Source organism: Neophocaena asiaeorientalis, unplaced genomic scaffold (genome assembly GCF_003031525.2).
Source record: "Neophocaena asiaeorientalis asiaeorientalis breed wild unplaced genomic scaffold, Neophocaena_asiaeorientalis_V1.1 scaffold584, whole genome shotgun sequence".
In the NCBI taxonomy this organism is placed as follows: Eukaryota; Metazoa; Chordata; class Mammalia; order Artiodactyla; family Phocoenidae; genus Neophocaena; species Neophocaena asiaeorientalis.
In genome coordinates, this window is record NW_020173778.1 from 503,144 (window position 1) to 647,322 (window position 144,179).

At 38.0% G+C, this 144,179-nt stretch overlaps 1 protein-coding gene and 1 non-coding gene across 2 annotated transcripts; one reads left to right on the top strand and one right to left on the bottom strand.

Annotated features, from left to right (window-relative positions):
- Positions 1-16,790: 16,790 nt before the first annotated feature.
- Positions 16,791-115,032, bottom strand: DKK2 (dickkopf Wnt signaling pathway inhibitor 2). The gene is made up of 4 exons (XM_024751863.1): positions 114,099-115,032; positions 21,713-21,863; positions 20,190-20,345; positions 16,791-17,686 (listed from the first exon to the last, which is right to left on the bottom strand). Exons 1-4 carry the CDS (start codon positions 114,318-114,320, stop codon positions 17,436-17,438), a joined length of 780 nt encoding a protein of 259 aa, XP_024607631.1. The 5' UTR covers positions 114,321-115,032; the 3' UTR covers positions 16,791-17,435.
- LOC112404059 (U5 spliceosomal RNA) lies at positions 69,469-69,582 on the top strand. Its single transcript, XR_003004036.1, has one exon. It is a non-coding gene; the product is annotated as a U5 spliceosomal RNA (small nuclear RNA).
- Positions 115,033-144,179: the final 29,147 nt, after the last annotated feature.

The following is a 144,179-nucleotide window of genomic DNA, read 5'->3' on the forward strand; positions in this document are numbered from 1 at the left end:
CACATGCACACCCACACCACAAAAATGAAGTGCCAAAACTCTATGTGCCTTTTAGACATTTATACTTTTTGTCTCTTCATTCAGCAAATTTTTAAAAATATGGAAGGAATTTTGGAAAAGGCTCACAAGTACCTGTTAATGGGAACAGATATTTCTATAGAAAATTTTCAAGGCTATTCTAAAGTAATGGCTTTGCCGATTTTTTTAATGGTCATGATGTATCCTAGCTTTGTTAGTACACTTTTCCTTATTAAGAGCCCCCATTACTCTAATTAAAATAACACCATCTGGTTTTAATACTGCACAGTAACTCTTCTACTCCTTAATCCCAGGGCTGAAACAACATTCAGTCTGGACCAAGCAGAGGTCATGCGGTATTAGTTTACTTGCTGTTATAATTTATGGATTTGTTGGTGGAGGATCCTGAGAGATAGTGGTGCTGGAGATTTTTAAAAGTAGGTAGAGGATCCAGAAGAAAGAACAACATACTGGAGTTGTGTGCATACATGCTAGTTCTCCTTTCAAAATGGATACTTCAGGTTCTAGAGAGAAGACCTTTTTGAAGAGATAGCATTGAATGGACCTCTATGAAGTAAGGCAGCAAGCCATGTGAACTTCAGGTGGGAGTGTGGCTATGGAAACTACACTAGGCAAAAGGACTGAAGGAATGGTGGGTTTGATGAGAACAACCTTGGTGAGTTCAAGGAATAGGAAGAAAAAATAAGCTTGGCTGGAGTGGAGTGCGAGAAGGGGAGAGAGATGGGAGACAAGGTCAAGAAGATAGGCAGAGGCCAGACCATGTTGGATTTAGAGGCTATTCTGAGGGTAATGAGAGACTGGAGTATTTGTAGCAGAGAAATGTGTGATATTTCATTTTTTTTCTAAATATACAACAAGAAAAGATCCCAAGCTCAATTTAAAAAATAGCAACTGATACGCAGATGTGGGAGTGGTGGGAATTGAAAAGAGTAAGACTCCAGCTGCCCTAGGCTCTAATCAATTGCTGCTAGGCAGAAATGCAGGCCCAGCATTTTCCTGTAGTTCAGGGTGTTTATGCTTTGTTTTGTTTTTCAGGAGAATCTGGAAGTCCAGATTATTTTGGCGGGGAGGGCGGTAGGTGGAGATAATGTAGTTTTTATTTTATACTACTATTGCTTTAATATTTTTACACAAAAAATTACTTGTAAAGGCATAGCTCTACCCTTTTATCAGTGTATGAATAATGAATACTCCTTTTACATAGCATTAGCAATTAGGTTTTCAGATAAGTTAGCTGTCATATTGAAAAGAACACAGATATCAGATTATGGGATGCTAAGCAGATAAGAATAAATGCTGGACACATCTTCACAAAACATTAGTGATTCAGTGGGTTGTCCTGGAAACATAAGGAGTAACAGAGTGAAAGAGGAAGGAAACAACCCTAACCAACAAGGACCTACTGTATAGCACAGGGAACTCTGCTCAGTATTTTGTAATAACCTAAATGGGAAAATAACCTTAAAAAAATAGATTCATGTATATGTATAACTGAATCACTTTGCTGTACGCCTGAAACTAACACAACATTGTTAATCAACTATACCACAATATAAAATTTTACAAAGGTATGTTTAATTAAAAAGTCAAGCTGTATCACATGTAGATGGAGTGAGAATTCTGAAAAAAGTTTTTTAAAAATTAAATTTATGGAGGCTTCCGTGGTGGCGCAGTGGTTGAGAGTCCGCCTGCCGATGCAGGGCACACGGGTTCGTGCCCTGGTCCGGGAAGATCCCACATGCCGCGGAGCGGCTGGGCCCGTGAGCCATGGCCGCTGAGCCTGCGCGTCCAGAGCCTGTGCTCAGCAATGGGAGAGGCCCACGGACCACAAAAAAAAAAAAAAATTAAATTTATGTATAATGTGCTAGAAGTCCAGGTCTTTATGTAAAAACTTTCTATTTTCTAAATGCTAGCAAATAATACACATTTTCCTAAAATCAGTATACAAGCCAGTGTGCTAGATGCAAGTGGTTAGTAGACAACAGTAAACAAACTTGGAAGCCAAATGAAGCCCTGGCCTTGATGATTCACCATCTTTATGATGTTACATCTTGGCTTTAATAGACTATGAGGGAGAACAGTGAAAAGGAAAAGCAGATTAACATTTAGACCTAGGTCAGGTGTCAGTCAGGGTCCTGGCAGGAAGCAGGTGGCAGAGACAGGTCATCGAGTAGAGATTGATGAAGTACTATTTATAATAGTGTGGGCAGTGTTAGGAAAAAGCAACAAGGAATGTTAATGTGCTCAGGGCTAGGATCAGCATGAGTTAACATCGCTATGCCTGAAGGAGTCGTTCTTGAAACCTGGAGAGGAGTTAGGAAAAGGATGCTCATCCCTGCCTGTGGCTTTTGGTTGAGGAATACAGCCACTACCAGACTCTGCCACGTCAGGGCAAGAGCCAAGAGGAGATACATGAGCCTTCTATTCTCATTCCCAGACCTTCCTCAGTTGTCTCCCAATGGCCAAACCCTGAAAGGAGCTAGAGATTTAGGGAACCCACTGACTGCAGTTGATGTTGGTCAATCTTGTGGGACACAGGAGGACCAAGACCATCTAGCACAGTCAGGCACTTCTTTTAAAAAGTGATTTCAAGTACTTTACAACCTTTGATAATTATATCAATCCAATAAGCAATAAAGAGCTTGCCAGCTTAAGGTATTTTTGAAGTTATGGCTTCTTTTAAGACTAGCAAATTGTGGTCATTATACACAGTCTTTTATTACCTGACCCTGATTCTTCAAGTTTTTGCTTTTATTCAAGGAAAGAAATGCTTCTCAAGAGTAAGCATTTCATATTCTGGTGAAAATTACTCATCTAACCCAGGGTTTTTAAGAAAACAAAATCTGAATTCACAGTCAGCCTTACTTTCCTATTTAAGGAGCCAAACGTAATGAATGAATGAATGAACGGAGAGGGAGGGAGGGAGGGAGTGAAGGCAGGCATCTGTGAAGCACTGTTTATAATACAAGAAATCACCATTCTCCCAGAAGCTGTTAAATTCTCTAGGCCACACTAGGCAAAGAAACAAAAAACTGTAGTAATATTTTAAAAGAATACATAAAAGAACTTGCCCCACAGGTAAAGCACAGGTGTCAAGTCAAAGCGTATTGGACATAGTTTGGGCAGATCACCTTCACTTCCTCTGGCCCCCAACCCAGTGACGTTGGCAAGTCATTTGGTTCAGTTTGTATTTCCATTTCCCTGACAGATGATTGGACCTTCTTTGAATATATGCAGTCAAAGACTGATTAACACATTTGTATCATGTTTAGTAATTCTGTATGTTATCTAAATAGAGATAATGTTTTGCTATAAGGGAAATAGAACAGAGTATAAGCTCAGTGGAATCTTAAACTGAGTTTTTTACAAAATAGCAATATGTTCAAAGAAGTGATGATTAATTTTCTGATATGAATTATGTTTCACAGCAGAATGTGAGGTGAGGTGGGATGGAGATTCAATCACTATTTTAATGTGTTAGTCATACCAAAGCTAATTTCAGCCATATATTCTCCAAATCCTGCTTTGAAAAATCCTATTCCTGCTTTCCATTCTTATGGTGAAATTTTGAACATTTAAATTACCTTTCAGTGTCCACCTATCAAATGATAGATCATTTATTTGTAAACTTTATAAACTGTTACATAGCCATAAGCTGTTCTTGGTGACATTGTCCAAAATACTAGACAGATTTGTCCCCTGAAGTCAGTGGGAAGGAATATCTGCTGGGGAGAAAATGATATATTCTCCAATTAGCCCAGATGCCAGCACTGACTACTATGATTTCAGGGGACATAAGGAAGCTGCTTTAGGAAGTACCCAGCAAATCTTGGAGTGAAGAAATGGTTATGAAAGACATCCTTTAGCATCAGCGCTGATACTTAAGAGCTCTGTGACAGTAGGCAAGCCACAGAACCCCCCATAATCCTGAAGGGGTCATTATTTCCAAATGGAGGCAGCATAGGCTAATTGATAAGAGGGCAGAGTCTGGCATCAGAGAGACAGAGTCTCAAATCTTGGTTCCACCCCTCTTTGCTGTAGAGTGGTTGCACACGTGTTACAACCACTGTGATGATGGAGACACATCACTAATCCAGAGCCTGATCCATAGTCAACATTCAGAAGAGACCGGAGTTGCAAGCATATTGCAAGAAATCAAGCGTAGTAACACAGGTGATGACATTTCTGAAGCAAAGTAAGAAGTGCTACGTAAATAATAATGATTTTTATCATCACTATTGCTTATGTTTCCTATGGGAGAATCCTTATGAACACTCTTCTTTGCCAATTGACGATGAGATAATAGCTGGATTCTCAGTAAGATGACCCGAAGCATCAGAAAGGAATGTTGGACTAGCACAATGTTCTTTTTGGGTAGTCTCTTCAAATCATTGTTTTTTCTGTGAAGGCCCCACCCATAACAGCCAGTTTTCACCCAGTCAGTCCTTCTCTTCAGGTCTCCTTTGACTTATTTCAAGGCTACCAAAACAAAAGTTTTTCCAAGGAAAGTTCACATATCTCCTGCTCCCTGAACATTTTCTTGAATTGCCTCTGCCTGTCTCTTTCTTCCATGTGGTCACTCTCTTCAGCCTGTCCCACTCTTAACACTGAGTAGGTTTTTTTCCTGGTTTTTCCCTGTTAAATAACAGATACCCACTCTGGTCTGTAACCTTAAAACAGTGTTTTGAGCGACTTCACACTCATTTACGAAATAAATACTGTTTTCAAGGGTTTTTTTTTTTTTTTTTACAACTTTTATTTTAAGGAAAGTTTGCACAGCATCCCCAATTTTGTCCTTAGCTAACGTTGATTTTTAGCAGTCCCAAACTGAAGTCCATAATGTATTGGGGCGTTTACTCCCCATAGAGAACACAAGATCCCTTCAAATGTAAAATACACAGTTTTGCTGTGTATTCCTCTCGGGCATTATAAAAGGCAGCATCACTATATTTGGGTCTTAGAAAGTTATAAGACATGGACGTATGTTAAATAGCTTGAATGTTTCTATGAAATTTCCATAGACATTGCTTAGTCTTCCTGTTATCTAAATAAGCTTTAAAAGTAATGGCATACAATTGGGCACAGAATAAATAGCTATTGGAACAGGCAAAAAACACAGCTGCCAGGAGCAATAGGCAAGGTAAAGAAAGAAATGGAAGATGAAATGATCTCCATTTCAAAGTCTGCCTGCAAAGCTTACGCAGGACGTAGAATATTTTATATGCACTTGCTGATCTGATGTTCTCCATCTGTTACGAGGCCCTGGAGGCTGACTGGCCATTAAACACAGAATGATGAGTGGTGTAGCAGGTGCAGTGAAGTGGGAAGGTGTGGAACAAATAAAACAAGTTCATGACATCTGTAAGAAATGTTGACCCCCAGGAAATTTTAAAAGGTCGTGTACTGTGGTATTCATGACGTATGTGTGAGAGGTATGATGGCAAGTTTATTTCTCATGAAAGCACTTCAATTACTTGCATATTGTTATTTCTTTAGAATCCCCAGGTCCTATACTATACAACTACTTAAGACCCAAAGAGAACTGTGACTTGCTTTGACAAGTGGCCCTTTAATGCAGTGCATTGGCCCAGTGTCAACAGGAGTGTTGCCTCAGCTGCACCCTTTGCTAAAATAGTTTTGTAAGCCTACTGCTGTGAGTCAACTCTTCTCTTCCTGTAAGTTTTCCTTGGCACCCTTTGACATCTGCATCAAATTGGAGCTTCTTATTAGCACCCTTTAGGATTTCCAGCATGCCTCTCGATGCATCTCTTTCTTATACTCTCTCTCCTCAGTCTCTGGCTCCTGTTTATTCCCTTTTCTAAATCTTCCTGATGCCCCCTCATTCTTCCATTTGTCTGCAACTGCTTCCTTTAGTGCATCCAACAAGTCCTCTCTTTTTGTTGATGCAATCCCTCCTTCATATAATTTTTTCTTAAGTTCTCAAGATGGCTGGTGAGAAACTTACAGAGGGCAGTTTTCTAAAGAATTGTCAGTATTCTACTGAGGGAAATTCTTTCTTAACGACAGTGGCACTGTACAGGAAAGAGGTGGTTTTTTAAAACCTTTCTTTTCTCATCAGTAATTTCTCTATGTTTTTGATCCTCATGTGAGGCTAAAGAGGTTTACTCTTTCTCTCACAACCCTCATGCAGTTCAGCAGCATATCCAGTTGCCTCTACCTCTAGCATATCCTAAGTCCGATATCTGCCAGGACCTCTACCTTACCTCACCAGTTAAGTCACCAGCAGTTCTTGCCTAGATGCCCTAGTCTCTTCTCTATGCAGCAGCTTACGTGATCCTTTCAAAGCATGTCAGCTCATGCTACTCCCCGGCTCAGAAGCTCTTGCCAACTTCATATCTCTTTCAAAATAAGCGTATTTATGATGGCCAATAAGGGTCTTCATAATCTGACTCAACTCTGTCTGACCTCATCTCCTTTCTCTCCCCCCGTTACCCATTTGATACCAGTCTCCCCCTCAACTTCTTCCCATTGTCAAATGTTTGCCCTTGCTCTTCCTGTGCCACTGTTTCTTCAGAACGCCCCTCATTTCATTCAGGTTTCTACTGACATTTGCTTCCTCTAAGAGATCTTTCCTGACTGCAAAGTCTAAAACAGTGCTACTTGTCTCCCTCTGTTCCTTTACGCTGCTTCAGTTTTCTTCATAGGGCTCATATCTGTCTCCTGTAGTATTTATACAATGGTTATTTAGCAATTTTCTGCCTCCTAGCTGTTGTCCTGAAAATTAACTGGAGGGCAAAAACAATGAATGGATGAACTTTATTGGTTTGGTTCTGTTTCTGCCCACTGTGCCTACAAAGCTGCCCAGCACAGTAGACGTTCCTCTTCGTGAGTTCACGTTGAGTGAAAGAATGTTAAGTTGGGATTGTCTTCTCTGTCCCTGGGCACCCTTCACTAAAATCATTTTCAGAAGTATCTGTAGCATTTTTATTTCAGGAATGTGTTGGTGTGTTTCTACAATTAGAACAAATGCAGGGTTGAGGGAAAAATTCCACACCAAGTGGAAGCAGCCACTCTGGTCACCCCTAAAAAAGGTCAGCTTGCAAGATACTGTGGAGGCCACATTGCCCAACCAAACCTCTCCTCAGTTAAGCACTGGTGATGCTTTGAACATGCTGGGTGCATAAGAAAGAAGCCACAATGGGGCTTACACCATGGTGAATTTCTAAACTTGACCAGTTTTACCTGAAGGCAGCAATGCCTCAAATACCACTCATTCTCTCTAAAAGTAGATGGAGAACATAGCTGGATTCTCCCTGCCTCCCCACCCTGCTTGATGGTAAAATATACTGCAATAGCTAATGTCTTGGTGGGACATTTTTCCCAAGTAAGTTTTTAAGTATATAGGTCATGGGTTCCAGACAACTAATTTGGATTGGTTTAACATTTTCAGCAAAGCGAAAACAAAGATTTTCTCCATCCATCTTCCTTCACTCAGATTCCAAGCATCTTTGCTATGGTCTTTGACAACACCATGTCCTAGATGTGTTAATAGCACATTGCCTCAGATACCTGCTCTATGAAGTAGAGATAGGCTTATTTTCTAAATGTGGTGACAGTTTTTACTTGATCTTGTGCATCCTAAAGATTTATTGGATTTCGTTAGAAGTGAAAGTCTCTTATTCCAGTGAGACACTGTCCAGGCCATAGCTGTTGAAGGAGCCCCACTTCACCCAGGCATCAAGAACTTCTCTGGCACTCATAGACTTAGAGAATGAACATATGGTTACCAGCAGGGAAGTGTAGTGGGGAGGGATAGATTAGGAGTTTGGGATTGCCATGTATACACTGCTATATTTAAAATAGATAACCAACAAGGACCTACTGTAAAAAAAACTTTTTAAATTAAAAAGTGAATTAATTTACAGTGGAAAAAAATAAAGAACTCATCTGGTTGAGACAGAGCAGAATATGGAATGAGGGAGAAATACTTTCGCTAGTAACTGGAGAATTTTGATTTGCTTTGACTCCTTATTCGAAAGAGGAAGATAGCAAATGTATAGTATCATGTCATCTGCAAACAGTGACAGTTTCACTTCTTCTTTTACAATTTGGATTCCTTTTATTTCTTTTTCTTCTCTGAATGCCATATGTAGGACGTCCAAAACTATGTTGAATAAAAGTGGTGACAATGGACATCCTTGCATTGTTCCTGATCTTAGAGGGAATGCTTTCAGCTTTTCACCATTGAGAATAATGTTAGATATGGGTTTGTCATATATGGCCTTTATTATATTGAGGTAAGGTCCGCAATGCCCACTTTCTGGAAAGTTTTTATATAAATGAGTGTTGAATTTTGTCAAAAGCTTTTTCTGAATCTATTGAGATGATCATATGGTTTCTTTTTTTTTTTAAACATCTTTATTGGAGTGTAATTGCTTTACAAGGGTGTGTTAGTTTCTGCTTTATAACAAAGTGAATCAGCCATATGCATACATATATCTCCATATCCCCTCCCTCTTGTGTCTCCCTCCCACACTCCCTATCCGACCCTGATAGGAGGTCACAAAGCACAGGGCTGATATCCCTGTGCTATGCGGCTGCTTCCCACTAGCTGTCTATTTTACATTTGGTAGTGTATATATGTCAGTGTCACTCTCTCACTTCATCCCAGCTTACCCTTCCACCTCCCTGTGTCCTCAAATCTATTCTGTATGTCTACATCTTTATTCCTGTCCTGCCCCTATGTTCTTCAGAACATTTTTTTAAATTCTCTATATATGTGTTAGCATATGGTATTTTTCTCTTTCTGACTTACTTCACTCTGTATGACCGTCTCTAGGTCCATCCACCTCACTACAAACAACTCAATTTCGTTTCTTTTTATGGCTGAGTAATATTCCATTGTATATATGTGCCACATCTTCTTTATCCATTCATCTGTCGATGGACACTTAGGTTGCTTCCATGGCCTGGCTATTGTAAATAGTGCTGCAGCGAACATTGTAATACATGACTCTTTTTGAATTATGGTTTTCTCAGGGTATATGCCCAGTAATGGGATTGCTGGGTCATATGGTAGTGCTATTTTTAGTTATTTAAGGAACCTCCATACTGTTCTCCGTAGTGGCAGTATCGATTTACATTCCCAATAACAGTACAAGAGGGTTCCCTTTTCTACACACCCTCTCCAGAATTTTTGGTTGTAGATTTTTTGATGATGGCCATTCTGACTAGTGTGAGGTGATACCTCATTGTAGTTTTGATTTGCTTTTCTCTAATGATTAGTGCTGTTGAGCATGCTTTCATGTGTTTGTTGGCAATCTGTATATCTTCTTTGGAGAAATGTCTAATTAAGTCACTGCATCTACTGAGATTATGTATGGTTTATATCCTTCAGTTTCTTAATATGGTGTATCACCTTAATTGATTTTGAATATATTGAAGAACCATTGCATTTCTCGGATAAACCCCACTTGATCATTGTGTATGATCCTTGTAATGTGCTGTTGGATTCTGTTTGCTAGTATTTTGTGGAGGATTTTTGCATCTATGTTCATCAGTGATATCGGCCTATAGTTTTCTTTTTTTTGGGACATCTTTGTCTGGCTTTGGTATCAGGGTGATGGTCACCTCATAGATGTGTTTGGGAGTGTTCCTCCCTGTGCTATATTTTGGAAGAGTTTGAGAAGGATATGTGTTAGCTCTTCTAAATGTTTATAGAATTTGCCTATGAGGCCATCTGGTCCTGGGCTTTTTTTGTTGGAAGATTTTTAATCACAGTTTCAATTTCAATGCTTGTGATTGGTCTATTTATATTTTCTATTTTTTCCTGGTTCAGTCTTGGTAGGTTGTGCTTTTCTAAGAATTTGTCGAATTCTTCCAGGTTGTTCATTTTACTGCCGATAGTTGCTTGTTGTAATCTCTCATGATCCTTTGTATTTCTGCAGTGACAGTTACTACTTCTCCTTTTTCGTTTCTAATTCTATTGATTTGTGTCATCTCCCTTTTTTTCTTGATGAGTCTGGCTAATGTTTATCAATTTTGTTTTATCTTCTCAAAGAACCAGCTTTTAGTTTTATTGATCTTTGCTCTCATTTCCTCCATGTCTTTTTCATTTATTTCTGATCTGACTTTAGGATTTCTTTCCTTCTACTAACTTTGGGGGTTTTTTTGTTCTTCTTCCTCTAATTGCTTTAGGTTTAAGGTTAGGTTGTTTATTTGAGATGTTTCTTGATTTCCTTGAGGTAGGATTGTATTGCTATAAACTTCCCTCTTAGAACTGCTTTTGCTGCAACCCATAGGTTTTGGATCGTCATGTTTTCATTGTCATTTGTCTAGGTATTTTTTGATTTCCTCTTTGATTTCTTCCATGATCTCTTGGTTACTAAGTAGTGTATTGTTTAGCCTCTATGTGTTTGTAGTTTTTGCAGTTGTTTTCCTGTAATTGAAGTCTAGTCTTATAGCATTGTGTTTGGAAAAGATACTTGATACAATTTCAATTTTCTTAAATTTACCAACGCTTGATTTGTGACCCAAGATATGATCTATCCTGGAGAATGTTCCATGAGCGCTTGAGCAGAAATTGTATTCTGTTGTTTTTGGATGGAATGTCCTATAAATATCAATTAAGTCCATCTTGTTTAATGTGCCATTTAAAGCTTGTGTTTCCTTATTTATTTTCATTTTGGGTTTTCTGTCCAGTGGTGAAAGTGGGGTGTTCAAGTCCCCTACTATGGTTGTGTTACTGTCGATTTCCCCTGTTATGGCTGTTAGCATTTGCCTTATGTGTTGTGGTTCTCCTACGTTGGGTGCATAAATATTTACACTTCTTATATCTTCTTCTTGGATTGATCCCTTGATCATTATGCAGTGTCCTTCTTTGATTTGCAGGCTCATAGTACCCACTGTTTTTGGTGTCTGCCCCCAGTGGGTAAGGTTGGTTCAGTGGGTTGTGTAGGCTTCCTGGTGGAGTGGACTGGTGCCTGGGTTCTGGTGGATGAAGCTGGATCTTGTCTTTCTGGTGGGCAGGACCACATCCAGTGGTGTGTTGTGGAGTGTCTGTGAACTTAGTATGATTTTAGGCAGCCTCTCTGCTAATCGGTGGGATGTGTTCTTGTCTTGCTAGTTGTTTGGCATGGGGTGTCCAGCACTGGAGCTTTCTGGTCGTTGAGTGGAGGTGGGTCTTAGCGTTCAGACGGTGACCTCTGGGATAGCTCTTGCCTATTGGTATTACGTGGGACCGGGAGGTCTCAGGTGGTTTGATGCCTGAACTCGGCTCTCCCACCTCAGAGGCTCAGTACTGACACCTGGATGGAGCACTAAGATCCTGTCAGCCACACAGCTCAGAAAAAAAAGGAGGAAAGAAAGAAAGAAAAATAAATAAGGTTATTAAAATGCAAAATTAAATTATTAAAATAAAAAAATTAAAAAGTAATAAAGAAAAGAGAGGAGAACAAGAAAACCAATAAACAAATCCGCCAATGATAACAAGCACTAAAACTATACTAGGATAAACATACAAATCAGAAACTAGTCAGTTGCATACAGCAAACCCCAAGTCTACAGTTGCGCTCAAAGTCCACCGCCTCAATTTTGGGATGATTCATTGCCTATTCAGTTATTCCACAGATGCAGCGTACATCAAGTTGATTGTGGAGATTTAATCCGCTGCTCCTGAGGCTGCTGGGAGAGATTTCCCTTTCTCTTCTTTGTTCACAGCTCCTGGGGTTCAGCTTTGGATTTGGCCCTATCTCGGCATGTAGGTCGCCTGAGGGCATCTGTTCCCCACTCAGACATGACGGGGTTAAAGCACAGGCTAATTAGGGAGTTCTGGCTCACTCAGGCCAGGGTGAGGGAGGGGTACAGAATGTGGGTTGAGCCTGTGGTGGTTGAGGTCGGCGTGACATTGCAACAGCCTGAGGCATGCTATGTGTTCTCCTGGGGAAGTTGTTCCTGGATCACAGGACACTGGCAGTGGCGGGCTGCACAGGCTCCCTGAGGGGTGTGGATAGTGACCTGTGCTTGCACACAGGCTTCTTGTTGGCTGCAGCAGTCTTAGCGTTTCATGCCCGTCTCTGCTGTCCGCGCTGATAGCTGCAGCTCACGCCCATCTCTGAAGCTCGTTTAGGCGGTATTCTGAATCTCCTCTCCTTGCGCACTCTGAAACAATGGTCTCTTGACTCTTAGGCAGTTCCAGACATTTTCCTGGGCTCCCTCCCGGTTAGTTGTGGCGCACTGTCCCCTTCAGGCTGTGTTCACACTGCCAACCCTAGTCCTCTCCCTGGGATCTGACCTCTGAAGCCCCAGCCTCAGCTCCCAGCCCCCACCTGCCCCAGCGGGTAAGCAGACAAGCCTTTCAGGCTCTTGAGTGCTGGTCGGCCCTTATCCTCTGTGCAGGAATCTCTCCGCTTTGCCCTCTGCACCCCTGTTGCTGCGCTCTCCTCCATGGCTCTGAAGCTTCACCCCGCTCCCCGCCTCGCCCCTGTCTCAGCCAGTGAAGGGGCTTCCTAGTGTGTGGAAACTTTTCCTTCTTTACAGCTCCCTCCCAGAGGTGCAGGTCCTGTCCCTATTCTTTTATCTCTGTTTTTTTTTGTTTGTTTCTTTTGCCCTGCCCAGGTACGTGGGGAGTTTCTTGCCTTTTGGGAGGTCTGAGGTCTTCTGACAGCATTCAGTAGGTGTTCTGTAGGAGTTGTTCCACATGTAGATGTATTTCTGATGTATTTGTGGGGAGGAAGGTGATCTCCATGTCTTACTCCTCTGCCATCCTGAAGGTCAATCATATGTTTTTTATTCAGTTTGTTAATGTGGTGTATCACACTGGCTGATTTTCAGATGTTGAAGAATCCTTGCATCCCTGGGATAAATCCCAAGTGATCATGGTGAATGATCCTTTTAATGTGTTCTTGGATTCACTTTGGTAGTATTTTGTTGAGTATTTTTACATCTTTGTTCATCAGTGATATTGACCTGTAATTTTTTTGTGTGTGTGATATCTTTGTCTGGCTTTGGTATAAGGGTGATGGTGGCCTCATAGGATGAGCTTAGGAGTGTTCCTTCTTCTTCAGTATTTAGGGAAAGTTTCAGAATGATACGTGTTAACTCTTCTCTAAATGTTTGCTAGAATTCACCTGTAAAGCCATCTGGTCCTGGACTTTTGTTGGAAGTTTTTAAATCACAGTTTCAATTTCAGTACTTGTGAATGATCTGTTCATATTTTCTATTTCTTCCTGGTTCCATCTTGGAGGGTTGTACCTTTCTATGAATTTGTCCATTTCTTCTATGTTGCCCATTGAAGATAGCAAATATAGAATAATTTCTCTGGACTTCAACTTATTTTGTTTTTAACATGCAAGAAGATTTAAATTTTGTACTTTCATTTCTTCCAGGGATTTTTTAATGGAAGAGGATTTATATTTAAAAGTGTGGCATGTCTGTTTTGTCAGAATTTTATGATGGAAGTGCTTTTCTACATTTTAATATTAGATATGCATGTGTTATGTAATCTCACTACGGAACCTCTGATTGACTGTACTGGATAATATGATGGACATAATTTTGATGGCAAAAAGAAAGAGGAGGTTGTTGGGTTTTTTTGTTTGTTTGTTTTCAGTCCTGAGTGTAGTGTGATCCTGGGGTTGATTGAATTAGTGAACTATTTTCATCCATTTTACAATTTTCTATGGATAAAATCTCAATTGCTTGCCACTGGTCCTGAGAGGATCCATAAGTAAGGAGTGTTGGCATTGGGAAAATGACCTCATCATGTAGTACCGTAGTAGATAGCTTCTCAGATTTTGGTTAAAACTCATATATTCACCATAGACAAAGGGTTATGTACAACTGATTAAGAATATAAAGATCTGGGGAATAATATGGGAAGAGGGTCTTCTTTTCTAATCCTTCATGTTAGTTTAATGTGGAGTGTATAATAATCTTTGTCTCAGCTCCATCCCTCACTCACTCATGTGGTATGGATTATCCAGTTTTAGAGAATTTCAAATGAGATTATTGGATGAGAAATGCATAGTTCTGTCCTTTCTCTACCCATCTTCTTTGGCACTAACTTCGAGAAGAAAGTGTATCATTCTGTTGTGCCCATCCAGATTGTAAGTTTTACAGGGGCAGTTCCAACAGGTAGAACTGATGTTGTCTAGTATTGCCTGAGTAGGGGCACAGAATCTGTCTCTTTCTGGTGTCGTCTTGCCCACAGATACATGCCACATTTTCCAATATTAACTTTATCAGCCATAGGGTAATCTGTCATCTGCCTTTCTTTCTTAACCTTTTTCTCAAATGGTCTGAATTTGGGGAAGGAGAAAGGTGTAATGGATTGTTTCCCCTCCTCAAATCCTGAGGCTATGATAGGGTATTTTGTTTCTTGCCTAAAAAAGGAAATCAGGACAATTCGTCACTTTTAGAGCATCTCACTGAGCTCAGTGGAAAAGAAAAATATCACCGATATGATATAATCTAAAAATACACTGTAGCTTGGAAATATAAATGTTCTCAATTTGAAGAAATGGATAACTATTTAATAATATACTAAGTGACTAATTAGAATAATGTGGGGAATTATTTCACCAGTGCTTGAGATGTCTTCAACCATGACTTCTAGCTATGGGACTGTTTTAGCATCATTAAGCTGCCATAGCTGTACTCAGTCCATTCCACTATGTCACAGAATGTTTATTTTCCACATTTCTAGCCCATTAACATCTCTAATACAACATGGACTCTTGCAGCCACTCCTGGTCTCATAATTGGTGAATAATGTTTGTGAAACACTCCTGACATCTTTGTATTCAGGAAGCAGAGGAAAGACCTTCCTAGGAAGTAGATTTTAGTTCACGCAGGGCCAGTCTATAGCTATATAGGGATAAAGATATTTTGTATTTTGTTTGTGCCATAGAGGAATGAACCAATACCCTAAGCATGTTGGCATCTCTATTGTGGGAAATTTTAACCTGGAGAGAAGATTATAGGAAATATGGTAGGTGACTTCAAGTATTTTAAAGAGGTTTGTGGAGTTTGTGTTCTAAAATGTTCCAGAAGGCAAAGTAAGAATAAATGGGGTGGTAAGCACAAGCTGGAATACTTTAGTTTAATGAAAAAAAAGAACTTTCAACAAACAATTACAGCTGTCCTGCCATGAAATAAGTACCTTCAGTAATAGTAAAACTGCCTTGGATCAGCTCATGGTGATGTCATCCAAAAGATTTCAACTAAGACTGCAACATCAGACCCAGTCCACTTGAACTCAGAGAATCTATGATTCTATAAAAGTTTTTCCCATAAGCAAAACACAAGGAAGTTTGAATTCCATTTTTGGAGGAGAAAAATTTAATATATTTTATCTTATTATACATTTCCCCTAAATTACAAAGTCAATAGCTGCAAATATATTCTGCTACAGAGCTTTCTGTAAGAAATATCTCTATAAGAAAATACATCTCATTAACATTTCCTGTAAATAAATTACTTCAAATAATAATTTTTGAAGGGATGTACATAAGGAAAAAATGCAGAAACCAGATTGCTATATAAGAAATGTTTGACTAAAATGTTCCATTTTCATGTTGCCAAGCTTATAGAAACCTGCTTGTTTACATACTTTGGTTCTTGGATAGATTAGCTAATAAGTTTTAACGGACATGTGGGGAAAATGTAAATCTTAATCATACTTGTAAATGTATGTGGGAAGCTGAAATTCTTAATAGACATGCAGGCTCAGGTTGAGTTTCTACTGGGAGAACTTGAATGTGAGACTGCAACTGGGATTTAAGTAAAAGAAAATTAAGGAGTGACTTAAGGTCTATAAAAGAAAAGGTCAAAAGTAACAACTATAAGATAACTTTTTTGCTTTATGCTCTAGACATAATATTTAGAACTGAGTAAAGTAAAAAAATGGATTCAAAGAATTTAGAACCTGTGGTTTCTGTAGATTAGCAAAATGTCCATTTTACAAGTTATTCCATTTATACTTTTTTAATCTCAATGACTGCAGAAAACAGAAACTGTATCTTTGGCAAAGAAACAGCTGTTGTAGAGAGAGGCTGGTGCAGAAAAAATCAGATGGTGCCAGCCAGTTAGAAAGAAGCTTACCGAGGGCAATGGAAGCTTACTATATCCTACCTGCCTTGGAGTCCATTTAATGAGACCTCCTCATGTTAAGATTATTTTAGGACCTCAAAAATAGAAAATAAATATTTTGAGGTCAAGTAGTTGTTAACTCACGCTGAACTCATCTGTGTAGTAAATATTGTGATAGCAAATCCCATGGAAAACTTCCATTTAGGTTGTACAGCCTTGGGCTTCAAATATGATAAGTGAGTTTGTGCTTCAGACATATGATCTATGTGTTGCCAATACTTGACAACGTTTTCCCTATTTATTTCCTTGCTGTGCTTCAGTGCAGGACACATGTAGCTCGTCTCTTTTATCAGCTTTACCCTACTATATTGCAGAGTATGTAAAGAATAAATGTCCAATTCTATCAAAAATAGGAAATGCCAAAGCTTTAAAAAATGTGATCTAGTAACTTTTATTTTGGGCATCTTAAAACTTTTACAATCTGAAAATTCTGCTCGGTGCTATTCACAAATAACGTGTATAATATGGAGAATAAAATGGGTAGGAATCACATACAATCAAGAGAGATGCAATTTAGATCCTTTAGAAGCTGAATGGATTATTTTTGTCTTATTATACTGGTTCTTATTAATTATAAGTGAAATTAAAAAGTTTTGAAAAATGTAAATAAGCAGTGTGAGGAAAAACGAGTTTGTTTTTTTCTGAAGGACTAGACAAAAGACCTGTGATTATTTTGATATTATTTGGAAAATATCGACTGCTTTTTTTCTTATCATCTACGAAGGTCTTTAATTGAGTGGTAAGAAGTAGTGTTCCAAATTAAAAGGTGATTCTGTGTTGCAAATTAACTCTGCTCCACGCTTTCGTTTCCTATTTAACAACTCCTCTTTTCATGTTTTAGAGTCTATTGTATGCCAGGATATATGGGGAGTATTATTTTGTTGTTAAAGTATAACTTTAAAGAGAAATATGGCTTTTAGGTTATTTTTATAGGCAATCAATCACCAATGTGAAGGAAACTGATCCTCTAGCACAACCTAAACTGCTGGAAAGTCACATGGTATTCGTTAGTCATTTCACTGTTTTTTTTTTTTTTGAGTCATAGCATTTTCACAAATGTATACATTATTTACATAAACAAGGTGCATGGTGGAAACACACTGATTGCACCACACTTGTCACCCTTTCTAATCTGCTCCATTTTCTTTCTCTTTCTGTGATCTATATTCTTATGACATTCCTCATTTTAGCCCTTCTGAAATCCAAATCCTGTTTTCCCCCATGCTATAATGTATTAAATACAGATTCACAGTCTGCTAGTGATGCTTTTCTTCCCTCAGAGGTGGTCATATTTTCTGGCACACGTGGAGTCTGGCCTTGGAAGAGTAGGTGGCATCTTTCCATACTTTACAAGACAGGCCTTTTGCGCAGTCACACCGCTGGAAGATTTCCAGCCCGTGAGAGCCCTTCTTGCGTTGCTTGGTACAGACTTCTCCCTGATGGAGCACTGGTTTGCAGATTTTGGTCCAGAAGTGACGAGCGCAGCAAAACCCTTCAGTGCAGTCTGATGATCGTAGACAGGGGTCTCCTTCATGCCCTACGGAGATGATGACCAAAATATTTCACCATGACACTTTAGAAAAAAATCTTCTCTTTACTTTGGCATGGTGTGCTTTTAGATATTTCTCTGTTCTTTTTTTGTTTACTAGGTGAGTGAAAATAAGTAAACAGAATTGCTTTCAAATTAATTAATTTGGTATCTTCTTGGAAAGAGTAAACAAACTCTGATTCAAGGAGAAGGCTATAATTGTCTGGGACTCCTAAAGACCATGTATCGGTTAAAATCTAGCCAGGAACACAGAATCTCTGAGTATTCAAAAGAGAAGATATTTAATGCAGAGAACTGGTCACATAGGTAGTGAGTGGCAGGGCTAAGAAGTACCAGAGTATGGTAAAGCAACACAACAGGAAGCCACTACCACATTTAGTCTGGAGGATCCAAAGGAGCCAGTAGTATCTGAATGGGGCAAGGGCAGGAACTGGAATCCCAACAGGCCCACCTGGCAGGAGCTGAGGCCCCAAGGAGGTGCAGCTCTGCCAGAAACACTACCTGAGGCAGAGAGAATCTTTTGGCTTTTCCCTTCCTCTACCTCTCAGTCTCACCACAGCCAAACCCTTGTGGTCGGAAGCCATCTGACGGGGAGCCCAGGAAATGAAGTCTATAAAAAGCTGAGATACAGAGTGGAGCAGAGCAAGGGCAGATAGCCCCAGGGTCACCAAGAACCCATCATAAAAATGATGTAGGAGCACAAATGTGGGTATTTAATTCAGAAAAACAGTCAAGTCAGCAAAGAATACCCACACATCACAGCTGCGCTGATGTGTAATCTTTATAAAAAAAGTACTAGTCAACAAGTTTCTCTGTAACCTGCCAGATTGTAAATAATTTAAACTTTTTAGGCCATGTGATCTGTGTCACAGCTCCTCATCCTGCTGTTGTATCATAAAAACCGCCATAGATAATGCCTACGTGAATGGGCAAGTCTGTGTTACAATAAAACATTATTTACAAAAATGGCACCAGGGCCTTCCCTGGTGGCGCAGTGGTTGAGAGTCCACCTGCCAATGCAGGGCACACGGGTTCGTGCCCCGGTCTGGGAAGATCCCACATGTCACGGAGCGGCTGGGCCTGTGAGCCATGGCCGCTGAGCCTGCGCGTCCGGAGCCTGTGCTCCGCAACGGGAGAGTCCACAACAGTGAGAGGCCCGCGTACCGCAAAAAAAAAAAATGGCGTTAGGACAGACTTCGCTCACAGGCCGTAATGTGCCAAGCCTGTTCTAAAAGGTTAGCTGTCAGCCCAGATGTCACCAGTTCCACTGTGTGATGTGGATGCAACTCACTAGCTGAGTTGTATAAGATGTATTATTGGCTGCCATCAGAAAATTCCACATATAATTAGATTAAAGCAATAAATTTGAAACTGTACTGTGACATAGATATCTGTCAGAATAAAGAAGGATACTCAGGTACTAACAAATGCATGTGTATTTGGTGGACTAGAAACAGGAGATGTGGGTAAAGCACTTAGGCCTTCAGGGAGTGTAGACAAGGGATAATTGACGAGGAATTGTCAGTCTCTTTAGCCCTATTGATTTGACCATTAGTATTCCAGGTTGGACTAATAGGTCAGATATTCTCTAGGATACTAGCTCGGCAGAAGGTGAAAATGTGGGGAAATGGTTCTGTGGTCAAGTAAGCCAGGGAAATACAACGTTTAAAAAACTTAACCAGTTTTCCTCATTGCTGGACTTCAGTATATCACTGTTAATTATAAAGTTCCAGAAATGGGGAGATACCTTATTACAAAACTCTTGAACACAGGGCTCTTTCATTCACAGAACGTCTTGAAAGAATAGTGCTCCACAGAATACACTTGCAAAAACTTCCTTTAAAAATATAGGTATTTCAAAACAAAAAATATATAGGTATTTCTATTTTTCAAAATTTTACTATTAGTAACTGGGTTCAATAATTTCATACTTTTAAATTTTACTATTAGTGATTAGGCTTCCCAAATAGTTTGACACAAGGAAGGTCATTTTATGGGCATATGTAATCTCAATTATTTTTGGTAAATTGGTTTATGTGCAGTATATTATCTGGTTGTTAAGTGAAATACAATTTTTGAATCTGCAAAGATGAGAAAAAGACTCTAAATCTTAGTGATTTAATCATATGGCAGCAAACATTTTCCCATTTATTTTTTGGAATGCTTTATGCTTGAATATGGAAGAGAAATGCTTGTATAAAAGATTTGTTCTAAACATCCTGTAAAAAGGCTGTTTAGAAAATGGCATGGTTAATTAGGGTACTGCAATTCTTGCAATATGTATTTTCTAACAATTTAAAATCTCTAAGAAACCTCTAGCATCCTCAAAATTAAGAATTAAGAAATTCAGTTAAAATCTTGCTATTAAAGTAACTTCCCAATATTTTTTTTTCAAATTGCACACAAAACCAATGGAATTAATTACAGATATTTTTCTTTTACTTCATTATAAAACAAGAAAAAGTAAACATAGAGCTACAGATATCCCTACCTTTTATATGTGACATCTTAGTGTGTGTTCTTCCTAGATTCTGCCATCCCAAGTCGTGGTTTGAGTAGTGACCATGGTTTCCATCTCTGTGCCGAGTGCCGTCCAGAGCTGGGATGTGAGCAGTTAAGATGCTCTCAGTGACGGGGATACAGATGCCTGGAGATGGTCAGGTAATTAGTTAGACTTATTCAACTCTCTAAAATGTGATTCTTATCCAAGTATTCTCCTGATGTGAGGTATGAAGCCATTTATCGATATCATCTGTCTATTCATTCATCTATTCATTTATTTATATATTTGTCCAGACTGCGAATTGAATAGTATGGTCCTGAGCCAGGATTTCTTGATTTGAATCTTGCCACCCTCAAGACCAAGTGACCTTGGGCAAAAATAAGGATGAAAACAGAATTCATTTCACTAAATAACTGTGAATACATGTGAAGTGCTTAGAATAGTGACATAGTAAAGTATTAAATTCTTATTAGCTCTTAATACCTTAAAATTGTCTAATCAGACATCTGATCAGAAAAAGATCAAGGTTCCTTTTTCAATCAACAGTATAATCCTTGTCTACACTGTAAACACCTCTAATGGTATGAGGTCTTCCCTTCACCTCTTCTTGTCCAGGGTACTTCCAATAGGACTATGCCCAGAGGTCAGGAATAAGTATAGGATTATGAGCCTGATTATGTTGTTTTGTATGAATAAGTATATGTTTCTGATCACCTTCTGCAATTATTGAATGGTTTTACCACGTGTTGTTGGTGATTCTTCATTTTATCATTAATGCTGAATTGTCTGCTTCTAAGCTCATTGAGATTGGGTGAAGGCCGGGGAATAGACTCCTGTGTCTCCTTTTGGAGAAACCAACCACTCCATTAGCATTTGTGCATGCCACGGGGTAGGGCCTTCAAAAGAGGACACCTTGGGGGCTTCCCTGGTGGCGCAGTGGTTGAGAGTCCACCTGCCGATGCAGGGGACACGGGTTTGTGCCCTGGTCTGGGAGGATCCCACGTGCCGCGGAGCAGCAGGGCCCATGAGCCATGGCCGCTGAGCCTGCGCGTCCGGAGCCTGTGCTCCGCAGCAGGAGGGAGAGGCCATAGCAGTGAGAGGCCCGTGTACCAAAAAAAAAAGGACACCTTGAGTATAAAAGTATGAAACTAGTATGGAAATGGAAAACAGATTCACAAGTGTATTGCTAAATCTTTGGTTCCTTTGCACGTATTTGCTTAAGTGTTCAGTGGAATAGAACATCTAGCTATTTATATGCAACATTTCAATACGGCAAATCCTAGATCAGCATAGATTATAAATTATAGGAGATGGTCAGAGCCCAGGAAAACTAAGATTTGAGAGGGAATCCAGGTAATCTTATACATATCTAAACCCTGATCCCATTCCTGCCAATTTTGAAAGGCTCCTTACATTTCAGGAGTCTGACTAAGGAGAAGGCAGCCTAACCTGGTAGCCAGGCCTCCTACATGAAAGGAAAGAGGCCCTTTAACACTGAGCGAGACCTTTACCATTATTGCAGCGGGTGCCGGGACAACACATGCCATCTCTATGGCAGCGCTTCTTTTTCCTTCGACACACCATGCAGGCCGAAGATCCTTGGTGGGGACTGTGGCAGTATCTCCCAACTTCACATTCCTTATCACTGCTACAAGGGTAGGCCTGCCATGAAGTGGAACAACAACACCAAAAGCAAAGATCAGATCTTGTAACAAAAAGTTACTGCACCAAATCATGATGGAAAATAAATCACAATGTATCCCTCCTCAAAGGAAATATACCATTGGAATAATGTGCTCAGCAGAGATATTACGTAGTAAGTTACTTAATTGAGGACTTTATAAATATTTACTGTTGACGGTGATGAAGATAAAGTTGGCACTATTCATATATTTTCATTGACACAAATTAGGGGTTAGGATTTAGACTTTATGTTGAGTAGTAGAGCCCTAAAGAGTGACTCCGGGAGCTCAAAACCAGTTCTAAATGTTATATTGCCACTGATTTAAGGTGTAAATGAAACAGCCTAGCCACTCCGTTTTTTATCCACTAAACTAGGATGAGGAGACGGTTAAATAAAGCAACAAAGGGCTGTGGTAGCAGCTAAAACACATCTCCTGCCCAATTATGGAACAGATAGAGGAGCAAAGAGGGGAGACGCTTCTAAGAGTTTGAAGCGATGAACCTTTTGGCACAGAGAAATCAAGGAGCAGCATCTTCATTCCAAACTCAGTGGTGAGCAGCGGCAGAGCTCTGAGTGGTCAGAGAGACGCTGAGCTCCAATGACTGATACAACCTCATGTTCTCAGGAAACAAACCAGCAGGCTCCTAACACACAAAAACAGCCCTATGCTTTACTGTACCTTCAACTTATACAGAAAGGACTTCTGTTCCTACATTTCTCTACCAGGTTGTTCAGAAGGCTACTTAAGCAGTGTCATATATTATCTCAAAAACAAAAGAATATATATATAAACACACAATCCAGTTACATACTCCTTGTCTCTTGCAAGTTACTGGAACACTTAAAATGTCCCTGTTTTCAGAGACTGAGAGTTGAGAAACTGAAATATCATATCAAACTTACAGTACTCACATTTTGAGGCATGTTGACAGGGAAAATTATTTGTAAGTCTTTTTTTTTTTTTTTGTAGTTCATTTTTGTCCCTGCTTTTCAGAGTAATGCATTTTTTTAAAATTGAAAAAAATAAAAAGAAGCTATGTAGTTGTTTTTAAGCAAGCATAAATGATATGACTATAAAACTATGGGATAAAATTTTTGTGACACTAAAATAAGTAGTGTGGTTTGAGCGCTTTACTTTTGAAATGAGGCTTGATGACCTCACCCCTGCATGCATTGCTTATTCCTTCCCTCCTCTCTCGTTCTCTCTCACTCTATTCCATCACCTTTTCTCCCTGTGCCCTTCTCCTGCGTACGTGTGTATGCATTCTGCCCCCTGTGTTTTCCATTTAGATCTGTTCATCTTAGAAAGAGGAAATAAATACGAAGTTGATATGTGACTCTGAAAACTTTACATTGTTGTTCTATTAAAAAAAATACACTTTTAGCATCACTACATTTTACTGTTTACCCTCAGAAGAGAATAGAAAAACCTCTAACTTTAAACTGAAAGTGCTTTTGAAAAATGGCACAGTGGCAATGTTTGACGCCCACATTATAACTGGAGCCAGATAAAGCTATAAAATTAATTTGAATACTATTGTCCCATTCTATAACTCCATCGTTAGACTTAAGAGAGACTCTGAATGAGGTTGAATTCAGAGTATTAGGCCATTTTCAAGAGTCCAAGACGGATGAAAACAAAACAGATGTCACTTCCCGACTTGCTACACTCTTTCCCCCGAGTGCTTTACTGCCTTCATATTTAAACCCATTAATTTTAACTGAAATACAATTCACATGTTTCTGATTCATTTACATTTATTTCACCAAATTGTTTTGCAAGAAACATCTGATGTCGCACAAGTTTCTTTTCCTTCCTCAAAAATAGGACATGTTCTTTCAATGGAAGTAAACATATGCCACCTAAAACATGTGCAATTCAACTCAAACAATGACTCTTCAAGGGATTCTGAATATAGAATACTTGATTCCATTCCTAAAAAATAGCCTGTATGGTAGAAAGCAAATTGTTTGCTAAAAGTAGCAGCTCATTTATGCAGAAAATTGTGGAAGGCACATCATAGTCTTTCCATTCTCAGTTGGTGGGAAATGGAAAATATTGAAATGGAAAATACTTGAGATGGGAAATATTTGATGGTATTACAAAAAGTAATATGCACAGTAGTACTTTGTGAATAGGATCGCAGTAAAATTCTCACCAATTTTTAGAGGGAAGAGACAAAAAATATCAGGTAGTTTTATTATGTTCCAATATATCTTTTAATTGGCTTGAAATATAAATGATATAGGCAGGAAAAGTATGCAGGATTTTTTTTTAATTGAAGGTTATTGTTAATGTGAACTTGTCCTTGGAATGGAATTCCAGAACGTAATGTTAAGAGGAGTGCTATGACAAAAAAAATAAATTTTAATCATTGAAATGAAAGGTTATATTACACAGCTTCTAGTATGCTTATGGAACTCCTGGCTCCAAACAACAGCCTTTATATATGAATAAAATCAAGAATGGATGAGAAAAATTGATTGAAACAAGTTTAGGGAAAGCAAGTGATATTTCAGAAACATCTGAAATCATTGTTCCCCCAGGATGGATCTAGTCAGCCATAAAGTTTCCCTTGGTTGTAACCATTAGCAAGAGAATACAGAACAGGAGGAAATGTGACTCTGATTCTCATGTTTTCAGCCTAATGCATTATTTTTTAGTAAAGAGTTTTCAACTCAAGTATGAGGCTCTGCAGCTTGCTATTGGGTTTTTCCTACGTTAACCCTTTTAACATGTCTGGAAATGGTATCATATTAGACGAGGGAGGGAGGGAGGGAGATTGGGAGAGAGACAGAGACGGAAAGAAAAGCACATAGTTAAAGTAATTATGGAGAATCCTGAAGAAGTGACCTGTGGCAATTAACAGACCACTGAAGGGAATTATATTCATTAATAAAAGTGTCATTAAGAAGCTTTCCCACGGAAAAATACTTTCCCTTTACTTTGGCCTCTAAAGATCCCATTTAATGATGATTTTTACATTTAAGTACCTTAGTCTAAGTTTCCATTTAACAAAAATAATAATATGCTTCCCTGGTACTTATTTTATAAATGAATAAGACTGATTTTCTTAACCTGCTAGGGAATTATTAATAGTCAGTTTTTATGGTTCTTCATTTACTTGAGTTTAGGAACAATGACAGTCTGTGTGGAAGACTGGAAATCAAGTGAAAGAATTAGGGAGAGACTTTATACATGCCCCTCCTGTACTAAAAGTTCCAAAACTGAATCAGAAATTTGGTTGCCTGAGCATCCAGGAATACTCGCCTTCATGCAGAATCATTCATGACTTAGCTTTAGTCACACTTAGGGGATAAATTCATTTGTGATATCTAATAATAGCAGATGATGGGCCATAAATTAAGAAAACATGAGAGCTGTCCATGATCAGGCCAAAAAAACAGAGAAGTTTTGCCCAGCCCCCTTTCTAGGCTAAAAATACAGTGGTTCCCATAAATAGCAGTGCTAGTTATCATTACCACCATGACACGGACTAAAATAAGAGTGAACATATTGGACACAGCTTGAAAATACGTCTGTCAGAAGTGAGCATTCCTTTTTTAGTATAAAGGATATTTTTGCTAATCTAGAACCTTTATTTATTACAATTTTAACAATGAAGTGAAGAGAGGTTAAGTAACTTCTGCAGATAAATCACATGTGCTCAGTGGCAGAACACTTGGGGATCAGAGCCCTACCCTGGCTTTTAGGCCTCCTTGTAAGGTGTCGTGACTGAGAGCATTTAATAATGACTATTAATGCACACATAGAAAAGGTGTTTGAGTGGTGACCTATGTGCTGAATTTAGAGATTAGGAAAATAAACTTGGCCACTTCTCTTTCTAGAAGCCTCCAAATACCAACAGCATGTCCTACTGCAGCTGTTGGAAAAAACAGAATACTGGCGGAAAACACAAGACTGTAAACAACATCTTCTCATTCCATTTTTGTGACAACAGTTTTCTGTCCACTTAAACTCAGTGTAATCAGAGTTATAAGCAAAATCCCATCATGCAAATAATGATAATTAAATAATATTCTAATGAACAAAATAAAATGTTACTGCATCTTATTTAAACTAATTGAGCCTTTTTTTTTTTTTTTCAATTATTCTTAAACCTGCAGGGAGAAAAGGCCTGTTAAATCAAGACTTAGATTTAGGGCTGAATTTATTCTTATTTTCCAATTACTGCCCATCCCTTAGAACACCCCAGTGTAACAGTGAAGTGATTATGAAATGAGAAAAAGTGTTTCAGGTATCTCAGCAGCACTGACTGACTATTCAATAGACCTTTGGCCACAGCTAAAACCTTAGTTTTAACTCCCAGGCTTTCAAAACAATGACATGTTCCTGTTTAATGATGGGGGGAATGAAGAAGAGAGAAATAACATAAAGTGTTCATGTCGGCTACCCACCCATTCGGATTCTTGCAAGACTGTCCTAGTTTTGTTGTTGTTGTTGTTTTAATTGGGACAATCCTTTGTCCCCTGTAAGCACTGTTTATAACAATCTCGGAAGTTTTCTGGAGCCAGAAAAACGTCATAAGCTGGGCAGGCAGAAGAAAGCCTGTAGGGGGACAACCCAGCTGTGGGAATGAAAAACATTTGAGGCAAGTGGACAGAGGGAGGTAGCAGCAAAGGGCTGGGGATTGGAACATGTCTGGGGTCTTAAACAGAGCACGGCAAAGGGTTGGCAATTACATTTGGGAAACCAGATCACACTGGTGTCCTCTAGGTTCTTCAAGATTAATTTCCCTTGTCATGACATTCCACATGATAGATCTGTATTTCAGTGAGCATGCAAAATACGCTATCCTTTAAGGTGGTCATTTCAAACTCAAACCCTAACATTTCAAATGCAGGAGGTGCGGGGAGATATAACTCAATCTGGCTAATGGGCAGTTGTACACTTCATGCCAAAGGCTATGCAATTTGATCTTTCCCTTTGTCCACCATTACCTCTAGGGGATAGGGGTTTACTAGATGCATCTTTGAGGATTCCTGAACCTGAGGCCAGGAGAATTGAGCTGCTTTTAATTTGAGAGGAAATTTTCAGATATTTCATGGTGTTCTGGATCTGTGCCATAGGTTCTTAGGGTGGCTGCTTGGGTATTCATTCAGTATTCAATAATTATTTATTCAGCTTTTATTTATTGAACACCAGCTATGATCCAGACACTAACAACTATGTTCTGTGATCTACAAATGTTTTGCCTGCATTACCCCTAAACTAATTTTGAAAAACATGTATCATTGCATTTGACATGTAAAATGTTTCAGCATAAGTTTAAGTTTGTTTTATTAATATGATATATAACATTAAACATTTTATAAGGTGAAGTTCACAGTAATTTTTCATGATTCAGTAAAATATTGATCAATGCAGCCTGATCCTAAATGCATCCTGATCCTAAAATAAATCACAACATATTTACCAATAGATGAGATTCTTCCTTGAACAAGTTAGTCTTAGAAGACATTCAGTTAAATTTTAAAACGCACAAGTCATAACAACTGTTTTGAATGTTCTATATCCAGAACTTTCCAACTGGGGCCAAGATTCACTTTTTAAAAATTAGTAATAAGAGAAGGATATTTAAAGTGATGAAAAGGAAAAACCTACAACCAAGAATATTCTATCCAGTAAGGCTCTCCTTCAGATTCAATGAAGAAATCAAAAGCTTTACAGATAAGCAAAAGCGAAGAGAATTCAGCACCACCAAACCAGCTTTACAACAAATGCTAAAGAAACCTCTCTAGGTGGGGAAAAAAAAAAAAAAAAAGAGGCCACAACTAGAAACAAGAAAATCACAAATGGGAAAGCTCACCAGTAAAGGCAAACATACAGTAAAATAGGAAATCATCCACATACAAGTATGATATCAAAACCAGCAACCATGAGAAGAGGAGAGCACAAATGCAGGAAATGGGAAATGGATTTGAAATTAAGAGACCAGCAACTTAAAACAACCTTGTATATATAGAGAGACTGCTATATCAAAACCTCATGGGAACTTCAAACCAAAAAGCTACAAGAGATACACACACAAAAAAGAACAAGCTGGGCTTCCCTGGTGGCGCAGTGGTTGAGAGTCCGCCTGCCGATGCAGGGGACACGGGTTCGTGCCCCGGTCCGGGAAGATCCCACATGCCGCGGAGCGGCTGGGCCCGTGAGCCATGGCCGCTGAGCCTGCACGTCTGGAGCCTGTGCTCTGCAACGGGGGAGGCCACAACAGTGAGAGGCCCGCGTACCGCAAAAAAAAAAAAAAAAAGAACAAGCACTCCAAACACAACACTAGAGATAGTCATCAAATCACAAGAGAACAAAAGAGGAAGGGGAAGAAAAAAGACCTACAAAAACAAATCCAAAACAATTTTAAAAATGGCAATAAGAACATACATATCGATAATTACCTTAAATGTAAATGGATTAAATGCTCCAACCAAAAAACATAGACTGGCTGAATGGATACAAAAACAAGACCTATATATGCTGTCTACAAGAGACCCATTTCAGATCTAGGGACACATACAGACTGAAAGTGAGGGGATGGAAAAAGGTATTCCATGCAAATGGGAATCAAAAGAAATCTGGAGTAGCAATACTCATATCAGACAAAATAGACTAAAATAAAGACTGTTACAAGGGACAAGGAAGGATACTACATAATGATCAAGGGATCGATCCAAGAAGAAGACAAGAGAAGGAAAGAAAGTGCCTTTGTACATTTAGGATGCCCTGATCAACCATTAAGAATATCTTTGTTAAAACCAATATTGCAAAATCTATTTTAGTTTTACATCCAAAAGTGGATTTTATACCTCTGGCTAATGCAATATATCAAGATTTGGAATGCGTGACGGTTTTTCTTTTTTTCCCACATAAAATAGCAAAAGACTTATTGTAAACACAGGCATATTCCAGACAATTCTAAGAAAAAGAACCACGGAAGTTAAGGATCTGGAAATTGATTCCCTAAAACAATTCATGCTGTGCACACCATGGAAAACCTTTGAGTACCTTTTATACATATTCATTTCAAGGCTATGTTTGTTAGACATTTGATTTTTGATATAAAAGTTCAAAATTGAGAGAATTTCTACTAATACTGCCTGGATTATAAATTAGGAATGATAGATTTCTGCCAGGGGTTCATTAACCTCCCCAATGTATTCAGAAAGCCTCATTTAAATCCTAAGAAACAATAATTCTGTGAAATAAAGGCAGGGTCCTCTCCAATTTTAGTTGCTTCACCCTGTTCTCTGTATGTCATTAAGCAGAAAAGAGATTCCAGGGAATTCTCTACTTTGAACATAGACCATATTCTCAACTGTAACGTGTCCATTACTGCTGTTGATCAAGGGGTGAATGGGAAGAGGAACCCTTCCCATATGGTCTCAGCACCTAGAGAAATCTAAACAGTATGTGGCTTTTTATTTTTGCTTGTTTTTGACCATTTTGCCCTCATTTGGAATATATAGGACAGAACACTTCTATCCCATATTCAAAAAGCATTTCTAGAGTGCTTTGGCAGCAGTGGTTGGAGCCTTTATACTCCGCATATAATTATGAAGCCCTTTATAATTCTGCAATTGGTTCAGTATAACTGTCCTAACCAAAACAGAGGAAGAAACTACACAATTTTACATTTTCTTTTAAATCCAGAATTGAATGTCTATAATACAGAATTTTCATTGTAGCCTTACACATTTGCTTGACCTCATGACCTGCAGCAAGGTAACATGGTAGGTAGAAATTTGGAGTTATACTGTAATTTGAATTACGCCTTCACAGTTAATTTGTTATACAAGTTACTTAGCTGAGTCTCCGTTTCCTCCTTGATAAAATGGGTATAATACTACCTTCAGCAGCGTTTCCCTTACCTAATCTTAAAAATCTCATGAGGTGTCTTTAAAAACTACTTATTCACAGACTCCTCATAGAGACTAATTCTGTAGGACTGGATGTGGTCCAGAAATCTATATTTTTTAATGAATACTGTCCTGGTGATTATATGATAAGGTAAGACAGGGAAACACTGCTTTATAGAATTGTTGCAAAGATTAAAGATGCTCTTATACATTTATTATACAGACAGTGTCTGGTCTACATGAGATATGAACTCCGTCCGTAGTACCTCCCAGATAGACATGGGTCTAAGGGGGGAATTGGTTCCCTAACATCAATATGAGTCTAAGAGACTCACTGACAACAACTGTTTTCCAGGCAGGTTCATCTTCACTCCTAGTACTTAGCCACTGTGTTTAGGGGTGGGCTTGAGGATTTCTAAAACAAATAAAAAAGTAAAGTAACACATAACAAACACACCAGTGCACTTTGGGAGAAACACAGTGTAGACTCATAGCTGTCAACACACCCATTAGTACTGGCTTGTTTCATATCCTCATGTGGTGTACACCTGTGTCGTGTTGGCAATGCACAGCTTTGCAATTTTCTTTGCATCGTGTATCCTGTTGGTCATTACAAAACAAGTACTCTTCCTCCCTGTATGAAGTATGATAAATAGATGATGTATGATTTTATTATTTTCTATTCTTTGTATAGCATCAAATTTTCCTTTCCAATGAAAAGCACATTGAAAATTCAAATACTGATGTACAGGTAGATATGAAAACTTAACATACTTTCAAACTGCTGTTTAGAAGACCTTCTTCATGATTATAGAGTAGGTCAATGTTGGTAAAGATTTCTGTGCCCAAAGGTAAACACTTGTGAATTTGAAATGTTTCATGAGTTGGAGTAAGTTTTCACTTATAATATCATGGGTTTAGAAATGAGAACATGAGAACTCCATGAAGATGTGTGTCGTGTGTGTGTGCGTGGGTGGAACACACCGACATGGAACCCACCGACACAGAGGCTCGACTGTACTAAGCCATTTCACCTAAGGGACTTGAGCATCCTTGAATTTTGGCAACAGTGGGGGTTCCTGGAACCAATCCCCTGTGGACACTGAGGGACAACTTTAATATTATGAGATTGAAAGTGAAATTTCTTATTACTTGCTAATTTTATGCCTCATGGTTTTCATATTAGGAAGGCTTGGAAGAACTTGGGTTTCCTGGAGACAGGGCTTCTTGCAAGTGTATCAAAAATACAGATTGAAGTTTCATGATTAAAAATTCTCTTGTTTCATAAATGTCATCTTATTAGCAGAATAAGACCATAAATGCAACATTCAAATGATACACACACACACACACACACACACACACACACACACACAGATATAAACAATCCATTGTTCCAACAGTTATTTAATTGAGCTAATGTTTATTGTTTTGGCTGATTTCATTTAGTATAAAATGTACAAACTTCATGCTTCTCTAATCTCATTCAATTCTCTTTTACTTCTAAGAATTAGGCTAGACTAATAGACAAATGGCCTCTCACCATATTCTAATCTGATTTTTGAGGAAACAATGGATGGAAGCTGATAAAATTGAAAATATTGCTCTTTTATAGTTGGGAAGATGGAAAAAAGCCCAGCAAAATATAGCCCTCAATATTCATTTGCAGTGAAAAAAACCTCCATTTCTGTTTAAGAAAGAACTACTTTAAGTCCTGTGTAAATACTGCTTGAGAATATTAAATGTACCATTTAAATTTACAATCATAAATAAGAAAGCAGGCAGCATTTTATCCTCTAGGTGTGCTGGGAGGAGACGGAAACATTTGAGATGAAGCACGGTCCCAAAAGATCACCCAGAAGGTTGGAGCAAGAGGTTTACACAATAGCAACAGCCACAGAGATTGAATGGAAACCTAAGAACCCTTTTGATTAAAAAAAGTAGGGCGAAGAGGTGGTTCACAGCTCTAACACAGAACTCTGCCTAAGTAACTCAATCTGTTTCTGCCTTTGCCATTTGGAGGAAGATAAACAGTAAGTCCATGAAGAGTCATGGACCAGAATCATTATGATATTACACACTCCTGAGATATAGAGGGACAAGAGGCAAGTTATATGTGCAACAGGATGAAGCACTTCAACTCCTGAACTTTGACTCCTTTTTTTTGTTGTTGTTTGGTATGTGGGCCTCTCACTGTTGTGGCCTCTCCCGTTGCGGAGCACAGGCTCCGGACGCGCAGGCTCAGCGGCCATGGCTCACGGGCCCAGCCGCTCCACGGCATGTGGGATCTTCCCGGACCGGGACACGAACACGTGTCCCCTGCATCGGCAGGTGGACTCCCAACCACTGAGCCACCAGGGAAGCCCCCAACTCCTGAACTTTGGATGAGTTACTAAGAGAGAAGTTTGTGTAAGTTACTAAGCTTGTCTGTTAGTTACCAAGAGAAAGGAATAGGAGTTATCTCATATAATCAGTTATTTTACCATCCTTATTCTTGCCCATTTTCCAGTTTGATTCCTTCCCTAGGTATTTTAAGCTGATGTTTATATAACCTGTAAAATAGGTAGGGACCTATGCTACATGCTTTTGTTTCATTTTTATTTATTTGGAATGTTCAGTTGATAAGGCAGATCTCACATAGGAGTTCTTCATGCAAAGAGCACTCTAAGTACACCTATGTCGTCATTTCTGGGTTCCAAAGATCCGGACAATGTTTGAGAGAGTTTGAATCAGTCTCAGAGTCTCTAACATAATCATAGGTTTAAAGCATCCAGGGGAATTATTGCCTGACTTCCTGACAGATGAAATTACAATATCCAAGGCTACTCATTTTATTTCAGGTATTCACAAGATGATTGGGTTGAAAAGTCCCAACCTGGAGAGTTTTATTTTTAGTGTCAGATAATAGCAATTATATGACCATATGTTGTTTATTAAAATAAAACATTCTTCCAAAAAATAGTCAATATCTTGATACACATGTGGTCTTACTTCTCAGCCTCCTGCCCCCATGAACAAATTTAAATTCTTATTGTGTAGAAGGAGGAAGGGACGGTCAGCACATAAGGACAAAGAAAATTTACTTCTAGTGAACAATATGGCATAGAGAAAGACATCACTCATTGGCTTATAATCTACTTCTATCAAAAAATTCTATTTAAATGCTTTGCTAGAGGATTGGAAAGGAAGGAAATTATGAGCCAGATGACAGATACGTTGGTTTGTGTGACCTTGGTATTCAAATCTCAGCCTCAGAAATGTGGTTCATTTAGGATGACATATTCAATGTGTTAATAATCTCAAAGAAAACACATAGAAGACATTGGTCCCCCACACCACCCACATCTCTGTATGTCTGCTTGCTGTGGTGACCAGGACACTCTCAAAAGTGTAAGAGAGGTCAGATGATTTGTTACTAGATGAAAAAAATGAAATCATGTCTCAGGGCTTAAGTCACTTCATCCCATTGGTCCCTGCAGACCCTGTAAAGAGGATGCTCCTCTGTATTTCTGCTACTCCTTTTCTTGGCCCTTGTTCACTACTAAGGATCCCCAGATGTACTGGCATTGGACTCTTTTTAACACCTCTGTGTCTGGCCTCACATTCCAGCAGAATTTTCAGCAAATATGGGGCTTTAAAATGTGAGATGTGGGAGGGAGAGTAGGAAAGAGAAGTGGAGTGCAGCTAAGAAAGCAAGGATCACCCCAGGGATTGGGGTAGATATGTCCTGCCTCAACACAACTCAAGTGCTATTTTGGTCAAAAGGAAGTCTAGGCAAACAAATCAAACAAAATTCATCAGCCAAGTTGTTAATAAAGTTTTTAATACAACTTTACTAGAGTCAATCTGAAATCCTATACTTTTTTCAATTTTTTTTTCCCTCACATCTAGCAGTAAAGTGTTTTCTGGAACTATGTTTGGGATGCTATCTGAAATCTATCCCATTTGTTTTTGTTTGTTTTAACCAAAGAAGGCAATTTTGTAGCAATAAAGATGAGCAGAAAATATTTTTGTTCTTAGCATGGCATATGACCCCTATCTACCCTCCCAGCCAGCACTGCATTATATATTCCAGTGATAGGTGCTGCTTGCACATCCCTTAGTTAGCCACACACCCTCATGTCCATGGATCTGCAAATATTTTTCCTCTGCCACAAATACCTTTCCTCCATTCACTTCATCATCAGAATAATTCCAACTCATTCAGAGATTATATCAAATAACTTCACTTTTTGGAAACCTTCTGGGCTAGCTCCTCACTCCTAGCTGATTTGGATGTCCAGTTTAACCTGCATTCTGCTAACACCTCATGCTGTTTGTCCCATGATACAGATCATGTTCTGTTAAATTCTTCCTCTGCCTTCTTTATACTCTCTGATTATGGAAATCATCTTTCACGTCTGTATTCTCCAATGGTCATGTGGAATAAGTTAGCATTCCACATTTTGTCCAGTAATGAATTAATGAATGAGATATTGTTGCAACCGTTGTTTGAAATTTGTACCATTGGTTTGATAAAAATGCTCATATAAGTACCCATCAGCAGATGGTAAAAAGAAAGAACTTGAAAATCAAGAGATGATTTTGTATATATTTTGAAATAGATTTTAAAAACTCAGCTAAGTCCTACATAAATCATTTGTAACCTGTAACTGTTTAACTTAGGACGCCATATGTGTTTAAAAAAAGAAAGAAAATTGATTGATGAGTAATTTTCCAACCAGCAACTTGGCTGCAAATATTTCATGTTGAGCCTCAGATTCACATTTTCAAGTGCTATCATCAGCTCCTTTACATTACAGTCCCATAACTGATGATACTTTTCACATATAAATTATCTAAAGTGAAAAGTAGGCTCTTTATATCTAAGTGGTATTGATGGTCTCTGCCACAGCAATAATGCTGTCCTAGCAGCCATTCATAGTAATGACTCTGTATTTCATCTCTTTCCTAATTGTCCTCAGGAAATTGTTTAAACCTCTTGGTGGGTGGGAGCTATGACACTGGGTGCTTCTGAGGATCAGATGAACCTGTTGACATTCCACCCTAAATACTTCTTTCTAAATTTTCTTTGCCTTTGTCTCGCAATATTTTTCTTATTGGAGGTCATATCTGATAGTGTTCCTAGTTAACCTCCACCACTATGAGATATTTTTGTAGAGAAGCAAAAAGGTGAACAACTAATGATGGTTTCCTTTAAACATCCTAAAGGTATGTAGGTGGAATACTAAAGGGATTCAATTTCTTAATACACCTTAGTCACTGCAGTATAACAACCAGCACAAAACAATTAATGCTTTCCAAATGCTCACCCCATGGAATGCCACCACCAAAACATTTATTTAATGTCTAACTTGTTTATGATCTTAAACAAATTGAGTTAAACAAGGTTCTCACCATGTTAAATTAGTTAAATCTCATTGGCATGTCAATTTTTAGCCCCAAATATGGAGAGCATATCTATGTTATGAACCAAATTCATTTCAAATCATGTCTACAATTCTTACACACACCTAACAACTCCCCTCATTATGCCCACACATCAGAATTTTGGGGACACCCATACGTTTTTCAGGCCCTGCTCCCAAGTTTAAGAACTTAGAGAAATTTGCAAAGAACTTATTCAGCTTAAACTAGGTTCATATTTGGTATTTGTAGAAAGATTCTATGAGCCTATTGCATGCGCAAAAAGGAAAAAAATAAGAACTCTACCCTCTAGGTCAAATTTCCTAAGTGAAATGTTTGTTATATGTTTTGAGTCCAAGCAGAGATGTCACTGTGTGTTTGAAAAGGTTAAGTCTCTATAAGACTCCTGTACAGTTTAGCTGCACAGTCTAGAGACTAGAGTGATTGGATTCCCTTGTTCTGTAGGAAAAGGAAAGACACAGCCACAGCTGGGCACAGCAGGTATCAGATAGGATGGATTACAGTCTGACTATAACATTTCCCGGGTTTAAATGAGATCACCAGAACTTTATTCACACAAACAAATCAAGTTGTTTCCACATTAACATTGGATGAAGTGATTTTTATTACAAAACCCAGCACTCGCCAGGCTCTTTTCTGAGGGTGGATCAAAAGCATAAGGATCTGGTCATGTACTGCTTTTCATCTCCTCTGCTTGAGCACAGCACTGACTAATACACACCGATCAAATTCTGCCTACGATTTTAAACAGGACGTTTTGGAAAAGCCAAGAACGAGCTCTTGAAATAATACTGTTTATCCCATAGTAACGAGAATTGGAGCTGTACTTTTATAAATGGTACACTGAAAGCTGTTTACAACTTGCAAATGATGATTCCAAGAAACATCAGGTTGCCTTTCTTATACTTAGACGTTAATAAATAACAGCAAATTTGCTAAAAAGTCCAGTCCTGCTTTTTGGGAACCTTCCAAAAAGAAATCACAGTTCTTTAAAACACAGTTTGTTTCATACAATGAATCAGTTAAAAGAGTAATCAGCCAGTTACCGACTATATAATAATAGTTAATATTTAACAGTAACTATGCATAGAGCTATTTGTCTTCAAAGCAGTGAATTTCTTAAGTATTAACAAATTAACTCTGTCACAACTGCCAACATGTGTTTGGAGAGCTCTACAGAGAAGTTCATTTAACATCTATACATCTTGTCCTCGTAATGTCTGCAGGAGGTCTTTCCATTGTTAGATAAACATGTTTGGATGTACAGAGATGGGGTAATAATACACACCCATGTCCTGCTGTCTGGCTGGTTCAATGCCAAGTTCTCAACCAATACCCAATCACAGGCAAAAAATGTATTTCCAGTGATAGAGCAGGATGGTTTTCACTGAGGACAGACTTTGTCGAAAATAACACAAAAATTGGGAATTTGGGTGCATAACCTGGGCGTGGTGAGGATGAGTTCAGTACTCTCCACATAACCTCAGCCCAGCCGTAGATCCTTAAATTCACCATCTCACCAGCCAAAAAGACTCCTGCTAACAGATGCCACAGTTGCTAGAGCTTCTCTACAAACTGCACGTATTTTCATGAGACCCTGAAAATAACAGGCTCCTGGAAACTACAGATATTTTGCAGATGTGCTTTTTACAAAATGATTTCACAATTTGCCTAAGCACTTTATCAACAAATAAAGACCAAGCACTGGTCTTCATTACAGATTACAAATTTCAATTGTAATCACTTTTCCTTGATAATTTCCAAAATTGTAAACATTTAAGAATTCTATTTATTGGATATTTAATGATATTAAGGAATTATTGTTAACTCTAAGTTTTGATAATATTAATAGTATTGCAGTTATTTTTCTAAAGTTCTTTTCTCTTAAAGAAACAACTCCTCAACAAAATACTAGCAAACCAAATCCAACAATACATTGAAAGGATCATACACCATGATCAAGTGGGATTTATCCCAGGGAGGCAAGGACTCTTTAATATCTGTAAACCAATCAGTGTGATACACCACATTAACAAACTGAAGAATAAAAACCATATGATCATCTCAATAGATGCAGAAAAAGCTTTTGACAAAATTCAACACCCATTTATGGTAAACGCTCTCCAGAAAGTGGGCATAAGAGGGAACCTACCTCAACATAATAAAGGCCATATATGACAAATCCACAGATGACATCATTCTCAACGATGAAAAGCTGAAAGCATTTCCTCTAAGATCAGGAATAAAACAAGGATATCCACTCTTGCCACTTTTATCCAACATAGTTTTGGAAGTCCTAGCCATGGCAATCAGAGAAGAAAGAGAAATAAAAGGAATACAAATTGGAAAAGAAGAAGTAAAACTGTCACTGTTTGCAGATGGCATGATACTATACATAGAAAATCCTAAAGATGCCACAGAAAACTACTAGAGCTCATCAATTAATTCAGTAAAGTTGCAGGATACAAATTAATACACAGAAATCTGTTGCATTTTTATACACTAACAATGAGAGATAAGAAAGAGAAATTAAGGAAACAGTCCCATTTACCATTGTATGAAAAAGAATAAAATACCTGGGCATAAACCTACTAAGGAGATAAAAGGCCTGTATTCTGAAAACTGTGAGATGATGAAAGAAATCGAAGATGCCACAAACAGATGCAAAGATATACCATGGTCTTGGATTGGAAGAATCAATATTGTCAAAATGACTAAACTACCCAAGGCAATCTACAGATTCAATGCAATCCCTATCAAATTACCAATGGCATTTTTGACAGAACTAGAACAAAACATTTCAAAATTTGTATGGAAACATAAAAGACCCTGAATAGCCAAAGCAATCCTGAGAAAGAAAAACAGAATGGAGGAATCAGACTCCCTGACTTCAGGCTATACTACAAAGCTACAGTCATCAAAGAAGTATGGCACTGGCACAGAAACAGAAATAAAGATCAATGGAACAGGATAGAAAGCCCAGAAATAAACCCACACACCTATGGTCAATTAATCTATGACAAAAGAGGCAAAAATATACAATGGAGAAAAGACAGTCTCTTCAATAAGTGGTGCTGGGAAAACTGGACAGTTACATGTAAAAGAATGAAATTAGAACATTCTCTAACACCATACACAAAAATAAACTCAAAGTGGATTAAAGACCTAAATATGAGGCTGGACACTATAAAACTGTTAGCAGAAAACATAGGCAGAACACTCTTTGACACAAATTGCAGCAATATCATTTTGGATCCACCTCCTAGAGTAGTGAAGAGGAAAACAAAAATTTTCTAAATGAGACCTAATTAAACTTAAAAGGTTTTACATGGCAAAGGAAACCATAAACCAAACAAAAAGACAACCCACAAAATGGAAGAAAATATTTGCAAACAAAGTGATAGACAAGGGATTAATCTCCAAAATATACTAACAGCTCATGCAGCTCTATATCAAAAAAGCAAACAATCCAAGCAAAAAATGGGGAGAAAACCTAAATAGACATTTCTCCAAAGATGACATACAGATGGCCAAAAGGCACATGAAAAGATGCTCAACATCACTAATTATTAGAGAAATGCAAATCAAAACTACAGTGAGATATCACCTCATACCAGTCAGAATGGTCATCATCAAAAAGGCTACAAACAATAAATGCTGGAGAGAGAGTGGAGAAATGGGACCCCCCTACACTGTTGGTGGGAATGTAAATCGGTACAACCACTATGGAGAACAGTATGGAGGTTCCTTAAAAAGCTAAAAATAGAACTACCATATGATCCAGCAATCCCACTCCTGGGTGTATATCCAAAGAAAACCATAATTCGAAAAGATTCATGCACCCCAATGTTCATTGCAGCGGTATTTACAACAGCTAAGACATGGAAGCAAACTAAATGTCCATCGACAGAGGAATGGATAAAGAAGGTGGTACATATGTATAATGGAATATTACTCAGTCATAAAAAAGAATGAAATAATGCCATTTGCAGCAACATGGATGGACCTAGAGATTATCATACTGAGTGAAATAAGTCAGACAAAGACAAATATCATATGGTATCACTTATATGTGGAATCTAAAAGAAAAATGATACAAATGAACTTATTTACAAAACAGAAATAGACTTAAAGACTTTGAAAACAAACTTATGGTTACCAAAGGGGAAACATGGGGGGAGGGTAAATTAGGAGGTTGGGATTAACATATACATCCTACTGTATATAAACTAGATAATCAACAAGGACCTACTATATAGCCCAGGGAACTCTACTCAATATTCTATAATAACCTATATGGGAAAAGAATCTAAAATAGAATAGAGGGACTTCCCTGGTGGTCCAGTGGTTAAGACTTCACACTCCCAATACAGGGGGCTTGGGTTCGATCCCTGGTTAGGGAACTAGATCCCGCGTGTCGCAACTAAACAGATTCCACGTGCTGCAACAAAGACCCGGCGAAGCCAAATAAATAAACACTTAAAAAAAAGAAAGAAAGAAAGAAATATGTGTATGTATAACTGAATCAGTTGTACACTTGAAACACAATATTGTAGATCAACTATACTCCAATATACAATAAAAATTAAAGTTTAAAAAAGAAACAACTGAAATACTTGTGGATGAAATAACATGCTGTGTAAGATTTATTTTAAAATGCTCTGCAGAAAGTGAGGATGAGATGGGGTTTGTGGATGAAGCAAGGTTAGCCATGAGTTAAAAATTGTTTAATCTATGGGATGGGCACATGGGGGTTCACTCATACTATTCTATCTGCTTTCACATATGTATAAAAATTTCCATGAAAAGAACGCTAAAGAATTCCTGCAACGTAGGCAGAACTCTAAAACTAATCTTTAAGGAGCAGCCAACTACAAACGTTATCAGAAATCGCTGGGTTCCACACAAAAAGCACAGGCAGCATCTTGACAACATGGAATCAAAATTTTTTCCTTCTCCTGATTCCATCCTCGCCTTGGAGAAGCTGAAAAGGCCACCTCGGATAAGACTGCATCAGGCTGACAAGACCTCTGATAATGTGAGTAAACTTAAGAGCTTCTATAAACTGGATTATTCACAATCTACCATATGGTGGTAGCCATGACATCACTGGATTTATAAATTAGTGCTTCAGCCTCTGGTCCTCAAATTTCTGTAGTGAAAAATTGTCCCAGGAGCCCTACAGGAAAACATCCATTTCAAGCCACTGTCGTACATTGACATTTACTAAAGTGCTACTAATGTAGGCATTTTAGGGGTGGTAAAGATGCATAAGACATGGTCACTGCCCTCGAGAGACTCATATAGGATAGAAACAAGCCATTGCTTTTGTGAGTAGTCAAAACTCAGGTAGTGGCAGTACACATACTCTCAACTCATCTTTTCAGGGAGCACACAGGAACTCCATTATCTTGGAATGAGCAAACAAAGGAGAAGAGAATTGATATCAGACTGAGTGAAAAGTTTCTAAGTACATTCGTGTACTTTCAGTTTTGGGATAACTTGGGTACATGTATGGCCTGGAGGTGTAGGACTGTATCTCTTGATACTAACCACATCAGCTGCAGCTGGTGTTCCCCTCTGCCTACCTCAGATTCACCCCTTGACAGTTGTTTGAAAGGTACTATAAAAACAAAGTGTTTTCTTTAAAATGCCACGATGTTTGGCAACACTTGCTAAATGTCTTTCTGAATGACAGGGCTCTCTGTTTCTCAGGAAAAATAAAAGTACCTGAGGAAAGTTACTTTCTGAATAGCCTTCCTATAAGCCCACATCTGTATAGCACCTTCTGATTGGCAAAGAGCCTTCACGCACATTCTTGCATTCAGTTGGGAAGTGAGTTGAATAGGATTTTTTTTTTAATTTATTGATGTGAAATTCACATAACAAAATTAAACATTTTTTTTAAAGTAAGTCAGTGGCATTCAGTACATTCACAGTCTTGGGCCACCACTACCTCTATCTAATTCTAAAACATTTTCATCACTCCAGAATACCCCTCCTCTGCCCACCGTACGGATTAAGCAGTGTGGGTGGGCATTATCAACTTCAGTTTTGTAGGTAAGCAAGCCTAATCAGAGACTGTTACGTGGCCTGCAGTTAGTAAGTGCTAGAGCCTGAAACAGAACCCATTTTTTTCTAACTCTAAATTCTTTACCAGACCAGTTCTCAAACTTTAGGCTGCATGGAATCACCCAGAGGTGACTGCATGGCTCCAGCCTCAAAGATTCTGGTTAAGTCTAGAGTGGAGCCTGAGAGATTGCATTTCTAATAAGCTCCCAAGTGATACTGATGTTGCAGGAGACCACACTTGAAGAACCATCATGCTAGACTGAGTTGCTTATTCGCCTATTTTCTAATTATAGGTTTTGCTAATTCAACCAAGGACCGTTGTATATTTAAACAAAGTAGGCTTATAGGAGGTGTCCACTTTCTCTACATCACAGGTTTATTGGCTGGATCAACATCAAAATGAAAATGTGTAGGTAAAAGCACTGTATCAGCTTTAAAATCATTATGTAAATTAGTCTTATTCCTTGCTGAAGATGAGTCCTTTTACTTAACTAGTTAAGCTCTTCCAGCATGTCTGAGGAAACTACTAAACTCTTTCAATTTGTACTTCTAAAATGCCAGAACTAGAGGTGTCTCCTATCTTGGGTCTGAAACACAGTGCCTGGTATGGTATAGTCATTAATGTTGAATGAATTAGTTTGCTTAAAATCAAAGGTAAGAGGGCTTCTTTTAGTATTACTTGAGGCACTTACTAGATATATAGCTTCAAGCAACCTATCTGATTGACATGATGGACACAGGGCAATCCTTACCCATAAGGTTTCCTGCCAGTGTCCTAGTCTGTGTACACCAAAAGGTCTTAGAAGCACTGATAAGGGCATCCACTCCTCTCCTGCATCTCTGCAGGAGTCGATGCCAGTGTTTTAGCATCAACCCCCAACCACTTTCTTTGCCCTACCCCATGTGTGTACATGTGTATAGATGACAACTGGCAATATAGCCAACATATATTCCAACATCTGCCTACCAGATCTGTGCACGCTCTCCCGGTCACTCTGCTTGGGGTTGAGTATGGACAAGCATTGTTGGGGAGTAAACGGTAGAGCTGACAATGTCTTGTTTCTAAAGTGCTGGGATCCTTTAATCTTCTTTCTTCCTTTGATGTCTGAGATTTCCTTCTTTATGCACTGACACTGGGACTAAATGAAACACCAGGAAACAATTTACCAGTAAAGGGTGTGTGTTACAAACACCTGCAGAGCCCATCGTACCAGGTGACTTGAATTACACATTTCTAGAGCTCTGCTCCGTGTGTGGGGTGGCTATATGAACTCTTATTTTGGGTAAAAAGATGACAGCTCTGGTCACATTTTTATGACTTCTATTTATTTTCTATCCATACATAAAATAAAGGCACAAACAATGGAGGAGGGGACCTTTTTGTCTGTGATGAATATAAAAGCAGTTGCTTGAAAACACATAGAATCTTTATACAAATGGCTTTTGGATTCAAACAAAAGAGATAATATTGTTGTGGTCCAAATAGCTAAGCACTGGGAGGTGGAATTCTGGGTTCAAGTCCTGACTCTTGCATATCAGCATGTAGACTTTGACCATATCACTTAACATCTGTGGGCTTCTGGTTTCCATCTACATAATGAAGGAAATCACCTTTAAAAAGCTTTGTTTTGGTTTTTGTTTTGAAAAAGCTATTTGTTGCAACTAATTAAAAAATTGCCCATTTACCAGGGGCTACTTGTCATTAACCTGTTTCTTTAGCATTATGGAAATATGATATTACCTCCTTTTATTGCTTGTTTCCATCTAGTAGAACAAACTGGAGATCTAGACAAAACCTTTGATAAATATGAAATAGCATCAACCTCTCAACAGCCTGACACTACAAAAAATTCTAATAATAGCTAATATTTATTGAGTGCTTACTATGGACCATGGTCTGTGTTAAGTGCTTTACAAGCAATAACTTGGGTGTGAGCCTTCTGCAGTGTAAAGCATGTCTTGAATTGCAAAACTTCATTTCCAAATTGGAATGTCAAAAAGGTCCCAGTAGGTAATATGTTTTGTGAAAATCAATATAGGTAGGGATGATCCTTTGGAGATCTTCAAAAAAATATTACAAATGCTATTCTATTTCTTTTTCACAGAAGTCCTCCCCATCTCAGTAAATGGCAAGTCTATAATGGCAGTTGTCAGGCCAAAACCTTGTTGCCATGCTGTATTCCTCTCTTTCATTCTTAACTTCATATCTATCACCAAATCCATTTGAGCTCTATCCTTAAAGTGTTTTTGGAATCCAATCTCTTCTCACCATCTGCACTGCTCCACTCCACTCCACGCCTTCCATCTTTGCTCTGCCATCCCAGAATTCTCCTACACCATTTTATTCTCAACACAGCGGCCTTAGTGGGCCTGTTGAAATGGAAGATCAATCCTGTCAGTTGCTAACTAAAAACTGTCCACTGGCTTTGCATCTCCACACAAAAGCCTGAACCCCTTCTGTTTGAGATGAGCTGACCCTGTGCTTCTTTGTCACTACTCACCCCACTCCAGCCACGCTGATCTCCTTATATGATTCCTACACACCAGACATCTTCAAACTTAGGACCCAGCACCAGCTCTTCTCTTTGCTGGAAGGCTCTTCCCTAGAGAGCCACCTGGCCCACTCTCTCCTCTCCTTCAAGTCTTCGCTTACTTTATTATTGAGACCCCAGTGACATCTTGCTCTACTGCTCCCTCAGCTCCTTTACCACTTTATTTTTCTCTATAGCATTTCTCACCCTCTGACATGCTGCTTATTTAATCATTTGCTTGTTTATTGTATCTCCCCTCACTGAAGTTTAAGCACCATGAGGGCAGGGATTTTTTATTTTGTTTTGTTTATGACTGTATCTCCAACATCAAGAACTGTGCCTGGCATATAATATATGCTTAAAAGTGAATGAATGAATGAATGGATATATTTTATAAACATAGTTTTGCACATCTAGCATTAATGGGGTCCTTTTCCCTGCTGCTGCTCTTTTAGGCTCTGTAGACTCTTATTTCTCTAATCTTTTTTCGTTTCTATTGTAAAAGTTTGGCCCACTACCTGAATATATTGTTTTCCTGAGTTTGACTAGTGAGAGTTTAGTTAGAAAGAGTAGTGTATCTTTAGTTCTCCCTGTCTACTAGCAACTTGTCTTTCCCTAGCAAAATTCTCTTATTAAAAACAAAATCTCTAACTATGCTCATTCTCTCTTTCATTGGGAAATTTCTTGAAAGAGTAGCTTACACATGTAGTCTTCTCTTTCTGGCTGCTAATCTATTCCTTAATTCATCATTTAACCTGAGATCCGACATTACCAATGTGCAGAAACTCATCATTCACCCCTGGTCATACTTCACCTTCTAAGAGCTCGAGTCAAAGGGTTATCCTTGATCATGTCATTCTCTCTCTTTCTGAAGGAAATGATTGTCCTTTATGGACAATGATTTCCTCCTTAGCTTCTAGCACTCGTCATCCTGGTTCTTCACCTTATCTTAAGTGGGTCCTCTTCATTCCCTCACCTTTCTAACACAGTAATTCTAAACAGCTCTGGTCTCAGATTTTTAAATATTATCTTTGTAGAATCTTTCACTCCAGAATTCTATCCACTTCTATGGCTGACTGTCTTCTATAGATAGCATTCTCAACAATAATGACATTTCCCATTCACTGCCTAACATCTTCTGGGTCTCTTCTGGCATCCTAAATGTTGCATATTTACATCTGCACTCACTAGGGTTCAATCAAAACCATTTCTTCCTCATGTCTTTCCTATTTCTCTTTAAACGTCCTCTAAAAATGTGAAAATTTGGAGTGGTTCAAAAATTCGAAAGGAGACCAACAGAACCTTGTAACTAAGGGAGTAGAGGATGAGATTATAGAGGGAGGGAACGGAAGCAGTCTTCAGAGCATTCTTACTGATAAAGTTAAACCTGTTAAACTCTAACGTTTAATGTTTAATCACATGTGGAAAAACTTTAAAGGCTCTTGATTCTGAGTGGTGGAAGTCAGAGACTTAATTATTCTTTTAAATTATTGGTGATTTAAAATTTTCTCCAAAAATATGGCTCTTAAGAAAAAAATATGTCTATCATTTGGGAAAATATTTTTATTAAATAGAAAATAATGCAGTCAATAATTTGCTTATTTTTTCTAAATGCCATTAAACAAAAATGCAGATTTGGAAATAACTACATGTTTGGTGTGGTGTTGACTAAACAAGAAAACTAAATCTTAGATTTGGATGTGAGTGTAGCCTTTATTTAACTCAACATGAATCTTTTATTCAGCATCTCATCCAGCTTTGGCTCCGTTGAGGGAATGATGACCTCAAGGGGCTGTCTATTCCATTTTGGAAACGAATTCCTAAACTGTTCTTCTCTACATCAAGTAAAAGTCTAATTCCCTTTCCAATCCTATCCAGTTGTTCTGGTTCTGCCTATTAAATCTACTCAGAATAAGTTTTACACGCTTATTAATTAGCCCAGTTTTATTTAACTGTGATTATCTTAAACCACAAGAAAGTCTCTGCTTAGCTTTGGCCAGTTTCCTTATAGGAAAGGAAAGGCCTATCTGTATTTCAAATATTCTCATATCACCCAGTATGAGAGTAGGTATAGCAGAAATTTTTTTAACTATAGTAATTGAGAATCTAATTAACTTTCCAACTTAAGAGATGAAGGTGGAGAGCTATCACTATGACTCTGTTAACAACTTTTTGTAAATAATCAGACCCTGTGCCCTTCAAAATGAAGAGTAATATTGATGCCAAAATTCTTTATTTGTATTAACATTATGATTTATCAATGGGCCACATAAGTACTACTTCAGTGTCAATATGTATTCAGAGTCCATAAAAAACTACCTTCTCAAAAATAAGAATAGCCTCAAATCCTTTGAATATGATACTGTGTAATTCTATGAATAGAAATGAGAAGTTAAAAGCTATTGATCAACCACTTCTAGGAGAAATCCTGAGTATTTTCTCTCTCATCTTCAAACACTTTACCAAGAATTCTCAAAAGGTTTAACTGCACTAAGATTTCTACTTCTGTTAGGATTTATAGAGAGTTCAAAAAAACTGCCTGTTAGGCCATATTCTCCACAATTTAATCTTGACCTTTCATGTTTCCAACATGTCAATTTGCTTATAAGAATAATGCAGAACTTAAAACAAAATCTTCATTTTATTTTTTCAGGATAACATCTTTTATGCATTTTTTAATCCCTGATATTTCTGTTTTGCAAGTTGCATCTAATTTCCTCCTTTAGCTTAGTTATTTCTTGGTATTCCTCCTAGGTAACTACTTTTATTTTAGGGTATTCCCACTTGTGTTTCAACTCCTTGTTCAAATTTTTCTGTAGACAACCAGCTGTTAAACTTAAGAACACCAGATGTTAGTGTAAGATTTGAGATGCTGTTACCAGGACAACCAGCACTGAGTGCTGGCCATCCCATCACTATGTTCACTGCTCCAAAGGGGGGATTGAGCTTCACCTTTCTCTATGGAAATAAAACAGACAAAAACACATTTGTAACACAAATTTAAAGAGGTGGCTAGATACCCTTCTGGTATAAACTCTGTTCATACCTTTCCAGTGGTTTTGCTCTATATAAAAAGAACAAAGTAACAAATGTTTAATAAAGAAAAAATGTGAGACAGAGAAGGCTTTAACCCATTACCACTTAGAGGATCAATTACATTTTGATGATTTTTCAAGGTTATAGATGAGTTGCCTCATTCAGTAGATAAAAGGGAAAACTTTGAGATTCCCCATCTTTCCTTCCTTTCCGTCAGAAGCTCAGAGGGTACTGAGATATTTTTGCCCTGTGTTCATGTGAGGCAGTCCCTCACATAAAATCAGAAATCCTACATTTAAGTCACTACATAGCCCAGTGAAGAGTGGAGCGAGAGATTCAGAGTGTTCCCTGCAGAAAGGGGAATACTTTAGCCTCCTCTGACATTCCAGAATCACAGAATAATGGGACATAGAACTTATGATAATGTAGCACAACCCTATCAGTTTCAGGTAATAAAATCAAATATTTTAGACTTCAAATCTGTACTCACTTTATGATTCTAGTTTATTTATCTTAAGCTCTTGACATCTAGTTTTCTTAGGCTGTGAAAGTCCTGCTATGCATTATGGTGAGGAAAATCCAAGTATGGATGAGTGTGAGCACCGTCTTTTGCAAATTATCAGCCAAGCCTCAGTTTCCACAAATACACAATGAGTATAATAATTACTATTCTATTTGCTACACCATTGAGTGGTCAAATGAGATAACCTGTTACTTAAAGTACGTTGTAACTGTTGTAAAGTGTTACTATTTTCATTGATTTACATAAAATCCCTAAAATAGAAAATAACCTGCATGATGAAAAGCTGTCTCCTCCTCCGTATATAGCCAAAGTCACCACTGTGCCAGCTAAAATTTCACAGACGCAAGATTTAGATGGTTAGCTATTAGCTGTTATCTAAAAGTCCTAGGACTGTGCATCTGAATTTTGAAGTTTTGAGTTATTTTGTTTGTTGATTCATTTTGCCTAATATTATCATCACTTCCTTATATTTTCTATTTGGACTACCTAAAAATTTATTTTTATCATAGCAAAATAAGAGAGGAAAGAGAGATGGCTTCTGTAATTGCATCTTAAGGAAAAATACATTCTTTAGTATACCACTCCATTATTTCAATGACAGTCTAAATCAGATTTGAGAAACGTTCATTTTTATGAGACAGAGAAAAGCAGGCATCTGGCAGTTCATGGTGTACAGAAACCACCATCAGCGTTAGATGGCCGTGTCTGTAGAGACTGGAATGGAAACACTTCCAGACAATGTGGAGAGAGTTCCCCATTATGGAATATGACCCCACAAGTTCATAATTAATAACACTACTTGGTTTCAGTTGGAGAGACTTGGGAAATTGCACAGTGAGGCAACTTTGCTTCTCAGTGGAACTTCTTAGTGGAAATTTTTTTGCTCATAAATAATAATGAACAAGGCGCTAAATTAGTGTACTAAATTCTAATGTTAATTATCTCTTAAAATAGCAACTTACTGGAAATGTAACGGGTTTTATTTTCTCTTTTAATGTTATACTCATGCCTTTCTCCAAAATGAAGGCTGAGTGGCTTATTTTGCTTCTCTTTCTTACCCATATTTCCTACCCATCCTTCTAAAGTCAGAAAGGTAAACTTTCTCTATAGCTGAAACTCTCTGAAAGCAAATGTAAGGTGAACACATTTTTAAAATAGGCTCATTGCTGGCTCCACTTACTAGGCTTGAGCATGACACCTGGGGAGGTTTTATAGGGCTGGCAAGGGAACCACCACACCAGAGTGTGTCTGTGGGATAAGTGTTTTCTCTCCAATGGAATCACGCCTAGTAGGTATCAACACACCACCCATGAATTCACCACCACTCATCTTTTGACACTTAACAATACAAAAGGAGAAGCAAATTATTACTTTTTTCCAATAAAGGTCAACAAATATCTCATGTACCAATGGAAACCTTTGGTGAATTGCAGCTAACCCTAGATATGCAAAGTGGTTTTATTTGCCATAATCAGAAATACAAAGGGAGCAAATGAAGAACATTGCTTGGTAGTAAGCTATTGTTATTAACTACAGAATACCGATAAAAAGGGAAATCCTACATTTAAGTTACGACATGGCCCAGTGAAGAGTTAAGTGAATATTACCCCTCTGGTGGAGCCCTTTCCTTGATGCCCTCCTCCTGCACCCCAACCCCAGAAACAGAACACCCACCCCTGCTCTCAGTAGAGCTCATTTCCCTTTTTTGCAACATTTATCACAACCTACTAATTGTTCAGACGTTTCCCTAAGAGCAAGTAAGGTGTTTAGCTCATCTCTATATGCAAGTTCACGTAGTTTCTGGTACATAGAGGAGGATCAGTGAATAATTATTGAATACAGGAATTCTGAACTCCAGAGACATTTAATCTAAGGAGAGTAAGAGAACGTAGTCCATATTTGTTAGGATGGTGATCTACTAGCATTTAAAAAAAAGAACAAGGACTCTTCAAAAAATTTAGCTGACCACTTCTACTGAAGTAAAAGAACTGAGAATTGATTCAGAACTGTCTGCATGGCAAAACTTTATTTTTGCAATTTCTGTGACCTGGGATAGAAATGATTGATAACATGACAATGTATATTAAAAAGGTATATTAGATATATAAATTATATACAGGGTTCTTGGAATGGACTGTTGTACTATCTTTTATCTTTGTTGAGAGTTTTATTAACAAAATACTAATTATCCCAAGCTCAAGTATCAATACTAATCTCAATCCTTTTTAAAAGGATCAATCAAAAATAGATGCAGGGCTTCCCTGGTGGCGCAGTGGTTGAGAATCTGCCTGCTAATGCAGGGGACACGGGTTCGATCCCTGGTCTGGGAGGATCCCATTTGCCGTGGAGCAACTAGGCCCGTGAGCCACAACTACTGAGCCTGCGCGTCTGGAGCCTGTGCTCCGCAACGAGAGGCCACGATAGTGAGAGGCCCGTGCACCGTGATGAAGAGTGGGCCCTGCTTGCCACAACCAGAGAAAGCCCTCGCACAGAAATGAAGACCCAACACAGCAAAAATTAATTAATTAATAAACTCCTACCCCCAACATCTTCTAAAAAAAAAAATAGATGCAAGCCAGAGATCTATGAGCATATGCTTGGATTGAACATTACTTATACCTTACAAGATTTACACCTGTAGTCAAGAAACAAGGGTGATATTGTCACTCTTAATCTCCCATTTATGTTATACCTCCCCCAAAGCCAGACATATAAACTAAAAAAAAAAAAGTCCTACTGTACTGAATATATGGTAGGCACTGTGAAGGAAGTCTAAATTCATGGACACATGGCTAGCATCATTTTTAAAGGATATAATTTGGTAAAATTTTAATTAAGCAAGAAGGGCAAAAATTACGTGCTTGAGCACAGCTGCTTTTAATTTTTGGTATCCAGTTCAACCAGTTGCCCTCCTGCCTAATAGATCCAATTTTCCTTATGTTCTCCCCATTCCTTAAATAAAACAGAATGAATCAGAAAGGTTATTATTAAAAAATTAAGAAATGAAAAAATGACATTAAATACAGACACATGTTTATATTTCTTTTCTTTATAGTCGATCATATCAAGCAGACAACATTTTGGAAAACCAAAAAACATGCCCAATCACTGTATTTGACTTTCACAAGATGTCTAAAAAAAGATTTTATTTGTCTGTGTGGAAAAATATTCCAAACATATAAAAGGATTTTCCTGGTGGATAGAAATTAAATTTCACAAGTATCCACATCACAAAATTTCATTACATTAAGCTGTTTTTATGAGTGCCTGATTGCCTCCCATAAGTTTATGTTCTTGATTGGTCTCACTCTTCTTTCTCAGGGACTCTGGAAAATTGGTCTTTGGTGCCATTAAGCAATGGTTGGCTTGCAGTACTCAATGCAAGGAAATTACCCCTTTCCCTGTCATATAAATCTCTTCAGTTTTCTGGGAAGTCTACTTGATTCTTTATGCCTATTTTTTCAAAGGTTTCTTAAGAGGATACAGAGATTAAGTGGGACCTCGACCTACAATTGGTAAAATTCCCATAAGTAACTTCCTTCCTAGAACATAAAAGTCAGATTTTAATTGGAATTTCAATTTTGTTTTTAACTACGGAATATGCTTCATAAAGAATAAGCACAGGACTTCCCTGGTGGCGCAATGGTTGGGAGTCCGCCTGCTAATGCAGGAGACGCGGGTTCGTGCTCTGGTCCAGGAGGATCCCACATGCCGCAGAGCGGCTGGGCCTGTGCGCCATGGCTGCTGAGCCTGCGCGTCCAGAGCCTGTGCTCCGCGGTGGGAGAGGCCGCAACGGTGAGAGGCCCGCGTAGGGCCAAAAAAAAAAAGGAATAAGCACAAAATATGCACAAATCTATGCCAACAGTAAGGATATTATCAAAGGTGAGGGATATTGAAAAGGTTATCGTTGACAGAAGTTCACTTTTAGTCACTCATTCATTCATTCAACAAATATTTTTTGCCCCTTGTGAAACCAATTTGCCCTTCCTACCATAGAGTGTATAGATATTCAATTAAGCTCAAACACAATGAAGCTCAAGTAATTTTTAAAATGCTTAAAATCTGAGTTTGCTCAAGATGTCATCAATTTATAAAACAGTTTGCTCACTGGCATGAAAACTAAACTGAGGGGGTATGAACTTAGATAAAAAAGGATAAAACTAATCGTGCATAGAAAAAACTTAGATGTCTAGATGTCCATTATAAATTTATTTTGTAAACAGTGATTTATGTCTCACTAAATATATGGTCAACTAGCCTTAAGACACACCGCCTGAAGTTTCAGTATGTTTTATATTAACATTCATATTATTTTAAAATGTGCAAACTTTCCTTCACATTAGTTATAATTTATAATTAGAAAAAATGCTTACAACTAATTAATTAAATTCTTTTTCTATTGAGTCTTAGCAATAATTATTAAACTGTAAAGGAACAATGAAGTGGACAGGTTTATATTTTTCCTATTTTCTTCTTTCCTACTGGTTTCTCCATTCTTTTCCTCTTTTCCTCTTTCTTGAGGAAAATAGTTTAATAATATGGTCAATGATATTTATTATTCATTATAATTATGCATATTTGGGGGGTCCAAGCATCTGATTTTTTCTCTCTTTTTATCCAAAGTTTTCTCTTTTGCCAAGTTAATATATGAAGAGGTTAATTCCATTTAAATAATTCATCGACTTGTTAGAAGCTTAACTAATATTTTGATAAAAGAGAAGGTTTATATTAATATTAAATACTGAGTTTGGCTTGACACTGCATATGAATCCTCATGCCATCTCATCTCCCCTTTCTCTGGAAAATCAAGAGTTGGCTGAGTTTCTGTGTGTTCTAAAATAGTAATCCTAAATTCATTAAATCTTTCAGAAAAAGAAAAAGTGTTTTGACCCTGTTGAAAAGTTGGTACATATTGTGAGTTTTCTCTTTTGCAAAATTTTTAGAGTTGAAAAATATTTAATACTTAATTATAATACCTATGTTTTAACACCATGTTAATTTTCCTAAATTTTTAATCTTATTAAAACTTCTAAGACCTTGACATTTTCACAACAGAGTGGTTCCAGAATTCCAAGAGTCAAACAACCATACAACAATAAATTTTAAAATGTTTTAACCTTATAAAGAAATTTCAAACTCTAATGTTTGTAACCACCAACAGCTTGTACTAAAAAAAAAAAGAAAAAGAAAACAAAAATCTGGTAACAGTTAATAGTCACAGACTTTCTTTGTAAGCATGAGTTTTCCCTTTCTTGTGCTTCTGACATTAACAATTTAGTTTCACCAATTTAAATTAGACAGTAATAAACCCCCTATGCAAATTTATAGATATTTAAAATATGTTTCATAACTTTTTCTACTGGAAAAAAATGTCTCACATAATCCTGCCCTTCCATTATTTGCCACAAAACTCAGGCAAATACAAATAAACCAGTTGTTATATAGCACAATAGTTAAAAGACCATGATGGACCTGGCTCTATCACTTACAAAATTGTGTGACTTTAGACAAGTTACTTCACATCTCTGTGCCTCTGTAAAATCTTACCTCATAAAGTTTTTCTAACAATGAGGTGATGTGACATATTTAAAGCACTTAAAACAATGTCTGGCACTTACTAATTGCTGTAAGTGTTTAGCTATATTATTCTTTTCATCAGGACAAAGCTTGAGAAATTAAATCCATAGATAATCTCCAAGTCTCAGTTGGTTAAACCATCTTTTTTTTTTTTTTTTTCCCCTCATCAAACAGTGGACTGGTTCTTAACCAGAGGTCTCTGAACTTGGTTGGGAAAGCATGACATCTTTATTTTCACTAATCTCCAACTCCGTGTCCTTGAATTGTAAATGTACACATGGATCACGGTGGCATTAGCAGTATCTGTGATTTTCTCAACAATAGAAATCACAGATATCTTCATATCACATTACAGTCATTTCTGGATCTCAAAATACTGTTTCATCACCATTTTAAAATTATGGGACAGGGACTTCCCTGGTGGCACAGTGCTTAAGAATCTGCCTGCCAGTGCAGGGGACATGGGTTCTATCTCTGATCCGGGAGGATTCCACATGTCACAGAGCAATGAAACCCATGCACCACAACTACTAAGCCTGCACTCTAGAACCCGCGAGCCACAACTACTGAGCTCGTGTGCCACAACTACTGAAGCCTGCTCACCTAGAGCCTGTGCTTCACAACGAGAAGCCACCTCAATGAGAAGGCCACGCACTGCAACGAAGAGTAGCCCCCACTATCTACAACTAGAGAAACCCTGCGCGCAGCAACAAAGACCCAACACAGCCAAAACAATTAATTAATTAAAATTGTGGTACTTATTAAACCTACAGCTAGATCTTATTATTTAATATATAAACACATATATTGTTATATCACAAAGTTGGTTAATCATATTTAAATATAAATGGTATTCCTTTTAGTTCTATTATTTTATTTTTTTTAACATCTTTATTGGAGTATAATTGCTTTACACTGGTGTGTTAGTTTCTGCTGTATAACAAAGTGAATCAGTTAGACATATACATACATCCCCATATCTCCTCCCTTTTGCTTCTCCCTCCCACCCTCCCTATCCCACCCCTCTAGATGGACACAAAGCACCAAGCTGATCTCCCTGTGCTACGTGGCTGCTTCCCACTAGCTATCTATTTTACATTTGGTAGTGTATATATGTCCATGCCACTCTCTCACTTCATCCTAGCTTATTCTTCCCCCTCCCCGTGTCCTCAAGTCCATTCTCTATGTCTGCATCTTTATTGCTCTCCAGCCCCTAGGTTCTTCAGAAACATTTTTTTTTTTGGTTCCGTATATATGTATTAGCATGTGGTATTTGTTTTTCTCTTTCTGACTTACTTCACTCTGTATGAGAGTCTCTAGATCCATCCACCTCACCACAAATAACACAATTTCATTTCCTTTTATGGCTGAGTAATAATGCACTATATATATGTGCCACATCTTCTTTATCCATTCATCTGTCGATGGAAACTTAGGTTGCTTCCATGTCCTGGCTATTGTAAACAGAGCTGCAGTGAACATTGTGGTACATAACTCTTTTTGAATTACGGTTTTCTCAGGGTATATGCCCAGTAGTGGGACGACTGGATCGTATGGTAGTTCTATTTTTAGTTTTTTGCGGAACCTCCATACTGTTCTCCATAGTGGCTGTATCAGTTTACATTCCCAACAGTAGTGCAAGAGGGTTCCCTTTTCTCCACACCCTCTCCAGCATTTATTGTTTGTAGACTTTTTGATAATGGCCATTCTGACTAGTGTGAGATGAACCTCATTGTAGTTTTGATTTGCATTTCTTTAATGATTAGTGATGTTGAGCAACCTTTCATGTGTTTGTTGGCAATCTGTATATCTTCTTTGGAGAAATGTCTAATTAGGTCTTCTGCCCATTTTTGGATTGGGTTGTTTGTTTTTTTGATATTGAGCTGTATGAGCTGCTTGTATATTTTGGAGATTAATCCTTTGTCAGTTGCTTCCTTTGCAAATATTTTCCCCCATTCTGAGGGTTGTCTTTCTGTCTAGTTTATGGTTTCCTTTGCTGTGCGAAAGCTTTTATGTTTCATTAGGTCCCATTTGTTTATTTTTGTTTTTATTTCCATTGCGCTAGGAGGTGGGTCAAAAAGGATCTTGCTGTGATTGATGTCATAGAGTGTTTCTGCCTATGTTTTCCTCTAAGAGTTTTATAGTGTCTGGCCTTACACTTAGGTCTTTAATCCATTTTGAGTTTATTTTTCTGTATGGTGTTAGGGAGTGTACTAATTTCATTCTTTTACATGTAGCTGTCCAGTTTTCCCAGCACCACTTATTAAAGAGACTGTCTTTTTTCCATTGTATATTCTTGCTTCCTTTATCAGAAATAAGGTAACCCTATGTGCATGGGTTTGTCTCTGGGCTTTCTATCCTGTTCCATTGATCTATATTTCTGTTGTTGTGCCAGTACCATACTGTCTTGATTACTGTAGCTTTGTAGTATAGTCTGAAGTCAGGAAGCCTGATTCCTCCAGCTCCGATTTTCCTTCTCAAGATTGCTTTGGATTCTTCTTTGATTGCTGGAGATAAAACTTCTAAAACTATTTTGAATAATAGTGGTGAGAGTGGGCAACCTTGTCTTGTTCTTGATCTTAGTGGAAATGGTTTCAGTTTTTCACCATTGAGAATAATGTTGGCTGTGGGTTTGTCATATATGACCTTTATTATGTTGAGTAAGTTCCCTCTATGCCTACTTTCTGGACGGTTTTTTATCATAAACCAGTATTGAATTTTTTTGAAAGCTTTTTTTCATCTATTAAGATGATCATATGACTTTTCTCCTTCAATTTGTTAATATGGTTCATCACATTGATTGATTTTCGTATATTGGAGAATCCTTGCATTCCTGAGATAAACCCCACTTGATCATGGTGTATGATCCTTTTAATGTGCTGTTGGATTCTGTTTGCTAGTATTTTGTTAAGGATTTTTGCATCTATGTTCATCAGTGATATTGGCCTGTAGTTTTCTTTCTTTGTGACATCTTTGTTTCATTTTGGTATCAGGGGAATGGTGGCCTCATAGAAGGAGTTTGGGAGAGTTCCTCCCTCTGCTATATTTTGGAAGGGTTTGAGAAGGACAGGTGCTAGTTATTCTCTAAATGTTTGATAGACTTCACCTGTGAAGCCATTTGGTTCTGGGCTTTTGTTTGTTGGAAGATTTTTAATCAGTTTCAATTTCAGTGCTTGTGATTGGTCTGTTTATATTTTCTGTTTCTTCCTCATTCTGTCTCAGAAAGTAGTGCTTTTCTAAGAATTTGTCCATTTCTTCCTGGTTGTTGTCCGTTTTATTGGCATATATTTGCTTTTTGTAATCTCTCCTTTGTATTTCTGCAGTGTCACTTTTTACTTCTCCTTTTTCATTTCTAATTGTATTGATCTGAGTCTTCTCCCTTTTTTTCTTGATCAGTCTGACTAATGGTTTATTAATTTTCTTTATCTTCTCAAAGAAACAGCTTTTGTTTTATTTCATTGCTTTTTCATTTATTTCTGATCTGATTTTTATGATTTCTTTCCTTCTGCCAACTTTGGGGTTTTTTGTTCTTCTTTCTCTAATTGCTTTAGGTGCAAGGTTATGTTGTTTATTTGAGATGTTTCTTGTTTCTTGAGGTATGCTTGTATTGCTATAAACTTCCTTCTTAGAACTGCTGTTGCTACATCCCATAGGTTTTGGGTCATCGTGTTTTCACTGTCATTTGCTTCTAGGTATTTTTTGATTTCCTCTGTGATTTCTTCAGTGATCTCTTGATTATTTAGTAGTGTATTGTTTAGCCTCCATATGTTTGTATGTTTTACAATTTTTTTCCTGTAATTGATATCTAGTCTCATAGCGTTGTGGTCAGAAAAGATATTTGATACAACTTCACTTTTCTTAAACTTACCAAGGCTTGATTTGTGACCCAAGATACGATCTATCCTGGAAAACGTTTTATATATATATATATATATATATATGTATGTATGTGGCAGGAAACTGCATGGTGAAAAAGAAGGCCGAAGTGTCCAGAGGGATGAGAACAAGATGGCAGTGGAGTGAGATGAGGCTTGCTAGGCCACGACCCAGATATTGGTCTCTATTGTAAAAGTACTAGGAAGCTACATAAGGATTTTAAAGAGAAGGATGCATCCACCTTAGGGTACAGATCTTTCTTCTCTGCTGGGGATTTTAATTACCTCGAACACAATAGATAGCATTTAATAGAGTTGATAAATACATGTTAAGAAAGGAAGTAGAGAGGAAGAAAGGGATGGAGGGAGGAAAGAAGGGAAGGAAGGAAACCTCAGAGAGTGAGACGTAGTAGAGGTCCAAGATTTGGAGATACCTAAGTCAAATAGAGTCCCCATCCACTGTGGGGCTCCTCAACTTTTTACAGAGCTTGTCTCATTTTGGTTGTTATTGTCATTTTATAGATGGGGATAATAAAGCTAGGACAGTTTAGCAACTTGCTTAAAGTGATTCAACCATAGCAGCCCTCCCTCTAGCATATTAGTGTGTGTGTGTGTGTGTGTGTGTGTGTGTGTGCGCACACGTACGTACACATAAATCTTTTTTTTTCTCTCCATTAAGGAGGTCTTGATTGTGATTAAGATTTAAAGTAAGAGTCTAAATAGTGGGACCTTGCTTCATATTCTTAAATTTATTGCAAATATTATATTTACTTTTTTGTGTGTGTGTGTTACGTGGGCCTCTCACTGTTGTGGCCTCTCCCGTTGCGGAGCACAGGCTCCGGACACGCAGGCTCAGCCGCCATGGCTCACGGGCCCAGCCGCTCCGCGGCATGTGGGATCTTCCCGGACCGGGGCACGAACCCATGTCCCCTGCATCGGCAGGCGGCCCCCCAACTACTGCGCCACCAGGGAAGCTCCTATATTTACCTTTAATTAAAGTTGTTGTGAAACACAGTGTGCCCACCAGATAGCAGAAATACATAATGCGTAGAATGCTCTGCATAATGAGGTCTCTGAGTCTTCATTTTCCATATGGCTTTCTGGGCAGTTTGGCTTTGAATGTGTTGGCAAGATTCCCGAACCCTTGTCACACATGGGATTTACAGAAAATTGAAGAGCTGGCTCTGGTTGTAGTTTCTTCAGGTTAAGAGAAAAGGAGTTAATATTATTGACTCCCCCACTGAAGAGAAGATAAAAAGACACTCCCTCAAGATATACGGTCATATTCTCTCCCTCCCTTTCCCATGTTGCCAATTTGGATTTCACAGAAGCATGACTGGTCAACTTAGAGACACTCCCAGAGTAAAACAAAAGTACTCAAGAAGAAATTTCAGCATTTGACCTAAAACAAATCCCAACTCCTTTCTGAAATTAAGTTGAGTGCTAGGTTCCTGGAGGATGAGGCTGATTTATGCTTTTTTTTTTTAAATTCTGTTTTTCTTCAGGAGTCAATTACTGCAAAGAAGCAGTTTCATGATCTTTGCTGAGAACCGATGCCTGGCTTTCCTTCCTCTGTCTCTGTTCAAACTTTTAGGCTCCGGTTTGGGACCCCTCTTCCCTCTCGTCTCACACAGCCTGGAGCCATCCCACGTGCTCCCACTTCTCCTTCTCCAGGACTATTTCCCTGAGCTCCATCACTCCTGGGACCTACTCTCTCAGTAGTGCTAAGGCCCCCCCTTCCTCATATATCTGTCCCCACGTGTCCCAGCCCTCCCCTCAGAAATTCAGTGCCATGCTGACTCCAGAATTACACACCAAAAAAGCTTTACTCTGAAAATCAATTACATAACTTGGACCAACTGTAGTGTTTAAATGATGGGGTGGGGAGGGGAAAGGATAGTTTAAAAAAAGAAAGGAGGGTATGTTTTCCCTTCTGACACACTTTCAACCTGTTTCTTTCTGCCCCCTGGCAATAGAAACTTTACAAGTTTTTGATATGGGCTTCCCTGGTGGCGCAGTGGTTAAGAATCCACCTGCCAGTGCAGGGGACACGGGTTCGAGCCCTGGTCCAGGGAGATCCCACATGCTGTGGAACAACTAAGCCCGTGCGCCACAACTACTGAGCCTGCGCTCTAGAGCCCGCGACTCACAACTACTGAGCCCACGTGCCACAACTACTGAGCCTGTGCTCTACTGCCCGCGACTCACAACTGCTGAGCCCATGCACCAGAACTACTGAAGCCTGTGTGCCTAGAGCCCGTGCTCCACAACAAGAGAAGCCACCGCAATGAGAAGCCCGCGCACCGCAAGGAGGAGTAGCCCCACTCGCCACAACTAGAGAAAGGCTGCGGGCAGCAACGAAGACCCAAAGCAGCCAAAAGAAAAGAAAAAGTTTTTGATACGCTTTGCTTGCTTTAGGTGTGAGAAATATTCTACTGCCTTCTGAAGTAAGGGGAAATAAAGCAACTTGGAATTTACTGGTGGTAGCAAAGGAAAGGAGCTGACAAGAGGAAGACAGGGAGTCCTCGAGAGCACAGAAATATCCCCAGGAGTGTAAACTGGTCAGAAATCTCCTTCACTCCATAATTCCAACCTTCCTGTCAAATCTACTGTGTGGGACCACCCGCCCAGGGGCATAAGACCTGGAGAACTTCCTATTTCTGCTACGGAGCTGGATGTGAAATAAAGGAGGGAGATGCATACCATACAGTTTCAGGGATACTGAGTTGGATAGGACTTTATGAAAATCCCACCACTATCATTATTTTCCTTAGAACATGTGTTTTTGAGTTTGGGTCAAACTTTAGTGTGCTTGAGCCAGGTGGCTTGGGTTTGAATCCCAGTTTTACCACTTTTGAGCTGCGTGACTATGTAACCTCAGTTTTCACATTTATGAAATAGGGATAATGTTGCTATCTCCTTCACAGAAAACATTTTCTGGCACTATAATGAGACTGTTAAGACTATAAATAAACAAACATTTTGGAAGCTTTCTGAATATGTGTATAACTGCAAGCATGCAATTGTAGTCCACTCAGAAAAGAGGGACAGTTATCTATGCTAGGACTGTGGCAAAACAGGCAATGCTGATCATCGGAAAAGTCTTTAAACCATACAGTACAGTTCCAGGATTGCAGGCCAACTCTGAATACCCATGTGGCTACCTCGTGCCTAAAGAGGGAGAAACTGGTGGCCAAGATTTACATTTGACAATGTCTCTTAGGAAATCTTGCTATAAAATGCAATTGACCGCTTCTTTGAGAAGAATCAGAAAGGTAAATGTTCCAAAATGTTAACACAACTACTTGGAAACGGAAAAAAGGAATCAAGTAAGTGTTGTTGTTACATTTCAAACTTTTAAAATACCCAATTAGGTTTTGTTTTGCTTTGCTTTACAGAAGTAAACATTTGTTTGGGTGGCCATCTTAGAATCTGTTCTAGCACTGACTTTTGTCACAGTGTGCAAACATTTTCTTGCTTTGTATTTTCTCTGGGTAAACATACAGAGAATGTGATTTTCCATATGTACTCTGTCATTTGCATTGCTTTGGGGGCTTTGATTAGTCTGAGATATACAAGATCCCTAAGTCAGGATAAACCCAGCCACTAACTTTCTAAGTGATATTGAGCTGTTCTCTCTAGACATGCAATTTCTTTGTATTACAGATTTACCTCTCCTTAAAAAAAAAAAAAAAAAATTTAAAAAAATACCATGATATGTTCCTCCTTATGTTTTCTATATTATTAAAGCAATAGTGGTTGCAAATTCAATTTAACATATTTCAGAAAGAATTCTTAAACAACCTATACCTATACTCTGCTTAGTGCGGGAAGAAGAAAGCACCAGAAGATTAATGGCGCACTCATGAGACAGGGCAGAGGAAACTCCTGCCCTCCAGATCATCAAAACCAAAGACATGTACACAACTACCTATAATGTAGGCCAGACCACATAAATGTTAAGCAGTGCTTTAAAGTCTTCTGAAAAATAATGCCCTAACTAAACGAAATCACCCTGAACTCAGAGTATGAATGACGCTGTTGTTACTTATTTCTGCTGTCTTCCATCTATTTTATGGTGTTCTTTGATCCATTCTTTGCATTCTTCTTGCCTGAAAGTAATATTCTTGATATGTTTAATAAGGAGACCCCCTCCTTTGTTCCTAGATGCCTTGGCTGCTGACCAACAAAAGCCATTGAAAGACTTAATCCTCTGAGCTTGGCACCACATCAGTCTGGAAGTAGTTTACATGCAGAGTCCTTTGGAGTAAATACTCATTAGAGGTTCCGTTGGCTTATTTGGTCACCCACATTTTGCAGTGGGTGGCCCAGTTGGTATCCTCATTATTTTATTTTCCACCCCTGAAAATAATCCAGATGTAGCAACCTGACACTACTCCCCTTGGTACTCTAAGTCCACTGTAATGGAGCATCCATTCCTTTGCGATGCTAGTTAATAGGTTCAGAGAAGTAAGGGTCTCAGACTGGTCATGCCATAATAAATTTTTTGCTAATACACCTTTTTTCAGCGCAACTCCTGAAATGCAATCTGAGTACTTCAAGAGTAATTCGCTAGTAATCTCGAACACATGAGGATTTAGAGAACTGTCATCTCCCTTCCTCCCTCCCTCCTTCCCTTCCTCCCTCTCTCTCACTCTTTCTCTGCCCACCCCCTACCCCATCTCTCCACCCCATCTTTACATAAATGAACAAACCACTTCCCAAGGTTTGAACTTTATCAAGGTTATTCACAAATTACAAAGTAGGACTCTTGCTTTTTCGCCTACTAGGTACATCTTTACTGCTTAGAGCTTCTTGGTTAGTACTTGGATCAGGGAAATGGAGTCTCTATACTGTCATTGTTCTGGGTTTAGCAGTGAAAGTTCTCAAGAAAGAACAATCAACTAATGTTTCTTCACTGTGTATTAAGTGCAGAGCAAAGTAACATTAAAATACAAGGTGGTTGTTAAACATGCCTTCCTCTTGCCGAGCTTGTATTCTTGTCATAAGGCCAATATAAGTAAGTTGGTACTTTCTTCCTCACGATTGTTATGATAAGCATATGCAAAATGCTTAGAATAATATCTACCAGATGGGGTATTTATTACTGTATGGATTAAAATAATAACATATATAAAGTTCTTAGAACAGTTGCTGGCTTTTTCTTATAGGTACCAATATCTCAGAAGCTATTGCATTCTTTTTATATGAATCAGCATCAATTTTCAACAGGAAAGCATTCAAAGTTTTTACTTTGAAAATTTATAAAACTCTTAAGATTTTTTTGTTAGTGTCTCCTTGGACGATAGGAAATGGAAAGGAGGTGTGATGTTGAAGGATGCGGGAGTGTGAGCATCTAACAGATGTCGGGCATTATATTGAAGGTTTGCATCCATTATCTCATTTAATACTCAAAATGACCATACAAGGTGCATATTGTTCTGTCTGTTGTACAAAAAGACTAAAACCTGGGCCAAAAAAAGCTAAATAAAGAGCCAGGATTTGAAGGCAAGTTCATCTGGCTCAAAAACTCACATTTTCCCCATTCCTTGAGTTCTGATTAGACTACTTAATATCATTTTTTGAAAGACAGGAAGAGTGTAGGAAGCATCCTGTCATCTTGTGTAAAGTCATACAGTATCCTGGATGTTAACTGCTGCTAAGATTTAATAACTCTGGAAAAAAACAACCAGCAAGGTATCCTCCTGTGTACCGTAAATAGGCCACTCCATGCTAAATTACACACTTGTGACTTATCCTAGAAGGAGCCCCATATCACTGTTGGACACTGCTGCTGACCAAAACCGTGAGGACTTGCACGTGTTCAGGATCTGCTCTGCTAAGTGTGTGACACACTCAGCAGATGCCATGTTGTTCAAAGACTTACTACCGACTTAAACTTGCTGCACTCGTGCACAGATGCAGTTTCTGTCTTTTCTCATACATCACAGTATCCAGGTGCTTGTTTCTTTGTTAAACCTGGACATTTAACCACATAAGACTTTTATAAATGGTCAAATAGATTCATAAGGGGACAATACATGAAACTAGTCACTTTACTACTACAAGTCTTAAATTACTCATCCACAAACCTACACATAAAATTTCATTTTGGTAGTTGTATTACAGCTTCTGCTACACCAATCTATATTACAGAAAGCTTCTCCCATATAGAATGCAGTAAGAGTTCTGGAATAAAATTTTAATTTTAACAACAAAATTGCTGTATAGCTGTACATGTTAATTTTTTCACTATCAATGTGATTTGAAACTCAGAACATTCTGAGGCACTAGCAGTATTAATTTCAATTTAGACCATATGGTTGTATATCTGTAATATCTATACATCTACTTATTTGCACATATAGGTATATACTTACAGATACGTTTATATATATACACACATATATATAATCATGTTATCAAAAATTAAGTTTAAATATTTAGTTTAAACTTCTTAACTTTTCAGCATGTTATATACTGACTATATTATATATGCTTAAACATAAAGTGAAGCCAGTAGAACACATGTAATTTGACTTTTATTCAGCATTACACTAGATATATCATCCCAGAAGTATAATGAGTAATAATTCTGTGAGTGGTGTTTTCTTTGACACAAATAATATGACTTTTCTATTCTGAATGGTTCACTATGATTAAATAGAATAACTACATAAGTAGTTCTTTATAAACAAGTTCATAGAACATTCATTTATTCATCAACAAACGTAAAAACAGACTCTATGTGTACAGGCAAATAAGTGTACTGTGGTATAGTTGCTATTTTCAATAATGCTACTGATGGTAAATAGGTGCTGTGTGCCAGGTACCACAGTAGGCACTCGGAGAATGCAAAGATATATGAAGGGCAGTCTGAGCCATCATGAAGTTTATTATCTAATAATGTTAAATTTGCACTATACCAATTTTTTAAAAAATTCACATACCTGGTCTCTTTTTATCCTTAACAAAAACAACATGATATAAACATTATTATTATTAAGTGACACGAGCAAGGATTCAATACAGGTCAGGACTCCAACTCTTGAACATGCTGCCCGATTGAAAAAAGCAACAGGTGAAAATGATCTCATAATTTTGCTGATGCAAAATATATTGGAATGTATATTGTAATAATGGATGGAATCAGAGTAAAGCAAAATTGTGCCCTGTGGATTCATAAAGGTATGGTCTGAATTCACTTTTTTAAGTAAATTGAAATAACAGTCAAATTATTGTGATTTCATGTTGACACATTAGTTAAGTATTTCTAGCCTTTCATTGGAAAAATAAAATTTTTTAAATAAAACATTACACTTTATTCAGTCTAAAATCTTAAAAGCTATTACACAAATGGAAACAGTCTTCCATCCTCTTTAAAGCCTGAATCTTTGTTTGGATTCTTTTAGAAGCTGTTGTGAGTACAGGGTCAGGGTACAAATAGACATCTCTCCACTAGCATTCAAAATGCATTGCCATGCATTTTGTTCCCTTTGTATTTGAATCTCCTACTTTTTAAACTATGTCAAACCGGTCTTTGTATCATTTCTGAAACAGAGGAGTCGTGTTTTCCCCCCACGCTGAGCCTTTCTTAGGGCCATCATTCCATTACCCTTTGCCTCTTCCATGGTCTTTGACTACTTGAAATCCTGTCTTCCTTTAAGGTTGGCTGCAAAGCCCAGCTTTACGATGTTGCCTACCCATGCTTTTCCATGATTATTCCCAAGGGAAGGGACTGTGCCTCTTCACTGAACTCTTGTCATTTTTTTACTTTCATGTATCATTCATTCTCTTTATATGACACTTGTTTATGTATATTCTTGTCTCCTCAGCTAAATTATAAATCCTTGGAAGTCAAAACTTATGAAGTTTTTTTCTTCCGGATTATAGCAGCAACTAGCACAATGTTGGTATATGCAATAAATATGGGGCAAATCAATAAAATAGTGTCAATGAATCAAAACATATCACTCTAATGACACATTTTGTAATTCTGTTATCACAGTCAACACAACTAATATTTGAAGGTTTGAAGTATTTCAGTGTATGACAATGATAAAACCTTATAAAATGGCATTCATTCTAATCCGTGATTATTTAATCTATTTACTTGTCTTCTTCCTCCGTCACTAGGATAAAACCTCTATGAAAGCAAAGACCTGTCTATTTTGTGTAACATATTATTCCCAGTTATTTATTAACTATTCATAGGAGGAAGGAGAGAGGGAAGGAGGGAGGAAAGAAGGAATGTATAGGATCTATTTGCATAAATTACTGCTCTCAGCACCACTTTTGCTAACTACAAAGTCACCTGTGCCTCATTCCCAAGTTCCTGGTGCTCCTAATACACCAGAACAGAAATAAATCCAGATGAACTGAGGCTGCTGAGTACGTTGTACAACAAAGAGAGGACTGGAATGTTTTACCCGTCTCCATCTCTCTTTTGCTCAATTAACATGACGATTATGAAAGTACAAAAATGGGCTAGCAAAATGCTGATTTAGGTGTTTTATAAATATATAGGAGAACATAAATTTGTGCCTTCCATATACACAGTCATCAAACTTCATAGCATGAAGGTGCCCAAACTTCTGTTTACAGAAAGAAAAACAGCTACAGTGAAGATACTGTTGATAACGTGAAGCAGTGGCCAAAAAGAGTAAGACGAAGGGAGGGAGGGGGGAAGGAAGGAAGAAACAAGCATTATTTCAGGGTTACTTAAAAAATTTGATGGAGAAAGGATACTCTTTTCAACAAATGGTGCAAAAGCAATTGGTTATCCATAAGGGAAATAATAATAATCTTGACCTAAATTGTATACGTTATACAAAAACCCACTCAAAATAAATCATGGGTTTAAATGTAAATGTAAAACTATAAAATTTTTAGAAAAAAAAAAGGAGGAGAAAACTTTGGGATCTAGGACTAAGCAAAGAGTTCTTAGACCGGACACAAAACAAATATTATCCACAAAAAGAAAAAATGATAAGTCAGACTTCATCAAAATTTAAAACTTTTGCTCTATGAAAGGCACTGTTAGAAGGATTAAAAGACAGTGAAAGAGTAGTAGAAAATGTTTGCAAACTACATCTCTGACAAAGGTCTAGTATGTAGAATATGCAAAGAGCTCTCAAAAGTCAACAGTGAAAAAGCAAACACATCTAGAAAGTAGGCAAAAGACACGAAGGGACATTTCACCTAAGAAGATATATAAATTGGCAAAATGCATCTGAAAAGATGTCCAACGTCATTGGTTATTAGGGAAATGCAGCTTAAAACCACAATGAGATAGCAATACACACCTATCAGAATGATTAACATTTTTTAAAATATTAGTGACAACACCACATTTTGGTGAGGATGCAGAGAAACTGGATCACTCGCACATTGGTGATGGGAATTAAAATGCATAGCAGTCTGGAGAACAGTTTGGCATTTTCTTGAAAAACAAAAAGGTAACTATCATACAAACCAACAACTGCACTCGTGGACTTTCATCCCAGAGAAATTAAGACTTCTGTTCGTACAAAATCCTATGCACAGATGCTTATATATTCTTTTTTTTAAATTGCGGTAAAATATACATAACATAAAATTTACCATTTTTAAGTGTACAATTCACTAGCATTAAGAACATTCACAGTATGGTGCAACCATCGCCACTATCCATTTCCAGAACTTCTTCATTATCCCGAACACAAACTTCACGCTCATTAAATAACTCCCCATTTCTCTCTCTCCTTCAGCCTCTCATAACCTCTATGCTACTTTCTGTCTCTGTGAATTTGCCTATTCTTGGTAATTCATATAAGTGAAATCATACAATATGTCCTTTTGTGTCTGACTTATTTCCCTTAGCATAATGCTTTCAAGGTACATCCATGTGGTAGCATATACAGAATTTCATTCCTTTTTAAGACCGAATAATATTCCATGCTTATATATATATGCCACATTTTGTTTATCCACTTATCTGTTGATGTGCACTTGAGTTGTTTCTGCCTTTTGGTTATTGTGAATAATGCTGCTATGAACGTTGGTATGCAAGCTTCTGTAGCAGCTTTATTCTTAGTAGACAAAAATCGGAAACAAACCCAGATGTCTTTCAACAGGTGAATAGTTGAACAAACCAGTGTATCCATACCATGGAATACTACTCAGCAATAAAAAGGATGAACTGTTGATACACGTAACAGCTTGAATGAAGTTTCAGAAAATTATGCTGAGTGACAAAAGCCAATCTCCAAAGATCATATACTGTATGACTCCATTTATGGAACATTCTTGAAATGACAGAATTAGGGCAAGAGAGAAGTAGATGTGACTATAAAAGGGAACATGGTAGGTCCCTGTGGAATGGAAATGTTCTATACCTTGACCTATATCAATGTCATTATCCTGGTTGTGATATTGTACTATAGTTTTGCAAGTTGTTACCACTGGGAGAAACTGGGCAAAGAGTACAGCAAATCTATGTTATTTATTACGACTGTTTGTGAATCTATAATTATCACAAAACATTTAAGTAAAGAAAGAAAGGAAGAAAGGGAGGGAGGGGGAGAGGAAGAAAAGAAGGAAGTGAGGAAGGTGGGAGGGAATGAGGAAGGAAAGGAATCTCACTCAGATATTCAAATATACAATACAAAATCCACCTGAGTCTTTGCTCAGGACCCAGTTTAGATCCCAGCTGCTGCTGGATCAGAAAGCAGCCAAGATGGTAGAGCAGAAAGACCCTGTGCTCACCTCCTCTCAGGAGTGCTTCAAAATCACAACTATCTGCAGAATAACCATTGATGATAAAGACTGGAACCTACCAGAAAAGATCTTCTGCAACTAGAGACATAAGGGACCAGAACGAGGGGGGTTCTGGCTCCAGAAGATCTGGCACCAGGGGGTCTGGCACCAGGAAGATGAGGCCCCAGAGCATTTGGCATTGAAGGCCAACAGGTCTTAACTGCAGGAGCTCCACAGGACTGGGGGAAATAAGAGACTTCACTCTTAAAGGGTACACACAAAATCTCATGCACACCAGGACACAGGGAGAAATCAGTAATTTGATAGGAGCCTGCACCAGACTTACCTGCTGGTCTTCGAGAGTCTTCTGGAGAGGTGTGTGTGGCAGGGCTGCAGCTCACTTGTGGGACATAGACACTGGTGGGAGACATATTGGGGAACATTCAAATGCGAGAACACTCCTGGCAGCTGACATATTGGCTCGTTAGTGCCAAGACCTGACCCCACTGAACAGCCTGTAGAGTCCAGTGCTGGGACACCTCAGCCAAACAACTAACTGGGTGGGGCCATGGTCCCTCCCATCAGCAGACTGGCTGCCTAAAGATTGAAGAGCCCACAGCTGCCTCCAGACATGCCCCTAGACATGGCCCAGCCCACCAGAGGGCTAAGACCCAGCTCCACCCATCAGTCGGCAGGCACCCTCCCGACAGGAAGCCTGCATAAGCCACTAGACCAGCCTCACCCACCAGGGGCAGACACGAGAAGCAAGAAAACTATGATCCTGCAACACAGGCCAGACCATACCCTGGGACTAGCTGGGCCCTGGCCCACCTCACAACCTTCGGGACACCCCAGACCTCATACCCAACTGTGTCAGGAACCCCCCCACCCCAACCAGCTGAAGCAAGCTCTGGGATCCCTGGGTCCTGTAGCCAGACTCCAGGAACCAGCTCTGCCTGCCAGTAGACTGGCACTAGAATCCCACGTTCTGGCTTCGCCTGCCAGTGGGTGGGCAACGCCCCTACCAGTGGGCCTTCGGGCACCCTGACTCTTGCCCACTGGTGAGCGAGCACTAGCCCTAGGGCCCCCTAGGGTTCTGCAATCAGCTACCTTGTAACCAGACTCTGCCAAACAGCAGCCAGCAGCATCCATACGGGACAGGGCCTGGCAACCAACCAGACTAGGAGCCAACCAAGCCTATCAGACTGCCCACAAAGTCAGCCTGCCACCACAGAAGGACCCACACATCTTAGGGGAAACACCTAGAACCTGGGTGACCAGAGGGGAGCGCACAGCTGGGACCCATAGGGCACCTCCTACAGAGGGCCACTTCGCCAAGGTTGAGCAATGTAACCAACCTACCACATACCTAAAAATACTAATAGCAACTTAGACAAAATGAGGTGGCAGAGGAATATGTTCCAGATGAAGGAACAAAATAAAACCCCAGAAGAACAGCTAAGTGAAGTGGAGGTAGGCAGTCTACACAAGAAAGATTTCAGAATAAGCATCGTAAAGATGATCAGAGAACTTGGGAAGAGAACGAATGTACAGAGCCAGAAGTTAGAATTTTTTAACAAAGAAAATATAAAGAACAATCAGAGAGGACAAATACAATAATTGAAATGAAAAATACACTGAAAGGAATCAATAGATCCCAGTTAGCCAAGCTTCCTCCACATTGCCCCCTAATGGTAGCTCAGAGTCACTGTGTGAACGTTAAGATATTTCCAGAATAGAAAGGGTGATTTCAATATCAAGAGTGTACCGCACACAGTACAATTATAAAATGGCGCAATAAAAAATTTCCTTCAACCCATATTTATTTGCAGAAGTCCCTGAAAACTTTTGACAGGCATTATATCTTGACACTATGTAGCAGTGCAGCAGGAGTTTCTCTTACTAGATATGTGTTATAGAAGCAGAGGGCATTCTCTGGTTCCTCTTGATATTGAATGAATATTTTGATTTTCACTAAAAATTTCCAATGAGGGAAACAACTTCGGGTCTTACGTTAATTGTTTGAGGCCTTGCTTTAAGGGCGCTAATCATTTAGTTTTAATGGAAGACATTATTGTGAAGTGAAAGCAGAAGTTTGAAAAAAAATAATACAGTTGGTTCCTTTTAAGTTCCTGGCACTTTCGTTCAGTTCACAAGCAATTTCAGGCCAAGTGTAAATAGAATCTCTCTTAATGTTCAAAGTTACAAATTTCAATGTAGATTCGCAGTCTTAGTGTGGGATAGCAGTTTACCACAGAATATTTTCTCTGTAGACCGATAGTTCAGGGAAGTGTTCTAGACTTTCTGTTTGCACATAGCTGGAAAGACTTATTCTCTCTCTCTCTCACACACACACCCCATCAATGAACCCACGTCAGAAGAGTCTACAGTCTCTCTAATTTGAAGCAGCTGGTGCATTCTAAATATGGAGAGCCCAAGCTTCCAGAATCATCAGTACCATCATTAAGAATCAGAATCCTTGATTTAAATGTTCTTTATTATTCTCTTTATAGGCTGATTTTCATCACCTGGCTGTTAGCTCTTTCCCTATTGTTCCGAGACTGTCATGCATAAATGTCAACAAGAGTGTATTTCATTCATACTCTAAAATTAAATCCTTTATCCCACAATTAGCCATAATCACGACCACATATGACTATGATTTACCATAACTAAAATAGATGGCGTGGGATTTATTGTTGGCTTATGTTTGAAAAAGTGAAGGCAGATTTTTTAATTAAGTAATTGCATGCTATCTATTTGGGACATAATTACTACTTACTTTGTTCTCCATATATGTCTATCTAGTTAGCAAATTGTTACAGTACCCCCGTTAGTAAAATCTAAGGGACTGCTCTGTGTGCGTGTGTGTTTAAAATATGCTCTGAGAGCATAATGAGGAGAATAAACTAAATTATGAATTTTTTCTTATTGATAATTTTTAAAAATTATCTTTGACAATTTATATGTACTGTTAACTGTGTGTACCTATGTCAGTGATCTCATTTGAACAGCATAATGACTCTATAAGTCAAGAGAATGTAAAATACTTCATTTCTTTGCTTGCTCAGCACCCATATCCCTTTCCTTGGTAACATCACCCTGCTGTTTTATTTAAGAAATCAGCCTCCCTCGTTTGCTACAGTTTGTCAGTGGGGGCACCCTTCCTTCTCCTGCCCTCCCTTCATCAAGGAAAGGAAGGCAGGACCTCAACTAGGCCACTCAGACTCTTTCTGGTAATTTGCATCTTGAGTAAAAAAGCCAAAGGATGAAATTTTGTAAGAGGTCTTTTATTTTGGCTGAGGTGCCCTAATAAGGCCCCAAAGGTCTTGTTTTCTAGAACCCTGGAGTGCCATGGGTTCATGCTCTTCTGAGGCTCAGTTCATTCCTTCATGTGATTATTTCAGCTTTCTCATATCCTTACAATAAATTCCTTTTTAAAAACGATTTTGTATAGGTTGCTTCAGAGTTGGCTTCTATTGCTTATACCTGAAGAACTCTAACTGCTATGCTGTTACCCTCTTCTTGCAGACAAGGAAACTGAGGTGTAGAGAGGTATAGGAGCTAGGCCACAGTCATACAGCATCTAGATAACACAGCTGAACTCTGGTCTGCCTGCTTCCAAGCTCTCTTTTAATCCCCAGGTAACACTGCCTCTGTTTTCAGTTTCGAAAGAGTTTAGATGAGAGCATGTCTAGATAGTCACACAGTCATATTAGATCAGACCAAAAATATAAAATGGATAAAGGAAGGAGCATCCCTTTCTTTGTTACATTTAATCAGATAGTCACTATTTATTATGCACCCAAAGAATTCCTTGCACTAAATAAGGAGTACAAAACCATGACCAATTCTGCAGTGATTCTGGCGGTTCCTGTAATTCCCTTTTTAGTGTTTAATGTCACACAGCTGTGCACAGTTCCAGAATTAACATGGGTTCAAGTACAGTCCCTACCTGCATTTAAAAACACATTTTTATTTCACACCCATTTAGCTAGGGAGGATACAGTGAAGTCCGAAGCAACAACTGCTAACATGTGTAAACATCACTTTAAAACTCCCATGAAGAATTACAGAGTAGGTCAGAGTCAAATGCAGGAGGATCAAATTATGCATAGATTGAAAATAAGAATGGGAGGCAGCACTATGATGTTTTCAACCCCAACGAAGGGACCTTCGTCCCTTTTGTGACTTGGGTACAGTTTACATCTCTGAGCCTCTCTTTACATCCTCATCCTTTCCCAGTGTCATTAAAGGGAAGCAAGACTGTCTAATGGTCCACGTAGCACTCTGATTAAGGATGGGGTGAGACTGCGCTGGGGTTGGCGGTGGGCTCAGCAGAACGCAGCCTGCCCGGACCAGCTCGATTCATGCCACCAAACCTCTGTCTCTGCCTTCCTGCAAGTGACCTGACAAGCCTCCGCTAGAAGCTCCTTTTCACGGAAGTTTTGTGAGCTATGGTCTTTTCTAGGTCTGTTTGAAAGTGTTACCCGTGGGGCTGTGGAAGAAACGGAATGTGGTCTGGGAGATTGGATAATCTATCAAAAAATTTTCTGGCATCTGATAGCTACTTAACAATATTAATACTTCCTTCCATTCCGGAAACACTTTTGAGGATTACTCTTCTAGAGCACACTGTAAAAATTGTTCAGGAAACATTAAAAGCCAAGTGTCGCCAAGCTAATAGTGCCTACTGAATATATGTATCCCCCCAAAGAAGCCTATTTTTTTTCTCTTTAAAAACACAGTGGTGATTTAACTCACAAGAAATAAAATTAGTCACAGTTTTTTGGGTCTTTCTTTGGTTTTAGTGGAATCAGTTAAGGTTCCACCAGTCAAAACTGATGGCATATTTAAGCTGTGTATTTGAAGAGTATAAAGGGGCTATTTACAGTAGTGTGGGCAAGATTTACAGCAGGAGTGTCCATTAGCGGGAGCCACACACTAATTTAGAATTTTCTGTTAACCGCGTTAAAAAAGTGAAAAGAAACAGGCAAAATTAATCTTAATGATATACTTAGTTTAACCCAACCTATCCAAAATATTATTTTAATGCGCAATAAATATAAAAAAAGTTTAGTAAGTTTTTTTTATTTCATAGTAAGTCATTGAAGGACTTCCCTGGTGGCACAGTGGTTAAGAATCCGTCTGCAAATGCCGGGGACACAGGTTCGAGCCCTCTGTATCTTTCCAAATCCAACCCATTAATGAGGTTCCTCATTGGTGCTCACACTTTTGAAGGCTTCATAACCATTCATTCTACATCCTCAGCTTCAAACCCTGAACTCCAGTGACAGTTCATTCCCTTACTCATTTTGCCACTCGGATCCTCTAACTCCAGTTGTTTCCACGGCCAACCTTGCATGGCTCCTTTTGGTCTCTGTCCTGATGCTAAACTCTAAACTGATCCCATGGAGCCAGAAAGGTGACGGGATTTTGAATCTAAATCACTTGCTAAACCTTTCCCCAGAGTCCTGAGTTAAGCAGCAGGCTGTGAAATACCAACAATTTTCACAAGCAAATGTAACAAGATTACCTCTGCTTGAACAGACTTACCCTGTTACCATCAGTTACATTCATGGTGCTAGTCTGCCCTAAGCCACGGAATCACCAGATCATTAGATGAAAGATTTGCATTAGAAAATAGCAGAAATGCTCAAAGGTTTGGGTCGAGTGCCAACCTGTACTTAAGCGCCAGACTTTCCCTCTATGTATTTCTGCATTGGCAGACAACTTTCTGATTGGCACGTGGAATGCAGCTTTGCTCACCTGAGCCCAGTGTCCCTGGTGTGGTCTATAGAATCACTGGAGTAACACCCCTCTCCACGGGCTGCCCCCCCTCCCCACCTCCTAGCCATTAAAGATTTGCCCATGGCTTTGCTTCTGAATTCAGGCTATTACTGAAGATCTGGAACAGCAATCCTCAATCTGTACTCTGTGGCATGTTAATAGGTGTTAGTGGCGATAGGAGTATATATTAAAATAAATTTTGAATATTCTGGCTAGAACAAAGATAAGTTTCTTTACCGCAGAAACTCTCAGAGCCTTTACTAGGCTAATGTGAACTATGAATCATTAAAAAGAGAATACAGTAGGTAGCATTTACACACATATTTGAGTAGAAAAATCTCCTCCCGACCCCCACTTAACTCTGGCCCCAGAACATGAGAATTTACCTCAGGGTTGCTGTGAAGGTGGAATTGAGATACTGCATGGAAAGCACTTAAAACAGTGCCTGGGCTTCCCTGGTGGCGCAGTGGTTGAGAGTCCGCCTGCCGATGCAGGGTACACAGGTTCGTGTCCTGGTCCGGGAAGATCCCACATGCCGCGGAGCGGCTGGGCCCGTGAGCCATGGCCGCTGAGCCTGCGCGTCTGTAGCCTGTTCTCCGCAACGGGAGAGGCCACAGCAGTGAGAGGCCCGCGTACCGGAAAAAAAAAAAAACAGTGCCTGACAGATGAAAGCTCTTTGGGCTTATTGCTATCATTGTTATCACATAGCTGTTTCAATGAGACCTCACCAGGTGTTCCTGTGCCCTCTGAGAAAGAAAGAGTTGCATATGGATTGAATGGGGATCCTTTCAGGAGCTATGGATATCTCATATGGATACTGCACAGAACCAGTATGGATCTCTCTTTGGGTTCCTTTCAATCAGAAAACGGTTCAAGTGCAAAGAAGTTTATTCTTTTCCGTTCTTCCCAAAGCCTGGCTAAGCAGGATTCAATTCAATAGCATGGAGTAGCAAGGGTTCAGAGCATGGCCTTCAGAATCTTGCTTAAATCTTGACTCTTCCACTGGTGACCATGTACCCTTGGGCAAACTGATTAAAGGAGCATATGCCCAAAAATCTGTAAAATTTTTAAGATAATGTTTCTCTCTCTGGTTGTTGTCAGTAATTCAAGAGATTGTGTCTATGAAGTACTTAGCCCATGCCTGATACATGGTAAAATGCGCTCAGTAAATGGAGGTTCCTAATCATTCTACTAACAGACTGATTTCTCTAGTTTATTTACACGGTGAAATTCTAGTTAACTTTGCCCACGTAATCATTGCGCAGTGTCTATGAGGACCCATTTGCTTCACACCTGATCGATATTTAGTAAATATATTGGCCACTTGGATTGGTGACTGATTAGATTGCTGGATTAGGCCCATGAAGCCTATTGGGTAACTCCATGATGTTAGGAATTGAAGGGGAATGCCATATAAGCTCTCAGGGATCACTGCTCCGGGCAGGATTTCTTTGAAATCTCTGAAGCAATTCTGGTACCCCTTTATTTTTTAAAACCTATAAATAATTTCTAATATCATAAAGATTTTTAGTTCCTAGGTAATAAAAAGTATTCCCAAGTTCATTGCTTTGATTAGGAAGGTTGTGAATAATATCAAAGTTATTCACAATCCAGCTCTGGGAAAAATAATTTTAATTTTAGATGTTTCATGCAACACTGCGAATGTTATCTCTCCTGTTTGGGCAGGGAGAAAACTGGCAAGCATTGTGAGATGGGGAATTTATGTGAATTAATGGAAATGTTGCAGCTGACCAACAAAGGAACTTCCCCAGCCAAAATCAAAACAAAGATATTAACTTGGAAGCGGGAAAAAAGGCTGCAGCATAATAATATCATGCGTTGAAACCTTATCTAGTGGTTGAAGTAATTTGGTTTGAAGAACTTAAAGAGCATTTTGTGGTTTATGGAAACGGCCAGCAGACACTATATTTAGCAGCCTCTCCACTATTAAGTTCTCATACCTTCCTCTCCTCTCACCAAGTGGGGCCATTTAGCTTCCTTTATCCCCGGATTGTTACCAACCTAAGACCTCATGAGGATAAAAGCCAAGCTATGAGTTTGCCATGCAATGCCCTTGCATTGCAGACTACTTCCAAAGACCAATGTGGCCACAAGAGATCTGAAGGTTTGCTTACATTCACTTAAGATAAATTTTCTGAGTTCATTTACACAATTTCAGTCCAAGTTTTAGATCCATCCCTCTTCCCAAACCATCTCCCTCTCTCTCTCTCTCTCTCTCTCTCTCTCTCTCTCTCTCTCTCTCACACACACACACACACAGACTCGCTCACAGATGATCCTCATAACAAGTTCACAATTAAAGTTTATAATAATTCTGAATTAGATAAGAGTGGGTTATACTGAGTGAACCAGATATTGCAGAAGAAAAGTAATTTGAAGGTTAGAGACCAATTCTTTTTCTCTTATAATTCAGCACCATGACTTTTTTGTGTAAATAATAGGAAAGCTGCCAGGGAAGAAGACACTTTGCTAAGGAAATTACCAAATTAACCCTTTCGTGGCTACCACTCGCCCCATCTGGCCCCCAGCTGCTCTCCTTTGAAGTCCCAGTGATCCTCTGAGGACCGTCTTGCTGACTGACACAAGAGCTGACACAAGAGCAAGTACTACAAGGGCTCTTGTTTGGCCAACACATGGACACATGCAGTTAACTGCTCAAACAGCTTAAGACAGTAGGAGTTATTTCCTCATTTATTTTTCTAGTAAAATATGTTGTTATTCTACCATGGAAAATTTCTCAGGATTGGTATATTATTTTATAAAAAAACCTGGCTTCATTTGTTATAGATAATATTATTAATACCATAATATTATAATACTATTATAATTAGTACATTAACAGTACTAATTATATGTAAACTAAAATTATTACCTAAAATATTAATTTCCTATAATCCAATTTGTTCCCTTTTTTGTTTCCAGAATTTCATAATATTAAATATCATATTGAGATTCATTATAGTCCTGATGTCATTTTCTAAGACGTTTTTGAGAATTAACAAGTCAGCAATTAAAATGTATAGTGTTTTTGTTAATCCTTTTATTTCACTTTTCTTTAGCTATAGACATTATTGTAAATATATTGACCAGAGTTCTGAAATTCTTTTTCCTACTTCAAGTACTTTATATAAAAATTTATAATTTAAAATTAAACTTTACTCAGAAATTTCACCAGTGTTCCACTCATTGACATTTTTTTCACTTTCAGATTAGATAAAAGCCTCAATGGATGTTCTATTATTTTTCATGAAATAAGAATGAATGAATTCATTTTCCTCTTGCTTATTCACGTTTTGCTGAAGAAATTTTTTAAAAATAAGTTTACCAATACGAATTTTCATGAGCCTACATAATGTAGGAGAGAAAACAAATCATTCTCATGTTCAGAATAAGGTCACTATGGAACAGGATTCTATGTACCTTTAAGTACCCTTCAGCCATGAGAAATGCAAAAGAAATTTTACTTCCATATTTTTACTTAATTAGCCATCTGTCCCAAACTCTTAATTCTGTGATATTCCTTAAAGTGGGGGGAAAGTGCTGAAGAACAAAAAACCAAAAAAGTCTACTTTGGAAAGCTTTCATTTGTAATGAAAATCAAATAGAATGTATAGAGACAAAGTTTATTTGTCATTCCAGATCTTCAGAGTCACAGAATCTCTTAAATGATAAGTGTTCAGATACAAAGCTGGCCCCAACTGCAACGATTTGTAGATCAGATTTGAAAAATAGTCTATGATTCAATTTATGGAAGACATGGAATATGCAACTATAAGGAGAAAAGTATAAACTTAGAGCTCTCTTGTTTCCAGTGCTCTGATCAGGATTCCATTCTATTTCCAGGAAAGGTAACTGAACACCTCTCATTTTAAGTATGTAAGACTGTAAATTTAATATGATATCAAGAAAAGTTTTTGAATGAAGTTCTTTCAAGCCCAGAATTCTATGGTAAACTATGAAATCAGGTGGATGTTGAAGTTGACAGATCTTGGAGGCCACAACTACCCTCACCCTCCAAGACATCAAAGAAAGGGCAGGATCTAGTGATTAACCTCACACACAAAATTACTGGGCCATGGGATGGAGACAGGTTTTCATAGGTCCTTCGGTGGCCTGTTTTTTGTAGTCTAAAATCCAGTGAGATGAGGAAAAACAGCTGCGCAAGATTGGCCCTCTCCTTTCTAAGGCAGTTGTGACAGGAATACAACTAGTAGGTTTCCCTGCTTCTCTGAAAAGTGTCTGACACCTAGTTTAGCTTTTTTCTGTAGGCCAAGGTTAACTCTGAGCTAACTTTGACTAATAATAAATTACATATGATTTTGAAAAGAAATCATCGAGTTGAGAGGAAACGTAGGAAGTTACGCCATATTTATATACTAATATATATTAAATATTTCCTACAAATTGGCACACAATTACCTTTAGAACATTCCTAGAGTTCTATAACACAAAACAGCCCATTTACTTTCATAAAATCTGACTTTTAGAAAATTTTTACCTTAAACAAAATTAAAGTTTAATCTCTGTAATGCCTACCTAACCATTAGTCCCAGTTATTTCTTTCAGTTACAAAGAATAACTGTTTCCATCATACTAGCTATATAATACAAGAACTCTTTCTGTATCCTCAGCATCTAGCACAGGGTCCTAACATGTAGCACCTCCGTATCAGCACTTAAAATACTGCTAGACATTCTTTCCAGGTTAAAAGTTTCAATTATTTTATTTGTTCATCCTCTGAAATGGTTTTCAGATTTTTTATCAGCCAAATGCCACATGTTTTGGTGGGAATATATAGATCATATTTATGCATATAATGTCAATATGCAAATAGATTCAATTCCTCCTGAAATATAGGAAATTACCAAGAGTATCAACAAGTTTATCTGGGGCCAATCAGCTATCCAGACACTCAAGAGATATATTTTTTAATTTCCTTAGTGTTCAATTCTTCCTTTACCATGCCAATGAAAAATCTTCCTTGTAATTTCATACAGAAAAAAATTATTGGACGACAGGAACACAGGAAGTCCACAAACCAAAACATCCATTATAAAGGTCCTGGTAGCTAAATACTGATATTTCTTCTCAAAACTTTCCAAGACTCAGGTGTATTGAAATAAATATTCATGTCTGCAATTATGTATGTATGTGTAATCAGTTATTCAGACACTTTTTAATGGGCATTATATCAATACTTGCCCTTCTCGTTTTAAATACTTTCTTCTTTTTCTCTTTTATGGTCTACCAAACTGCATCTGACTAAATGTACATATTTAGTGAAAATGGATTCCATTAGAGTGTAACGTTACCCAGCTATTGTTTTCTTTGGGAGGAAATAATGGAGAGCATGTCCAGATGCTTAATATCAGGCTCCTGTTTCTAGAATTACAGTCTTAAAGCTGTCAGGACTGTTCAAGAACAAGGATGATCCAGAGATTGTTCAGCATATGAAACACCCTTTTTGTGAACATTTAAGCAGGTGAGGGAGGAGAATGCTAAACAACTGGCAGAGAGAACTTGAAATATTTAAGCAAAGGACATTTTTCCCTTCTCACCTATCAAGACATCCTGTTTTTCCATGAAGTAAATGAATCATATTTTCTGATCTATTCTGAATGTACTGAGTTTTTCTGGTCCATTCTGTTTCAGTCTCACAATGTTGTAGCCCTCTGTCTGACCACAAACAAGTTATTTTGCTTTGCATCTTTTCTGGAAGAATAGTACATTAAGTGTACCCACATTTTTCTGACAAAGTACGTAATCACTTTGGTTGTGCAAGGGCATAAAGGTATGTTTACCTCCCTTCCTTTACTCCAGTAAAGGGCAGCTCTCTGAGATGGATGCCACCAAGCAGTTTACAATAAATCTCGTTTAACACAGTAGCTCTAGTCAAAAGAGAATAGTGATGTAATTTTAAAAGAAAATCTTCAATGTATTCTCATGTAAAGGGAACAGTTCTACAAGATATTAATAATACTTTTCACAAGTGTATATTCAATAAATTTGTTGTCAAATTTTCTGAAGATGAGCCATATACAAATAGCTATAGCTAATCAGAAAAACTGTCCTAATGTCTTATTTAGAGAGAGAAATCTGTTTATTTGTACTAATTACAGAAAGCATTAAATAGTACTTCAAATTGATGACCATATTAGAGAGCTTACATCTGAGGCAATAAATCCCAAGTATAATCACATAAATTGATTATAAGTATGTGATTTTGCAGCTGATAAAAATAGATTCCTGGATACTATCGGAGAAACTTTCAGAGGAACGACTGAAACATTAAAAGTGAGGGTCACTGAGTTCACCAAGATGCATAAAGTACCTCCTCAGAGCCATCCACTTTAAGTTTCTTTAGGGTAAAAAAAGCAGGAGTTGGCTTCAGGGAAAGCATACAAACTTTGGAATCAGAAAGACCTGGATTAATAACCTGACCTCAGAGTTTAGCTTTTGTGTCCTTAGGCAAGTTACTTTACTTCCCTGATGATCCTAAGCCTACCTTCTAGAGTTGCTATGAGAATCAGAACTGAAATACGTAACTCACCTAGCACAAGGCCCTGGGTCACTGCATGTTTTAGGGTTTTAAGAATGCATTAGATGTGACCCTACTTTATAAAGAAAATCTTTAAATATATATATATGTGTGTATGTGTATACATACGTATATATGTATCTATCTTTTTTTTTAGGGGACTTCTTTTTCTAATTCAATCTTTTATTTCTTTAGTTCGAAAGTATATGGCTACATAAGAAACAAATAGCTTGTTAAAAAAAATCTAAGTCAAATTTTTGTATTTTTTCTTCTTACTTTAATAGTGTATAGACATATGTACAATGTAAATTTTAAGTATAAACTGGAGTATTTTCAATTGGTAAGAGTTCAGCTCTTCAAATAATTCTGGTAGAAAGAAGTGTGTCTGTGAAAGGAAGGGGAATGTTTTGAAACCTTATCACTATGAAAATGAATAAACGTGATAATGAAATATGTAATATGAAAAGAAATACGTAAAGAGATAAGAGCAGACATATTTGCAGAAAAGTAAAGTGTGTAAAGGGTGATAAAATGAAAATATAAACATCAACAGGCCAAAATATTTTAAAACAATGCATAGTTTTATAAATAATCAAAGATAAAAACCCACTAAAACTTACTTATTGGACTTAAGATTTGCTATATGTCTAATAAATTCTTACTTTTAAGAAGAATGGTCCTTGATTAATGGCAAATTTGCTTTTACTATGGATTTTTCTTTGCTAGCATTAACAGACTGGAAAACCACAGTTTAACAGTTTTGAAGTGATGTTAATGGCTAGAGATTAAGTTACAGTGTTTCTGTTTAATTCATCAAAAATAAGCACTCATTTCAATTAGAATAAAGAATGCTGTTTACAAGATTTAGACAAAATGATTATGAATTTTTAAATCTAAGCAAAACTTGTACCATCCATTTTGCAACACTAGACACTAAACTGCTTTTAGCACCTGAGACTTGACTCAGGATGGAGGCTTCTATTCAAGGAGAAAAAGGGCAAGTTTATACCTGTGTACCTCAGTTTATTTGGTAACTATTCGGTGTCTTTCTGTATGCTAGTCTTTTTTCATCTATTTTTCCTATTTCATATGCTAACAGAGGCGGCCTTGTACCAGATTCCCTAAATTGTGACCCCTTTGAGACAGAGCGCACCCACATAAGTCAAAGGACAAAGAGAACGAATGGTCCATTATCTGCCAGACTCTTCAAATGTACTGTCTCATAAAATCCTCCTGCACTGAATATTATCTCAGTTTTACAGATGAGGAAACTGAAACTTGAATTTAGTCTCTTGTGCATGGCCATACAGCTAGGAAGTTTAGATCTCACTACCTTCAAAACCTGTGAGAGTTGAGGTAAGTAGTTATTCTCCGTTTCACAACTACCTGACATGTACTAACTGCAGCTGGTGCTAAGATCGTAGATTTGAAGATTCCTGAGAGAGAAAACCCAGGTATGACTGGTCTGAGGACTGACCTCTTTTGATTTTTCCCCATGTCAGACGGACAGGGCTCTTCTCTCTGCTAAAAACAAAACAAAACAAAAAATCTACCCTCTGTTTAGAAATATAAAGCCCCAGTGCAACCAGGCTTTACAACTCTCCAGCATTGTAAATCTATACAACATACAAAGCTAAGGAATGCCAAGGATTGCCAATAGCCATCAGAAGAGGTGAGAAAGAACCCTTCCCTACAGAGCCCTCAGAGGCGGAATGGTTCTGCTAGCGCCTCCGTTTCAGACATCTCCCATCCAGACCTGTGAGAGAATAGATTTCTGCTGTTTTAAGCCACTCACTTTGTTAAAGCCGCCCTAGGAAATTAATAGAGATCTTGGTAATCCTAAAGGCTTTCCTCTTCTAAGAATTTTCTAAATAAGCATCTTAACTCTTATAATGATGACATTCGTGCTTTCAAGACTAGATTAAGGAAATAGGTTTTTGAAGGCAACAGAACTGGGGTTTTAATTAACTGGTACTGACTGCTGTGAAGATTAAATAAGATCGTTAAAGCTCTTAGCCCCAAACCTGGGAGGTATCTCTTGCTCAGTAGGAACCGTACCTTCTCTTTCTTTTTCTTCCTTCTTATCTCAGATTATCTGCAGGTTTTAAGATCACACAGGGCAGAGAATCATGGCTTGCCACCTTTCACACCATTTGGTGTGTTGTCTTGATCATAAAGTACAATATGTTGTGTTTACAAAAGAATGGACTGTTATTTTTTAACCTAAAGGAATGAAAAGTTATTTGTTTTCCATAAGGAAAGGCATATAACAATGCATTAAAGAAATTTTCGGGAACAGTTAGAAAAAAATAAACATTTTAATTCACAACAGAGAAAAATCATTGTCCTTTGGAATGTGAAAGCCTTATCATTACATCATTACCTTTAGTGGATTACTGCAGACCTCAGCCCTAGAAAACCCCTGGTCTTTGCTGACAAGAAATATACTCACCCAATCAAAGATAAGCAGGAAGTGGAATGTTACCTACCATGAAAATCTTACTCTGCACTTAATTTTTTGCACTTGATACATAATGACTTTTCCATCTTGCTTCAAAGGAAAAAAAAAAACTTTGATTTCAAAACCATGTGTTGGAGAAAAAAAAATCTGTCCTGAATTATATCATTCTGAACTAGCTACAAGACACTGTTTCTTCACAATGCCTGATTTCACAGTGCATAGATATGCAAACAAATTGTTCAGATCTTTTAAGTCTACATTTTTGTATCCTGGAACTCAGAGTATCACCGTGTGGCTGTATAGTTAGCAGACCTACTGCTCTTCTCCCTGCCTTTTACTTGCTTTTTCCATAAGCAGAAGCTGGATCAAATTTCCAAATGAAAGACCTCTCCACTAAAAATTTATTTTTATGAAGGAATGGCTTTACAGTGTTTGCCATTTGGGTTCTTTTATTTGGCTTTTTTATTCTCTTCAAAATGTGAATGGAAAATGTTTATCTGCTGGAGGGCTTCACATGCTTCTGCTTTGCTGGCTCAATGACTTCTACTGCCAAAAAGAAAAAGAAGAGAAAAAAGAAAGAGAGAAAAAGGAAGAGAAAAACCACTAGTCATCACATAAATGTTGAGTCAAAAGCAAATTTGGCATGCCCTAAAAATGGTATGAAAAATTAAAAATCAGTCTCATTCTAATAGTCTAACTTCTGGACCTGGGGTTCTGGGTCTACTCCTTGTTGAAATAGTTACCATAGCACAGTGATTAAAATTCCAGGATCTAGAATAACGTAGATGTGTCTGACTTCAACTGTGCCACTTACAAACTATGTAATCCTGAACAAATCATTTGACTTTGCTCAGCTTTCACTTCCTTTTATGTAAAATGGGGATAATACCCATCTCTTGTCACCATTGTGAGGGTTAAATTAGATACATAAATAAAATGCGTAGCATAGTGTCAGATAAGTTATCACATTCCATAAATGATTAATAGTACCTAATTCATGGCACCTCCTACAGGATTAGGGATAGATTGATAGTGAGCTCTTCCATAGCTCAAGTCCTCTAAAGCCTTGTTACTTAACAGGTAGGGGCTGTTCGGAGAGCACCTTCTGCGGGTGCTGAGGGAGAATTTGTTCCCTGTCTTTTCTGGTGGTTGTTGACAATCTTTAGCTCATAGATTGCTGCCTTCCTCTTCACATGGCACACGCCATGTGTGCCTGCTACTTCAGAGGGAACAGAAACTTCAGAGGGAACCAGCTCCTGGACGGCTTAGTCCTTCTCTCCTGCAGGCGAGTCAGAAGAAGGTTCTGCACAGGACAGCTACGGATCTCCACCAGAGCTTCCTCAGGCTTCATTCTGCCCAGGCGTAGTTTACCATCATTCTAGTCCTAACAAATGTACTCATGTTCCCAGTGTTCCCTTAGCTGACTAGAGAGGCCTCGGGATCCCAGCCCAGCAGCCTTCATTGTCATTGGGCCAAAGGTATAGGAGGCTCAAGGCTTGGTGGCACTGCCCTAAAGCTCAGCCTTGGCAGGATTCTGACTTAGAGGCATTCAGTCATAGTTCCACAGATAGTAGCTTGGCCCCCTTGGCTTCTCGGCCAAGCATATATGCCAGACGCCTGAACCAGCAGCTTCCTTTCCTGCTGGTGGGTTTACCATGACAACAACAAATCATCAGCAGGGTACAACTAAGCTGTCTGAAACTAGGTCCATCATCATCCCATCACCTGGGACCTTGTTAAAATGCAAAATGTTAGGCTCCACCCCAGATTTGCTAAAGCAGAAACTGCATTCTAATAAAATGCCCAGGTAATTTGTATGCACATTATAACTTGAGATGCCCGCTCTAAGAAGTTGTGTGTGTAAGTCTTGCATTCCAAACTGAACTACAAGATGGGGGAAAGAATGCATAGGGATGGAATTCATATTCCCTATTTGTTTTATTTATTTATTTTCTTATGAGGGATGGTCAAAATTAGAAGTGATGAAGCAACATGGTTCAGCATAACTTATATTCATAATACTACGCGGATTGGGAGAAAGAGCGCAAGAATCTATAAAATAGAGTGCAAGACAGAGAACAATTTTAATTAAGCCCACCATTCCAAATTGTACAACAGAGTGAGTGAGGGATTGGGTATATGAATATGCTGCTGAATTACTCAGTTTCAGAGTGCTTCTTATATTGTGATATCGTGGTACTGCACTTCACTGTGATTCAAGGGTTTAGAGAAATACATTTTTCATCTATTAACTACTGTATCTGATGCTCATACACATCACAATTCTAGTAATCCCTTCCAGTAATGAAGAAAATATGGATTGTATTGGTTTTTATTGATAGACCTATGCTAGGGTTCACAATGATATCTGCCTAAGAAATTTTCAAGGCTGATTTAGACCAAAGCCCCAGTTAAGAATCTATTAACATCTATTCTACCATTAACCACAAGTCATCTGCAGTTGCCAACAAATTCTTCTTTTTTTTTTTTGCGGTACGCGGGCCTCTCACTGTTGTGGCCTCTCCCGTTGTGGAGCACAGGCTATGGACGCACAGGCTCAGCAGCCATGGCTTACGGGCCTAGCCGCTCCACGGCATGTGGGATCTTCCCAGACCGGGGCATGAACCCGTGTGCCCTGCATCGGCAGGCGGACTCTCAACCACTGCACCACCAGGGAAGCCCGCCAACAAACTCTTTTACTAAAGTTTTAAAATTGACCTCACTCACTATATAATACTATGATTTAATAAACTTATAGAAGATGGGGTGTACAAAAGAACTGCCTAAAGGTCACACATGTTATAGAAGGAATAATGTCCCCCCAGTGTTGTCCATATCCTGTAACCCCTGGGACTTGTGAGCATGTTATCTCACATGACACAAGAGACTTTGCAGATACTAAAGACCTTGGGATGGGGAGATTAGTCTGGAATATCTGGGCCGGCCCAATCCAGTTACATAGATCTTTAAAACTGGAAAAGGTTTCAGAGTGATGCAATGTGAAAGAATTCAACTGTCTGTTTCTGGCTTTGAAGATGGAAGAAAGGGGTCCAATGAGCCAAGGAATGTGAGAAACCTCTAGAAACTGGAAAAGTCCAGGAAATGGATTCTCCCCTAGAGCTCTAGACAGGAACTCAGGCCTGCTGACACCTTAATTTTAGCCCAGTGAGACCAGTGCTGACCTGCTAACATATAGATCTATAAAATAATTAATTTGATTGATTTAAACCACTAAGTTTGTGGTAATTTGTTACGGCAGCAAGAGAAAACAAAAATTAGAAAATTTTAAAATGTGCAATGGCAGAAAGACCTAGAAGCTCTGTTTCTTCCTTCTTGATGCCTTCAACACAGTTCTCCCCAAAATGTATGGAGATGTTTTGACGATGCTCTGACATCACTGCATTCTTTGTTTTTTCTGTGGTATCTGACGTGCACCATTCTCTTTATTCACCTCTACACCACTTGTAGCCCATTTGCATTATTATTCTGAACTTGCGATTACGAGGTAGAAGCTGTTTTCAAGTATTTTTTAAGTGGGAGGATAAAATGCAGAGATTTTTATTTTATTTCGGTTTTAGTTTCTAATGGGCTCAGACACTCTGTTAGACAAATTATATTATGATCGTACAATTATCAGTAGAGTTTCACTGATTATGCTACACTAGTTAACAAGAAGTTTTTCAATCTCACTTAATAAATACTTTTGTTTCTAGAGCAGTGAGTTCCCACATCTGGCAGCTTACCAGAATCACTGGGGAGACTCCTCAGAGAAGACGATGGTCTCCTGTTTTAAAACAGCATAACTATACAGAAACTAGAATTGTAATGCCAATGGGAATTTAAAATAAATAATAACCTTCTGTGTAAAACTCAGTTGTGGCTTCAAAGACAATTCCATCATTTAAGAAAACGTTGGAAATAAAAACTAAAGAGCTAAGAAAGTAATCAAAGAGCTAGAATGTAGCTAATGAGCTGGAAGGTAAATGTCAGAAATAAAGGGCTGGAGGGTAACGGTTTGAGGGCTCGCATTAAAATGACTTAAAAAAACAAGCAGCTTTTTCTGTGTTATTAATGATCACCATGGCTGAAGATATAATTTTGGTAATGTGGGTAGGGTGTTACAGCATGATTCAGAAGGAGGAATTCCAACACAACAACGTTTCAAAGCAGTCCACTTTTCTATACACCTAACTAAACCCCGGGGAGGGAGTCCTACCTGGTCTTAGCTCCTCTTTCCATGCTTAGCAGCACCTGGTTGTAGGAGAAAGAATACCTTCGGCAAACGATCTTTTGGTAACCAAGAAGGTTTGTCTGAATCAAATTTCTAGAGTCTGGTTGAAATCTTTAGTGACTCCAAGATCATGTTAAGTGCACAGTATTTGTCAAGTGTTAAATTCTGTGTGATTCATTTGATGGCCGAATTGAGGGCAGGTGGTTTCCCCTTTTCTGTTTACTCCTCGCTCATCCCCTGCACTTACCCTCTCTACCTCCCGATCTGACTTCGTGAAAGAAGTGAAAAGGTAGGTGACAATCTCTGGCTTGTGTCCTGTTTCTGTACAAAGCAAATCAAGTGAAAATTAAGGAAACATACAACTGTTACATAAGAACCTTCTGGCAAAAATATTGTTCTCAAATTTTGAATGGGAAGTATAGTATTTTGAGAGCAAACTGAAACAAAATTTTAACCTTCCTTGGTTATAAGTAAAATACAGCTATTTTGGAGGAGAAAGTGAAGGGAAATAAGGAGTGTTAATAAGACAAAGATATCAAACATTGATAAACAGTGAAAACTTTTCAAAAGGATAGTGGTTTAGATGTTATAAAGAGAAGACATTCTTTAAAATAGAACTTCACTTCAAATTTTCAGAGCTAATGGACAAAATAAATGGGTGCATATATCTTGAAAGAGCAACTATCACAATAACTGTGCTTTTTTAAGTTAATGAATGATAGAATGATCCTGAACTCATTTTAAAAAGACAGAAGATTTGTGTTTTCTCTTAAGTTTGTGCTTAAATTTAAGCTCCTGCATGGAACTTTAATATGCCCTCTGTGTCAATGGACTCAAAAGTAATAGACGCTCTGTTTTCTCTTTATATGATCATGAAAAATTTAAGTTCTTTTTTTCAGCGGAGGCTTAAGAAAGGTAAGAAAACAGGTTATTTTTCATATGTACCAATGATCTTTTCTTGCCAAAGCAGCCATTTATTTCAGCACTCCTGAAAATAATCAGGGTGACCCCATTCGTATTTTTAAATAAATAGAGTTTAAAATTATACCAGTACAAAATAAGAAATGTTTTGAGAAGAAATCAAATATTTGAAGTATGGTGGCGCTATGGCTCACAACTTGAGGTGATTTTCTAACCCAAAGATGGAGTTTACTATAATTCCAAATCAGTAGTTCTGTTGTCATCTTCAAGTACAGTGGATCTCAAGTTGGCTGCACATTGTAATCACCTGAATCCATGCCTGGATTTTACACCAGGGGATTTAATTGTTCTGAGGTGCAACCAGGGCATCTGGTGATTCTAGTATGTAGCTGAGTTTAGGAGCTGGTATACTAGTTGATGAAGTCATGCTGTATGGCAACGATAGACATATAATGACATACTTGATATTGCTAAGACTCAGGTAAACAGTGGGAGGTGATTGCATGTCATTATACAGGTTTGCTGATTCCTTGGGAAACATCAACTCTCAGAATGAGAAACTTCCCCAACTAGACCCCCATCTCATCTCCTGACCCTTACTCCTTTCCTAGCTGCACCTTGTTTGATTCAACTCCAATATTCTCGACTAGTAATCACCCTGCTTATGTTTCAGCCTCTGATAAAACAGGATAAAAGAAAATAGGTATTCTCTAATTACCACTAATTAAAAACTAAGTAGACTACATAAAAAGCAACATGGAATCACGTTTCATGTTTGAGAGACACTTTAAAAGATTTATAATTCAACACTTATTCATTCATTAAAGTAATATTTACTACACGTCTACTCTGTGTCTGTACTAGACACTAGATACACAATGGTGAAAAATATGATTTTCAGTTTGAGTAGAAATGGGGACTGAGGGGTACTACTGACCAAAAATATTCACGGTAGCAACAACTATAATGAGAGTAAATACTGGGTGCTATTGGAACACATAGGAATCTTATTTTGTCTTGAGAAGTTCAGGAAAGTCTGCAGGATGAGCAAGAGTTACCCAAGTAAAATGTGTAACGGGAAAAAGAAGCAGCACCAAGTGTTAGGCAAAGATAAGCACTCTTGGGCTTCCCTGGTGGCGCAGTGGTTGAGAGTCCGCCTGCCGATGCAGGGGACACGGGTTCGTGCCCCGATCCGCGAGGATCCCGCATGCCGCGGAGCGGCTAGGCCCGTGAGCCATGGCCGCTGAGCCTGCGCGTCCGGAGCCTGTGCTCCGCAACGGGAGAGGCCACAACAGTGAGAGGCCCGCGTACCGCAAAAAGAAAAAAAAAAAAAAAAAAAAAAAAAAAGATAAGCACTCTTGTAAGTCATGGACTTGTACGTCATGTTAAAGCAGATAGACTTTACCTTAAAAGGGAGAGACACCATCAGATTTGCAATTTTGAAAGCTCACTCCAGCCAGAACGTGGAGGAACAAAGGGAGAGGCCAAAGCTCCTGTAATGTCTCATACACACAACAACATCCTACACACACACACACGTGCAAACCGAACACTCTCTACACTTCAAGTTATTTATTTAGTGTCAAGTAAGACTTATACTTGTTTCCAAGTTTGAGGGCTTAGTAGTCTAAGAAAATTATAAGTCATATAAAATTGTTACTAGTAGTAATAACAATAGAAGGGTTTCCTAGACTTGATATTTTACTAAACAGATATTTTCAAGACTGTTTAGAAAGATGATGAACAAATATAATCAAAACTGGATTGCATAACAGATATATCAGTTCATTACTCTGTGATCAGGAATATTTGATTATTTGTAATGTATTTTCATCGAATGCCAAATAACAGAGAATTTTCTGTTTGCAATCTGATAAATGAAAACGAACATGAACATCAAAGATTATCAAAGTATAACCGAATATATCTTCTCAACAACTGAAATGCTTTTATATATGTAAGTCTTTTTTTTTTTTTTTTTTTTTTTTGCGGTACGCGGGCCTCTCACTGTTGTGGCCTCTCCCGTTGTGGAGCACAGGCTCCGGATGCGCAGGCTCAGCGGCCATGGCTCACAGGCCCAGCTGCTCCGCGGCATGTGGGATCTTCCCGGACCGGGGCACGAACCCATGTCCCCTGCATCGGCAGGCGGACTCTCAACCACTGCGCCACCAGGGAAGCCCTGTAACATTTGTAACATGAAGGAATTCTAGATTACCTACTAAAGGATCAGTTCAAATGGTAGGATGTCTATCATCTTCAAGCATAGAAAAAAAAATTCTCCTTAGTTTCAATACTAGAAAGTTATAACATGCCCTTCCTTGGCTAATGCTCATTTAGTAATGTTTTCAGGACTGGAGAATTCAAAAATAAAATAAAAATAGTGGAATTAAAAAGTAATGTTGCAACTGAGGAAGGGCCTGGGCTAATCTCCACTGGCAACAATCAGAACCACTGAGTCAGGACAACAGTGTGGGTTTGGAAAGACGTACCAGAGAATCTGAACCTGTTCTGTATTTATGAGATACTACTACAAACAAAAAGCTGAAATAAACCATGAAAGGGCTAGAAATCTGCAGCTGGAAGGACAGAGGGGAGAAGATGAGTTCTTATTTTCAACATATGTGTTAATTATTGCACAAAGCAGGGTAGGAGTTTGCAGCTGGAAGGGGTAGAGCAAAGGAAAAAAGAAATTTTATATCAGATTAATTTTATGAAATCATGGTTCAACAGGGGATCTTTCAGCTGGGGGAGGGCAAAGGGACAGCCACATTTTTCAAGTAAGTCACTTTAATAAAATATGCAAGCCCTTACTTTGACAGCATTGGAAGGGACGTTCTTGAATCAGTATCAAAGTGGACTAAGACATTTTGTTATGCAAAGATACAATTTTAGACTCCTTGGATAACAGAGATTTTTCTTTAAATGAGTACTTGCTAACCAGTTTCTATATCTCTGTAATTCTGTGGGAATTCTTCTCGAATTACAGAGAATAAGATTTTGGCCCCAGGTGACTGTTCCTCAATTCTTCAAGTTTGTACTTCAAAAGGATTTATTTTCCTCTAAGGATCCCAAAGCATTTTGCCGTCTGTGAAGTGCACCATCACTTTATCGCTTTAAATGAGATGTTTTACACACACACACACACACACAGCAAAGAAAAAACCCTGTAGATTTTTTTTCCTTCCATTTAAATGGCTTGATTTACCTGCAAGTAGGCTACCTTCTTACAAGGTGGGAAACGAATAACACCTATACTCACTTGTGTGCTTTTAGTTGGTTAAAGCCTCATCAAGTAAGAACTATAAACTATCCAATGATTCCCTTGCCAAGTACAGGTTAACCCTGTATTAAGACACCTAAATATGAGAGTCATTAGACAATAAAAATACATAATACTTCTATTCCTATTTTTAAAATTGAAATATCTACTAAATTGTGAAGGAATGAATAAAATGGAGCCTGTAATGCCAAGAGAGCACTAAAATGGAGCCAGGACGCCATTGGGAAGCGGACCTATGCATGTCTCCACCTGGATGGAACGTGAACTTTGAACTGGGCCACAGTATCCTGACAGAACACTTACACAGCAGACTCTCAAATAATAACAACCCTAGCAACCAATCAAACATAGACAAAAATGGTTCCAGTCGGCCAGCACCAATCATAATTCTTGCAATATGACTTATGTCAGATTCCTGCTTTTTCCATTAAAAACCCTTTGGCTTTCAACCCTCCTGAGAGTACATTTGGGTTTCTACCGGATTCTGTGTCTCCAGAATTGCAATTCTTAAGACCCCAAATAAATGCTTTTGTTGCCTTACAGCAATGGTCTTATTTTTCGGTTGACAAAATACACATCATTACTTTCACACAATCTTTCACTGTTATCAATTTAAGCTAAATCCAATATCTAATTTAAATAACATTTCTAAGAGAGCACAGGGGCATTTGTCTTTCCTCTATATTCCTAGTTCTAGGATAATACTTGTCATATAAAATGCTCTCAAAAAATATTGGTTAAGAGAATAACTGTTGGGTTCAATTTTAGTAACATGTGATAAGTCTCAGAACTTAAAGGGAGTGGACCAAGGTGCCTTTCTAGTTCTGTTAAGTTCTAAAACTCCTGAAAGTTTTCTATTTACTTTGCTCCTAACCACTGGAAGAGAAAGACCAAGAATTTGCAAAAGAGAATTGTCCTCAAACTTTTGAGTCTAAGGACCCTATAAGAATTTTTAAAACTATTGAGGGACCCCCAAAAGCTTTTCTTTATGTTTGTGATATCTATCCATAATGACCATATTAGAAGTTAAAACTTTTTAAAATATAATATTTATTAGTTCATTACAAAATAATAATATAACCCCATTATATGTTTCTGAAAAATAACTATATTTTCTAAAACAAGAAAAATGTAGTGAGAAGCATGGAATTGTTTTATATTTTTGAAAATCTCTTTAATGTCTGACTTAGTAGAAGACAGCTAGATTCTCTTATCTGCTTCTGCATTTAATCTCTTGTGATATGTTGTTTTGGTTGAACTAGATAAAGAAAATCTGGCTTCACACAGGTATGTAGTTTGAAAGGGGAGGAGTATTTTAATAGCTTTTTTCATATAATTGTGAATATTCTTCTTTGATTACTACACCAAAACTCAACAGATGGTAGTTTCTTAAAGGTTAGTTGCAGTATAGAATCCAAAGCCATATTAATGAAACTTTCATACTCTATTACATTAACATCCTTTGGTCTACTTTGCACTATCATTCTGCAACATCATCCATTGATCATTTAGGAAATGTTGATTTGTAGAGTTATATAGACCTTGAAAGCTCATATCTTATCGTGGCAACAAATATCATGAACTGTTTTCCTTGAACTAACAGGTTGACTTTGTTCTTTCTGAGAAAACACTTGCTAAATAACTTGGTAAGTCTGAATAACTACAGCTTGTTTTTCAGTCATTCTTTTGGGTACAAAAAAAAACAAAACAAAAAACTGCTGTTCCTGAAAAAAAAGCAGCAAATTCAACTTGCAACTCAAGTATTGCAGTCGTATAATGAGATTCAACAAAAGTGCTTTATGCATACTTTCTATTTCATTTTACAGAATGTTTAAAAGATATGTACTCAAGATGTAATCAAATTAATTAACTTTTACTGCTTCATCAAGGACTCTCTTAAGGGAAAGTGGCATACATATGTATGTATGTATAATTTTTCATGTCAATACATTAGAAAAAGTAATTTTCTCTTTTGCTCTTAAAGAGTTACAGCACCCACCCCTATTCCCTTTAGAACAGGAGGTTGCTAACCAGATATAACTTACCATTCACATAATAAAAATCATTTTAATCACACTCTCCAAATGCAACAGGCAAAATGCATCCAAAGCTGAATGGCTGAAATATCTCATATCCCATATAAATAATATTGCTGAAGGGGAAGTTTAAACACAGATTTTAAAGATATTTCAACCTGTTTTAGTACAGCTCAAGAATTATCACCTATTTTACAAGCAAGGAACCCACAAAGCAAATAGATTTAATAAAATTCCCAGCAGAACAGTTCAGCAAAAATTTTTTGTAAATGTGATTAAATTCATCCAGTATTTATGTCAGCTTCAGTGTTGAGACCTTAAAATTATTATTCTCTTCATTTATAATAAGTAATTTCATCTCTATCAAATCTCCTAGGAAGTTACAGTAACAAGATAGAGACATGTTTTGCAGAAGGGGTTGCTTACTGAAGCCATGAAAGCTTTTCTAAAAGAAAAAAAAAAATGTTTCTAGATTAGGGTTAGGTAGAAAGTACTCCCAAATCATGACATTTTCAGAGATGGTGAGTAAGCAGAGGGATATCCAGAAGGTGAGGATGTGTGAGTGGGAAAGAGGTTCATCACTGGTTAGGGAGGAAACTCATAAAAGCTTTAACTACATTCTCTAAGGTCTGAGTCCCACTTTTGCTCAACTTTCCCTAATACTGTTTATCATAGTACCAACATACGACCTCTAAACATCATTTTTAAAATGATAATCTCAGACGATATGCTGAGAGATATTGACCTCTCTCTCAACAGTCATCTGCAGATATCTCACCTGAATGGGTGATCCCTAAGCTATACAAGGATTCTCAGGGCTCTCTACCATATTACCTTTTAATTTTTATTTTTTAAATGTATTAAGATATATTTGATACATGCAAAATATATTTAAATATTTTAAAGTTGTCAAGCACAACTATGAACCCACCATCCAACCCAAGAGCTAGAACAATATCAATACCTTGCCTCAATTTAGTATACCTCGTATATCCCAACCCTCTTGACTCCCTCTAAAATTAACAGCATCCTCCATAATATTTATATATTATAAATATAATATTAACATATATTAAAGAAAATAATATAACTTACATTTCAAAGCTTTATTTGTGCTCACTTCTAGCTATAGTTCTAGCGAGTCTAGCTAGCTGAACTATAGCTCACTTCTAGCTATAGTTTATTTTTCACTGCTCCTAGCACTCCACAGTATTACTCTACTATAATTTATATATACGTCCTTTTGTTGATGAACTAGGTTGTTTCCTGGTTTTTTATACTACAAGCCATGCTGCTATAGCCCTTTTCATACATATCTTGTGGTACACGTAAATAAACACTTCTCTGGGTTATATCCTTAGGAGTAGGGTTGCTAGGTCAGAGAATATAGGAATGCTCAGAATTACAAGATATTGTCAAGTGGTTGTAGCAAGTACACTCCCATGAACAATATATTAAAATTCCACATATTCTCTTACACACTTGGTAGTATCAAGTTCTTAATTTTTCATCATCCAATATGTGTATGTAAAATGGAAAGTCAATATCTTAATTTGCATTCTCTTTATTACTAATTAATACTGAAGCTCTATTCAAATTTTTATTGGCCACTTTATTACTCTTCTGTCAAGCACCTGTTCATGTGTTTTTTCCCATTTTTATGGATTGTGTACCTCGGTTTTCATTTCTTATTGATCCGTAGGAATTTGTTGAATATCCTGGACACTAATCCTTAGTCATACAAGATTTGGGTTGGCTGCATGTGCTGCGTACATCTCCCAGTTAGTGACTTGTTTTCTACTTTCTTTATGGTATCATTGGGTAGGCCAGTATTACTTTAAATGTGGTCAAATGTATCATCTATTTTCTGGTTGGTGCCTCACTTAAAAAAATCTTTTCTTTCCCAAGATTTGAAAGATATTTATTATATTTTCTTCTAAGCATTTTTCAAAATTTTTTTTTGCATAAAAACATTAATTCATTTAGAATCAATCCTTGTATATAGTAAGGTAGTGTTACAATCTAAGTTTTTTCCTTATGGATACTCAATTTTTCCAACATCAGGTTTTAAACAGTTCCTTCTTCCCTTAATGATCAATGTCTCAATCTTTTTTTGGCTCTCTAGTCTGTTTCATTGGTTAATTGGTCAATACCACAGCATCAATTAATACAGCTTTATATTTTTCATCTCTCTTGAGACATAAATATTAAGTCCTGTAAATGGGATTACAGAATAACCTGAAACTTTGGCAAAATAAAATACTTTCAGTAGCTAAAATAAAATACAATTTTTCTCAAATGTCTATATACCAGTATGACAGATAAATCATATTGGTAATATGAGTAAACACCAAAAGAGAGAAATGTAACACTCGTGATAAAAACTGAGACCATGATAAATGGCATAATAACAATATCATAATACCTCTTGTGTGATATCATTTCCCCTTCCTTTTTTTAAATTAATTTTACTTTATTTTATTTATTTTTTTGGGTGCATTGGGTCTTTGTTGCTGCACGCGGGCTTTCTCTAGTTGCGGCGAGTGGGGGTCACTATCCGTTTCAGTGCGCAGGCTTCTCATTGCAGTGGCTTCTCTTGTTGTGGAGCACAGGCTCTAGGCGCATGGGTTCCAGTAGTTGCAGCATGTGGGCTCAGGAGTTGTGGCTCGTGGGCTCTAGAGCACAGGCTCAGTGGTTGTGGCGCACGAGGTTAGTTGCTCTGTGGCATGTGGGATCTTCCCGGACCAGGGCTTGAACCCATGTCCCCTGCATTGGCAGGCATATTCTTAACCACTGTGCCACCAGGGAAGTCCCATTTCCCCTTCCTTTAAACAATAAGTAAAGCTTGCCCTTCCAAAGAGTCAAGTTAGAGCAAAGTTATTTGAAAATTTGAGTTTGGGAAACTAAGTCACATCTCAATATAAGACTATTAGAGAACATAACGGCCAATCTAAGAAATCATTCTCCTTATCTGCTAGCTATGTATGTACTATAACATAAAGAAAAATTAAAAGAAGACCCCCCCCCAAAAGAAAAAAACCAAAACCAAAAAACATTAGGAAAGTATCAAGAAAGCACAGCTAATACATGGGTTTGGTGTTGTCTGGTCACTAAAAACTGACTGAGGAATCCAGTCTAACAAATAATAGGTTTTTCAAAGTGCTTTTGTTTTTATAGGGTATGGTCAGTAAATGCTTCTTGATTAATTTTTCCTGCTCTGGCAATGGCAGACTTGATGATTGAATTGGTTTTTAGGATACCAAATTTTTTAATACTCTAAATGTATACAGATAAAACACTTCCTAGACTATAAAATGAATGTTTCTCACGTTTGTATGAAGGTATTTTCTTAGGAAGGTCTGTTCTGCCCTGTATGTATCTTGTCCTGCCTCAGTTAAATTCCTAAGTCATTATTCTGTGAGCTACTGATAACTCATACTTTTGTAGAAATGCCTGTTCTGATCTATGGATATGTTTTTAAGATAGAGCTAAGGGGCTTTCCTGAGGGGCTGGACATGAGTGTAAGGGAAAGAGAGAAGTTACAGATGAATCCAAGCCTTTTTGGTTGAGCAATTAGAAAAAGAGACTTACCATCAAATGAGATGAAGAAATCCATGGGTACAATAGGTTTGGAAAAGGGAAAAGATGATTTTGATATGGTCAGTATGAAATATCTATTAGTGGAAATGTTAGGTTAACACATTATTCTTATTATTCTGAAGTTCAAGGGAGAGGTATTGCTGAGAGATATAAATATGGGAGTCACTGGCATATAGTGGTATTTAAAGCCAAAAGGTCATGAACTCACAAAGAAAATGGCTATAAATGGCAAGGACTAAACTTCATACTGGTATTAGACCAGTTTCCGTGCTGAAGAAATAATAATATTAGTTCGTTGTGATTTATTCTGAGTAAACCTGTGTTTTTTCCTTGGGTAAATCTATTTCCCTAAGTACCTAATTTTAGAATCTGCTTGGTAATGTAGTCCACATTCATCATTCTATAGAATAAACCTTCACTTTTTTGAAAATCAGAATATCTCTCCCATATCATATTATTCCTTTTAGATCCATGGTGATAATTGAATTATCTTAAGACAGTGGGATAAAATCACTTCTGGGTAATAAACTTTTCCTTCTTGAGCTGAGCCAAGTAATCTTATCTGCTTATCTAAATGCAGACCCAACCAAGTTTGTAGAACCTACTAGAGTGAAAATGAGTAGCTTTTAATAAATAAGATATCAGTTTCAAAATTATGTTTTGTGAGAGAGAATCAGAGTCAGGGCAAGAACGCAATCTATAGCTCTAAATTATGATACCACCTACTTCCCTCATTATTTCCCCTTATGTTTTTCCGACTTAGACATATTCATTATAAGCAGGTGTTAGAGGCAGCTGTTACTAAGATGGAAAGGAATGGGAAAGTTCTTAAATATTGCTTTCTTTATTAAAAAAAAAAAGTCAGAACATCTGTGTTCTGGACTTCCCTGGTTGCGCAGTGGTTGAGAATCCACCTGCCAATGCAGGGGACACAGGTTCGAGCCCTGGTCCGGGAAGATGCCACATGCCACGGAGCAACTAAGCCTGTGTGCCACAACTACTGAGCCTGCTCTGTAGAGCCCGTGAGCCACAACTACTGAGCCCACGTGCCACAACTACTGAAGCCTGTGTGCCTAGAGCCTGTGCTCTGCAACAAGAGAAGCCACCACAATGAGAACACGTGCACCGCAACAAAGAATAGCCCCCGCTCGTCGCAACTAGAGAAAGCCTGCGTGCAGCAATGAAGACCCAACGCAGCCAAAAATAAATAAACAAAATTAAAAACAAAAATCTGGGTTCTGCCCAGAACTAAGAAATATTTTTCATGTGACTGAAATGATTATGCAAAAGATTACGCAGAAGGAACAGCAACTAAATTTCTTCCTTGTTGCCTGCATATTAAAAATCTCCTTTTACTTTCACAGTAGTTTTTGTAAAATGCTATGAAAAGTTTAATGCATTTGTCTAGTTTTGCTTATTTTTAAACCCTTGAAGACTACTTAACATTGGAATGTGGTTGCTCAATATTTATTAATTATTAGAAAACTACCTTATAATGTACAATTTTTAGCTTTACTACAGCAGTATTTTCCTTCTCTAAGGAACTTTCTCACCCTTCTGAGATGTACCCCAAATCCTAAGAGGTGAAAGGAGGAGATATGGGTGACACAACACAATATACAAAAGGAAATCAAAACCAAAAAGTTGGCCTAGACTCCTAGAACAAACCCTGTACCCTGAGTCCCAGCTAAGTATGAGTTAGAGGGTTATGTTATCACCTTAGTCGGAGCTGTTATTGTTAGGCCAGTATATCTGTTGTCACTGGAAAACAGCATAGTCAAGTCATACTCCCCAGTGGAGGAAAGTGTGGTTGGTGTCAGAATTTCAAGGTCCAAATCAGGACACCTGTGTGCCAGATAGGCCCAGCTACACATGCGGGCTGGCCAGAGCTGCAGGACGCCGTCTGCTCAGCACATGAAATGCCAGTTTCTTTGCCGAAGATGGGTTTGAAGGATGGGATTCTTTAAAGAGAAAGCTCACCACTCAGCTGTGACATCCTTAGCCTTTCTCACATTTTAAAATAAACAATTTTAGGAAGAGGGGATTAAAGGCTTATGTCTGAGAGATGACAAGTATGGTATATTGCTAGCTCCAGAAGAATTGCCTCAGAAGTCCTCCTTCAGATCGGCATTTGGCTTTTCATTCTGGTGACTGATGAAGAATGACCATAACTCTCAGAATATTCCAGGTGTTAAGCATGTGCAAATTTCAAAATTGCTCTATGTTCTTGTCACCGGGTTTGCAACAATCAGACCAACAAGGGAATATCTCTCTTCCCTATTCCCTTTAAGACAAAATGAGACATTTGGCCCATACCTTGACTTCCTGATCTTTAATGAAAATCTGGCCAGAGAAAACATGGTGAACAACCCAGAGTCTACTGAACAATTAGTATTAATTGTCTTTCCCCTCCCACTAAAACTGACATCCAGAATAGTATAAAGTAAGACTCACTTCTTTGCAATTTGCCGCGCTGAATTTCCCACAACTTATCTTTAGGTCCTTATTTAGCAATCTGTTGTTACCTTTAAGTCCCATGAGTAATTATTAGATATTTACAATGTTTAGTTTTCTTTTAATCGATATATATATTCTACTCCCCTTGAAGCTTGTGGCAATTTTGGTTTCTTCTTCAGAGCTAAGAAAACAAGGACTTCAATAGTGTTTCCAGAGTTTATATGCACAGTTCTACAAAGTTGTTAAACTCCAAAAAAAAGCCAGTATGGAAAAACAATCTCATTCACTTTTACAAAAAAAAAAAAAAAAAAATGAAACTTAAGTGTTCTCCCCACTTCGCTCATCAAGGTAAACCTCTTCCACATTAAAACTGTAGTCAAATAACTACAGTTATTGAAGCTGATCTATCATGAGACCATAGGTACCAAATACTGAGCTTGCTCATAATGTCACTTTTGCTCATATAGTCACTTTTCTAGCATCTTCTTTCCTGCCTAACTGCCTCTCGCAAATATTTACTGAGTGCTCTGCACATGACGGACGCTATAGGGTATTGAGAAAATTAATTAAATGTTATTAATATAGTGAAATTAATGTAAATTTCTTGGCATAAAGGAGGTTTTCAACAAATGTTAGTTGCACTGTCTTCTAGAAGCAAGGGCCCATGTATTGCCTAGATATCCAATCACAGTACTGGCTGTAGGATATTGGCAGGAGTATGCACTCTGCAGTCACAACACATAATACCAGATTGCATTATCCACGGGTAGGCAATGACTACAATTTGGAGGTTGGCCTGTTTATCCTGTTTGGTTTTGCGATTAAGCCACAAGTAGCTCTCAGTTATGTTCTTCCTTTCTTTTCCACGCATCTTAGCTGCAGATTATCACTCCTTCAAATCCTTATATTAAATCTTATTATGGTGATTGCTATTGGCTCTTCATTGAGTGTAAAATTCTTAAATCTGGTAGCAGGGATTTGAAATCAATAATCTGTCCAGTGCTCTGGCCCCTCTGTCTTGATTCCCTAAGATATTTTAAATAGCCCTTGAAGATTAAGAACATCTTGGTCCCACCATCAGAGAATTTTCTCCAGGTAGTCTCTGACTCTTCCAGAAGTGGACTTTTTAAAAAACATTACTGATGAGGTTGGGCTACATTTTTTTTTTTATTGATGTCTACTGAGAATCACAATTATATTTTTTGGTCTTAATTTTTAAGTGACAGGCCATCAAATATAGTTGTTATTTTGTGTCAAAAGCTTATATTTTCTAACAACACACACACTCCAGTCCAATTTGTAATCAATCACTGGGGTGGCTATGGCACAAGACCTGACTGTTGGTCACTTGTGTTTTTAACAATGAGAACCAAAAGAGACTAAAATTTAGTCACAATGCGTTGCAGCTGGTGTGGCCAGGACCCCACTGGAAATGTAATTTCAAGAAGATTTTTCTTGTTAAGAAGCCATTTCCTTCTGAAGAGTGTTGGGAAGATAGCAGTAGGGCAAATAGGCAAGTAAGGAAATTTACAAGGATTTCCAAAGAGCATTTTGGAAGCATTGTATTAATTTTGAACAATTGCTAAAACATTTTTACTGAGTGAAGCCATTCAGGCTTTTCTCTGAAACTTTAATAGGATATGTTTGCATTAAAAAAAAACTTACGACAGACATTTTTTTTTTGGCCTCAGTGCATGAGTTTTTACTAAGTGGCACATGAAGTAACGTGTGTCACCAGACTGGACTCTATGGCATTGCACTGTGTATGATTTGTTCCTGCCTTTTCTTTCAGGAAAAGAGTGGGTTTTGGGTGGGGAATGTACTACTGGTTTGCACTCATTAACTGCTTCCTGAAAATGATGGTTTCCTGAGGAACGGTAACCATGCTACATACATTTCGACCAGGTTCTTCTAATAGAGAGGACCCGGTTACAAGATAATATTACAGATTTTTTTTTAAGACTATCAACCAAACTGAGGGTATACCGCCTTAAAGCAGTCAACATTGAAACGTTTATAATTATAACCACAATACTGACTCCGTGACTCAGAATGCCTTTTGGAACTTTTTGGAATTGTTTTCAGAAAGTACACTACATTTCTTTGACTGACGTCCTCACCTTCTGTGGGATATATCGTTTATGAAAACAACACAAAGCCACTCAGAGCCAAGGATTTTGAATGTGGTGTGTTGGTCAATATATATAATCTTGTTTATGGTCATAAAATTATGGCTTAAAATAAACAAACATGTAAACTACTTCTGAAGTTAGTTTCAAAAGAAAGGTCTAAATGACAATATCAGAGGAATGAGTTTTCTACAGTGACTAATTTGGAAAAATAATGTCTGAGCGTGCTTGTTAAAAAAATCTATGACATCATTTTAAACTTGCACATTTATCACATTCTTGCTTTGATATATTTCAGCACACATTCTATTCTGTTCCTCCACCTTACCTGTAGGAAGATCTTGTCCACTTTACCTAACACAACCCCTCTACCATCTGTTCTGAAGTCAGCAGACTCCTACCCTCCTACTAGTGCAACCTTGTTATTTCTTACCATGCTTCTTATTCCTTGTAAACCTGCCTCTTTCCACTTATGTTTCCTTAGTGCTTTGTAAATGAAACTAGGATCAGACTTCCTCAGGGAGCAGTGACGCATTTACAAAGGAAAAAAAATCAAAATTTAATTCCTTCCAAAATATTTGGAAAAGAAAAGGCAGGCACCACCTCTTTACATTATCACCATGATGTCTAGCATGTCAGACCATTTCTTGACTGCTGATGGATTACTCTTCCAGGGCATCCTGACTGTTCATCAAGGGAACCAGAGTATATACTCCATGAGAAACGATTAAAATAGCTTAATTACATTTTCTGTTAATGAGGAAGTGTTTTTACCTAGAGACTGACAGCCAGCTTTGTTTTGTCCATGCTTCACTTACAGCAGAATGTTCCCATCCTTAACATAATTCAGGTTAACTAGATGACTAAGAGATACAAGTATTCATCCTTAAAAATCTTTAAAAAAAGGAAAACTCACCAAATTGCTCAGCTCTCATACTGTATTGAAAACAGAGGCCTGAATTGGACAATATCTGGGATCCTCTTTCAACCTGGAAATTCCAACTGGATTCCTCAAATACACTACACTTGTTTTTACGGCTACTTATACCAAGGGCCCAGCATAACATATGTGTCTAATAAATGTTTGTTGACTGTGATCATAGCATCTAATACATCTAAGAAGTAAGTAAGCAATTAACAAGTTGACTGGCTTACCAGAAGAACTTAATCACATCTGAATTCTAAAACATACCAATAAAAAGTCTCTAGCTGGATTCTCTGGCCTCCAATTTATAGGAGGATGCAACATAGCAATGATTAAGTAGACAGACTCAAGTAAGACTGCTTGGCTTTAAATCCCAGCTCTGCCACTCATCAGCTGTGTGGCCCCAGGGACAAAGTAAGAGAAACAAGATAAATGATGACACTGTGTGCCAAGTTGAGAAGTTTAGACTTCATGCTCTAGAAATGAACATTTCTAGAGGACCCTTAATCAGATTTTTACTTTAGAAAGCTCACTTTAGAAGTAGTGCGGAGGATGGTTTGGAGAAGCACAAAAATACCACAAAATTGTAATGTTACACTGGGAAATGATAATGGTCTGAATCAAGGCAATGGTAGTTGGGATGACAATAAAACAACAAAAGAGATCAATATTAAAAAAGAAGTAGAATCCTACCAATTAGAGCATAATTGCCTAGGAGCGGGGATGGCAAGCCGGAAGCCTAGACTGTTTCTAGCTTGGACAAATGTTTGGGTGAGATTCCTGCACATGGAACGTGAAAGATCAGAACTACTACACTGTTCATTAGGAAATGCCTACTTAGGAAAACAATAATATGTTTTCACCAGCTTTGAAAAATACCCACTTTCCTGTTTGAAGAGTTTGTGGCAAAATATATTTTGTCTGTCACAGTTCACGTGATCTCACACCCATACAGCTTGACTTTATAATTGGCTATTACTCTGAACTTTATCCATTGTGAACCCTGTAACCTATAATGTGCCCAAAATATGACACTCAAGTTTGGTTTTAGAGCTTTAAAAATACATTTACTTCTATTATTGAGGCCCTTATAATGCCTTTCCAAGATGTTTTAAAAATATATAAACAGTAACACATCTCATACATGATAGAATAAAAACACATAGGGCTCTTCTTGAATGTCATAGGCAGGATATTCTAATAGCAGGCTGTTTGTAGCCTGCAAGAATAAAAATAATAATCCTTATAATAATACCACTAAGTTCTAATAAGAAATGTGGAAGAATTACTACTGGTACTGAAATTTTTGATGAAATACAAGAAAATCAAGACAAATAGGCAAAGAAAGGAAACAAAACCAAAAAACACCTTCCACTTTCAGTCTTTCTTCCCTAAAAAAATAAAGGCAATCTGTCAAAACAGAAACTGAATTTATGATTCCAGAATCATAAAATCCAACTCGAATAACTCATTCTTGGGTTGATTCTGTCTAATTCAGATTTGTCTTTCATAAATTCAGAGTGGAAAGGCCTTAATTTTGTTTTACATAACACAACATCTAATGATGCAATGTAAATAAACAATCTTTTATTTTTTGCAAAGAGATAGGAAAAGGCACCATTGTCACAGTTCCCACTTTACTGATAAGAAAACTAAGGCTTAAAGGTGTTAGATGATTTCTTCAATGTCCAGTATATTAAAAAATAGGCTAACCAGGTCTTCTGAATCTTGATCCCAAGCTCTGTCAAGCTCATCTGCTGTCCTATGTAGAAACTGTAGCCATCTTCCACTGCATATTCTTAGAAATAAAGTAGATGATACACATGGCATACACCCAGAAAGAACAATACTAATGTGGGATAACAGATTAACATGGAAATTAATTAACAGGAAACATCCAAGGACCAAACACAGCATTGTTATAAGTCAGTTACTCCTGGAAGCAGAGAGAGAGCCAGAGTTAGGCACAACCCAAGATGAAGAGTTCCACCACATCTAGGCCAGAGGCTGACATGCAGTTGCATAAGGGAAAGTGGGAGAGGTCTGAGATGGTGGATGCTTCTCTCCATGAAAACCCACCTGCCTCTGCTTTCTATCTCCCCGCACTGGGGCTGATTCCTCAAGTACTACCAATCTCTGAGCATAATGCCCTGAGTTCCCTCAGGGTAAGGGCAGCAGCAAATGAGTCAGTGGTTTTTCAAACCACAGGTTTTGATCAGTCATTTCTATAAGTCATGACCAGTATTTAAAAGAGAGAGAGCAAAGAGAACAGAACAGGAGAATAGTGCAGAGTAGAATAGAAGGAAAGGACTTAAAGGCTCACTGCATCTTAAAAGTATTTATTGTTGAAACTTTTTTTTCAAGTGGGTGTGTGTGTATGTGTATACGTATGTGTACTTGATCCAATGTAAAATATATTTCTTTGGTACAGACTCTCTTTAGCCAGGCTTATTAAGGTATTATGAATGAAAAGGCAAGCAAGTCAAAGCCACATCCTTTCATTAATTTTGCTTAAATCCTACTGACACCGTTGGAATCATGACATTGTATTCTTTCCTAATACATTTTGACATACACAAATTTAGAGCTGAAAAAAGAGCTCTACCTATAATTTATCTCCCATCAGTTTTTTAATCAACTGAATTTAATTCTTCTACAGAGCTTTGTTATCATTTGAAAGGCTTGTGTTAGAAGTCAGAAGATCCAAGTTCCAGCAGAAGTTCCTTTGTCAGAGGCATTATTTGTAGTACATTGGGCAGATCATGACCATCTCCTAAATTGGTTCCCTCGTATGTAAAATGAGCGAGTTAAACTAGGTGATTTCTAATGTATCTCCCGGCTATAACTATGCCCACTTTAGTCTCCTGTACAAGTTCTTGAAACTTGTAGGTAAAAGGTTCTCTTGTTTCTTTCTATAAAGCTCTCCATCTTGATTAATAATTATTAGGCACACGAAGAATCCTCTTATTCAATTATCAAAGAGGCAAGCAATTTTAAGAGTCTATCAGGTGGAAAATAAATATTAAGGAAGCGTTTTACACTAGAAATTAGTAATTATTTATAAAATAGCAAGTAGCCAAAAATTACTCTTTAGTGCGTAGTTCAAGCTATAAAAACAAACATTATATACTGCTTAAAATATGTATTGCATATTATAATATGTAACATTTCATGAGCATAAATAATAGATACTTGCATATTCTCATCAGACACTAGTTGATGTAACAAGTCCATCATAGAGAAAAAAAACTGGAGGCCCTTTACCTCCAAAGCATTCAAATAAATAGAGTTCAAGAAACAAAAGCACCTGTCGTGATAGGAATCTACACAGGTCTATTCCATGTTCAGTAAGTGATGAAAGGGAAAAGAGCATGAGAAGTTGGGGCCATCAGACTTGATTCCTATGGCCTGCACTAGTCTAACCCGGGGCACTTTTTAGCAGACTTTTTTGATAGCAATGAGAAATCATAAAGACTTGGTTGCCTGACTTGTGACAATTTGTAGTTAACCGTAAACGGTTTAATTTTTGATATGGAGATTTTTTTGTTTGTTTCTGAAAGGACTTCAAAACAGTTGAGCAGGCAAGGGGGCTCAGGAGTTTTTACCCCGAACATCTGCATATGTGACAAATGATTTCAAAGAAGGAAATAATGTCAGCAAAGAGAAGAACACGGAACAGAAAGAAAAGAGGACTGGGGAGAGAATGTGAAGGAATGCCCACGTTTATGGGCAGAAGGTTGTGGAGGAATCAGTGAAAGAAATAAAGAGGAACAAACCAGAGAGGAAAAGAAAAATATGTAATATTACAGAAGGAAGGGGCTATATTAGGTATAAAAGACAGACAACAGAGTACAGAGGATGGTTACTGGAAAAAAGACTGGCTTTCAAGTGACAGATTAACACAGCGCTTGTTCACAGTGCCAAATTCCAAATGGTTAAGATGAAGTTACAATGAGCAAGTGAAGACTATTATTTGAATGTGAGCTGTCATTTCAGTTGGTTTTAAATGACAATTTTCCCCGTCCTCCCACTTGAATCAAGTTTTTTAGTTCATTACCAGATAGAAACTCTTAATGGCAAATAGTCTGTACCCAGTATGTTAAAAGAATTTTATCACATACTTCAGTGAGATGACTTTCACTCTCAATTTAACATTATTAAAATATTTCCAAATTATCTGAATCATGAAAAAAGAACTCAAAACAAACAAACAAGTAAAGGGAATGGAACGAGAATAATGAGCTCCAAATTTCTGAGTCCTCTTAGCAGGACAGTCTGACACTCAAAGAGAGTTCTAAGTCTTCCAAATTCTCAGCAAGCCCTTTGGGCTCCAAGCACTGTGCGGAAAGTGTCAAGAAGCTTGCCTTGGCATAGGCTGTCTTACTTTGGAGAATATCAAATGAATGCTGTTGGCAGCAGACTATAACATGTTGTTCAATTATTTTGGTCCCCGTGTTTAAATAACTAATATTGCCATAGTTTTTAGGACCTGTCCTTACTGTGGTTGTATTTTTAATGTCTGCTATACACTTGCTTCTGTGTAATTTCATCAATTTTCAATCATGTGCTATTTTGCTTAAGTTTTACAAGACAGCACTGACTTACCATCCCTTTTAATTCTGACAATCAGTGCAAGAAACATGATAGCATATGTGTGCGTGTGTGCGTGTGTGTGTGTGTCTTTATTTTGTCTTGTTTTGTTCTGTTTTACAATTCTTGGCCTGGGTATAACTGAGTTCATTTGTTTCCTTCATGTACATCACATGTATTCATTTAGTTACGCCTTCCCATCTTGGTGGGGAAAATTAAGCAGCCACTTTCTATTTCGTGCAGGAGCACGTGACCTTACTTATTTCTGTAATGGTAATAGTAATAATGACATCAGTTCAATGACTAAGTGCCCTTTCCTCTTCCTCCCTGTTGCCCAGTAAGATGAGTATTGTTACTATTATGGCTGCTACTGTTATCCTATTTTACAGATTTTTAAAAAAAGACCAGAGGTTAAGTGGCTTTTCCAAAGACATTAAGCTAGCCAGCTGAAATGTGGAAAAATTCCCCTAGGAATTCTGTTAGGAAGCTGTAGTGCTCCAGTGCTGCTACAGATCAACTGACTCTCTGAAAGGCAGCTCGGAGGGGTCAAAAGTAAAGAAAAAACGAAAGCCATAGCAGGTTCTAAACCTAGACAGCTTCCCCCAGTCTGATCAGAATGTGAGGGATGCCAGCCAGACCAACTTCAAGCCACTGGAGAGAAGCCATTGAGAAAGCCTCCACTTTGCTGATGTCAGTGGGCACGTGGCGTCACTTAGATGCAAGATGATGGGTACTGGGGACTCTAAGGTGGTTACCATGAGAAAAAAAGAGAAAAATAGGATCTATGCAATAGCATTCCCTTCTATTTGGGGCAACGCAATAATTTAATGGGAAAGAGTAAGAGAAAGAAAGAGAGGTGTGTGTGTGTGTGTGTGTTTTCCTTGTTGACAGTGAATTCTCCCTAGCAGGGAGGCAAGTAAAGTCAGAGATGAAACTAGTGTACTACTATGTGCGTGCCTTTGTACCCATGAACTGCTGTCATACTTTGGTTACTCAGAGTAGCAATTGGCATCAACAGAGGGTTTGGGTTTTGCTATGGTTTTAATGAACGTAGCGTTATATCCATGCCATTAGAAAATAGAATAGGGAAGAATAAAACAAAGGTCCATGTTTCCTCTTAAGTCCACACTGTACGGATATTGTATCCATATTGTATATTGCAGCATGTTGTAGCGCATGGTCTCGTAGTTAAATATGCAGGCTCTGACACTAGATCGCTTAGGTTCGTATTCTGGCTTTCTCCACTTACTGCTGTGTGACTTGTACAAATTGCATAACCTCTCTGTGTCTCAGGAGAATTATTGCTTTATCATTTATAAAAATAAGGATGATGTTAGGACTTGCTCCAAAGGCTGCCGAGAGAATTAAAAAATTCATTCAAATGAAGCATTTGGAGCAGTGCCTGGCACAGAGTAAATGATCAATAAATGGAACCTCTTACTATAATCTGATGTGTGCTATAACTATTTGCAAGCCAGTTTAAGGAAATAATATCTGAAAATCACTCTTTTCTTCTAGTCCTGGGAAGAAAGAACATTATTATTCCACATGGTAAAGCATAATATGGAGAGCTAACATTTTTTAGGAGCTATTTGGAGGGATCCACCACTTTAAGAAGTCTCTCCCCCTAACTGTGATGCTTTGTTTTGCCACTTAGTGCACTTATTCATTCATTGATTTTAATTTGTTTGCTTTAGACAGGTTGGGACAGTTAAAATGTTGCATGATAATGAAATATTTAAATTTGAGCTATTGTGTGTGCCAAATTATAATACATAAGTAGAATCAACCAATTAAATTAGACACCGTAATATATTTTAAAGGATATCTGATGCGTATTTGTCCCTTTTATCTAACTATGGAAGAGAGATATGTAACTTTTTAAAATATTCACTACTTTTGTGTTTTGCTGATTTTATTTCTACATTTATTTGAAGCACATAGATAAATCTAAGCTAGTATTAAGATCCCACAAATACAGTCTCTTATTCAGGTTCATTGGTTGTGGATAAAAGTTAGAATATAATAATTCTGTTTTTAGTGCTGCATAAACTGAGTTAAAATACAGCAATTTATATCTGATATTGAAACCCCTTCCGCCTTAAAGGTTTCTGATTTAACTTACCTTACTAAGACAAGGATTGGGATGAACTCTCCCTGAGGACCCTGATTAGATGTTGGTGTTATTCATGGCCTTCCTTCCTTGTTTCGAACCCAAAGAAGGGGGCAATAACCCAAAATTGTTAGCGTGAGAGACTCATTGGGAAGCCACAATTTAAAATATTTGGATGGTGACTTTCCTCCTGTGGACAGATGTTCCTATCAAAAAAAATCTCCCATATTTTATATCAGTTGACCTCTGTGTTTGGGAGAATGGTTTATATTTATCCTAAAAAAAAAAAAAAAAAAAAAACCCAACAATTAGAGATACATATGTTGTTCTCTCATTCCCAGCAAGTGGGGACAGAGAAAGAAAACAAGTAACTTCTGCTTTCCTTAAATAGTAATACTAAACTTTTCTTATACGTTCCATATTTAATCTTTCTATGTAATCTTAAAGCAATCCTACACGACACAAAAATCTATCTATTAATTTTTATTAATTTTGTTTTGAGGGCTGCTTCAGATTTTTTTTAAAAATGACTCAATAAGAGGAATATAAATATCGCATAAATCTTTTCAATGATTGAATAATTAACTAGGAGCAGCTTTATCTCCTTTTCATGGATGAGTACAAGTGACTAGAGGTATAATGAAATAAAACGACTTGAAAGGGCATTCAGGGAGTCACAGACAGAAATAAGATTGTAATTCATTTCAATGTTACATCAATACCAAAGAATGAACAGCCAGAAGAGACTGAGTCTAAAATAGTAAATATATTGAGTATGATAAAGGTCTCTATAATTTAACAGATCATTTTAACGTACACAAAACGATTGTGCAGGGAAAAGAAGAGGAAGCGGCAATACTCTCCGAGAACAGAATACACGTTACCTTTCTATTACGTTGCTTTCTCTACTTTAAAAATTCTAAGAGTTGAAACATCCCAGGAAGGAATATGTATCAGAGGGGAGCTCTAAGGAAGACTGTGGTAGGGTCAAAGTCACAGCTGGAGTGAGTTTAAGTAACCTTGTCCTTTACTCTCTCTCCTCTAGCACAGAAATAAAATGATGGATGCCCCTACTTAGATTATCATTAAAATACTTTGCTTGCTATTCACGAGATAACCTTCACTTGTATCGACCATCCATTCTCTACTATCCACAGTGAAAGAAAAGAAGTAGCGTAGTGTTGATTATTTCAAATATTTTTTTATTTTGAAAATTTTAATTTAAAAACTGATTTGCTTTCCTGATTATGTTTAGTGTCCGTTGATGTCCAGAGGAGGTAGCAAATATTTATCCTCTAGCAGGGGAAAGTTGGACTGGGGTTTTAAAAAAACAAAAAGCCATGGATAATTTTAGAAAGTGAAGAAATCACCTACAGAAAATAGGGTATATAGTTTTTTCAATGAGCATATTTATGAGTGTTTGTGCATGCAAATAGATACAGCATTTTTATTAAAGAAAATGCAACATACAAATATGAGTGTTCTCTAACCAACATCCTCAAGCTTCTGTTTCAATGTATGTCAAGCGTTCTTTTCTCACAACATAACTTCATCCAAACCACGGTCCTTCAAGCATCAAAATTATATCAGAAAATAATGGAATCTGAATTTACACTACCAGTTTCACCTTCGTTTTAGAGACGCATGCCAGGAAGCTTATCTACCTTTAAACTATCATTATTTTCCACAGTTGTCCTCATAACTTTTAAAAATATTTCAAAATCATACAGCATTGAGTTCAGATTAATCTGCCAGTCTAAGACGAAGTAAGGAGTAAAGACTAAAAGAAGCTATTACAAACACATTCAAAAGGCTTTTCATTCTCAAAAAAGAAAAATCACTGTTAATTTCAAGGGTAAATTGATTTTATAAATTGCTTTATTTTTTAAAAATCTGTCTTTAAGGTGGCCTGTAAAAACTGACACCTCACGCTCCAGAGGTGATGTTGAACAACAGTGTACTTAATCAGAATATATTTAAGTGCATGATATTGAATATTTTGTTTAATAATACTTTTGATTTAGAAAATTTGCAAGTCTCTTTAGAAATTGCGATATATAAATATTGATATATATGTTAGTAACAGTCCTACAATCTAATTTATCCCATATACATATACGTACACACACTACCTTTTAAAACACATTAATAATAGATGCAAAAGGAAAGTCAAATTAAAACATTAATGTGAATAATTCAGCAAAATAATTTTTGCTACTTCTGTATCGATTCACCTGAATGAATTCAATTTTCGATGTCAGCTTCCAATCATAACTCATAACTGCGTCTTTGAAAGCAAACCTAAGAATGAGAATTTTAACACCCCTGGAGAACAGTTCATTTTCTTTGAGCGCCCTCTAAATCTTTTCTGAAATTCAAAGGCTACTCCTCCAGAAGCGATTTACGAGTGATTCACCTTGCTGACAGGACAAGTAGAATTCCTACTAATTAGAATGTTTTCTTCACATGAAATCAGCTACAGTGAATCAAGAAAACCTTGGCGCCAATTTAGTCTCATTTTCACTTTAGTAGGTTAATGAATTATTAAATTTCTTCAGTAATTTCTTCTGCAATCGCAATAAAATTTTTATTTTAATTCTCTATCCTGAAAGTAAATCAGGAAAAATAGACCGTTATTCAATTTTCACTTAAGGAAAAGGAGGCCACAGACTAAGTCTCTGACATGCCTACTTGAAGTTACATCTTACAGTCCCTGGTTCCTGTACCTCTGAAATGCATACAATTCGTTATCATCAATCAAAGATTGGGGACAGGGAGACAACCAGACTCAATAGGCCTAAGGATGACACTACATAATTAGCTAGTTTTATCAGTTGGCATTTTACTTAGAAATTTTCTCAATCAATCATGTTACGATGGATAAAAATGCAGTTCAGCTACCTTTTACTTCTAAAGTTTTTCTCCATAAAAGGATGTGGCATCTTCCGTTTTGAATAGTCTTTCTAATTTCCATTCCATTATTGAAAATAAGAGTACTAAGAATTTTGGTAACCACATAACTAGTGGAAGAAAGAAGATAAAGAGACCCGTAAATACTTAAACAATTCCTCTTTCTACTTCAAAGAAGAAAGATTTTTTCTGTTTCTTCCTTCATAACAGTACACATTTTCTATCACCCAATAAACAAGTGAGAAGCTAGAATATACAAAAGATAATCCTTTTATTTTCCAGCTATCTTACTGTGAGTCAACTTAATGTTTCAATTCTATGTTACCACTGTCTCTAATAAGTTGTAATTTTCTCACAAACCCAATGTCAAATTTTAAGGATCCTGTATTATAGTTAAGTAAATATAATGAAATATATTCCATAGGACCACTAAGTTATGGAAAGTGTACAAGACATTCAACTCAAAAAAGAAAAAAAAAAGAAAAATTCAACTCATTTATAAAATAAATCAATCTTCAATTTGAAGACATGCAAAACAGAGTCACAACCTCTTTAAGGAGCAGATATTTGGAGAGATAGAAAAATAAGCACACATATTTTACACAGATATGCTACCAAAACATAAAGGATAAGCCAGGTTCTGGGATGCATCTCACAGTCTAACCCATGTAACCCTATGGCTAGCGGCATTGCTGACATAACTGATAATCTGACTGAGGAACATCAGGTGTTACCCAATGGTGACAGAAACAGAAAGCCCTTTGCAGAAACTCACAGAATGTACATGGATTAGAATCAAAAGGAACCTCAAAGATTATTGGGTCCATCCCTCTGTTCTTGGCTAAACTAAACCCAGCTCTTTTCAGCAACTGATAAGGTTGAATTTGAAGTTAGTAGCATTAGAAAAAAATCTAATGACTTGGACTGAGAGCATCCTTTCTTTCTAATCTTTGACCCATAACATTATGGACTTCTAAGACAAGTCCATTCCTATTGAAAATGGCAGGGTGTTTCCCAAGGAAGAGAAAAACGGAATGAGAGTGGTCTTGTAAGTGTGGATGGAGGTATGTACACATGTGTGAGAATATGCACAGGACATGTATGCATGTAGTGTGTATGCAGATGTATAGTTTATTTCTCTTGAGACTTAAAAAAAAATTACTGTGGTTGCAGGCTTTGTATTCCTTTGAGAGGATAGCTGAAATGTTTGACATTTCAAAGCCCAGGAAGCATTGTGGAACTGCAAAACGAGCAAAACTCTCCCCGTGAGAGGGCACTAGGGGGCCAAGCGGAGCAGAATCTTCCCTCGCTGTCCATTCAGGACAGCCTTGGTTGTCAGCCTTCGCTCTGCCGCCTGCGCTGGGGGCAGGGGGCAGTGGAGGACGCTGGGGGTAGGGGCAGCGGAGGACGCCGAGAGCGCGCACAGCAGCTGCAGCAGGATCCTCTCATAAAACAAGGAAACCCAGGATCTGTGGGGCAATGAGCCGCCTTTACGGGTTGACAGTTGTGCTGTGGCTGTGCCCGTGCTGCTTGGCAAACTGGCTTTCGGTTTTGGCTTCGCAAAAAAGGAGCGGAAGGGGGAGCTGTAGTGGTTCCCAGTGCCCGCAGGGCCCCCTCTCCCGGCCGCTGTGTGCTGGCCACAATGGGTGCAGTGTGCGCACTCGTGTCTCTCTGTGTCTGTTTGTGTAACTGTTTGCATGACTGTCATCTATCTGTCTGTGTGACAGAGAAACAAAGATGCTCGCGGAAAGTCCCCTCTGGAAAATAAACCTCGGGAGTTTTCCTTACTATTTCCCAGGCACCCTGGTCCCCTGTAACTATGACACTGCCATTGTTGCTTCGTTATTTTGTTTCCTCCGGGATGATTTATATCCAGGAGTGAGAAATGCACGTTTATTGACGTTTTCTGTATGTGACCTTACTTCATGGAAATGAGAAAGTGGCTGGGAAGGAAGGAGAACCTGAAAAACGGTAAATTCCCTCTTCGGATTGTGAAATGAGACAGTTAAGAGCCCAGAAATTGGACTCAGACTGTCCGGATTCAAATCCCGCTCTGCCACTTTCACTAACTGTGTGCCGTGGGCAAAGAGCTTCTACTCGGTGCGTAAGTTTGTTCATTTGCAGGATAGGGATAGTAACAGCGCCTAGCTCATAGGGTTGTGAAGATTAAACATACGTAAAACGCTTAGAACAGTACCTGACACATAATAGTTGCTGTGTGTTAGCTATTAACATCATCCTCGACATCCACTGTGTTAAATGTGGAGAAGGACCATTCCGGCCCTTTGCCCCATCTGTACGCACTAGATCTCCATACATGCCCATCATATCCCCAAAGCAAAGATGAAAAAGTACCCTCCCCCGCCCGCTCCACACCCTCCAGCACTCGCAGTCACCCAGCCACCCCCGCCAGTGCAGACGTGCATCTGCGAACCCCTCCCCAGCCGTCCTGCGCGCCACACCTGGGGGCGCACTCGGGGGCAAAGACAAACGAAGTGTCCGAGAGTGCCGGTCCCTACCTCTCCTGGCTGAGGAGTGCATTGGGGGTATTTTCCTACCTGCCCCAGGTTTTTGCCCTTCTTACTGCCGCCGAAAGCCAGTCCTTGGTATGTGCCCGCAGATCGATTGGCGGCCTGGGCTGGCGTCTCCCCGCCCAGAGAGGACTTGATGGAGTTGGGTTTGGCCCGCGAGCTGCCGAACTGGGAGCTCTCCACCATCAGCACCGCGGCCAGTAGAAGCAGGCAGCGGGAGGAGTCCTTGCCCCGCATCAACGCGGCCATCGCCTGGCGAGGGGTCCCCAGGAAGGGGCAAAGCCCGCAAGGGTGCGGGTACAGAGGGAGGGAGGACCCCAACACGGGGCCCTACGCGCGGGGCGCCGGGACTCGCAGACTCTGTTTCCCCCAACCCCACTTGGCTTTGGGGGCCCAGCACCGTGTGAACTCAGTCTCACGCCTCAGACCGGGAGGGAGCGCGACCCAAGCAAGACCTGCTTCTCCGCCAGGGCAGGAAGTTCTGCAGTAACTGGAAGCAATCAAAGGCGAGGCGCCTTCTTGCCAAGGAGGCGTGACCCGAGGTGCAAGAAGCCCGAGCGCCACGGCCCGCACCGCTTCCGTTGCTCCTTGCCCCGCACCTCCGAGGTCCCGCCCGGTTCTCCGCGGTCCAGTCCTCCTCCTAGCTGCTCAGGAGGTCCACATTAGTTCCTTCTCCTTCGGCCTCAGTTGCGTTTTCTCTCCTCTTTTCCTTCCCTACCCCTTATGTCTCAACCTTTGCAGGACATAAGTCCTCCTTTTCAAAGTTAGCGGGCACTATATGGGGGATCAGGAACCGCCCCCGGACAAGACCCTTGAGGTCTGAGGCCAACCAAGGTCCCGCACGCGCGCACGCACAGGCGCCCGGAAGCGTTGTTCTCCGGCTCACAGCCCTGCAACAGCCAAGCGCTGCCAGGGACGCCGCGATGCCCTGGGAACTGTCTTGCGCTCCACGCGGTCTCCCTCTCTGCGTCTGCTTTCTCATCGCCGCCCCCTTTGCTTTTTATAGCTTCCCACAATGGGTTTTTTTTTTTCCTCCGCCCCCAATTCAATAGTGACAAAGAGTGAAAACGTATCTATCACCCCCCACGTTCCCGCCCCCCTCTTCGCTTTTCCCTGCGGCTTCCCCTCCGCCTGCTTCTCCCTCGCCCCCTCCCACTGCCCTTCCACCGGACAGCAGTTGAGGAAATGGGATTCACCCCCAGAGGAACAGGCGGGGTTCTGATTATTCCTGACAACCAGCCACTCCCGAGGATGGAAGAACCTTTGCAAACAAACGGATGGCAAATGTGGAAGTGGAGAGGGGCGAGCTGTCACCTCGCTTCGGGACCGCCAGCACCCCTCCCCAACCCACCTCCAGTCCCTGACTCCTGGAGGAGCATTGGGAAAGCGCTACAGAACACTGAAAGAAGTGAGCATCTGGGCATTAATGGTCTGTGTGCGCTCAAGTTGGGTTTTAGCCTGTGCCTCCCAGTGGATGTGTGAGACTGGTACTGTATTGGTGGGCCAGGGAGTGCCCAACCGATCCAAATGGGACTTTGGGAAGAAGAGTACCGGAGAAGGGGGAAAGAGATGCTCCTATTCTCCTTCTGAGAGGCGTTTAGGACTTTCTGGTCTCCTCCTCTTCACCCTCCAGTCCCCCTCCCCACCACACAAGCAGCGTTTGTCTACGTCTCTGAGGAGCTGGGAGCAATGGGGGTCCCCTGAGTACCTTCTGAGCTTTGAACCTCACAGCTCTACCGGGCATCTTTACTGTCCCAGGCAACTCCCCCCTTTGCAAAGAGGAAATCCCAGACAGGAATGAACGGGGCGGCAAGGGAGTCTTGGAGGCTCTGCTTTCTGCCCCTTAGCCTCTGGGAATTACATGCGAAGCCTTTCCTGCGAGACCCGAGGCTCCCAGGGTCCGGTTCGCTTCTGTGGGAAAGAGGCTCAGAGAAGGGCTGGAGCGCGCGGGTGTGCGGCGCTTGGGGGCGCCAGTGGCAACCGCTGGGCAAGGCGACGAAGCCTTGCCGGAGACAAGAGATGAGGGCTGTCCCAGGCAATCTCTGGGACTGGAGATGTTCAGCGGCAGTAGAAAGCCAAGGCTTCCAAAGCAACCCAAGCGCTTAGGAATTTGTTGCATTTCTCCTTCTCTGGTGCGCTAACATCTGTGCAGAGAGAAATCGAGGCTGTGCAGTACAACTTGATGGCTAACAGCTAGGGGAGGAGGCTGTTCTTTCTAAACACACTCTAGAATCTTCAGACATGAGTTCCTCAGCTTTCACACCTGATCCTGGCACACACCAGCACGGACAGTGCGGTATACCGTCAACAGTTGCTAGGGAGTGACTCCTTTCTTTTCCACCAAAAGGGCTGAGGTAGGTCTAAAGTATGAATTTGTAGCTGGGTTCCTGCAGGCTGCAGCAGCTTTGCATATTTCTCTGCCCTGTTCTGTCTGTCTGCCAGGAATTCTTCATTTTCTGAACGACTTTTTTCTATTTGAATGCACAAGCAAGAGGTGATTAAAACCTGAGGAACCCTCAGGCATGTTTTCTTATCTTTGGATTCCCTTGTGCTTCCGCAGGGTAGAGATTTTCACGTTAAAAAAAATTTTTTTTTTCACTTTTTAAAAATATGCTCAGGAATGGATTTGTAAGGATTTGTAAGCATTCCAGGCACTAGTGGAGGGCAAGGAAACTGACTAACTTACACTCTACAGATAAGTACTTGGGATTCAATGCTTAGACTTTACACAAAGGTGTATCTTTTGCCTTCATTGTGATTTGCCAAACAGAAAACATGAGAGAAATGGAGAAAATTAAGTTAGGAGCCTACTGGTTTGGATATTTTTCAAGAGTATTTTAGAGCAAAAGGAAAAGAGAGCTAAATATGTAAGCAAGAAATCACTCTACCTCCACTTGAAGAGTGTGGGAATCTACCAGCTGCTGAAGAACCAACTCCAATGAATCAACAGAAAATCTGAAGATACTTTGCCTGTTTCTGTTGGTTCCCTCTTTCTTTACCACCAACCAAAATAAGATACCATATAGTCAGAACCCAACTCCTGTCATATGCTAAAAAGAAATCGTGTACAATTCAGCATATGTACTCTCAAGAAACCCTTCAGCTCTAGATGTCAGGATAAAGAGATTATCTCAGAGGTTTACAAAGGACCCTACAAGTTCCAAAAGCAAACTTTACAAATACAGTTAAAAATCAAAGTTCACATGAAAGCTACTTTCACAAACATTGTCCCTTTTCTATAAAACAAAATCACGTTATAGAATCAAATGCTAAAACATACACAACTACACCTTAGGCTAAAAAGGAAATAGAAACTAATTTTATTCATGGTCCAAATGCTCTCTGTAACATTGTATAGAAGACAGAAACAGACACACATAACCCATATGCGGACAAGTAGGTATGCATGCCCAAAATCAACTAACTGCAAGTAAACATAATCCTTTGGATTACTGTTTTAATCCCACATGTGTTTTCTCATGTGTGTTTTCCTAAGTATGAAGATACAAGCTTCATATTCTACTTGGAAAAATAGATCTTTTATGCCTTTTGTATAACATCATTAGGGAGTAAATAAATAAAAGCAACACTGTACAGAAGTAAAGATAGGGTCCTCTTGTCCAGAAGAAAGTGCCTCTGTGGACACTTTCTCCTTTGGCCATCATTTCCCACTTCTCTTTGCTCCTCAGCTGTGGGGTGATTTCGGTTCCATAGAAAAACCACAACTGACTCAGTAGTTTCTTCTGGGTCCTGGTTTCCTTCTGAATACTTAGGGCCAAGGTAAGCTAAGTGTACACCTCATTGCCGTATTCTTGTTTTTCATCCTATTTTCCCTCTCCCTGCATTAGTAACCACTTCCCACAATAGTCTGTTTATCAGTTGTTCATTTATTCACTGTATATTTATTAAATTTAGGGCCTTGAGGATACAAACGTGAGTAAGTCAGGGCCTTGGCCATGGAGAGTCTTATGGTCCACTGTGAAGGCCCTTACTGAAATCTGCCTCTACCCGTCTCAGGAGCTGCTGCCATTAGCCTTCCTCTGTTCTCATCCACCACTGAATTCTGCCAACCTCAGTCTCTCACAGGGTATCTGGAGCTTCCAAGCTGGATTGAATTCATATGACTATGGGAATAAAAATATTAGGAATGTCCCCCAGAGTCCTTCCTTTTCTCATAAGTTACATGTACGTTTTAGCAGCACACAGGGAGACAATATTCCCACATTTGTGGTTAAATGCAGAGAAATGACACTAGATGTGGTCATTTGGGTTATTTTAGATAAGTAAGAAGTACGGTACTCTGGCAAACTTGGGAAGGGACGTTAATTTTTAGTAGGTCCCATAGGCCCATGAATCTTCTTGTTCACACAAGATGGACATGAAACATCTCCATCATTTTTTGGTTTTAAAGGATTTGGAATATATGGTTTTGTGTGTTTCCTCTCTCCATGGTAAACCAGCCTACCTGGTCTTCTGTTCTAGTAGGACTCACACTTTGGATCTTATCACATGAGAATTTTATGTTTCTCACTGTCTAAGGAAAAACAGTACCATGTGTTATAGCATCAATTACATTTTAAGTAATTTGTGATAAATTAATATTAGCAATGGTATTGTGAACATTTTTAGTGTCTCTTGATAGGACTAATTTACATACCAGATATGAAAAATTGCATCTCCTATTCTATTCCTGCCATAGTTTCACCTGTTAACTCTCTTCCAACTTGATCTCCTGGACAACACGCCCAGTGAATGAGAAAAGACCTCGTCACTCACATTTGAGGCACTAGCTGTGCTTGACCCAAACGTGCACAAGTGAAGTGGTTCAAGGTTATTTCAGAGTAAATCAATCAGAAACAATTTCTTAGCCAGTGGCTTGATTTTTGATCCTTGACACATCAGTCATCTTCTCAATACTTTACCTGCCGCCCAAATGATAGAAACTTACTAAACAAATCCCTCCCTTAGAGACTGAACCCAACTAATAAAAAGCATGTAAATGATACAGTCAGAAACTCAGGTAGACAAACTTCTGTTCATTCTTGTGCATATGGGTGACCTTAGGTAGAACTGAAATTAGAAATTATCTCCAAACGTTTAACACCAAACCTTTCCCTTTATGACGCACAGTTTCTGCTTCTTCTATACACTGCATATCCTTCTTGGTGGTCCATATACCCCTACTGCTGAGCTCTGGCAGGCTGTTCCAAGATTCATTATTGGAAAGAGTACTATACTTGGTGGTTTGGAAAATATGTTTAATTCTTGAGAGAGGCTCATTGCAAGAAATCTCATCTTGAACAACAAAACACACAACTTTTAGATAATGTAGACCAGTAGTTTCCAAATTCTTTTCCTTAGATCTCCAGGGTTCTGTAGGAGTCTGACAAGGAAGTTAGAACTGCTGTTATTTTTGACAGGACCTCATGGGAGAGGGCTCCTGCAACATGAATTTTTAAGTGTCTATCTTGTTACTGTTTTTATTTGGGGGAGGGTTGTGTTGGTTGGTTTTTTGGCTTTAATCAACCACACAGATTTGGATGCAAAAATGAGTTGGGCAAAATATTCTATGAGTACTCAACCTGCCAACAAGATGGATTGATTTCTATCCTGCTATTATCGCAGATTATTGCCAAAATAAACATTACTCAAATGGGGAAACTATTGAAAATCTGACAATTTTTCTAGTCAGATATGGTCATTTGAAGTAAGGCATATTAAAAAATGGAAGGGCAGGGTATTTAATCCAGTCATGGTAAAATGTGTTTGTTCCTGGTCAGTTATCTGAAACTATGAGTAGTAAACATAGAAAAACTTCAACTATAAAACAAATTATGGCACAGATTGAAAAATAATGGGAAAACTATTGGCACAAACTAAGGAAATATGTTCCTAAGTGGCAATTTTAAATCTGTGTTTGAAGCATAACCGTGCTTGGTAACAGGGAATGTAAATTGTGTTTAGTTTATCTTCAAATGATCATTCTGCAATAGATCGTACCTTTTGATACTGTGGGAATAGGTTCCAATGCTCAAAAACATCTTGAGGTATGAAAAACTCAAAGTATTAAAGTTCAGTCAGTTTAAAGAATTTTAAAGGTAACTGGCTTGGAAGATATAGTAATAAAAAAAAATAATAACCAAAATATACTGAATGCTAACTCTGTGCTAAGCTTGTTAGGTACTTTACATGTATCGCATGTATTATCTCTTATTTGTATGCCTTAGTTCATGCCTTTAAAACAATGTCCAATATTAAAATAATACTGAGCAAAGAGTAACTTGCAGCATAGCAGGCCCTCATTTGTACTTACAGATGCCCAGTTATGGCAACAATGTGGAGTGCATCTAAGAAAAGGAGAATTCATCCAAAGAAAATGGAGGTGGCTTTGCATCACTGCAGCAGGACTTAACACTGATTCCTCTAAAAGAGCCAAGACAGATCACTTGATAAAGGGCTACAAATAACACCAAGAATACAAGTAGATGAGTACATATATTGCAGCTCCGACCAATATAGTAAAGCGTCTTGGAAGGTGAATGATCATAGAGTAGAAAACCAAAAACAGACTCTCTGCTGTAAGGATGGTGTACTCACCTGCCCAGGCTGATATAACAAAATACTAGAGACTGGGGGGTTTAAACAACAGAAACGTATTTTCTTACAGTTCTGGAAGCTGGAAGTCCAAGATCAAGGTGTCAGCAGGTTTGGTTTCCTCTGAGGCCTTTTTCCTTGGCTTGCAGATGGCCTTCTTCTCACTGGGCTGTCCCTCTGTCTTTGTCCAAATTTTCTCTTAGTAAAAGAATACATGTCATATTGGATTAGGGCCTACCCTAAAGACTGCATTTTAACTAAATTACCTTTTGAAAAACCTTATCTCCAAATGCAGTTCCATACAGAGGTACTGGGGGTTAGGGTTTCAACATACGAATTTGGGGAGGGGGCACACAATTCAGCCCATAATAGATGAATTTATAGACAGTGCATATAAAACATTTGAGGAAAGAATAACATTTCTGGAACTCTGCCAGAGTTCCTGAACACAATGTGGGAGATGTGTCATATGTCCACTTAAAAGTGTTATTTAAAAAATTTTCCTATTACCATTTTACCTCTAACCTGTGTTAATGATATTAACTTCCTCACCTTCTTCTGTGTGAATTATGCCTAAATATGAATGCAGCCGACTGCGTCTGAAAGTGACTGTCAAGTTTCCACTGGGGCCCTGAAAAAGAACACAAAAAAATTCAAGCTATTTGCCAAGAAGATAAGATCATTTCTACATTTAAAAACAGCACTTTGTTAATGAAAGATGGAAACAATAAAATACAGGAGTATATATGATACAAAAATGAAACTGTTGTAGATCAAAGAAAAAGGAAGTGGCCATCAAAAATAGAGTGATCTAGGGCTTCCCTGGTGGCGCAGTGGTTGAGAGTCCACCTGCCGATGCAGGGTACATGGGTTTGTGCCCCGTTCCGGGAAGATCCCACATGCCGAGGAGCGGCTGGGCCCGTGAGCCATGGCCGCTGAGCCTGCGCGTCCGGAGCCTGTGCTCCGCAACGGGAGAGGCCACAACAGTGAGAGGCCCGCGTACCGCAAAAAAAAAAAAAAAAAAACAAAGGGAAAAATAGAGTGATCTAGCAATCAGCAAGTTGTTCTGTTACTAACTTAATTTGTCCATTTATTTAATTTGATTTGTTCAATTTACTCAGTAAATTAATAGTTACTTAGAATCACAGTACTTTTAATTAATTCAAGGCAGTGCTAAATATGTGGAAGCAGAGGGAATATCTAATTTCATTGAAACTGCTCAGGGAATCATTTTTTAATATATGTGCACTTTGACCGCTTAGTTTTAAATTATTAAGAAATCTGAGTTAGAATAAGTTCAAATTTCATTAGTTTTTTTTTTAGTTGGTCTTTCTGAAATCCATAAAATGTGTCTACAGCCATACCACCCTGAATGCGCTCGATCTCACCTGAAATCCATAAAACGCTATTTTGGTTGTTAGTGTCAAGAATATATGTGCAGATTTGTATATACCTAAGATCAAATAATATCTCCTAGAATGTAACAACTGTTTCTATGTTCTAAAATTGGGTTAGCCTTGTTCTCCAACACCAATGTGTATTTTAATTAACAAGAAAATGACATTCTTAAATCTTTGATCAGTTTGCCTTTTAGGTATCAAAATGTATTATATAATCTTATCATGTTATAGAATTATTCAAATTTTTAAGCTATCCTATTGTTCTATAATATTGAATATATTTTCCCCCTTCCAGTTTACACTGGAGCTAGCACTGGAGTCAGAGGTATGCCGACCGGGATGCTTTCTAACATGAAAAGTCAAGATACGTTTATAATCTTTCAAGCACCATTTTCAAGTTCACAGAATTACATGATTTTTCTTCTATATGTTTGCATAATTCTAGGAGTTCACTCATTAAAAATGCTCACAGTTGCAAGTTCTGATCAAAAGTTATTCTTGTTACAGTCCAACACTCTTAATTCTCTTTAGCCAAGTGTAGATACACCTAAGACTGTTAATTTTAAGCTAATTTGTACACTGTCACTCATTTGTAACATGCTTTCTGAATATAGCAGACATGATCAACTGATTTCTTTTCCAATGGCCATCTGATGTTAAAATGTCCCTAAGGAAACCACTCTAAGTAGTGCCTCTAAATGAGACCATATATATGGGGGATGGAAATTGTAACCCATCATGATATTTTTCTCTGATAAGAGTTCCTGTTAACTGTTAGAAATGGGCTTTAAAAAAATAAGTGATCTTACAAAGTTATTATTAGTCTACAAGACTAAGAGAGGTCTAAGTTCATGTAGCAGAGGGCAGTAACACACATATATCCATGGTTAGAAAGATGAAGAGCTAGAGATTATTACAAAGTAACTTTTCTGGAGAAAAGTTTTTAAAGGCCATTCTTGTACCACTATTATTAAATGGAAGAGAACTGACAAACGAATTCATCTACCCCTCCAATGAAGAGGTTGTGACACCTTTCAAATCTCAGATTGCCAAGATTGAAAAAAATAAAATAAGAAATCTTCCCCTTACCCAACTATACACAAGGAGCCATCTTCCTTTGTCAAGGCCTATTCAGAGGTTGCCCATGTGGCATTGAAGTCTGCTGTAAAAACTCTTCCACACCACTCAGAAACAAAGGCAAATAAAGTGTTGCTAGCAGTCCCATGAATGTGCAGAATGCACTGGAAATAAACAATACCTGCTTAATCTCACTTACCACCACTTTATCCTCAAACTTTCCCTGGCTACCTAAAAAAAAAAAAGGCAACAAAATCTGAAGACCTCAGTACTTAACCCTCCTTTAGTTCCTCTGACTGCTCACCACTGTAAAAATATTTGCATCTTTTTGTCTTGATTTTTTAAAAGATTATTTCAACAAACTGCTTCCCCCCTTACTCACTCTGTCCTAACTTTACCCTTTGTTTTACTTCCTGCAATAAACCACCAAATAAAGCAGCCCCTGACACAAGGGGATAGATAGTGTTATTCGAAAAGTCTGTAGGTAAAACTATGAAGGTAGAGTCTGGGAATACATGATGGAATAGTTTTTAAACTCCTGCTTTACAAAACCAGAAAAAGATACTAGGATAACAAAACCAAAAAACACAGACAACATCTACAGTATAATTAGGCAACATGGTGAGTGAACAAAATCATCAGTAGTTATAAGGCCCACACAATATCAGTTTCCACGAAAAAGATGACAGTAAGTCCCCTACATATGAACGAGTTCTGTTCCAAGAGCACATTCTTAAGTCCAATTTGTTCATAAGTCCAACAAAGTTAGCCTAGGTACCCAACGAACACAATTGGCTATATAGTACTATAATAGGTTTATCATACTTTTCACACAAACAATACATAAAAAACAAACACAAAAAATAAAACATTTTTAATCTTACAGTACAGGACCTTGAAACATACAGTAGTGCAGTACAACAGCTGGCATCCAGGGGCTGGCATCCAGTGAACAATTAGAACAATTAGGCAAGAAGAATTACTGACTGGAGGAGGGAGAGGAAGTGGGAGCTGGTAGAGCTGAAGGATCCTCAGCAGTAGGAGACGGAGGGCAAGCTGCAGTTTCACTCCCACCTGCTACTGATGGTACAGGGTCTGGTTGCTTGCTGGATTCAATTCTATCTACCCTCTTGAAAAAACCTTCCAGTGATGTCTGGGTAGCAGCTCTTTTTTTCTTGTCGTAGATGACACGGTAGCACTGGATTGCATTCTGAACGCACATTCGCATCTTTGAAAGTTCGCAACTTGAAGGTTTATATTTAGGGGACTTACTGTATTGAGGGAAAGCAATGGAGCTCTGAGAACAAGCACAACCTCAAATCTGTATCTGGTCCTCATTGGAAAAAACCCAACCCATCTGAAAATAGTATACCAAACCAGGAGGGAATGGGTTCTGCAGGCTCTAAATCAAGAAACAAAGCCCCTCAATGAAGGGCAACTTCTGGAAATAGAATCCAAATTGAGCAGGCCAAGAACAATCAGGACAAAAGAAAAAGTCTAGATAAAAATGAGCAAAGGATGGAAGTGGATCTCAAAAATATGAGGCCATTTTTAAAATCACTCTGTAAAAACAACAGAAGAGGGGCTTCCCTAGTGGCGCAGTGGTTGAGAGTCCGCCTGCTGATGCAGGGGACGCGGGTTCGTGCCCCGGTCCGGGAAGATCCCACATGCCGCGGAGAGGCTGGGCCCATGAGCCATGGCCACTGAGCCTGGAGCCTGTGCTCCACAACGGGAGAGGCCACAACGGTAAGAGGCCTGCATACTGCAAAAAAAAACAAAACAGAAGAGGGAGTACTAGAGCAATGTAGCTAGAAAAGTTATTTTGGCCCAACCCTGTCTCTAAGAGCAAATTAAAACTTATTTGAATTAAAAATGAGCAACAAAAGAGGGTTGTGGCCCAATCCTATATAAATTCAATATGTAAAAAAAGAGAATAAGGATTAGAATAGCATCACTGCCTGCAAGCAGAAAAAATACCAAAAACCAAACAAGCAAACAAAAACAATACCCAGTAAACACATAAAAAGAGTAACCTAATATTCCAGAACACACTAAAGGAAATTAAGAAAAAAATTGAAGCTATCAAAGAACATTATATGTCAGAATTTGAAAAACTCTAATAATATGTTTCAAGAAAAGAAAGATTTGAAAAGATAGGTAGCAAGAAAAATCATTTCAGAAATGAAGCCTGAATGAACCTCCTAAAGGGAATCTTTAGGAGAAATATCAGATGAAAAGGAGGGACGTGGATAAATCAAGAAATAAGGAAAGAGATCAAAAGAGTTCACGAAGGGGAATTCCCTGGTGCTCCAGTGGTTAGGACTCTGAGCTTCCACTGCAGGGGGCTCAGATCTGATCAGAGAGCTCAGATCTGATCCCTGGTCTGGGAACTAAGATCCTGCATGCCATACAGTGCGACCAAAAAAGAAAAAGAAAGAAAGAAAAAAAAGAGTTCAAGGAAACTAATAATAAATATAGAAATAGGAAAAGCTGATTCAACATACTTATAATAGTTTTCCCAAATAAGAAACCTAGGCAATGGAACAAAACAAACACTAAATAATTTAAGAAAATGTTCTAAAATAACATGAACCAAAAGATTTGAAATTACATATGATAATGTTACACAGGAGAAAGTCAACCCAGAATGGACAACCCCGTAACATATTCTAGTTAAACTACTGAACTTGAAAAACAATATCCTTTGGCCAGTACGCAGAAAGATCATGTCACTTTCATCAACCATCTTTTATACTAGGAGATAATTAAGTAACATATTTAAGACATTCAGAAAAAGAAAATGTGAACCAAGGGTTTTGAAACCAGGTAAACTGATCTTTATGTACAAAAGTTCCAGACAAAATGGTTTGTGAATCTGAGGGGTCAGGGAATATTATCACATAAGCCCTTCCCTAGAAATCTACCAGAAAATAAGATTTAGAAAACCACAGTGACTGGGGAGATATTGAAATAAAGAGTGGCATTAAAAATGCAATTACCTGTAGAGCCTAGACTACAGGATGGTTGGTCTCCAGTGAGAGACACAGTATTATATAATGGCTATATGCAGTAACAAGTAACAGAAGAGAGAGAGAGATAACAACACTTGTGAATATGGATGTGAAGAAATCTTCAATAGTCGTAGTAAACAAAACAACAGTCCTTTTAAACAACATACCATGACTAAATGCGGGTTTATTCAGAAATGTAATGTACTTAGGAAATCCATTAATATGCTCCATCAGTGTAATAGGGCTAAGAGAATAATATGATCATCTCCATAGATGCAGAAAAAGCATCTGGCAATAATCAGTACTATTCATGTTAAAAATTACCCAACAGAATGGGAATTTATGAAGATATATTCAGTTGACCCTTAAACAACACAGGTTTGAATTGCTCAGGTCCACTTACACATGGATTATTTTTCCAATAGTAAATACCATAGTACTACAGGATCTTGGTTGGTTAAATCCTCAAATATAAAGGAACTGTGAATACAGAGGGCTGACTATACATTATACTCAGAGTTTTTACTTCATAGGGGGTCAGTGCCCCTAATCCTTATACTTTGTTCAAGGGTCAACTGTCTAGGTCTAAGTCTAGGCCTAGGTCTAGGTCTAGGTATATATATAGGTTTAGGTCTCGATAAAGGGATAGAGATAGAGATATCATTACAAAAGTTGGAATCTTTACTTAATAGAATCACTTGATGCTTAAATGAGAAAGTCAGAAGTAAGACGAGGATGATCACGATCTCCACTACTATTAAGCACTGTGCTATTGGTAAGTCATCAGCTGAGCAACAGAAATCAATCAGGCATAATCCATAAGAATTGGAAAGGTTAAAGTAAAACTACCTCTATTTGCAGATAATGTTAAGTATATATCTGGAAAACTAAAGAGAAAAAAGGAATTTACTAAAGAATCAGTTTTTAAATTTAATGTTCAATCATCTGTAGTCCTTATATACAAGAAAAAATTGTTTAGACATTATAAAGGAAGTGAAGACCCCATGTCAATTGCCAAAATCTAATCATACAATTCTTAGGTATAAACATAACCTGATATGTACAAAAAATATATTTTTGAAACCTAATACTCCTGAAAGATAAAAAAAAAAAAAAGTGGACTTAAGCAAATGGAAAGTCATACAATATTCTTGGAGCAGAAGACTCAACATTATAATGATGTCAGTTATGCCTGACTTAATAAACTTAATATAATCTCAGTAAAAATACATCATGTTTCTTTGAAAGTTGTTTTTAAAATTCTTTGGATTAAAAATCTTTCAGGAGAGTAAACAAGAAAGGTCAGGAAAACTCTGAAAAAGAACAGTAGTGATTAGAGAGATGGAGATAAATCTACCAGAAATTAAAACCTCTAAAAGAGGCATTGGTTTGTTACTGGCACATAAACAGACATACAGGCCAACATGATACCACAGAAAACTCAGGAGTATACCCAATTGCATATGGACATTTAGTATATGATAGAAGCAGCAACCCAAATCGGTGGGCTAAAAGATGATTAGTTTAACTAGATAATATTTTTTTAAAAAGGTAAAACTGAGTCTATTCTTTACAGCCTCACAGATAAATTCCAAATGGATCAAAATTTTAAATGTAAAAAAAATAACAAAATAATGCAAGAGGTAAAAAGAAAACATGGATGAATTCCTCCATAAACTGAATTCCTCCATAACCAGGGAAATGCTCTTCTGACTTAAAATCCAGAAGTAATAAAGGAAAAGATTAGAAAATCTGATTTCATAAAGATCATTTTTTCATAGCAAAAATCACTATAAACAAAGATAAAATATTAATGACAAACAGGAAAAAGTAATTGGATCTTATATCAGAGATAAATGGTGACTATCCCTAATGTGTAAAGAGCTTCTAAAAGATGGAAAAGTAAAAGTCAAACAACTCTACAAAAAAAATAGCCTAGAGATACAAACAGAGAGTTTAGAGGAAAAAAGTCAATTGGCTTTTGAAAATATGAAAAAGTGCTTGCACATAATAAGAGAAATACAAGTTAAAGCTACACAAATATATGATTTCTTATCTATAAGACCGCAAAAATCCAAATGTTTGATAATATCTCTACAGCAAGCCTGTGAGAAAACAAGCACCCACGTTGATGGGAATACAAAATGACAGTACCCCATATGGAGGGGAATTTGGCAACCTAGTAAAACTACACATGCATTTTACCTTTGACTTCGTGAGTAATCCCACTTTTAGGAATCTTTTCGAAAGATACACTAGCAAAAATACACTAACACAGGGTGTTTACTGTAGCACTGCCTGTAATATCAAGGGTTTGAAAAGAATCTAAATGTCTATAAGTAGAGCACTGGTTGAATAAACTCAGAACATATCCACAATGGTGTTCTATGTATCTGTAAAAAGGAATAAGTAATATATTTAATATATTAAATGGAGTGATCTCCAAGTTGTATCATTAAGTGAAAAAAGGCAAGATGGAAAATTGTGTACTATCATTTAATTAAGAAGGGGTAGTTACAAATATATATCTGTAACTGTATCTCTATCTGTCTTTGCTTATGAGCACAGGCTCCGGACGCGCAGGCTCAGCGGCCATGGCTCACGGGCCCAGCCGCTCCGCGGCATGTGGGATCTTCCCGGACCGGGGCACAAACCCGTGTCCCCTGCATCGGCAGGTGGACTCTCAACCACTGCGCCACCAGGGAAGCCCCTTTGCTTATGATTTTAAAAATAATAAAGACAAATCACCACACATATAAAATGGAGGACAGGAATAGGGTGGAGGGGACCATGCATAGTAACTAGCTTATTTTTTTGAAAATGATAAAAAAAAAAAGAAAAAATAAGCATTTATTCTGCTTTTCCTAGTCTCACCACACCTCAGGGTAACCAAATAAACTATCAAAACATTTTCTTCATATAGGGGTTAATAGATGACAGAATTAGAAGACTGTCACCATTGCAATCCTTAATGAGTTATGGAATCCAGGCAGTCATCATCAATGTTTGACATTACAGAAACTGAGACAGCCAAATATGATACGCTGTTCAAGGGTCAACACATTACAGTTGACCCTTGAACAACATGGGTTTGAACTGCACAGATCCATTTACAGACAAAGTTTTTCAATAAATACATACTACAGTGCTACGCCATCTGAGTTTGGTTGAATTGGCAGATGTAGAACCAAGGATAAGGAGGGCTGACTGTAAAGTTATATGTGGACCTTCAGCTCTGCAGAGGGTTGGTGTCTCTACCCCGGGAGTTGCTCAAGGGGTCAGCTGTACCACCTATCAAGCTGTCTTGCCAAAAAATTGCATCTGAATTCGATCAAGCCTCTAGATTGAAGTATGAATTTTCAGATATATAGGGAATGGAGGAACATATTAAATAGCACCACGGGGATGAAATCGGTAAAATCCTGATCATGTGCAAAACTCTATTTAACAAATGGTTCGATTTTTATGAACCACAGCAACAACAACAACAAAATGCAAGGAAAAAAGGATGACAAAGGAAAGATAATTAAGACACATTAAAACATCGTAACACATGGACATTTGGATCTGATTTAGGCAAACAAATTGAACAATTATATGATGGATACTTGATAAATTTAGGAGCTATTGTTAATCTTTAAGGTATGATAATGGTTTCTGTAAATGAGTTTTCTTAGACCGTCCTTATCTTTTAAAGATGCACACTAGAATATTTACAAGATGAGATAGCTTTATGTCTGGGATTTGCTTCAAAATAATCTCAGGGATGGGTTTTGAAATTGTTGAAGCTGAGTGATGTATGTATATGAATTCATTATACTCTTCTGTTTTTTTAGTTTTGAAATTTTCCATAAATAAAAGTGACAACAGCAATAAAAATTTTAAGGCAAAATCTCCAATTATAAAAGCAGGTGGCCTTTGGGGCAAAGTATCTTCATGAATATTGATTATATCGTTTTATATTCTTCTAAACTCTTCAAGAAAACTGAAAACACTGCAACATTAGAGATGCAACTTAAACTCCTCCTCTTCTAAATGCTTCTGCCATGGCAAGTTGGCTTCAGTGCCACTATCCGTTTTTATTTCTTACCAGGAGATACATCTAAAACAAACATGTTTTTACTTTTTTTAGGGGGCATCCAATTTCAACAATACTTTTTGTTTCAATAATAGCACTTCAGACAACGCTTCCTGATTTAGTTTGGAAAAAAAACAATGTATTCAGATCCCAAAGCGTTGTATTTTACAGTATGGAATAGATAACTGTAATGCAGGTTTAGAAGCTAGAGAAGAATAAAAGAAACTGTCCCATCAATAGTTGTATAAGAAGATAATTCCTATACAAAATAATGCTACTGATACTAGAGTTTACCTTTGAGAGGTAAGCTTTACAACTGAATTAAACTTTTTAAAAGGAAGTTAAGTGTCCACTGAGTGGACACTTACTGAATTGGATGCCTAGACCCCCACCTCTTTCTCAGAGAACCATTTTCTCTGAAAACAGACTCCCAACTACAGTTCTATTTTTTTTTTTTTTTGGTATTGTATGGTATGTGAATTTTTTTTATTGAAGTATAGCTGATTTACAATATTGTGTTAAGTTCAGGTGTACGGTAAAATGATTCAGTTAAATATTTTTTTCAGATTCTTTTCCATTATATGTTATTACAAGGTAATGAATATAATTCCCTGTGCTACAGAGTAAATCCTTATTACTTATATATTTTATGTACAGTAGTTTGTATCTGTTAATCCCATACTCCTAATTTCTGCCTCCCCCTCTCCCTCTCCCCTTTGGTAACCGTAAGTTTGTTTTCCATGTCCGTAAGTCTGTTTCTGTTTTGCATATAGATTCATTTGTATTATTTCTTTGGATTACACATGTAAGTGATATTATGTAATATTTGTCTTTCTTTCAGCTGCAGAACAGGGTTTCTGGCAGCCATATTGCTACAACACCATCTGCCTCTCTGGCCACACAGTACTTAGATTTGGTGTCACATCTGATCTAATAGGGCCAGTGACCCCCTTCCTTCCCTGTGAAACTTGGAATTAGCACTAAAAATAATAGTCTAATTTTATGCGTGTTCTTGATAAAGAAGATGCAAACTCGGAATCTGTGGGTAATATTTTCTGTCTTGTGAACAAGAAGGAAAGAAAGTCTTTGGTGAGAGATTGATGCAGATGAGCAGAAAGAGGTGGAGAATGATGGAGAGAGGGGGCTTACGAGGTGATGTTAAAAATGCGAGAGTAGGTTTCCTTTGCTGTGCAAAAGCTTTTAAGTTTCATTAGGTCCCATTTGTTTATTTTTTATTTTATTTCCATTGCTCTAGAAAGTGGGTCAAAAAAGATCTTGCTATGATTTAAGTCAAAGAGTGTTCTGCCTATGTTTTCCTCTAAGAGTTTTACCATATGACCCAGTCATCCCACTACTGGGCATATACCCTGAGAAAACCATAATTCAAAAATACACATGCACCCCAATGTTCACTGCAGCACTGTTTACAATAGCCAGCACATGGAAGCAACCGAAGTGTCCATCAACAGATGAATGGATAAAGAAGATATGACACATATATACAATGGAATATTACTCAGCCATAAAAAGGAACAAAACTGAGTTATATGTAATGAGGTGGATGGACCTAGAGTCTGTCATACAGAGGGAAGTAAGTCAGAAAGAGAAAAACAAATACCATATGCTAACGCACATATATGGAATCTAAAAAACATGGTACTGATGAACCTAGTGGCAGGGCAGAAATAAAGACACAGACATAGAGAATGGACTTGAGGACACGGGGGGTGTGGGTGGGAAGAGGAGGCTGGGACGGAGTGAGAGGACATATATATACTACCAAATGTAAAATAGATAGCTAGTGGGAAGCAGCCGCATAGCACAGGGAGATCAGCTCGATGCTTTATGACCACCTAGAGGGGTGGGATAGGGAGGGTGGCTCAAGAGGGAAGGGATATGGGGATATATGTATACTTGTAGCTGATTCACTTTGTTGTACAACAGAAACTAACACAACATTGTAAAGCAATTATACTCCAATAAAGATATAAAAAGAAATAAAATTTAAAAAACAAAAAAAATGAGAGATTAGTTAAATGATGGATGGATAGATGGATAAGTAGGAAAATAGATAGAGATAAAACCATAGAGATAAATGAGTAGTTATCACATACAAAAATATCTCCAAGTTATATAGTTAAATGAGAAAAGCAAAATGCAGAAAAACATACCCTGTGTTCGTGTGTGTGCACAAAAGCTGAACATTTAAATGAAACATACTCCTGATATGTTGGGCTCACCATGGAAAGGGAAGTAGGATTGAGGGAAATAGGTTGGTGAAGGTACTTTTTATTATATACATTCCAATATTATTTAAATTTTTATAGCTCATTTGTGGGTTTTTTTTGTTTACGTAAGAGTTAAGATATACTTATATTCACATATTACTTAAATGGGTAGAAAAACAAAATTTATAACTGTTAATATCCAGGAAACGCTGAGCAAGAACTCAAGGCCTAAAGGGGAACATTTTTTACTTCAAAACAATTAGTAAAAGATCTAAAATTCTATCAAATAAAAAAAAATGATCATTTCTTAACTTTACCACTAAAAGAAACAAGTAAAAGCATAAGACCCATTTTTGGAATATAATATTTTATTTCCTTTCATAGACCTGCTCTCTTGTGTTTACTTAGGCTTACACTAAATAAATTGCTCTTCTCTAAGCATTCACAGTCCCTGGAAGAAAGAAGCCATAAATTGCGTCATTTAGTAGCAAAGGCAGGGCTGGGAATAAATACTCAGGACAGAAAATCCGAAATGTATTACAGTTATCAAGAGTAGGGACTCCTCTGGTTTTGTAATTTTTTTCCAAAATACTTTAGCTCCATCCACTGGGTTTCATATTAACAAATGCTTATGAAATGATTATATATACAATTGCTAAATGCCAAACACACATAGTAAAAACCAATCTCAAATAAATTTCATCAGCTACTAAGTTACTTCACAGTGATGCCATCAGACCTTTTCATTTATTTAAGATTTTGGTCAATAACTGGTCCACAGTTGCCCAGCACATCAGTGGCCAGGTCCAAACTGAACTTTATCTCGACTTCACTTAAGCTCTGTTTCCAACAAATTCCACTGAGCTAAGGTCTGCACGTTTTCCTTCTTGGACACTAGAGGGAGAGGGAGATTGTTTGCAGTTATCCACTTTGAGGCATATTTTGCAGCAAGGCCTTTTTATCATCATCCAGTCTGTGGCTACATACGGTCACATATGGCAGCTTCCCACCCTCATGCCTGGTCAAAAAAACACATTTTTGAGAATGCTCAACTAACATACATGGGAGAAACACCAATTTAGGAAATAGTTCACACTTATTTAAAAAATGAGATGATAAACTGAAGAAATTTAAAATAGGTAAAACTAACATCAAACCAAAGGAGAGATCATAGCTCAGAATGTGTTAATCTAATCATATTTACAGAGAAATATACATTTAAAAATGTAATAGCTAAACTTTTAGAACCTCAGAGGATACAACCCATTTGTAGTCAAGCATTTTGGTAGAAAATATATAATATCCTCTGTGTTCTCACCTCCCCCAACTCTCCTCCTCGTTCATTCACTCCCAGTACACCAGCCTCATTGCTGGTGCTGAACCTTCCAGACACATTCCCACCAGGAGCTTCTCGCTGGCTGCTCCCTCTGCCCATATCTTCCTCCTGCCAACATCGTATGGCTCACTCCCTCAGCAGTTCAAGTCTTTGCCCAAATGTCATCTTCTCAGTCAAGTCTACCCTACTTAAAACTGGACCATTACCGCCACACAGCCTTCCTTATTTCTGTTAACTTACTCTATATTTTATTTTTGCCATAGCACTTGTAAGTTTCTATTATCCTACATATTTTACTTATTTATTATGTTGATTACTGTCTGTGTTCTCCACTAACATGTAAGCTCAATGAAGGTGAGGATTTCAGTCTATTTTACATATCAGTGTAGCCCAAACACCTAGATTAATGCCTGGCATGTGGAAGGTACTAAATGTTAAAAGACTTAATTAAATCTTCTTCAGTTCAATTCAATAAAACATTATTGCTTTGTACTTGAATTTAGTAATATTTTTCATGATCTCAACATCTGTTATTGAATGAGTTTTTTTTTTTTTAACCAGAAAAACTTGCAAAGATAATAACATAATCCCTTTGACACAGAATCTGACTCCACAAGCACTGATGGATAGCTATCATGTCTTATCTTCCTTGTGGTTTGGCACTTGAAATCCCTTCATTTTTTAAAAACATCTATGAATAATAAACCCTTTTGTAACTTTTTTCTTTTCTCTTATATCTGATACAATTTATCTGTATTTTTCCATTGGAGTTGAAGAAGCATAAACGATGACTTAGAGCTGGAATAACCATAAGAAAATTGTGAAGTTAGACCAAGTAAATCTTTGATGCTGTGCCAACAAAAATCATCTAATATTCCATCTCCCTTAGACACTGTCCCTCAGAAAACTTATATCACTAGCCATCAGCTAATCCTTGCTAGAGCACCAACTCTGAGTGGCTTAAGCTACTACTGCTCTAAGGGGATATTTGTGTTTAAACAAAACTGGAAAACTCCAAGACCCCTAGGATCCAAAAAAGTACATCTCTGTGTCAGACAGTAGGAGGAAATATTTGGGAAAAAAAGGAAATATCCAGGCACTCTTTGAATCATATCACATAAAAGGTCTCAGCTCCGAAGACTGTCACTGGATGAATGATTCTTGAATTGGTGGATCCAATGTAGAAGATAATGCACTATCAGTGCATAAGAATGTGTAGGTCAACAGACCATAACTGACAAGAACAAAGCTATAATAACTGGGGCGGGAATGCAAAGTCAGAATAAATACAGAAATGGGAAATATTGGGTAGATATAGGGGATATCTTCGCTTATGTTTCCCAGCACCACCTGTCCTTCTCAAAGTGAGAGCATCTTGGTTTTCCTTGGTGAAATTACCCATTCCCCTATTCTTACTTCAGAGTAGACACAGGACCCAGACCTTGCAACTCAGAGCATTCTATCCTTGGCCATAGAAGCAGATTCTTAGCAGTGGGGTCATATATTTTCTGGTAACATTTAGAATGAGACATTCTCCTTTTGTCAAGATTTCTTAACTGGCAGGAGGGAAGATAGGAGAGCACCTACTCAAGAAAGTAGGCTCTGTAGGGGAAAGCAGAGTTAAGAGACAAAGAGAGAAAGATTACTAGTTATGGTTTGAGCCAAACCTGAAATCTAATGTTAGAGGATCCCATTATGAGAACCAGTAAGTTTCTCTTTTTGTCTAAGCTATTTCAAGGTAGGGGGTCTTCTCACTCAGAGCCAAAAGAGTCCTACATAAAAATATACTGACTTTGGAATAAATAAGAACACAAGTTGAAAAAATTCCAGTCTAGAAACAAACAGAGGACATTTGTTACTTGAGCAAATAAGTATACTGTCTATTAAGTTCAAGCTTAACACATGCTAGAGTTCAGGTTTGACTGGGGCCAAGAAGATGTTTGAGGATTTGCTAGAGAACACCTGACATGATCGTCTTGCGTGATAGATACCATGTGAAAAAAATTGCTTATGATTGTATAACATGGAAATACACCTTAAGATTAAAAAGTTATTTTTCAGATTGAAATGTATTTTATTATTCACATACTTTGGATCTGGTAAGTTGATATGAAATGGAACTGTAAGGAGAAGCTCTTCCACTCTTGATTTATAATACCTCTCAGGTATTATTAAATTTACAAATACCTTTTGATTTTTAAATACCTCTCAGGATTATTAGGTTGCAATTAGAAAATCTGAAGCACGTGGTAGAAGAAATTTGATAGCATCTGAGGGTAAGACACAAAAGCACAACTCAGCTTGGTCACACTAGCCCAGACCTGAGAGCTGAGAACCAGACCACTCCCTCTGCTTCTCATCGGACTGCCTGTTTCCCGTTCTTGCCTAGCTTTGTGCTTCTGTTTCATTGTGCTGCTTCTTTCTGAAAACCACCCTTCTTTGCTGACTTGTGGCAGTCCTCTCTCTGTAACTGGATTTGGCTTTTTTCAGAGTCAACTTCCAGTCATACCTCTTTGATATCTTGGGACTCCGTTTTTCTTAGCTGGATGATTCACTCAGTTTGATCTTTCTAAATTCCAAATTCCTGGCTAAAAGAATCTGCTTGGTTCTCTTCAGGGGCAGGGTCACCTGGTACAAAGGAGCTACCTAGGTTCACCATTCCCCATAATGGAAGCTTCCAATGGACACCGGTACTTTTCAGAAAGGATATGAACAGGGAGGCAAGGGTTAATTTTTCTATTGCTGAAAGTAATACAAAAAGGATCCTGATTACCACGGAAACACACATTCCTTCTCATTGGGGAAACAGGGTAAAACTATGAGACATAGCATTATGAAATAATAATGATTTGAATCATTAATTCGTACTTTAAGGGTACTACTGCATGATTTGGGTTCCCTATAGACGACTTTAGTATCTCTTAGGGGTAAACTAAAATATAGGTATCTTAGAAGTTTGATTAGACATGTTTGCAATTATTCTATCCATTATGTCTTATAAAGTTTATAATCAACAGTATCACCTCTATAACATTCATAGGTGTGTGGTATAAATATATTTCAGAACAAAATAAAGATTTTAGAAACAAACCAGACATTACATTCACTCTGATAATTGTTTAGAGATGTTGGTTTCACTGGAAAGTTCAGGAGGAAAAAACGAAATGGAAAAACATCAACGACTAACCTGTAAGATCAACTGAGAAAGTCAAAATTGTTTCTGATGTTACAATGGACATAATTTCTCAAGACATCATAAAATAATTCAAAACATATTCATATAGCTATCGATAATATTTATCTAAAACAAAGAAATTGTAACCATACAAAGTCAAATGGGTCTGATTTAGTTTTAGGAAATCTTTATGACCTAATATACAAAGCAATTTTGGAGGAAACTAAAGTAAAGAATCTAAGCTCTCACAGGTCTGATATTTTTTGTGAAGTGTGACATATTGAAATAATCTCTACTAAAAGGAGGCAATTGAGTAAATGATATTAGTTCAGGAGGTGAAAGAGGCAGATGACGTATTAACAGTCAATAATATAAACAATGTAAAATAGAGAGTGTACAATACTTGCTGTGACTGTTTAGGGTTCCTATACTGTGTGGTATTTCAAGCTTATAAAGGTGATTATAACAATATTTTATTAATAAAGCAATCTGAACATGAAATTATGCTTACGTTTAAACACAGAAAAAAAATTTGAGAAAAAGATTGATTAAAGGAGCTTCAAAATTTTTACTCCATGAGGCACATATTCTGTTCTCTACCTGCAGTCTTTTGTATGCTTAATCTCCTCAGTGACACAAAGATCAAGGCTCCCAGAGCCCATATTGAGAGATAGGAAATTGACTCACCCCTGTAATGACAAGCCAGAAAATTGAGAAAGCTCTGAAGTAAACTCTTACCAACCTATCTCTCCATACTATGAGGTGAGTATTTAAATAATCACTGTAGGAAACAACCCAGAATTGGTTTAAATTATTACAATCCAATTTCGGAGGAAGAGAACATATTTTTCCTAATGAGAGACACATGTCATTTGTAGGATTAGAAAAACGTTAGGATTCATTCTTATTGAAATTAATTAATAAAGTGCAAAATCGCAAGAAAACAAAGTAGATATATCAGAATTTTATAACAGTGGTCACTTCAACTAGATATAGCATTTCAAATGGCTGAGTAATAAATTTAGCTTTTGGGGGGACCAAGAAATGTTTCCAAGCAGAGATGATATTTGACTTGAGATTTAAGGAATGAATAGGAAATCGTGAACTGGAGGAAGGTGACAGAGGCCACAGGAACAACGAAGGCACTGAGCTGCAAATGTGCATGGCAGGATTCCTGAGTGTGTAGAACACAGAATCTACTAGGGACAAATGAGAGGAGGTTGTAGAGCAGCAAGTCCAGGGAAACAGTATCTCAGGTGCGGACTGATTTATTTCACGGTTGCAGGTATGTCCAGTTATGTTGCTCTGCAAGTTTTATCTCCTTAAACCTGGACAACTCCAAGAATATCACTTGTCCTTGCTCCAATGCACTCTTCATCAAATATTAAAAAGGATTTTTAATATTCAGAATATGTGCTCACAGGGCTGGCTCTTCTACTGTAACCATGCCTTCTCAGGGCATGTGTGTTTTCAGCCACTTGGTATCCTCAGTGCCTAACATCATGCAGCACACTCATGGTGCTTAACAAATGTTTAATGAAAAGACAAAGCAGTAACTTTCTGCATATTTCTAGTAGGGCTTGCACTGAAAATTCACAAAAATTGGGCACCAAAACATAGCATGTTATGTAGTTGTCATGGTTGATAATGAGATAACTGAAATGTATTGACAGCTCATGGTCTAATGTATCTTTCTGATTTATTTGCCTAAAAATCACAAGACCTTGGTCTGCAAGTCAGGCGAACTCTGCTACTAACTAGTGTGTGACCCTGGACAAGTAACTTAACCTCATCTTTAAAACAGCTAACATGACTGTCCCTTTAAACTCTGTAATATAACAGGATGCAGAGATCATTTTACTTTAAATATAGTTTTAAATATATTAAAATATTTGTTTATCTCACTTGTTTGCTATTATTCAGAAAATAATTCAATTCTTTACAATAAAATCGTTTTTTCCCTTTTGCCCAAACTGTATGTAGAAAATTATTTTACTGTTGTTATTAACATGCAGTCATACCATTAATCATATATATGTGTGTGTGTATCTTGCTTTTTTCTCTCTCTTATGAGTATAGGAAAAACTTAGTATTAACATTCTAATGAAGTTACTTTTGGGAATATAAAGTAAAATATTAAAGAGTAAATGTTGGAAATAAGGAAGAGAGAGAAACAGAATTCAGTTATTAATTCATATATTCTCAGCTTTATCTTTTCAAAAAAAATTAATGTCGTTAAACAAAAACATAGTATATAACATTCCAAAGAACAGCCTTTCCGTATTTGCTGAATTTATTTATCAGAGGAACAACGGAGAGAAAATAAATCTTTTAAATTCAGGCTAGCTCCTTAGGGGCAATTAAATCTAGGATATTTATATAACAACTTAGGTAGAGAGGCACCATATAGTTGGACAGAATTTGTCATTACAGGAAAAGTAAATAACTTAAACACACCCAACAGGAAAACATTCATCAGAAAAGGCAGAACAGGCAGGAAACTTTTCACCAAGAGTTTAAAGCTGCCTGTGAAGCAGCAGAACTAATTCATTGTGAAGAGTTTAGAGATTAAGAAACGTAATAACAACACTAACTTGTAAAAGTGGAAAATATGAATGTATGACAAAGAAAACTTTTCAAAATCATGGCTTAGCCGAACAGTTATCATTGACCGTTTGTTGTGAAAATGGACATGTAGACGTGTTTTCTTTATGTGTTAACTAAAAGTAATAGCAATGACTCAAGAACTCAACAATTCACTTCAGTGAATACTTGCCGCATATATAGTGAAGCAGCAGGTCAGGATACAGAGATGTTTATAGCACAGTCTTTACACTCAAACAGCCCACAGTCTCGGAAGGGAGGCAGATATGAAAAATAAGTTACAGTACAGTATGGTAAAGTGAAAGATTAACAATATGTGCAGAGTGCAGAGGTAGCACAGAAAATTAATAATTATGAATAATTACTTCTATAGAGATTTGAGGGAAGGAAAGTGTAGAAAAAAGTCTCCCAGAGGAGGGGAATTCTGAGCTGAATAGTTCAACCAGAAGTTCACTTTCCTGTACTTCACTCTCTATATTCCTGAAAAGACAATTGCTTGTTTGGAAAAATGAAGAAGGATCATCACAGCAGGGTTTGATTTTCTTTTTTGACAAGAAATAAAAGATGTGTACAAGCGGCCAGAAATCATAGTAATTAGAGGAGGGGGGCCAGAACTTAAACAATCATAATAACCAAAGAGAAAGACTTTTAAATCAATTTTAAATTGAATTTACAATAATTATGAAGCATTATTTTCCTCCATATCTTCCCAAAGGATCTAAATCTGCTAAATACCATCCACAAATTTATCCTGCACGTTTGTTTCTAGTAGAGTGAAAACTGTTTATGTAAGCTGTCCCACTTTCGATAGATGGTGGGGGCATGATATATATGCCTTTAAATATTCAAAATTTCACCCAGGGCTCTGCTCTCCTCCCTACTGTGCTTGACTTTCCTAAATTTCAGAATCCATGTGTGACTGAAGTCATGTCAAGCCCATTGACTGAGGAAGCCCAAAGACCCTGGATACAGGGGATGTAAGCTGTTGCTGTGGATCATCCCCAAAGAGTGCAGTCTCCAGCATGGCATGGAGCTTTCCTGTTTCACCTGTACAAGTACAAATGTTTTGGCCTGTTCAACCTGCAAAACGAAAGCATGCCATGAATAATGGAAACACGTCTCTCCCTGCTATTTTTAAGGATTCCAAGGAAATCCATAAGACATCCTGCTTCCTCTCAAGAAAAGAGGAAGGACACATTTATTTTGACAGACTATCTCTTCTCCAAATACCTATCATAAATTAGTCACTGTTTCCCTAACGCAACTCCAAATTCCCCAAACCAGAGCAGACAGTTTTATTTGCTTTCCCTCATGTTCATTGTCAGCATCAAGTCCCCAAAGTGGTGGTGTTCAAGCATGCCTTCCGTGACCAAATTGTATTTCAATGGACCTCTTTAAATTACTGCTCAAACTCTAGAATTTCATGGAAAAGAATTTGAAATTTGTTGGTCTGGAGTTAATTGCGTTCTTAATTTTATAGGGAGATGGATATTTTTGCACAAGAGTAACGACCTCACAACAGACAGTAAATTCATTACTAAGAGGTTAAGTATTTTTAATTTTATATGTTTGCATTCTCTTTAACAAGGATTCTTTGGTTAAACATTTTATGAAGTGATAAATTATATTATAAAACATCCCTCTTCCCACCAATTTCCATGTTTCGCTATTTAACTTTGACTTAGATTGTCTTAAGTCAACATAAAATTCTAAGTTTGGAAGGTTGGCAGGTCTGACTCCAAATCCTACAGTTTTTGTAACAATTAACACTTCCTGTCTTGTAAGCTCTTGTTGATGACTGTGCTGTGCAGCTATGGCACTTAGAACTCCACTGTAGAACTTATCTCAGAGTAAGAAACTTGACAAGTATCATTTGCACCACCTCTAACTTTCCACCTCAGTGTGCACTTAGATGTCTACAGTATTCTTTAGGTTAATATGTTTCCAGTCTTAACATTTTTCATTAATTCAACTAAGGTAGTTTCAGAAAGGGTCCCAAGAAAGTTACATGATTTGAAAGACAGTTACCCTCAAAATGATCTTGTTAGTTTGAATGGATTGAGCTATCAATCTTAGGAACTTAGTGTTTTAGTCAGTTTGGGCTGCTATAAAAAAATTACCACAGACTGGGTGGCCAAAACAACAAACATTTATTTCTCATGATTCTGAAGCCTAGATGTCAGAGATCAGGGTGCCAGTGTGGTCAAGTTCTTGGTGAAAGCCGCCTTCTTGGTTATGTGCTCATACAGCCTTTCCTTGGTGTGTGCATGGAAACATAGAGAGATTTCATGTCGCTTCCCCTTTTTATAAGAGCACTAATCCTACATCTTTTTATAACAGCACTAAGGCTACACCTTCATGACCTAATTACCTCCCAAAGGCCCCACCTTCAAATACCAACACATTGGGGATTATGCTTTCAATATATGAATTTGGGGGATACAAACATTCAGCTCATAGCACTTAAAAAAATAGACCTTTTAAATTTTTATTTTCTGGAGATGGAGGGGGCATGCAGTGAATACAAAGGGAAGTGGCACAAGTAATACCTATTCCCAGTCTTCCCTTTCTGTCTCAGGGTTCTATCCCAGGAACAGTTGTGGCTATTCCTCCTAAGAATAATTGTGCCTTTTGACTTGTGCGATGTTAATGCCTCTACTTAGCTATGTTTGGGTATATGGATCCTCTTTGCTCCTGCACAAAGATAAATGCAAAAGTAGGGTTGTCTCTTGGGTTGGCAGCTTAACTGTAAAGATCTAGAATGTCAATTGTGGCGTCCCTAGTTTGTGACCAGAGCTCAGATACTCCACAGAGCTTCTTCCCAACATGACCATCCAACTAATTCATCAGGAGAAGATGTGTTCTTAGTAGTCCACCCCATGCCTTGGCTACAGTAGAAACATGGGCTGACCTTTCATCTGCTTATGACTTCTAAGATCAATTCAGGGAAGCAGAGGCTGTATTATTATAGGTCCAATGACTTTATGAAGGAAGGCAATCTTTATCAGTACTTAGCCAAATCTTCCCTGAGAGAAGTCGGGCGTAGAGTTGCCTCTCCATGGGATAGACAGAGAACGCCAACTAACTCATGTAAATCTTACATATTTATTTTATGTGTATTACTATTTCTGGGACATTTGCCATAACCAGATACCTATATTCTTTTCTCAACCTCCAATATAAGACAATTAGAGAGACATTTTAAAAGTATCTTATACAAGGTCCATTGTCAGAAATAGTAGCATAGGACTTATAACCTTTTGAGAAGGATTCCACCACAACTAGGAAGTATTAGAGTTTTCTAAAAAATTAATTCAATATTAAAAGAGTTCATAATTGCTTTATATCAAGATTTCTTTATCAATTTAATTTAAATGTTTAATTACACGGAAATTACACTTAAGATCCAAAGTAATATATAAAAAAGTAAATTTATTAACCAACGTGGAGATACAAGATTTTCAAATATCTTAATTTTGCTAAGTTAACCCTTTAGTTTTGAAGCTACTTACATTTTTCCTGTATATCCAAGAAATGGAAGATCTGTAATATTATAATTACTACTCTATTATTAATTCATTCTTTCAACAAACATGTATTTCATACCTGCTGTATACCAAATTCTGTTCTTGGCCCCTTCATACAGCATTGTTTGCTCTTTGGTTAGTTACAGTGAGCATCCTGGCAAGTAATACTCTTATTTACAGAATTTTCAAATATGTATTTGCACCGCTCAGGTATAGCTGCTATATCTGGCTTATATATTAACAAAAAGAATCATAAAGAACTTCTATCATTTATTGAGTACCTACTATAGTCCAAGAATGCCTTTAAAGACTTTAGATAGATGATCAAGCATATACTCAAATTTAAAAATGAGAAAATCAAGTCAAAGAGAGATTAACCAACCTGCCCAAGTTTCAGCTATTGAGCACAAAATTATAAGATAGCCATAAATAATTCACCCAAAGTCACTGATGGTACATTTCAGTTATAAAATCACATAATCACATTATTTTATCCATAAGAGAATTTTGGAGGAGTAAGGAGATTGAGTCATCATTTTTTTATTTGAAATAGCTAAAGTTCTTAGTCTCTCTGCTGGTTACAGGGTTTAAAGCCGAGGCTAATGTCAAAACTTATGCAGTAAATTGTGAAATTTGATAGCCTGAAGAGGAGGGTAAAGGAAGTTTTCTAACACTGAAATTCCTAGTGAAGGCAGCAGCATTCATTCATTCTATTATTCAGGCCAGTTGAACAAGAAGACACGGTCTTAGACTTTGCTAAAGTTTCAGTTGTGTTATTAAAGAACTGAAAAAGCAAACATTAAATCTGCAATTTAGATGACTATCATGGGAAACGTCGGGATACCTTAAGGTGGGAAGAGAAATTTTAGGACACTTTAAAAGAAAGTGTCAAGAAGTTTGGAATGTTAGAGAAGTTCTCCTTGATAATAAAGTAATACTGAAGTTAGGATAAGATGGAGAGCATCAAATCAGGTAAAAAAAAAAAGTGCTGGAGTGGTGCATTCCAAGCCAAGGGGACCATATGAGCAGATTAGGAAGGAGCTTTTTCTGCTAGTGTGACATAGAGAAGAGCAGGGTA

What these genes read in the sequence shown, in the direction of transcription:
- DKK2 (XM_024751863.1), bottom strand. Translation starts at nt 114,320, where the DNA reads ATGGCCGCGTTGATGCGGGGCAAGGACTCCTCCCGCTGCCTGCTTCTA. An exon ending in AGGGCAAAAACCTGGGGCAG is followed by an intron (nt 21,864 to 114,098) that starts GTAGGAAAATAC and finishes ACTTCATGGCAG; the next exon opens with GCCTACCCTTGTAGCAGTGA. An exon ending in TAAGATGTCACATATAAAAG is followed by an intron (nt 17,687 to 20,189) that starts GTAGGGATATCT and finishes TCATCTCCGTAG; the next exon opens with GGCATGAAGGAGACCCCTGT.